Consider the following 118955-nt stretch of genomic DNA (forward strand, 5'->3'; position numbering starts at 1 on the left):
CTGAGGGCTGGTGTTACAAGTTAGAGCGGTTTCGAATGGTCATGCATTGGAGGTTTGAACCTCAGAATTATGTTACTAGCGTAAGGATGCACTTAATTCAACAACAGTGTCTGAAGATGGGGCCTTGGAAAATGAGTAGATTGAGGGCCCGGTGCGATGACTCAATTGGTTATCCTCCCCTTGCAAGCCAGGATCCCATATGGGCACCAATTTGTGTCCTGGCTGCTCCACTTCCCATCCAGCTCCCTGCTTGTGGCCTGGGAAAGCAGTCGAGGACGGCCCAAAGCCTTGGGACCCTGCATCCACATGGCAAACCCAGAAGAAGCTCCTGGCTCCTGGCTTCAGATCAGCTCAGCTCCAGCTGTTCACTTGGGGAGTGAACCAGCAGACAGATAGTTCTGTCTCCCCCTCTTTCTGTGAATCTACCTTTCCAATAAAAATAAATAATTGTTTTTAAAAAATGACTGGATTGCTTTTGGTTGTTAGAGTCCCTATGATAGAAGCACTGTGGCACTTTTTTTTTTAAGATTTATTTTATTTATTTGAAAGTCATAAGTACGGAGAGAGGGAGAGATCTTCCTTCTGCCAATTCACTCCCTAAATGGCCAGACTGAAGCTGGGAGCTTCTGGGTCCCAGAAGCCATGATGGACAATGTCAATTAATGGATTTTTCAACAACCTCATCGTGTTTGGAGAGGCAAGATTGGCAGCAATTTCAAAACTGGTGACCTATTGAAACCACTTCAACGAGCATCTCGGAGCATGCCCCACATGCGGGACTTGGGGTGGGTGGGAAACCGGGTGGGGCTTCTCCCTCAATATCCCCCTCTACCTCAGATATATGAAGGAAACAATAGGGAAATAATAGCCTTACCCACTTTCCTGTAGCCCTTGACTCTTTTTGCCCAAATTAACTATGTAAAGATTGACAAAATTTTTAAAAAATTATTTAAAAAAAAAGATTTATTTTATTTATTTGAAAGTCATAAGCACAGAGAGAGGGAGAGATCTTCCATTTGCCGATTCACTCCCTAAATGGCCAGACTAAAGCTGGGAGCTTCTGGGTCTCCCATGTGGGTGCAGGGACCCAAGCATCTGGGTTGTTTTCCCTTAGGTATATCAGCAAGGAGTTGGATTGGAAACAAAGCAGCCAGAACTTGAACTTTTACCCATATGGGGAGGCCAGCATTTTTTAGATGGCAACAGCTTTACCCAGTATGCCACAATGCCAGGCTTACAAGGTAGGGCTTTTTAAGGAGAGATTATATAGGCAGTAGTCATTAGGTTCCTCCATTTTTCTTCGTTCTTGGCTCTCTGGAGGTGTATAAGTTTAAAATCATCTGCAGGACAAATAATTTTAGAATATTTGAAAAAAATCACCTGAAGTTTTGTTCTTTTGTTTAAATTATGTGAACACCTAGTGGTAGGTATGGGCATTTGACCTATAGACAGGTATCCTGTAATGTCCGTATTCATATTTGTGATATACCTGGGGGACACACACAGGAACCAAATGCAATGCAGGGAGAATCATGCAGTGATGAAATTGTGTATTGGAAGCATAAATGCACAAATAATAGGGGCTGGCACTGTGGCATAGTGGGTTAAACCACTCTCTGAGATGCTACATCCCATATTGGAGCACCATTTCAAACCCCAACTGTTCTGCCTGTGATCCAACTTTCTGCTAACATACCTGGGAATGCAGTCGAAGATAGCCTGAAGACTTGGACTCCTGCCACCCACATGGGAAATCTGAAGGAAATTTCAGGCTCTTGGCTTCAGCCTGGCCTAGCCCCAACTATAGTGGCTACCTGGAGAGTGAACTAATAAATAGAAAATATCTCTCTCTTCCTGCCCTGTTCCTTCCCTCCCCTATTGCTCTGCCTTTCAAATAAATACATACATAAAAGAGGGTGGTGAGACAAACAGAAAAAAATATCATACATTCACCACACAGAGTATCGTAGGTACAGACTGGGGGAAACAAAATATTCCAGATGAAAGGGGGCCAGTTACATCAAGAGAAAAGGTAAGTCTGAAGGCCTTGCCTCACAACATGGAAACCAGGACTCCAAACCCTGTTTTTAACTCTCAATGTACATGGTGCCAGTAGGGACCCATGAGACCCTCCAGCTTACTGACTTCCTGTTTGAAAATGTGCTCCCAGCAGAGGTCAGGCCTCGGGAACCACCTGTAAAGCCTGACTGAGTCTGGGCTCCACACAGCATGTTGTTTTAGGGACTCCCAGACCCGCACATGCTCAACAGGAGCCAGTAGTCCTCAAGTTTTCCTCAGTCCTATTTCTTTCCTCGACCAAGTTCCTGAGGCACAGGACAGAGTTGAATAGAGGTGGTAGGGAGGGAGGTGGTGGTGGTGGTGGTGTGTGTGAAGGCGTCTGCACGTAGAGACACCAGTAGCATTATTCCTCTCCAAGCTCAAGGTCTAGCAAGAGGGGCCATGGAAAGTGATGCTGTCTGGTGAGGACCAGGCTAGGGGTCTGGAGACGAGTCCTACTCTTCTACTGAGCAGCTGTATGGTCTTGGATAAGTGGCTGCTGTCCCCAGCTCCTTTGTGAAGGGGAATGCCGGCACGGCACTCTGTGGATGAGCCGAAGGTCACTGGTGTTCGTCCTGCAAGTATTTATTAAGTAACTTACTGACTATGCCATGCCAGGCGTCGTGCCAGGTGCTGAGGGCACAAAAGTGAATTACAATCTTTGCCCTAAGGAGCCTCTTGAGCCAGAAGAACAGAGTCGCCATAAATCTTCTGATGGGCGATGGAGTGTGGTGCTGAAAGGGCACATGCGGCAGTGCCCAGCCGGGAAACAACCTTGCACAAGGCAGTAGTGTTTCCTGTTAGAGATGAGGACTGAGGAAGCACTGTGGAAATTCATTCCTGGTGCCCAGATCCCTTTCTCCTGCTTGTTTGGAACTTCCAGAATAAACAGGGTTCTGGTGGGAGGAAAATGCTGAGCTACTGGGTATTGGGCTCTTCATGCAACATGGGAAACTGCTCTGTGTCCCAGCACGGCAATCTCTCAGGATGCTCTAGCCAGGCACCTCGCCCTGTCGCTGAGGTCTGCAGGAGTTGGAACATGCCTGTGGCTTTGACTTGGTCCCACTTCTTCCCCTTCAGGCTCGGCTCTCACTCTTCTAATGTTAACAAAAATTCAAAGGGTAGGGGGCTTCCGTCCTTCCTAGTTGCAAGTGATCTGCCATCGGCCCTAGTTCTTATCAGCCATCAGGACATTGTCCACATTTCCTGCCATCTTCCACCTGGACTTATTTAAAACAATGGCCATATCAATGTCAAGCGTCCTGGACACCAGACATCGTCCTGGCCATCCCGATGACTCAGCCCGTCCTGGCAGCAAGGCTGTGGCCCTTGTCCTCCCCATCGACCTTCACCCTCACTTTTTTTTTTTTTTTGGCAGTCCGATCAGATGTCCACCACTTGCACCTTGTCACCAGCAATTCCTTCACCTCTACAATGCCCCCAGCCTATCCTTCCACCTTTCAAGCCTGCTCTCGCCCTCAGGGTAACTCCCAAAGCTCAGCTCCCAGCCCTATCCCCAGCCTCTACATTCTTTTACAAGCTTTCCCCCTAACTGTGGATGCGTCCTTTGGTTGGTTTTATGGTGCTGAGACACATAGAGAATGAACTCCCATCTGCTGACTCAGTGCCGCAGCAGCTCTAGGCTAGGGATGCAACCCAGGTCTTCCTCGCTGATGGCAGGAACCCAGCCCCTTGAGCCATTACCACTGCACTTTACCCAGGATGCACATCAGCATGAAGCTAGAGCCACTCCCACCTTTACATTCTCCTGGCTTTTCTCCTCTGCCCTCCTCCACGCCATCAGCTCCCTAAGCACACAGATGCAGAGTGGAATGGACACTGACACCAACTTCACTTTCCTCAAGGATCTAGTTTCACTTGCTCCTTGACCTTCTTCTTGGTTTCCCTTGCTGGTCCCCAACCTTTAGACTGATGGTAAGCTGCTTCTTGTTCTAGGGAGGGTCAACAGTGTCTGGTTTCGCACCTGAGTCCAGTCGCAAGTAACTGGACAATCATTTCAGGTTCTCCCCAGCCCATCCCTTCCTTCTTCCTATGGCAGGTGTTCCAAGCAGGATACCAACTCCTCTCCCATTGCCTCTTCCCTTGTCAAGGTCATCTGCTCCTTCAGAATACAGGGAAAAGTAGGGTGGACTCAAAATGCCCACATCCCACCTTGGAGTGCTCGGGTCTAAGCCCCAGCTCCATTTCCGATTCCAGCTTCCTGCTAACATGCACCCTGGTGGGCAGCGGTGATGACACAAAGTCACCGAGTCCCTGCTCTCTATCTGGGAGACTTGGATCAAGCCTTGGCTTCTGCCTTTAGCCCCAGCTCAGCCTTGGCTATTTGTGGGCGTTTGAATGGTGAAGCAATGGGTGGACACGGTTTCTGTCTCTTTGCCTTTCAAGAATCATTACAAAAATAACAAAACAGATCAAAGTAAGGTCATGAGGCAAGAATGTCATCTCTTGGGCCCGGCGGTGTGGCCTAGTGGCTAAAGTCCTCGTCTTGAAGGCGCCGGGATCCCATATGGGCGCTGGTTCTAATCCCAGCAGCTCCACTTCCCATCCAGCTTCCTGCTTGTGGCCTGGGAAAGCAGTCGAGGATGGCCCAAAGCCTTGGGACCCTGTACCCACGTGGGATACCCGGAAGAAGTTCCTGGATCCTGGCTTTGGATCAGCATAGCATCGGCCGATGGCGCTCATTTGGGGAGTGAATCATCGGATGGAAGATCTTCCTCTCTGTCTCTCCTCCTCTCTATATATCTGACTTTCCAATAAATAAATAAATCTTTAAGAAAAAAAAAAAGAATGTCATCTCTGAAAGATAGGCTGTCCATATAATAATCTCTACATCTAACCTGTGCTTGGCTGTTCTTTACTAGGACTTATAAACTTGGCAGCCCTGCCTCTACCCAGCCTCCTTACCCTACAGCCCAGGTAAGATCAGATGTTTTCCCTGAGACATTTGCCCTTCCTTTCACTACCCTACAGCTCAGAGGAACCTAAGGGGGACCAGGCATGTGATCAAGCAGTAATGGCTTACCAGCCTTAAAGTGCAGACACAGGCCTCCTGACCATGGTAGAAGTGACTCAATAACTACCACTGAAACACAGGGTCCAAGCCAGCCCACCCACAAGCACAGCCAGATGCCAGTTCCTAGGGGCTAATGTGGGGCTCCTGGAGGCCGGAGATGGAGCAGGGCAAAGTGAGAACACGTGGCTGCAGCTGTGACAAGCAGGAGGCAGGCACTGGCCATCATGAAGTCCACCTGTCTCCTTCCCTTCCGTGGCAGGGCCTCCGTGCTCTCGGGACACTGCTGCTGGGTGCCAGCCTGGGCAGGGCCACCAGCTGAAAGTGAGATGTGCTCCTCCTCCAGGCAGGTGGATTTGCCTTCTGTTCCAACTCAAATCCTATTCATCTGAAACCTCTCAGGGAGCAGCTGCAAAGGTACAGGGAGAGGGATCCTGGGGCATCCCTTTTTCTTTTTCTGCTATTTTTTTTTAATTTAATTTTTTTAAACAATGATTACATGGTTGATCAGAGTGGGAAGGATCAAGGTTTAGGGAAAATTGAGTGAATTCATTGCTTCCAAATTTGCTTGTTGTTCCTGGGGGAAGGGAAGAAACCACTCAAAACTTTCCATATGTTCTAATACCTAGGGATGAGGAACTGCCACCTCATATCAACCCAGAGTCTCAACGTGTATATATTCTGAGGGTTCTGTCCAAGTGGATTGGATAGTTCTGAAATGCTGTTGATTTCACCGATCTGAGGATGACGTCACCCTCCCAATGTCCATTGGCTCCATTCACCAAGATTTTTTGCTGCCATGGTTTGTTTGGGATTGTTGTCCAGTTAGTTCTGTTACAGCACCAAATGTGTTGCCATATTCTTCTTTTGCAGCAAGACCTGTGTCCACTGCTCCACCTTTTTCATTAAATAGGGCATGCTCTTGCCGGTGAGTTCAAGCACCCGGGCCAGGTGTCCCAAGCATCACCAGATCCCCCACTTCTGGGGCGCACAAACCCAACACCCACCTACTAGGTGGACCCTAGGACTCAGGCCAGGAGACCCAAGCCCTGCCAAATCCCCTCATACCACTAGGGTTCATGAAACCAATACCCCCCTAGAAGGCAGACCCCAGGATCTGGACCAATTAACCCACACTTCACCAGTTCCCCTGTCCCCAGGGCTCAGGAACCCATCCCCCACCACACATGTGGGTCCCATGACCTAAACCAAGCTAACCCTAGCCCTGTCAGATTCCCTGTCCCTGGGACTCATGTACCTGGCTCTTGCTGGGGCCCAGGCTGGCATGACTCGCCTTACTTCAGTGTCTGCGACTTATTGTGCAGCCTGCCCTAGTCTAGTCTGCCTCCTGTTCCAGCTCCTGCTGGTGGGTGCTGCAGCCTAGCCCAGCCCAGCCTGATTGCTATCCTGGTCCTAATGTGTACAGGCTGGTGTTGCAACCCAATCTGGCTCCTCCTGCCCCCTGCCCTGGTTCTCAGATCTGCCACTGGGTGTTGTGTGCTGGCCCAGACTGGTCTGTCCCCAGACCTGACCCACATGTATGCCGGCTGGTACTGTAGCCTAGCATGGTTCTGGGCTACTCCTTACCTTGCTCCTTGCGCTCACATTCAGGGGCTGTGTCCCAGTGAAGGAGTTTCCCAAGCTCCTCCATGGAGTCTCCTCCCAGTAACAGTTCTAACACATACCAGTGGGTCGTTGGCCCAGGTTGACTTTGTCCACCTCCAGTCCTTACGAGAACTTGCTCAACCAGCCACACCCATTCTGTTTCTAATTGGTTGTTGCAGCTCAGCATGACTTGGTCCGTACCCAGACACAGCTTTCACGTGGTTCAGCAGGAGTCAAGGCCTAGCCTGGCCTGTTCTACACCCAACCTGGTTCTCACAAGTACCAATGGAGATTGGAGTCAAGACCAATATGTTGCTCCACCATCCCAGTGCACACCCACGCTGGTGCAGCTTATAGCCACGTATAGCCATGCTTGCTGCCCTCAATCCTACTCTTGTTCTCATCAGTGGGAACCCCAGCCCAGCTGGGGACCCCTTAGCTCCCCAGCAAGGCCTGACCCCATCTGCAGTTCTTGGATGAGCCAGCAGAGATTGCAGTTCTATAGGGGTGAGCCCACATTGCCCCCACAGATTCTGCTATCAGACCCACTTCTCTCGCTCTTATTCTCCCCTAGAAATCACTTTGGTGTCAGTCCGCTACATACATACACATGTCATGGACTTATAAATGGAAGTCCCTCACCTGTAATTTCTAACCTGGGCATAAAAACCACAGGTCCTCTCCCACTGCCACTTGTGCCATCCCATCATTCCCCCTGTACATCAAGACTCTAACCATGAGGGTGTGCCCCATGGCACAGCAAGGGGCTTCACCCAGAATCTTTGGCACCTGGGCCACCCAGCTATAGGCACTCATGTAGGTAAAAAAAAAAAAAAAAAACCTAACCTCCAGGATGGGGTGGTCCTGGAGGCCCTCTGAGCTTCCCTCCTTCCGGGGAGCTAGTATGCTCAGCTGGACATACCTGTACTGGGATCGAAAAGCCACCAAGCAGGGGCTCTTGAAGGCCCGTTGTGTGCTCCCCTTCCCCAGGGCAGCACGCGGCCCAGCTGCCTATCCCTTTTTCTTGATGACACATCATGTTCCCCTGGTAATCTCTTGAGGGACAGGGCATCAGGTACCTCATCCTGGGCATGATGAGCCTCTGTGCCCTGGATAACTGGGCTTCATAGGTGAGCTCTCTCTGGTGCAGAGCACAGCTCTCCATTTTGTGCTGGCCAGGAGACAGTCCTGTTCGAATTCTGTTCTTTCCTTGCATCCGTATAGGATAATACTAAAGTGGCCTTTTCCACAGGCAAAGGCAGAGACCTGGGTGCAGGGTGAGAACAGACTTGGGGGACATCCTTGGCTCTCACAGCAGGCCTGCAGCCCCATCCTAGCATGGGTGATCTCTGACATGGCAAATTAATCAGATACCCGTCCACTGCCACCAGACTCCTTCCTCTTGATTCTGCTCATTGCAGTAATGTCTTAGCTCTGAGCTTGACAAAGCCCCCAGTCCTTCAGGCTCTGCCCTACATGGGAACCTGCTGCTTTGTGCTGCAGTGTCACAGGTAACTTCTGTCCCAGCGAGTGGAAACTCCAGGACCCGCCGACTCTGGTTCCTCCTATCTAGGGACTGGTGATAGGGCCACAGCCGTGCCTGAGTTAAGTGGACCCCGATTAAGGGATTCTTCGTACCCAGAAGCCGCTCCTGAGTCTGGCTGGATTGGAAGAGGAACTTGGGGCCCTAAGGCATACCCGCCTCAGGTGGCCTTACCACACGCTCTGTTGAGTCCACATGTGACTGCCACACACTGAAGCACTTTCTGGAATAAGTCATTAGATGAGATGGTGCCTGTGGACAGGCAGCAGCAATCAGCTGGCTGTGCCCAGGACACAAATGCTACTTCAGCTGAGTCCAGCAAAGGTCCCTACCTGGCCAAGCCTCTCTTGTGGATGAGAAAACTCTTTCCAGACCTGTCATATTTTAAAAATATATGTTTTTATGGACTCGGTGCGGTAGCCTGGTGCTTAAAGTCCTTGCCTTACACACCAGGATCCCATATGGTTGCCAGTTCTAATCCCTGCAGCCCTGCTTATTATCCATCTCCCTGATTGCGGTCTGGGAAAGCAGCAGAGGATGGCCCAAAGCCTTGGGACCCTGCACCCACGTGGGAGACCCGGAAGAGGCTCCTGGCTCCTGGCTTTGGATTGGCACAGCTCCAGCCATTGTGGCCATTTGGGGAGTGAATCAGTGGATTGAAGATCGTTCTTTGTCTTTCCACCTCTCTGTATATCTGACTTTCCAATAAAAATAAAATAAATCTTTATATGTATATTGTTTGATAGGCAGAGTAACCAGAGTGAGGGATGTTGGAGGAGGGAGAGAAATCCATCCGCTGGTTCACTCTCTAAAGGGTCACATCCCCAGCTGTAGGCAATGGCCTAGGTTGCCTCACACCCAAGCAAGTGTTACACTACTGGGAAAAAAATCAGCCAATAGCTCGCAAGCATTCTGGGCCTGGTTAATGTCAAATTTCTGTTAACCATACCAGGACACCAGCATAGTTGCTTCTTTTTTCCTCCTTTTTTTTTTTCTTTTTTTAAGTGCAGAAGGCAGGAAACTGTGGGCTGGGACACACCACTCCAGTCCCTGAGTGGAGGGGTTAGATTGGGAAAAGTGTCTAGGGACATATTGGAATGGAAGTATCTGAAGGTGTGTTTGACAGGGAAGGAATGATTTCTAGGGTCTTACACAGGCCTGGTCCTCTCTACTTACAGGTAGGCAAGGGAGCTGAGCTGGAGTGGTTAAGAGGGAGGAAGCCAGAGGGGATGTGTGGGTCAGGCCAGGGCACCTGCTCATGTGATAAACCTAGACTGGGCTAAATAGCACTGCCTGCCACCCACAGGCACTCTTAAAAACGAGCTGGGAGCATGCCTGTCTGGGCTAGGCTGTAGTACCCACCCCTGAGTGTTGAAGGAGGCAGGCCATGTCAAGCTGGGCCTCAGCACTCACCAGAACATGAGAAAACTGGTTCTGGGAGCAGATTCTGCAGGGAACTTGTGGGCTTACCTCTGTAGGGCTGCAACATCCATCAGTTTACCTGGAGAGCTGGGGGTGGCGATGGGCCAAGCCAGGCTAAACCATGAAACTCACTCTTGGTCATGTGCCTGTCACTCAGGCACTCTGACTTTGGCTTCCCCAGTACCTGCTTGCTCTCTGGCTTCCCAAGGACACACTCCTAGGAGAGCTATCTCCTGAGCATGGCCCCTTATGTCTGTATTCCTCACCCTCTGCTCACTGCTTGGATGGAACAGTAAAGGTGTTAGTGCTAAGATGCTTTGTATTTCTAATGTGTGTACTTTCAAGAGTTCCAGGAGAGAGGTGAGGCCTAGCAGTAAGGGAATTTGGGCAGAGAAGCCAGGGAAGGGTGAATGTCTGCAGCTTTGTAAGTGGTGCCCAGGTTGTTCACTGTATGTCTCTTAGGATAACTTATATTTTGAGGGGAAGCTGGGATGTAGGTCTTCAGTTTAATAGATGGACTTTATGAGAATGACCATTTGTTCTTTTTGGGCTTTCAGTTGACTGGATTGCTATATGGATTTATGATTTGCTATTTGTAGTGGGCCTGTTATCACCAAGCTTGGTTAAGAAGGACTCCTTATAAATTTTAAAGAAAATAAATAAACCGTGAAACTCACCTGACCCTTGTGGGAACCAGGGCTGGGAAAAGGCCAGGTGGAGTCAGGCTGTAGCACCATTGGTGCATGCTAGGGCTGGGATTAAGGGCAGATCGTGCTAAGAGGCCCTTGCTGGCAGGCGTGAGATCCAGGGTTGGGAGCAGAAGTTAAGGAACTCCCCTAGTAGTTTACAGCTCTTTCTGGCGAACATGGGAGTTGGGACTGGGGGCAGGCCCAGCCACACAAGGCTGCAGTACTCACAGCATTTGTGTGCTGGGTCTGGGGATAGGCTGGGCTGGACCAAGTCCTTGTACTTGCTGGCACACACGAGAGCCAGGACAGGGTGAGAGCCATGCCCAGCTAGGCTGGGCTGCAATACCCACTGGTGAGAAGCTGAGACTGCGGGTGGGTCATGCCAAGTTGGGTTGAAGCATCCACCAGTATGTGCATGACCTGTGGCTGGGAACTGGCCTGATAGGGGAACTCTGGGGACTCCCCTGCTGGGCTGCAGCTCCAACTGGTATGAGAACCCAGGCTGTGAGAGAACCAGGAGGGGTGAAGCAGTGGCACCTGTTGGTCTATGTGAAGGCTGGGTCTGGGGGCAGGTTGAATTGAGCTAGGCCACAATACCCACAGGTAAACATGAGAGGCAGATAGCATATGGGAAAGGCTGGGCTAGGCTGCAGCCAAGGCTGGCATGTACAAAAACCAGGGCTGGGGCTGCGGTCCTGGTGAGGTTATTGAGTGTCACTTTGACTAGGCCATGAAGCCAATGGTATGCATGAGGACCTGGTCTGTGACAGGCTGGCTGGTTGGGCCATAGCATCCATTGGTTTGTGCGATATAAGGGGTTGGCACAGAACTGACGAGGCAGCTGTATCTACTGGTATGTGTGTATTCTGACCTTGGAGAGCATTTTCGGGACTGGGGCTCCTCAGTTGCTGATACCTATACAGTGGACAGTGTGCCCAGATGCACATGGGGGACATGAGGGCCATCAGAGGATGTTGAGTGCCTTGTCAGAGGATGGAGACCAGATTAGGTTGGGTAATTCTGGCCAAGCTTTGCAGCATGGTCTGTGGATGCATTAAAGTGGACTTTGTCAACCAACAGACCTTGGAAAGATTTTCTGAACTCTGATGCAATAAAATCAACTTCTAAGAACTATTAAAACCACTCAAGTAATACCTTCAGCACACTATTCCTTACATTGGGGTCTCTAAGGTGCCATCAAAGAACTGTCCCCCATCCCTGGATGCTGATATGGTTTAACAGAAAGAAGCAGCCCTCTCCCCCTGCTCCCTTGTGACACAAAAGAAAACAAAGCTGAAACACACGTCCCACCCACCTTCCTCCATACCTGACTCTTCCGTTTTCAGAGGTCCGCATGGGCTTGCATGTCTCTCAACTCTGTAAACAACATTTAAAATAAAATAGAAAAAAAATGTCCACAATGGCTAGGGCTGGGCCAGACCAAAGCCAAGTGGCAGGAGCTTTTTCGGGGAGGTGGAATGAAAGCGGGAGAGCTGGGACTCAAATAGGTGTCCATACGGCAAGGGCTTAACCCACTATGTCACAATGCCAGCCCCTCCAGATTTCTTCCAAAGAATTCTTTGTGTCTGAAGCTTCCTTTTCTTCTGCATCTCTATCTTTTCATTATTATTAAAAAAAAAAAACCTTAAAAAATTTTTCATGATAATTACATGGTTGATCAAGGTGGGAAGGACTGAGGGTTAGGAATAGATGGGTAAACTCATTATTTACAAATTTGTTATTTCTTGGCCTGACACAGTAGCCTAGTAGCTCAAGTCCTCGCCTTGCAAGGATCCCACGTAGGCACCAGTTCTAATCCCGGTGGTGCCGCTTTCCATCCAGCTCCCTGCTTGCAGCCTAGGAAAGCAGTCGAGGACAGCCCAAAGCCTTGGGACCCTGCACCTGCGTGGGAGACCCGGAAGAGGCTCCTGGCTTCGGATCAGCTCAACTCTGGCCGTTGAGGCCATTCAGGGAGTGAATCATGAGACGGAAGATCTTCCTCCCTATCTCTCCTCCTCTCTGTATATCTGACTTTCCAATAAAAATAAATCTTTAAATTTCTTCTTGTTTCTGGGGGAAGGGGAGAGATAAAGGGGGAAGCTACACCAGGCTTTCCAAATGTCACAATACCCAGGTATAGGAAGCAGCCACCCGATGTCCACTCAAGGTCCCGGTGTGTGCATGTTCCCAGAGTTCTGCCAAAATGGTTTGGATAGTTCTGAAATGCTGTTGATTTTGCCAATCCAAGTATGATGCAGCCCTCCCAATGCCCATTGGCTGACACAGTCAACCTCAAGACTTTAAGAATTTATTTATTTTTATTGCAAAGTCAGATATACAGAGGGAAGACAGAAAGATCTTCAATCCGCTGATTCACTCCCCAAGCAGCTGCAATGGCTGGAGCTGAGCCAATCCAAAGCCAGGAACCAGGAATTCCTTCTGGGTCTCCCATGTAGGTGAGGGGTCCCAAGGCCTTGGGCTGTCCTCGACTGCTTCCCCAGGCCACAAGCAGGGAACTGAACTGGAAGCAGGTCCAACGAGATATGAACCAGTGCCCAGTGTGTACAAGGTGAGGACTTTAGCCACTAGGCTACCCCAACGGGCCCTAAAAACATTTTAATAGCTGCAGGCAACAGCTGAATTGCTCAAGGGATAACACCAAGGAACCTTGCCACTCATGAGCATGACCCTATCTCTACCTTAAATCAGCTGTGTTGGTCTCTGGTCCCAAACCTGGCAATCTATCCCTTTCCCTACTGTTACCTCTCCCTTCCCCATTTCCAAGTCACAGCCAAGGCCAGTCTGGGGAAGATGGCAAAGTGCCTGCCAGAAAGCAGCCCCTCTCCTTCTCCTCCGAGGCCAGTAGGCAGCCTTCCGTGCACAATGGATCCTGGCTGGGGTTGGGGCGGTTCCAAGCAAACTGGTATATCGACTAGAAAACCTCAGAGGGTTCTCAAGAGGAACTGGAGAGCGCGCCCTGAGCAGTAGTGAAGGAAACAGTGTGAGGTTTCCCATCTCAACAAATGCCATGATGAAGAGCAACTTAATCCCTCTTCAAACACCAAAGGCATACTCGGCTGCCTCCCCTTTTCAGAGATGGGAGGCTATGGCATTGTCTGGACAGTGGCTGCCTGCACAGCCCTGTGTCTGCCCAGGGCAAGCAACAAGGCCACAAACCGTCACTTGAGCACTCACTGTGGCCCTAACTTTACACGGCTTTATCAATTGCATTTTGGTTGTTTTTTCATAAATTGATTTTTAGCTTATAGGCTCTAACAAATTAATTGCTCAAAATCTGGGTGGACTGGGGCTGGCATTGTGGCATAGCAGGTAAAGCTACTGTCTGGCAAGCCATATCGTTGCCAGTTCAAGTCCTGGCTGCTTTCCTTCTGATCCAGTTCCTTGCTAAATGGCCTGGGAAAGTAACAGAAGGCAGCCCAAGTGCTTTGGCCTCTGCACCCACGGGGGAAACTCAGGAAAAGCTCCTGGCTCCTAACTTTGACATAGCCCAGCCCCAACAATTGTGGCCATTTGGGAGTGAACCAGCAGATGGAAGATCTCTCTCCATCTGTGTCTCCCTTTCTGTAACTCTTCCAAATAAATAAATCTTAAACAAAACTTGGAAAGTCTGCTTAAGGCAAACTAAGGGGCCTGGTGTGATGGCTCAATGGCTAAATCCTCGCCTTACAAACACTGGGATGCCATATGGGCACAGGTTCATGTCCCAGCTGCTCCACTTCCCATTCACCTCCCTGTTTGTGTTCTGGTAAAGCAATAGAGGATGTCCCAAAGCTTTGGGACCCTGAAGCTGCATGGGAGACCAGAAAGAAGCTCCTGGCTCAGCTCTGGCTGTTGTAGTCATTTGCAGAGTAAACAGAGCAGGTAGAAGATCTCCCTCTCTTCTGCTCTATAAATTGGTGTTTCCGATAAAAATAAAATCTAAAAAAAAAAAAAAAGTTCACAAAAAAGCAAATTGGGTATTTATAAAAGAGTTAGCACTCTGCAAATGTGTAAGTATTTATATTTGTATGTCGTATTTATAACGTTGAAACACATCTAAAATAATGCTTAGGGGCCAGTGTGATGGCTCAACTGGCTAATCCTCTACCTACAAGTGCCAACATCCCACAAGGATGCCAGTTGGTGTCTCAGCTGCTCTATTTCCCAACCAGTTCCCTACTTATGGCCTAGGGCAGTAATGGATGTCCCAAGTGCTTGGATCCTTGCACCCATGTGGGAGAGCTCCTGACTCCCAGCTTTGGATTGGCTTTGCTCTGGCCATGGCCATTTGGGTTGTGAACCAGTGGATGGAAGCTCTTTTTGTCTCTCCTCTCTGTAAATCTGCCTTTCCAATAAAAACAAATTTAAAAACTAAAAAAAAAAAAAAAAAGTAATATTGCTTGGGAGAAAGGTGGAGAAGGTTCTTTTCCATGTTTATGTATATCTAGGATAAAAATTAAGTAAGACAATTAGGCAAAAGAGGAATTACAAGAAGTCATTGCCTTATGGAAGTTTTCACTGTCTTATTTATTTATATTACAAAGTCAGATATATATATAGAAGAGGAGAGTCAGAGAGGAAGATCTTCTGTCCATTGATTCATTCCCTAAGTGACAATGGCCAGAGTCACGCTGATCTGAAGCCAGGAGCCTCTTCTGGGTCTCCCACACGTGGGTGTAGGATCCCAAGGCTTTGGGCCGTCCTCAACTGCTTTCCCAGGCCACAAGCAGGGAGCTGAATGGGAAGCAGGGCTGCTGGGATTAGAACTGTTGCCCATATGGGATTCCGGCACGTGTAAGGCAAGGACTTTAGCCACTAGGCCACAGTGCCGGGCCCAATCTTCACTTTTTGACATCAACATAACATAGCAGTGAGAAGATAAAAATCTAACTAGACTCAAGGTCCCCAGGAAATATGAAACACTCTCTTGACTTAATGACTGAGAGAACGGAGGCCAAAGGAGAGTAGGATGTTTTGTCAGTTACAGAGCCTGGAAGCGAGGGCTTCCAATCTCTAGCGACTGGCCTCCTCGCTGCTGGTGAGTATACTCAGCGAAGTCTAGGGATGAATTCTTAAGGAAGTAATTCTGCATTGCAGTGATGAACTGCAGAATTTAAATGTCAAACAGGAGATACATCAATCAGGTTGATGTGGCAGGATGAAAGTAATTACAATTCCTAAAAGCAAAAAAATTATTTGGACATCAGAGACATGTGTTTTCCATATACTGGCTCACTCCCCAAATGCCTTTAATAGCTAGAGGCTAGCCAGGTCAAAGATCGGAAGCAGGAACGCCATCTGTGTCTCCCTTGTGGGTGCCAGAGTCCCAGATAGCTGGGCCATCACCTGGTGCCTCTCAGGGTGCACATTAGCAGGAAACTGGAATTGGGATCAGAGCTGGTACTCTAATCCCAAGCATTTCTCATGTGGGATATGCGGATTGCAAGCTAGTTTGTCCCCCAGTGACTGAAAATGATGCCTTAAAGGCTATGCAGCAATGTGGCATATGGCCATGACATGGTATCAAGAGGGGAAATGTAGGATACAAACCCAGAGAGACTGCAGTGATGGTTTCCTTCAAGGGTGAACAGCAGCTCTGGCACCCCGAAGCCCAGTTTTAGTGTCTCCAAAAAGATAAAACAACTGTCTTCCATAGGACTGAGAGAGTGACTAAGGACACCGCCTGCAGGTGAGCCAGCAAAGTGTCAGTGTTGGCCATCGTCATGCCCATGATGGTGTGCTGAGCTCTGAAGGTGCCGAACAAGGACTGCAAAATGACAAAAATGGGAATGGCGGGAGCTGGCGGGCAGAGATTGTAAATATGCGCCTTCAGTTTTCTCGGCTAACATTAACTCATTTTTTGTATTATAAAAAGGCCCTTTGAACAGGAAGCCCCAAGACTCCCTGGGCCTTGACATCCACTCTTCTCTCCAGGGGTCCAAGGTCCCCTGTCCCTAGGTCGCAACAGATGTTGCTATAGCATCATGTTCATGGAGAACAGGAATAGCAGCTTGCGACCCTCAGAAAATCAAGGTGTACCATGATCTGGAAGGACCTGTGTTGATGAGGTCACACCCCGCGAGAACTCTGTAGTCACAGCAGTTGCACACACACTCCTCTGTCTGTCACAAACACACACACTCTCCCACACACACCCACTGGCACTTTCTGAGCCATTATTCACAAGGATTCATGTGTGAAGTGTTTTTGAGAACTACCCTGACCAAGGACATTGAGTTGAGATACTTTCCAAATAAACGGAACAAGTGGGGGGAAAAAAAGCAAGCTTCAGAACACTGTGTACAGAATGCTACCATTTGTATTAAAAATAGATATATAAATATACATATTTATAAACTTGTAAATGCATAGAATCGCTCTGGAAGGATACACAAGATAGAGATAACAGTGATTAACTCAAGGATAGGGAGGGGAAGGGGACTGGCGGCTGCCTTCCATCGGAAAGATTACTTTTGTACTGCTGAGTGTCTTGCCAGGCATATGTTATGAGTTTTCCAAAAACAAACAAACAAAACATCCGAGAAGCTGCTGGGTGCTGAAAACAGTGCTAAGTGGGGCACACAGCTTCCTCAGTCTTGGAGAGGGCCAAGTGATGAACTTGCTGGGCCACAACTGTTAAGAGGTTTCTTTAAAAAAAAAAAAAAAATGACTTTACTGGGGGAAAGGTCTTCCTACAACAATTAGCATATAGTGATTTAGCATAGCATTTTACAAAGATAAAGCAGTCAGAAAATAAATACTAGTCATTGGTGAAGCCTTCAAGCGTGTTAAGTCGGAGTTTCTTACAAGGCCAGGCATCTTATCTGTTTAACTGGATCGGCGGCACCTTCTTGGCAGCAGGACGTGCGGCTAAGTGCTTGTTCCAGCAAGCACCATCTGATGATGACATGTGATAACATAACCATGAAAAAACAGCCAGGAAGAGAAATCTGGACACACTGGACTCCAAGGGGTTAGGCTATCTGCATGGGACACGGTGAAGCCCAAGCAGAAAGAAAGAGCTCACAGACCTTTGCCCTGCACTTCAGGAGGTGAGAGGCAAGTGTGATGTGTGTGTGGGGCCTCACTTGGGATGACAAGACAGACAGACAGACCAACCCTAGATAGAACCTGTGGGGTTTGCCTATGTGGGAAGGAAGAAAGTAGGCTGGTGGCCAGCCTTGGTCTCTAAGGCAGCACAGCGAGGGATGGGCAGGGCGCAGCGAAGGCCCTGCAGGTGGCTCAGCCAGTCGCGTAACTCCCAGTGCAAGTATGGATTTTTGAGAACAAGATGAGAGAATCATATGAATGTTCAGCAAGATCCTGGGCAAAAGAACAGGGCTTAGAATACCCAAATCATCGCTATTACAAGAGGGCAGGGATACCAGGCCAACCCAGCAGGTAATGGGCACCAAGCGTCAGGCATGCCCCATGAGAGAATCCCCCACATTTACCATCTCAGTGGGATGGCAAGGGACCAGCTCCATTTTGGAGAGAGGGGCTTGAGAGGGGCTCATTCAGAGTTGGTTCAGCACAGACCCCAAGTGATGAGCCAGGTTTCCTAGGTGGCAGCTCTGTCTCCTTTACCTGCAACCACTTCAGAAAGGAGAGATCTGGGGAGACCTGCGGTTTCAGGCAACATGGCCTAAACTCCAGCCATCACTGGTTCTGAACAGAAAGGAGTTCAGCTGTCTGTTTCAAATCCTCCCACCAGCCCAGAACTGTCCTTGTGAGCAGATCCAAAGTACAGAGCTGGCCCCTGTAACTGGAATTAAGGAAGGGGTAACAGCAAAGTCGGGGCTCACACTGGCTTTCCAGGTGGCTGGAAATAAGCCCTGCCTGCCCTCACTGTGTGGGAGGCAAGAAGGGGGCAGCCTCGCCAGAGAGCAATCAGTAAAACAGTGCAGCCAGAATCACTCTGAAACCCAGACAAGCACTAACCTTTGTCCATTAGCGTTCCCATTAGCATTTCCCCTACAAATTTGGTATCTGAGAGAAAATGTGAAAGGTCACGCATGTTTATCTGACCTTGTTTTTAACTGACATTCAACGCTTCCTCCAAAAGATCATCTCTAAGTGCCCACTCCTCTCCCCCATCCTGGATCCTGCTGGCCCCAGTACCAGGCCACCTGGGTGTGAGGTCAGAGGATAGGGCAACCTCTTCCCCTGCCCCTCCTGCCTGGGCGGGCCTTAACTCCACCCTCAGTGATAAGACATCCTGCCAGCCAAACCTAACCCTAGTTCTGAGGCCTCAAGAAAGCTGCAAGAAGAGGATTACACAATGCTTCCTCACAAGGAAAGGTTCTTCTAGTCTGAAAACCCATTTAGGAGGAAGATGGAGCTGCCCAGAATACTTCAGTAGGCCCTAGAGCCACAGCCACTGGCCCAGGGGAGACCTGGAACCTTCAAGATGGCTTAGGGGGCACCAAGACAATCCCCAGGTACCCACAAAGCCTCTAGAGAACCAGGAAACATAAGGGGAGCTCCCAGTTGGTAATTTACAAGTTCAGGCCATGGAGAGGTCCTTCCTTGGACAAGAGGAAGTAGTGTCCTCAGAGGCAGGACAAACAGAAGCTTGGGGAGGGTCCTTGGGCAGGTGGGGTGGGGCCAGGCTCACTATGAGGGCAATACAAGAGCCTACCTGCATGGTAAGATGTTTTTATTTGAAATGTAGTCTGAGCAACATGAGTGTAGCCAAGAGGATAAGGGGCTGACCTGCTTGGGGCAGCATCTCTTCTAATGGCACAGGAGCCATGGTCCGTGTGCCCCAAATCCCACTCACCAGGGAAAGGCCAAAACAGCAGCAGAACAAGGTCCACCCCCAGCACCTGCCATTGCCACGCCTCCTGTGCTCCTGATCCCAGACAGGCTGAACCAAGTTTCTTCCCCCTCAAGACATGATGCGCCATGGGACAATGTGTTCTCAGGGCTACTTGTAGAGAAAAGGATCAGAAGACAGGAAGGAAGGGCAGGATGACCAAGGACCCCCACCAAGCCAGGCTGGCAGAGTTATCCCAGAGAGCCTGTGGCAGCAGCCCTCGGTCCCTGCTTGGGAGAGGTGGTGGAAGGAGAGCTCTGAGGGGTCACCTGGCTGAAGGCAGCAGGCAGGGCACTCCTGCAAAGAGCACAGAGACGGAGGGTCTCCAGCCAGGTGGACAGCACTGGGGCAGGCCCCATAAGCAACCTGGGGCTGGAAGGACACAGACAAGAGTCGGACTCCAAGAAGCAGCACAAAGCCATAAATAACCGAAGCAAGTTCAGAGCCGAGAGGGCCCCCAGCAGCACCCCTGTCTGGTGGGGCTGGAGACCCCCAGCACCTGCAGCACACGCACACAGGGCCAGAGCCGTCCACAGTGCAGAGCCTGCGGTCACACCTGAGGAGAGGGTGCAGGGCTGGCCTGGTCCTGAGAGGCTGTGCGTTGGCCCTGAGTGTCTTGGGCAGTGTCTTCCTGCAGGGCCAGGCCCAGGGCTCTCCTTGCCTCCATGTTGACCAACAAAGGATCACCAGCACCTGGCTCCAGTCCATTCTCTCTCGTCTCCCCAGGTGCCTCCTCCCCGGAGCCCTCTTCGGCCTCCTCCGAGGTTTCCATCTTCACCTCCACTGTCGCCGGCACAGTCGCTGTTGCCTCCTCTGCCTCCTCCTCCTCCTGGTCTCTCACCTTGTGGACGATGAAGAGGTGGCGGTTGAGGGAGCTGGTGGAGGTGTAGCACAAGCCACAGAGGAGACACTGGGCTGTGGAGCTGTCCACCTGGTGCTGAGGTATGTGGCTCTGGAACTCGAGCCCCGAGTCTGTGGCAAAGCTACATTTTGCACACTGGAAAACGGACTTGGGCCTTTTGGTGGCAGGGACAGTTATGCCATTGCTAGTGCCTGCAGTGTCCCCGGCTCCACTGAGCGGCCTTTTCAGATGGTTCACCTGAAAGGAAAGACAGTGTGAGTGGAGTCCACGTCCAACCCTGGACACAGATACCCTGACATGACTGGTGCTGTTGAAGGACTCACGGTGCCAACAGCCAGGCCAGGCATGCTCCAGCCAAGAACACCAGCTTTAGTCTCACTTGCTTCAGTTCTTTAATAGAACACACATGTGGGCCCAGTGGTGTGGCCTAGTGGTTAAGGTCCTCGCCTTGAACGCCCCAGAATCCCATGTGGGCACTGGTTCTAATCCTGGTGGTCCCACTTCCCATCCAGCTCCCTGCTTGTGGCCTGGGAAAGCAGTCGAGGACAGCCCAAAGCTTTGGAACCCTGCACCTGTGTAGGATACCCGGAAGAAGTTCCTGGATCCTGGCTTTGGATCAGCATAGCATCAGCCGTTGCACTCACTTGGGGAGTGAATCATTGGACGGAAGATGTTCCTCTCTGTCTCTCCTCCTCTCTGTATATCTGACTTTCCAATAAATAAATAAATCTTAAAAAAAAAAAAAAAAGAACACACACATGAGGCAGCATCCCAAAGACATGGGAAGGTCATCTCCAAAGATTACCTGGGTGATGATTTCTGAGAGAACCCACAGAAACCACACCACTGTCTTCTACAGGGCAACAGTGGCCCACATACACCTTCCTTCCTGAACATTCCCTGGAGCTTATCCCTAGCAGCACACACGTGGAGCACCCCCGTCTTTGAACAGCAGCACCCAGACCTGCCGTGGGGACAACAGTCCCCTCTGGTGGACAACAGCCACACAATACTACAGCCAGCATCTCAGACATTTCTTTATGCCCAAAGCCAGGGCCAAATGCTGCATCACAGGACATGCGCATTTCAGGAGAGGATGTACAGGTAAAGTCTGTGGAGAGAAGTCACCAAAGGTCAGCAGAGACACTCCACTGACCAGCCAAGTCTACAGCACGGAGAAGCCCACAGTGACTGGAAACAGAAACAGGAACGGGTCTGGGGCTGGTCTGTCCTGTAGCCGGCATGGGGGAGGAGGAGGAGGAGGGGAGTTTGTCACAATTCTCCCCTGACGAGGCAGCCCTGCTGGCCCTGCCAGCCCCTGCTGCAAGATAGAAAGAGGATGGTGCGTGAACATGTGCTGGCATCTGCAGAGCACATGCACTCACCAGGAGGGTCATGTTGCCAGGGCACTCCTGCCACAGAAGCCAGAACGTGGCATCGCAAGCTTCTGAGACTGACTCACGTGGTGGGACGTGTCACTCTTCCTGCCCTGTGGCACAGCCACATACAGGTTCCCCAGAGCTCAGCCCTCACCCACCTGAGAGGAACGTCCACCCGCTGGTCTGACGTGGGATGTCTGGCTCAAATCAGGGTTTCGGATACCATGCATAAGGCTGATGTGGCTCTCCAGCAGCGAGGGGCGGGGAAAGCTGGGGCTGTCATCGCCACAGAACCTACAAAACAGGCAAGCTCAGGCCCTGGGCTCCCACTGGGGGGTCCTCAGGCTGGCCAGTGCCACCTGCTGTTTCACCAAGGTGGCTGCCAATCAGAACACAAATTTGTGAGACACCTGGCCCACAGCCTCAGACTGTGTCAGGAATCCCCCTGCGGAGTGAGCAGTCAGCGTGCAAGGGCCATGGCACATTCCAGGCACTGGCAGATGTCACTGGCAGGGCCATATCCTGGGGGGGCTCTTAACCCTCAGTACTTGCCCCACTGACCAGCTGAGTAGCCCAGGTCCAGGAAGACAGGGCAGGCTTGGGAGTGTCTGTCCCAAGAGTAAGAAACTCCCACTCTCTTGTCTTTCAGCCCTGTGTTCACAGCAGAGATGAGGTTTGGACAGGGTCCCCTAGCCGCCAGGCCCCTCAGCAGCATCCCCAGGGACTCACCCACACATATAGACCTTCTTCACAGTGTCGTGGCTATTGCGGATATGTTTGCGCAGGCTGTTGGGGGTGTGGAAAGACTGCTCACATTGCCGACACGGGTACCGCTTCATTGTCTGTGAGAGAGGAAGAAATGACATGTCAGAGCTGGAAGATGGTCCTGGGTATCTTCCTCCAGCTAGGGACCCAGCCTGCCCAAAGCATCTGGAAGCCTCTCTGTGGACCCATGCAGCTACACTCACCCGGTCGTGGCTCTTTTTCATGTGGGAAATGTAGCTCTCCCGGTCGGGAACCCACTCCTGGCACTCCTGGCAGGTCCAGCCAGTGCTCCTTAGCCGGGGTCTGGCGTCCACCCTGCGATGGCTGTCAGGCTTGCCCCAACGGCCCGGGGCCAGGGAGTTGCCCCTGGCAGCCACACTAGCAGCTGGGGACTCGGTGGGGGCTCGAGAACTGGAGCGGCCCGAGGATGCGTCTGCTGAAGACTGGAGGCTCGACAGCTCGTCCACATTCCGGGGGACACCGTGGGTGCTCTGGGGATGGGGAGAGCGATTACTGACTGGGCGAAGGGAAAGATGCACAGTCAGGCCTTCGGCCCACAGCAGGTGCCCACCCAGCCTCTTCCCTGAGCACCGCACCTGGACGTGCTGCATCAACTCCGGCTTCTGTGGGAACAGAAGTGGGCACTCAGGGCACTTGAAGACGCTCGCCTGGGCCTCCCTGACGTCCTGGTAGAAATGCTGCTGCATGTGTCTCTTCTTGTTGAAGACCGTTTCGCAGGAGCACTTATAAATGAGCCTGACGAGACAAGGCCCAGGACACAAGATGGCCCGGATTCTGCCGGCGGAGTCCCCCCGGCTTCCACCCCTCTCTGCCCCCTACATTGGCAGGCTCTAGCACTCCTGCACTTAGCCCCGGCTCCCTGTCCACCCCCGAGCCTGTGCTCCTGGAGTGCACTCACTGGGAGGGTTTGTGGGGCTGGTTGGAGTGCTGGGAAGTGCAGTGCTCTGCAGTGCTGCTGGCAGTCTTGAAGGCCATGGGACAAAATGCACATTTGTGGAAAATCTGGCAGTGGTGCTCCTGGATGTGACTCTTCAGCAAGGACAGGGTCAGGTGGACGACACCGCAGTGGATGCACCTGTGCAGCAGAGAGGGTGGTGTGTTTGTGGACGAAGGGCAGGCACCGAGCCATCTTAGGGATCCTGCCCATCCCTAGGTGCTCAGTCTCCCCTCTTCCGCATACACAGTTGGAACGCTTCCTTACTGCACCACTGGGACCTGGGACAGGAGCGGAGAGAAGTCCTCCCTTCCCCCCACCACTGGTCAGAGGCAATTTTTTGGCAAGTCACAAGTTCAAGCCCACCTGAGAGGCTTGCGGGAGCTGGAGAGGGAGGCGAGTGGTTTAGCAGCATCAGCATCCGTCCACATGACGTGGCTGCACGAATCCAAGAGCCAGTTCAGCAGGAGGCTGTAGGAATCTGTGCCTTCGCACAGACCGGTAGTGACCAAGCAGGTACTGCCCCTGATAATACAGCCAACTGGGAAGTGCTCTGTGCACTGCGACAAAAACCACCTTCAAATGAACAGGCCCCTAGCCCAGGAAGACACACTCTACAGCGGGCCGTCCATGGGGCAATAAAAGGAAGAGCCTGCACTACAACGGCAGCCCAAAACCCACACAGACTGGCCTGGCTATGATGGTATGACTCGAGCGCCAATCAGTCTCCTGGGTGGTGGGGGATGAAGGATCTTTACTTTCTACCAATTTGTATTTTCCAGCTTTTGCATTGTAGATACATGCTTTTATAATGTATGAATAAATGAAGTAAAAAAATGGCTTCAAAGAACTTTTTTGAAATTGAGGCTATACGGACATCTTCTTTCAACTCCATAAATACTGTCTTCCCATTTTTCCAGTATCACAGAAAGACATGACATTCCTCCATGCCAATCTAAACCGTAAGGTCCCCAGTCCCCCTTACATGTGCAGGGCTTCTTCCTGCCACTTCCTACACCAGATACCCCTCCAAGAGAAAACCCTTCCCTGCTCACTATCATTCATTTTTTTCATCCTTCTGTTGCAGCATTGCCAGGGATTGTAGCCTTGACATTCCAGAGGCACTAGAAGACTACTGCTCTACTGAAAGGACTTGGTTCATTAAGAATTTTTTGAGGGCCCGGTAGCATGGCCTAGTGGCTAAAGTCCTCACCTTGAACGCCCCAGGATCCCATATGGGCGTCGGTTCTAATCCCAGCAGCTCCACTTCCCATCCAGCTCCCTGCTTGTGGCGTGGGAAAGCAGTCGAGGATAGCCCAAAGCCTTGGGACCCTGCACCCGTGTGGAAGACCCAGAAGAGGGTCCTGGCTTCGGATCGGCATAGCATTGGCTGTTGCGCTCACTTGGGGAGTGAATCATCAGACAGAAGATCTTCCTCTCTGTCTCTCCTCCGCTCTGTATATCTGACTTTCCAATAAAAATGAATAAATTTTAATAAAAAAAAAAGAATTCTTTGAGGTACAGGAATTGGGATGTAGTGGGTTAAGTACCCCAGGGGACACCCTTATCCCATTTTCAGTTTCCACTGCTCTGTGCTTCAACCCAGCTTCTGCCAATGCATCCAGGGTGGCAGCAGAGGACAGTCCAAGCGCCTGGGTTTCTGTGACCCATGGGGGAGAACTGCATGGAGTTCCTGGCTCCTAGCTTCAGCCTGGTCTACACCTGGGTTGCTGTGGGCATCTGCACCCATGTAAGGAAGATTTTTCTTCTTCCCTCTCTTTCTCTGTGTGCCTTTCAAATAAATAAATCTAAAAAAGGAGAAGAAAAACAAAAACAAACTGCTTGGCTTGGGCCAGGCACTGTGGCACAATGAGTTAAGCTGTTGCTCCTTAGGCCTACGGTCCATGCCAGAGTGCCTACGTTGACTTCCACCACTCTGCATCCATGCAGCTCTTGATAATGTGTCCGAGAGGCAGCCAACGGTGTAGCTGATTCCCTGCCACCCTTTGGGAGACCCAGCTCAGAGTCAGTCCAGCCCTGCCCTGGGCAGTGCAGTCTTCTGGGAAGGGAACCAGAGGCTGGAAGTTCTCTCTGTCACTCTGCCTTTCAAACGGATCAACAAATCTACAAAACAAACAACTAAAAACCAAAATCAACCAACTAAACAAAAACCCTTAAGTGACTATTCGACCAAATTTCTTCAGAAACAATATAAACACACTCTTTTCAACGTCACTGAACATATATTCCATTTTCCCAGCAGATGTTCTTTTAGAAACTTAATTAAAACTACAAAGGGGTAAGACACATGCAAAATATTCTAAGTGCAGGGCTCAAGGCAGCAAACTGGCGAAGACCTGCACAGAAAGACACATAAAATACTTCCAACTGCCAATTAATCACAAATAAGAAAATAACATGAAGTCACCCAAAACTGGATGGAAATGCATATTGTGAGAAAGCTTTCCATGAAAATGCATGCACTAAAATGGAGAGATCTTTTACTCCACTTTTCCATGAACTCTGTGAAGTACCCTTGCACTCACTTCCTTTGGACACCACTGGCTGCTCTCCAAATAATTAAGAGCATGATAATTTACCAAAATTCTAAAATACGTATTAAGAAACTACACACATACCTTTTACATAAAACACATATAAATTATGTACACACACAATGTACAGGCTATTTACAACTGTCTTAGAAAAAAAATATAAAACTTAAAACTTATATTGTAAAAACCTACAGTGGCATTGTAAAACTCTACAGAACAGTTCAGTGGAATGGAAATAACCAAAAGTGAGAGGGACAATATATATATTTTTAAGATTTATTTATTGGGTCCGGCAGTGTGGCCTAGTGGCTAAAGCCCTCGCCTTGAACGCCCTGGGATCCCATATGGGCGCCGGTTCTAATCCCGGCAGCTCCACTTCCCATCCAGCTCCCTGCTTGTGGCCTGGGAAAGCAGTCGAGGATGGCCCAATGCCTTGGGACCCTGCACCCGTGTGGGAGACCCAGAAGAAGAGACCCAAATCTTTAAAAAAAAAGATTTATTTATTGGAAAGTCAGATACACAGAGAGGAAGAGCTTCCGTCTGCTGATTCACTTCCCAAGCAGTTGCAATGGCCAGAGCTGCGCAGATCTGAAGCCAAGAGTCTGGAGCCCATAGCTTCTTCCGAGTTTCCCACATGGGAACATTGTTATCATGTGTTACTCTCTGTTTATTGGTTAGAAAATGATCTAGCTTTTGTGAATTAAGTTTAAAGTTCCTATAATAAACATTTTAAAAAGTGAGTAAATTTATTCATCTGTTTGCTGGGACGACACACCCCAAGGAACGCACATCCACAGGGGAACTTCTCTCCACACAACACAGAATCATTTAGCCACAAAAGGGGATGAAATACTAAAGTATACAACACGGATAAACTCTAAAAACATCATTCTAGGCCAGCGTGTTCTATCATTTACATGAAATGCACAGAAGAGGCAGATATAAGGGATGGAAAGTAAAGTGACAGTTGTCTAGGGACAGAAGGATGGGAGAGCTGGTAGACTCAGATTTCTCTTATGAAAATTCACACCAAGACAGAAACCCCAGGGACAGCAGTTCCCTGTTCCTCCCTGGCACACGCAAGATGTCCAGCTGTCATTCCATCCATACTCACTGGGCTCCTCTCCCGCCTGCTGTCCCTCTCTCCACCCCGTGGCCTAGGTCTCCCTGAAGTACTCCATGTGGCACCTGGCCAACACAGCCGCCTCACAGGAAGCCCCCAGGAGGAGCCTGCTGACATGCACAGCATTTACATGGCTCCCCTGTGCACGCCCCTCTTGGCTCCTAACTGCTGGCTGCACAAAGCCAAGATGTCTGCCAAAGGACACAAAGTCCCACCCCATTCCGACACGCCACTGCTCACAATTCCTGTGACCCCCAACTGGGCCTCTGCCAAACATGTTTCTCCTGCTGCCATGTTCCACCTGACAACCTCCTCATAGCTCCTTTCTGACGCTCCCCTGGCTTCTACCCAGAGCACCACAACCATGTTGCTAAAGGCAGCAGTGCAGCAAAAGCTAGAGGAACTGGATCAATAATGCCTTAACACCAAACTTGGGTCAAAAATAATTTTCAGAACTGAAAATGAACTCCCAGCTATTGTTAGGTCAGTTAAAGGAGAACTAACCGGGTCAAGGTAAATGTTTACAGCTCAGTGAGTTTCACAGGTAGGTTTCTCCTCCACTTTGATCTTGCTCCTGAAAACTGCTTCCTACCTTCCTGACTGACCCAATGGAGAAGAGTTAATGTCAAGTCAAGTTTTCTTGGATTAGCTAGAAGGCCGATCACTTTTTTCCATTCTCAGTTTCTTCCTGTTTCTCACAAACTGACAAAGTCACCAAAATGAAGAGTCGAGCTCTTTTGAGTCGGTGTCGCACAGCCCACTCAGGAACAAAAGGGACAGCACTGCAGGGTACTGCAATTAGTAGACATGTCACCGATATAGTGCTTTAAACACGCTCAACCATGGGACAAACTCTGTGAGCAAGCGAAATTCATGCACTTTCAAAGTCAACATTAACAAAGCGATACACACATGCCAATCTCCTCATTACCTTCTCCTGAAAAGGGGCTTATTCAATATTTTATTCTTTCCTTATTCCTCATTTTGCTTGTCCTGTCCTCTTCCAAGTGAGTAGTGTCTATCCACAAGCCGCCACCATTTGTGTTACCCAACTGACCTCATGCTCCCACGCCTTCTGAAGATGAAGACCTCAGCCTGAAATGAGTTATGGCCTAGGACCAGGCCCAGCCCTTGAGCCACACCAGGACCATGAGCCAGGCAGCACCCACCTGTAGCCCACCTTGCGGGCATAGTGCAGGCAATTCTCCTTTACGTGGGTCTGGAAGTAGGCAGAGCGACAGAGGACCCCACACTCCGGGCAGCAGTAGGGGGACTTGTGTGCATGAATCCGCTGGTGGGCACAGAAACTGCACTGGTTGGGCAGCAGCATCTGGCATACCTGGCAAGTCTAGGAAAAAACACCGAGAAAGCAGGTCACGCAGGTGCTGCAGGCCCCTCCCCAGCTACCAGGCATACTTGAGATACCCCTAGCCCTCATTTCAGAGTGGCACTGGCACTCAGGCAGGAATTGCCTGGCCATGGATTTCATCAAACATACCTGCCACTCTTCCTCTTTACCCTCAGGCCCGTGTTCCCCCCCTCTGGCTTACCAGAAGCCTAGTCTGGCCTCTGTGGAGGCCCAGGGCACCTTCAATTCTACAATCTTGCTGCACTGCCAGACCCAGGCAGGCTGGGGCCTTGATTCTGCAGTGACCCATTGGAGAGGGACCTATTCAGTACCCCTTGTAGGCAGATTAGTGACTTTCCATTCCCTCCAGCCTGCTGGGCACCAGCTAACGAGCACACCCCCAGACAAGTGCAGGTAAGGCAGCAGTTTTGTTCCCAGCTCCAGGAAAAAAGTAGGGAAGTGGAGTGCTACAGGCACTCAATCCAGTTTTTGTTCTTGTTTTTTTCAATAAATTGCAAGGGTGGGGGAGGGCAGAGAAAAGCAGAATTGACCGCTTATAAATGACTGTCAGAGGTATTTTCAACCAGTTGCAAGACGCAGCCCTTGGTTAGATCCCGATTCAAACAAGCCGAGAGTAAAATGAGATGACCCAGAGATATCTAATCATTAAATTAATGGTGACACTATCAGGACATTCAACATCAAGATCAAGATTTGAGATTAAGAAATTATAATTAGTATCCAGATGCAAAAAGCCCTTGACAAAAAAAGAAAAGCTCTGGTACCCCTGTTTTACAGACGGGGCCACTGGGATTTGTTTAAAACTAATCAGCCCACCAGAATGGAACCAAAAACATTTGAACCAAGACAGAACACGAGGTGGTCACTGTTAAAGGGGTTCCACTGTGAGCATCCTCCCACTTTCGTACATGCGTGGGACAGTCCACAAGAAAACATTCTGGTTTCTCTTTTAAGTGTTTATTTTAGTTGCAGAACAACACACACACAGCATGCTATACCTCATATAAAAGCAAGAACAGCACACGTGCACGCACACAACAGGCAAAAGCATAATACAGGGATAAATTAAAAAAAAAAGTTTAACAATGGCTACCTATGGGAAAGGAGGTAACAGGCTGAATGGGGAAGGTCGGGGTAGAAGCAAGACCTTTCTAAATGTATCTTACAATCCTTGTAACTAGGGGATCTCATTTTAGAATTATCTGTTACATAATCTTAAAATGCCAATACTATGCTCCCTGCCTGTGGCCTGGGAAAGCAGTCGAGGACGGCTTTGGGACCCTGCACCCGCGTGGGAGACCCGGAAGAGGCTCCTGGCTTCGGATCGGCATAGTATCGGCCGTTGCGGCTCACTTGGGGAGTGAATCATCGGATGGAAGATCTTCCTCTCTGTCTCTCCTCTCTGTATATCCGCCTTTCCAATAAAAAAATAATAAAAATAAATCTTTAAAAAAAAATGCCAATACTATGAAACTCGCCAAACAAAAGGTTACTTAAAAACGCAAAAGCAGAGGGCCAGTATTGTGGTACAATGCTTTACGATACTACCTACAAAGCCAGCATCCCGTAGGCACCAGTGTGAGTCCCGTTTGCTCTGCTTCTGATCTAGCTTCCAGCTAACGCACCTGGGAAAGCAGCTGTGACCCAGGTAAGAGACTCAGATGGAATTCCCAGCTCCTGGCATCCCGGCAGCTCCACTTCCCATCCAGCTCCCTGCCTGTGGCCTGGGAAAGCAGTCGAGGATGGCCCAAAGCTTTGTGACCCTGCACCTACATGGGAGACCCGGAAGAAGTTCCTGGATCCTGGCTTTGGATCAGTACAGCCCCAGCTGTTGTAGTCACTTGGGGAGTGAATCATTGGACGGAAGATCTTCCTCTCTGTCTTTCCTCCTCTCTGCATAACTGTCTTTTTTTTAAAAAATATTTATTTTTATTATTTTTTTATTGGAAAGGCAGATATACAGAGAGGAGAGACAGAGGAAGATCTTCCGCCCGATGATGCACTCCCCAAGTGAGCGCAACGGCCGATGCTATGCCAGTCCGAAGCCAGGAACCTCTTCCGGGTCTCCCATGATCCCCTAGTTACAAGGATTGTAAGATACACGCGGGTGCAGGGTCCCAAAGCATTGGGCCGTCCTCCACTGCTTTCCCGGGCCACAGGCAGGGAGCTGGAAGGGAAGCGGGGCTGCTGGGGATAGAACCGACGCCCATATGGGATCCCGGGCGTGCAAGGCGAGGACCTTAACCACTTGCGCCACTGAGCCGGGCCCCATAACTGCCTTTGTAATAAAAATAAATAAATCTTTTAGAAAAACCAAATAAACAAATCTTGAAAAAATAGAAACAAGTTGCCTAAACACATATTCCTGTGACGTAACCAAGAAAAAAAAAATTCCCAAAGATTTATATGTCCTTAGTGCAATATATTTTCTGAGTTTAAATTTTAATTGATTTTGTTTAAAAGGCAGAGAAAGACAGAGTTGTACCATCCACTAGTTGATATCTCCAACGTGTGTACCAATCGGGGATGGACCAGGCTGAAACAAGGAGCTGGCAGCTCCACCTGGGTCTCCCAGGTGCGTGGCAGGGATCTACATACTTGAACCACCACCTGCTGCCTCCCAGGGTGTGCATTAGCAAAAAAAGTTGGAATTGGAAGTAAGCTGGATTCAAACTTAAGCACTCTTATGTTAACCTTTGCTCCAGTGCCCATCCTTAGTCTGATCCATCCTAAAGACAAAAAGAACTGGGAATATACTAAATACTATATATTTGCCCTGTTAGGAATAGTGCTGGTTTTGAAGTCTGTTAATGTATGCATATGTGTGTGCATGAATATAACTTTATGAATACCTGTATGTAATAGGAAAATACTAGGAACCAAAAACGTTTTTTTGAAGATTTAGTCCTTTTAGTGGAAAGGCAGATCAGATTTATGGAGAGAAGAGACAGAAAGATCTTCCATTCACTGATTCATTCACTAAATAGCTGTAACGGTCAGAGCTGGACTGAGCTGACCCGAATCCAGGAGCCAGGAGCTTCTTCTGGGTCTCCCACACGGGTGCAGGGTCCTAACACTTTGGGTTGTCCTCTACTGCTTTCCCAGGCCACAAGCAGGGAGCTGGATGGGAAGTGGAGCTGCCAGGACAGGAACTAGTGCCCAAATGGAATCCGGTGCTTGCAAGGTGAGGATTTAGCCGTTGAGTCATTGCAGTGGGCCCAGAAACCAGAATATTCAATATAAAATTAGCTACCTTAAAAACTCAATTATCTTAAAGTTGAGCTTAAGTTTGCACTCAAACGCCTTCTACCTCTGGTCATTTGGAAAGACAAGATGGAGAGATGAGCACAACAGCCAGGGGCATAGCTTGTGCCCAGATTTTGGCCTCTAAACCCCTTTCCTCAATGAAAGGAAACTGCTGCTTTGGAAAAACAGCTGGTTCTAGGCTTAGCAAAGGAATAGGCCCAGCATATTTTGTTTGGACTGTGAAATAATGAAACCTCTTAAGAATTACAGAGTTTGTCAGAAAGATATGGGTGTGAAATGTTGGGCATCAAAAAGAATGACCTATTATGTTCATACACAAGTGTATACACAACCTGTCACAGTGAGTTCATTAGGACATGAAAACTAAAAATAGCAGAAGTCTCTCCATACCTCTCTGGTCCACTTCTCTTTTAAATAAATTTTTAAAAAAATTCTTTAAAAAAGCCAGATTGTCGTATGACCACTAACTTCTCAATATATACCCAAAACAATTCAAAGCAAGACCTCAAGAGTATACTCATGTTCTTTGCTTGCTTCTCTGATTGAATAATGCTAAGTGTCCAGCAACAGACTACAAACGAGGACACTTCTCCAGTCTGAACAAGGAAGAAATTCTGACACCTGTTATAATTTGGATGAAGTACCATGGGATGATGCTGTGTAAAGTCCCTGCAGTGGCCACCTTCTGAGAAGCAGAGGACAGAATGTGGCGGCCGTGGGCTGCAGCAGGAGGGACAGGATCAGGGTGGATTGGGCGCAGGGTGCCGGCTGGAAAAGAGAAGTCTCTGGAGCTGGGCTGCCACACAGCCGGGCTGCACAGAGCACTGTGGAGGTGTGCATGGAAAGGGCTGCAAGGGGAAGCTCCAGGGCAGATGCGCTCCACCACAGCTAAAAAGCAGGCTCTGAGAACATCATTCCATGTTGTCAAAGCACCCACTCTCTTCCATTTTTTCCAACATAAACTATATTTCAGCGTAGGTATACTGTTATACACAATTCCAACCAATAAATAAGAATGAAGTAAGAAACACATCCTTTTGAAATTAGCACCAAGCAGCAACTGTTGATTCATTACTAAAGCCATGAGGTAAAACTGAGGGGGTGTGGAAGAACTTTCCTCCAATCAAGCCCAGCACCCTGGAAGTGAGGCAGGCACATTAAGTCTCCTGACAGTGCCAAAAGAGAGGAACACGACACCCTTGGTGCCATCCCCAGCAAAACTGAGCCCGAATCCAGGCAGGTCCTCATCACTGCCTTCGAGCAGACAGGGAAACTACAGGGCCAGGGAGAAAGGACTTGTGTGAGAAAGCAATCAAACTCAGAATCTGGCTTGGAAAACACTCCATTCAAGGATCCAGTTTCTTCAACAAATGCACAGCATGTCAAAAGGGGGGTAGACACTAGCACTGTGAGGAGGTGGGCTACGCTGTTGCTTGTGATGCTGGCATCGCACAGTGGAGCACCGACTGGAGTCCTAGCAGCTCTCTGCTAACGCATCTGGAAAAGCAGCAGATGACCCAAAGGCTTGGGCCCAGAGCCCAGGATGAGCTTCTGGCTCTTAGCTTCAGCATAACCCAGCCCTGCCTGTTGTGTCCACTTAGGGTTGGAAGATCTCCCTCTCCAATCTCGCTCTCTAACTCTGCATTTCAAATAAATATTTTTAAAAAGTGTTCTGATGGGATGTGGTGGGAGGAGGTACTGTTCTAGACAGGGCAATTTAAGAGACATAACAAACAAATGGAATGTGTGGCCCAAGTTTGGATATAGATTAAAATGACATAATTGGAAGAATGTGAATAGACTATTAAATGACACAAAGGAATTCCTGTTAGCTAGGATAATGATTATATAATAAAATAAATATTAACAAGAAAAACAGAGTCCCTCTGTGCTGCCCCCCTACTTCAGCAAGGTGGTGGGGTGGGAGAGCAAAGCAGCAGTCATAGGACTGCTGGGGTCCATGCAGTAGATGTGGAGGACATGAGGGGGTGAAGAGTGTTCCATTGCAGGCAGGGCCGCAAGGAATTTCCCGCTGTTCACCCGGCGGATGTCTCTACAACCACCTGAATGCAGCTCCACCTTCTTTTGCATGGACACTGGACCACCCTGTGGAAGAATTCTAATCCATCCTGACATTTGCTACTGCGAGGTTAACCTTTTGCTCAGCCTGAACTTGGAGGTCAATGTTTTGCAAATGGGGCCTTTTGTCATTCCTATTATCTTAACTGTCCCCATTGAACCTATGCTAATCAAGGGACCTGTATTTAGGCTTTCATTCTCTCCTTGATCTTTAAGTTCTCCTTTTCTTTGTGATACAAGATTGAGTTGTAGGATAAGAATCCTAGCAGGAACTTCTATTGTTTCTAAGTAAAACTAAAGGCAGAATTATCCTTAGAAATATCCATTTGTTAATGACGTAAAAAGTCTGAGCCAGAATTTGACTGATTTTGTATAAATAAAGCGGACAGCTTTTGTGCATTGTCCATTATGATCACCAAGTCCTAGTGGTCCGTCTCTTTCTTTCCTCTTTGCGCCTCATCCACGCACCCTTCGCGAGTTCCGAACTCAGCTGGAGCTGGACTCCGGCAAGTGGCGCCCAACGTGAGTGCTCTACGAAGGTAAGTCTTTTCTTTCTCTTTTCGGCGTGGATAGGACTTCACCCAGGGTGCTGCAGGCCCCCTGACAGAAGGTCAGGTTAGGAGGGGTGAATAGTCAGAACTTATATTGAGAAGTTGTGTACCCTCTGTGCTGTAAAAATGGGCCAGAGCGATTCTAGTGAAAGAAGTTTATATGCTGATATTATTAAACATACCTTACATAGGAAGGGCATTAAAGTTAGCAAGAAGCAATTATTAGAATTTTTACAATTTGTACAAAAAGTTAGCCCGTGGTTCATTGAGCAGGGCACTTTAGAATTAAACACATGGGACCAGGTAGGAAATGATATGAAAAGATGGTATAGGAGTAATGGACGAGTGGGCATGCCATCCTCGGCATATGCCATTTGGAATGTCTTACGGCAGGCACTAGATGTGGGACCTGAGCCTTATCCTGTGCCTTCAGCTCAGCAGGGAGAACATACTCCCCTTCTTGATCCTCAGAAGGGAGGCTTAGGCCTTAGCTATAGCTCAATGGAAAGTGTCTGTCCTGAAGATAATGTAAAATATTGTAAAACTGATCAGGAAAGTTTAACAGATGAGGAAGAAGATTTTTTAAAACCAGAAATATTCAGATCAGGAGTTAGAGATTGTGAAAAGGGGCAAATGGCTGAGTTACATGATAAGCCTTCAAGGTATTCTGCTAAGCCTTATGAGCCCCTTCCAGCTAGACCAGATCCAGCAAAGGTTGGCTTTAGAGGGGCAATGCAGCAGGCGCATAAGGAAGGTGATTTTTTCTGTTTTCCTGTTGTTTATGAATGGGATGAACCTGAATGGGAGCCGTTGCCTTATAAGCTTATTAAAGAACTTAAGCATGCTGTCTCTGACTACGGGCCAAACTCCCCGTACACTATGGCAATGGTGGAGGGACTAGCTGCAAAGTGGATGACTCCATATGATTGGTTTCAGATTGCCAAGGCTTGCCTCACAGGAGGAAACTTCCTTTTGTGGAAAATGGAATATGAGGAATTAGCTAAGGCAGAAGTAAAGTCTCAGGGATCTGTGAGGTGTGGCAAACCTTCTTTTACCCTAGACATGCTTTTAGGACAGGGCACTCATCTTGGCGTTTCAGAACAACTTACTCTGCCTAAGGAGACCTTACAGCTTATCTCCTCCCTGGCACTAGGAGCATGGAGACGCCTGCCATCTCCAGATCAAAAGTCTTCAAATTTTGTAAATGTTAAGCAGAAGCCTGAGGAGCCTTTTGAAGAGTTTGTAGCTAGACTCACCGAGGCAGTGAGCCGGACAGTAATTAACAATACAGCTACAGATCTCATAGTTAAACAGCTAGCTTTTGAAAATGCTACTCCAACTTGCCAGACCTTAATTCAGCCAGTGAGAAGGACAGGAGATTTGTCAGACTATGTTCGAGCTTGTGCTGAAGTAACTCCATCTTACATACAAGGGTTAACTATTGCTGCAGCTCTTCAAGGTCAAACTGCCACTCAGATTTTAAAGAACATAAGAGGCAATCAAAGAAATAGAAAAAGAAACAATTGCTATTCTTGTGGTGGAGTAGGGCATTTCAGCCACAGCTGTCCTGTCAGAAAATTATCCCAAAATTTCAAACAGGAAAAAACTTATATGGACACTCCTAATCCTAATTTAAATATTCCTCGCACTGTCTGTCCACGGTGTGAGAAGGGATTTCATTGGCAGAAAGCTTGTCAGTCTAAATTCCACAAGAATGGAACAGTTCTATTGCCTCAGTGTCGATCTAAATTGAGTAATCAGTCTGTACAGGGTCAGATGCAGGGAAACGGGAGGCGGACCCTGTCCTGGGCCGCCCAAGTAATGGGGTCATGTATGGATATTGTCTCTGAAAGGTACAAAACTAAAATATCGAGTGCTGCATTAAGCAATGGGTTAAAGCAAAATAGATTTAAATGTCATGGTAAATGTTTTAATGGTGGGAAGCCCAGACACCTTCCAAAACCATGCCAAGCAGCAGCATCTCTTTTAGCTCAAAAATGTGGCACTAATACTGTTAAGGATCACTGCCCTAAAATAAGTCCTAAATGTCATAGAGGTGTACATTGGGCAAAAGTATGTAAATGTAAATCTAAAATTGATCATGATGGCCAGCAGCTGTGGTCAGGAAACTCCTGGCGGGGCCAGTCTCGGGCCCTAAAGAATCAGAGATTTAAAAGACAGCAATATTTTACCCAAGCTGTGCCTATAGAAGAGTAACAGTAAATTTGATATTGATTGTGGTAATGCTAATTAAAAGTTGGTATCTTCCTTGGCAATTAATTATACTACCTACTGTTCATATCCCAACTGTATGTTTGTGACAACAAGGGCCTTTAGAGTGGCTGCATCTCCTTTCCATGTATAAAAAGGTTATTACTCCTTATTGTGCTTTGGTCTCCACCTTAATTATTAAGAGATATCATAGGAATAGGAGCCTTTTTGCAAAGATGTAAATTAAATAATTGTTCCTTATAGTTTTTAACAGCTTAGTTATCTAATATCCAAGGATGAGACCTGACAAATAGCACTCTTCACCCTTGTAGGTACAATTTGATAACATTTAGCTAAAAATCTCCTTCTTGTTAGGTCATCCAGTTATATTTCAAAAGATTTGTTCCTTAACTTTTTCCTTAACCTGCTTCTTTAGTCTTTACAGATGGGTCATCTAACAAAATAGTTTCTCTAATCAGATTTTGAAGATATCCTTACTGGCCAATGGAAAGGACCCAATTTCCTCTTAAAATTTGGAGGAGGGAGTGCTTTCATTTTTCCATAGGTCATGGACTTGCTCACGTGGATTAGCATCCTCTACGGAAGTTCCTCCTCCTGCCCAGCAACTTCAGGGTTAAACTCTCTTCTCTCCAGCAGGTACAATCTCTCCCTGACCTCCTCCCCTTCCACTCTGTTAGGATACTCAGCCCACAGGTGCAGTTTCTCCAGCACGTTTTACTTTTTTCCCCTTTGTCAAGCCTGGTACCCCCAATCTGGGTCCACACAAAAATATCTAGCATCTTGTACTGTTATAAACAATGATTTTTCATAATTAACATCTCTCTCTTAACTCTATTAAGTTTTTATCTTGAATTTTTGAATTTTATGAATATAACTCTTAGGGTATTGTTTAAGGCATTCCTTTAAAGGTGTAACATTTACACCAAACATAAACTGGAATCAAAGCAACATCTAATCCATTTTTTTCCAGGTATGGGATGCACCTATGCTTTTATCTGCTAGTCTTTATATTTAGATATATCTTCTTTAAAAACTGTTTGCAGCGGTTTCTAAAATGTCCATCATTGCTTTATGGAATTAAAATCTGATCTTCTGTTATAACAACAAAGTTTTAAAAGCACATATTATTATAACATCTCCTCTTAATTGTTTTTTTTTAAATCTAATTAACGATTAAATCTTTCTAGTTGGCTCCAGTGAACTCCAGACCTGGCTTTGTTGAAGTGTCTCAGAATATAAGATTCTATGTTGAAGTGATCTTTGTGTTTTCTGCCTTTCAGTATGTTCACTTCGCTTAACATTGATAAAAGTTATGTACTTATTTATAGATATTTAAAGTGGTCACTTAATGCCAATCTATATTGTGTTTTATAAAGAGATTCTATTTCAATTAGATATTATAAATCTTGACATCCTTGATATGCATTTTAAAAATTTGAAAGTTTTATTTAGTAGATACCACTGAGTAGGCATTTGGATTGTATTAAATATACTGTGAGATGCTAAGTGGAACATAATTCTGTCATATCAAAATACTATTACTATAAAAAATTTTTTTACAGAAGACTAATTCAAATTTCTGCATTTCCAAAAGTTCCAGGACAGGTAATGCTTAACAACAAAAAGCCAGATACAGATAAATGTTTACAGTTTTGCAAATATGTCTAGGCTGCTGACTGTATATCTCTTGGGTTAATCTATATTGCTAAGATAACTAAAATCAGGGTCTTTGATAATGTCCAATTTTTTTCTCTCAGGGCTTTAACTCAGACTGAGTTATCATTGTTGACTTCTCACTAATTTTAATGGGTACTGCTATCACTAAGCTTGGTTTATAAAGGCGCCTTAATAAATTCTAAATTTATCTGACATGATTTTTCTTGCACTCTGCAACATTTTGGAGGCCTCAGTCAGAGGGTAGTAGCCATCCTGTGTTCTGGAGCCTGGCTTGGTCATCTGGGGAGGCCACCGTGATGATTTACACGGCCCCACTGCCAGTCCTGGCTTCCTGGCTCACAGGATTTGCACTGACCTCTGCCTATATACAGTTACATCATCATCCAAATTTGCTTGTTTTGAGTACTCATCTAGGACTCGAGAGCTGGATACAACACAACTTCTTGAGTCAGGGTCCATATGAGACCCTCATTAGCTATTTAAAATTGAATGAGTGTGGTGGCCACCTATGTTTGTCTTGCTGTATGTCTTTTTGTTAAAATTGTTTGAAATTATACTCTTACAGTCCTCTATAGTAAAAAAAAAAAAAAAAAAATAGGGGGGAGTGAATGTGTGTGTGTGTGTGTGTTTTACTGTCTGGTCTCAATGTTCCTTGAGATCAGATGAGAAACCATCTGAATAACCATGCAAACTTATTATACTACAAACAACAGGTTATTCTAACCAATTTATAATTTCAAAATGTCTAAGATCTTAGGTCATTACTGAAACTATTTTATTGCTTTTTCCTAAATTAAGGTTGCTTTTGGCTCACATAAGTTAAGCCTCAGACTGTCATTGAAAATGTTTCAAGTCATCCATATGTTTGTAATAATAACCAGGTTAATAACCAGGTTACTCATGGTATATTCTCACTGCCTTTTCAATGTATTATTTAAGCCAGTATCTTTATTTTAAAATTTATTTTCTAAAACTGTGTTTTAATAGTTTTCACCTGATGTTGTTACTAAGCGTGATTAGCTTTCTCTTCATTTCTCTTCTACTTCCTCTCTAAAAATTCAAAAGGCCTCTCAGAATATACAGGTAGATCTCCAGAATTTATATAGATATGGCTAACTTATTAACCTGACATCCCAAAGACTGCCTTTACAGCCTACTTTCCCAGAGGCCCAGAGGAAGAGTAGTGACCTAAGTACCAGGAGGAACCCTGGTGCCATCTCTCCTTCTTGCTTCCCTCTGGCCAAAACAACAGAAAGAGTTTCACTAGCCTCAGTGCTACCCTTGCTGAGGTCAATGGACACTTCCACCTGGAACTGTTTTTAAAGGCCAAGTGTGCGCAGAAGATCAACACCTGCCACGAGGACACGTCACGTGTACATCTGCTGACTACCATCTACCACCGAAGACATCCCCATGCAGGACTCAATCTACTTCCAAAAGGACTGCTGATAAGTAACATTCCTCCCTTACAAGATGGAGCCTTAAGCTCCCTCTGGCTTTTCTGAGATGACTCTGTATACACTGTAACTTGTACAAAGTGTGTTGTCACTAATTGTCTTAATTGTTCCCTGAAACCTGGTACTTTTGGTGTCTTGAGAAGACCCTCATATGTAATGTTACCTGTAAATTTGACTGAACCATGGTATGATGATGCTGATCTTTATGCTTTGGAATTGTTTTCAACAACTTTGTCCATCCTTTGTATGTTATGTTTGGGTCTCACTGCATTTGTTACCCTAATTGGACCTCTTACAGCTGGTGCAATAAGTACATAGGAAAGTATTGAGCAATTTAGAGGCCAAAATTGGTGCATTAGAAGAAGCAGATATTTATATTGGCAATGAAACTTAATGTTTAAAAACCAGATTTGGTACCACTTGCCATAGTATTTATAAATGGATTTGTGTCACTTCTCTCCCTTATAATGACTCACATGTCTCTTGGAGTGATGTTAAAACTCATCTCCAAGGTGTATGGAATGACACATCTACTAGCCTTAGCATTCAGGAATTACATGCTCAGATTTCTGCCATCTCTCTCGCCTTCAGGCTCTCTCTGCTGGAAGTGTTACTAATCAATTCTTACAATCTCTTTCATCTTTCATTTCTGATAAGACCTCCTACTCATTTTTTATAAATTTAGGAATAACACTAATTGTTCTCCTTTTTGTATTGTTTTTTGGCCCAGTCATCTTCTGACGTTTGAGCTCCATGATTCAAGCCACTCGCAGAGAACTCTGCACCCTCCAACTTAATAATAAGAGAGGGGGAGATGCTGGGGTCCATGCAGTAGATGTGGAGGACATGAGGGGGTGAAGAGTGTTCCATTGCAGGCAGGGCCGCAAGGAATTTCCCGCTGTTCACCCGGCGGATGTCTCTACAACCACCTGAATGCAGCTCCACCTTCTTTTGCATGGACACTGGACCACCCTGTGGAAGAATTCTAATCCATCCTGACATTTGCTACTGCGAGGTTAACCTTTTGCTCAGCCTGAACTTGGAGGTCAATGTTTTGCAAATGGGGCCTTTTGTCATTCCTATTATCTTAACTGTCCCCATTGAACCTATGCTAATCAAGGGACCTGTATTTAGGCTTTCATTCTCTCCTTGATCTTTAAGTTCTCCTTTTCTTTGTGATACAAGATTGAGTTGTAGGATAAGAATCCTAGCAGGAACTTCTATTGTTTCTAAGTAAAACTAAAGGCAGAATTATCCTTAGAAATATCCATTTGTTAATGACGTAAAAAGTCTGAGCCAGAATTTGACTGATTTTGTATAAATAAAGCGGACAGCTTTTGTGCATTGTCCATTATGATCACCAAGTCCTAGTGGTCCGTCTCTTTCTTTCCTCTTTGCGCCTCATCCACGCACCCTTCGCGAGTTCCGAACTCAGCTGGAGCTGGACTCCGGCATAGGACCCTGTGCAATGACTCAGCAGCTAAATCCTCACTTTGCAAACACCAGGATCCCATATGGGCTCCAATTTGTGTCCCAGCTATTCTACTTCCCATCCAGCTCCCTGCTTGTGGCGTGGGAAAGCATTCAAAAATGGCCCAAAGCCTTGGGACCCTGCACCAGTGTGGGAGACCTGGAGGAAGTTTCTGGCTCCTGGTTTCAGATTGGCATGGCACCGATCATTGCGGTCACTTGAGGAGTGAATAATCGGACAGAAGATCTTGCTCTCTGTCTCTCCTCCTCGCTGTATAACTGACTTTGCAATAAAGATAAAATAAATCTTTAAAAAACAAAAACAAAAACAAAACTGGCTGCTCCCAGAGGCACTCGACTGTATTCTCCTAACCCCCGAACCTCAGGATTTGGCTAGAAGCTTCCAAGGCGCTCTCCTTCTTGGGATACCCCAGCCTTCTCTCTCCCTGTTGGGGTGCTCCAGGCCTGCTCTCCTTCTTGGGGTGCTCCTGGCCTCTCTCTCCTTGTCGGGATGCTCCTGGCCTGCTCTCTCTCCCTGTTGGGGTGCTCCAGGCCTGCTCTCCTTCTTGGGGTGCTCCTGGCCTGCTCTCTCTCTCTGTAGGGGTGCTCCTGCCCTGCTCTCTCTCCCTGTTGGGGTGCTCCTGGCCTGCTCTGAGTAGGGGAGAAAGTATAGAAAGGGCATCAACCTGGGATCCTTCTGTGCCCTCAGGTTTCAGAAGATAGAACATTGTGACGAAGGCGACACGAGCCCTGGCCTCAGACCGCCATCACCAAGGGACCTAGTCACACAACCAAGAAAGTGTGCTCCTGGCCCAAGGCAAGCATGCCAGCCAAGCAGGAACATGGAGGTCCCGGCCCAGGGGCTGAGCCGATCTGACTCATCTGGAGGCAAATATAAACTGAAGTACAAAGCAGGTGAACATAAGCAGCCTGAGAAGGGCCCTGTGAAACCCCGGGCCCCTTCAGAGGGCTGAGTCTTCGGCAGAAGCCCTGCACACCTACTGGGTTCAACTTCTTGCCTTTCTGCCTCAACCACAACAGCCTCTCCCTGTTCCCACTCTGCACCTCACAAGCCCTCCCTCAAGCTCATTCCTGCAGGCCCATTTCAACATCACCTCTGCAGGGCAACCTCCCTCTGCCTGCAGTCCCTGCAAGTCAGTCCCTCAGCAGCAATGCAACCAGGGTCACGGCCCTGCAAGCCTTCATTTATCGGGCCTGTAGCCCCGTGGACAGACTCCCTCCTGTTGGCACCTCCACCCAGCAAAGCCCCGTACATGGCGGACACTGGGGAAACACATGCAAAGCTCCATGGCCACCAGCATATGCGCAGGCCCCTGGTTGGACCCGAGCCAAAACTGCTGTCTTGTTTTGCCACAGGCCTCTGTGGGCTTGTCCAGAGTCCCCTGCCCAGGACCTGCTGCTGACACACGCGGTGGGAATGCACAAAAGGTCTTTAGAGAAACAGTCCCTCACACACAACCTGGCACTTGGCCCAGCTACTGGTCTGGGGCAGTGAGAACATGAAGGGCAGGAGGTCTGCAAAGCTTGGGCACCTCGGTCTGGCCCCCACCTCCTGCCACAGGCCCTACTGCAGTACCCAGAGGGACTGCACAAACATCCACAGCAGCGAAATTGGATCCCACCCAAGACACGGTTCTCAGAGAACAGACTGAGACACAGGGCCAGACCTCACCCACCCAGTCCACCAAGGACTTCATATGCACACCACGATCATGCCCACATGCCAGGGACCCGAAGACTGTTCCATGGAAGGCCACTCAGGCCCAGCACTACATACTGACAGCCCCTTGAGGAGGAGCTGAGCAAGGAGGGGTGAGAACCATCCCTCTACTATGGTTAGGATGCCGTTTCCAGCACTCAGCAAACCCTGCAGATTCAGGTGGGTTACTAACTGTGGGGCCAGACAACCTGACAGTCCTCTGCTGCTTTCCTCGCCATGCCCCAGCCCATGCCCCAGAGGGGGAGGGTCTGCTTACCAGCCCCTCGGCTTCTTCTGTCCTCTGGAAATGCGCAGCCAAGACCATGTAGTCTCGCATCTGTTTGTGACACTCGGGACACTTGCTTCCATACCGGATGAGCCTCACGGGGTCTGGGTAGAGTGGCAAGGCTGGAGGAGATGGGCTCGCACTGCCGGAAGTGGGGCCAGGCTTGGGGGAGGTGGGAGGGGCTGGAGCTGGGACCGGGGCTGTGGTGGGGGCCAGGGCTGCTGGTGTGATGGAGTTTGCAGGGAGCGGCACAAACATTTGGTCCGCAGAGATAGGCTTCACGAGCAGCTGAGAGCACTGCATGACCAGTCCTTTGCTCTTGTGGTCACGGGCGTGCCGCAGCAGACTGCACTTATTGAAGAAGAGCAGCGTCTTGGAGCACAGCGTGCACAGCACCTCGATGTGGACACTCCGCCGGCCATAATGCTGGCTCAGGCTCTTCTCTAAGGCAAATGCATCCCCGCACTCAAGGCAGCAGTACCCACTGGCCGGCACGTGGATCCTGCTGTCTGCAGGCGGGCTGAGATTGGGCGCATAGAGGGGCACAGGGTTGGAGCTGTGGAGGACCCTGTTGAAGACCTCCACAATGAACGGGGCAGCCTTTTTCACCTGGTGGACCAGAGGCACCGACATCTGTGTGGGCTGGTTCCGTCTCTGCGCTGAGGACTTGGCTGTCACAGACGCAGCCACGCTGTGGGGGACCAGGTTCAGGTTGGCCAGGTGCACAGCTTTGGGTAGGAGGCTGGCTGGGGCCAGGGCTGACACCTGCAGCACTGTGTTCTGTTGATTCTTGCCCAACTGTGAGCCCATGGCAGCTCCCTTAGGGACCCGGGCCCCAGAACAGGGAGATGAAGAGTCACCGGCCTTTGTCGTGCTTTCGTCCCCATTTCTGTCCCCTTGGGGGCTCCCTGAATCTGTGCTGGCCTCAGCCAAGTGCTCCTCCATAGGCAGGGCCACAACTTCATCCCCTGGCACCTCGCTTGGGGCCTCAGCAACGGGGGTCCCTAGAGGTGACCCCACGGGGGATTTACTTGGATCATCAGGGTCTGGAAGGATCCTTGTGACGGTCCGTTTGATTTCCCCCGAGGATGTCTTAATGGTTTTGATCCTGACTTTGGGAATTGCTGGTGGGGAGCTGGCAGCCACTGAGGGGGAGCCTTTGCTGCTGCTGTCGCTGCAAATGCTCCGAGGGCTGTCTGATGGCTTGACACTTTTCCTAGTGGCCTCCAGAGGGCTTCGGGGGCTCTTTGGTGACTTGGGCATTTTGGGGCTGCTTTTAGGACACTCTCTAGCAGGCCCTGAGGAATCCTTGGTGGTGCCTGGCAGACCCTCCTTGGGGACACTGGCCACTCTTTTGGCCTGCAGGGCCACCAAGGCTGCAACACAAGAAGACAGCTTGGAATGGGCTGGCTTGAGACGCTGCCTGGGCGGAACAGAGGAACAGGCACCAAGGTCCGAGGCCAGCTTCCTGGGCTCTGCAAGGCTGTTGCTAGTGTGGCTGTTGAACTCCAAAGCTTCGCCAAAGAATCGGTGGGCATCCAACTCTTTCAGGGGCTCCACTGCTTTCTGTCCACCTCGCCCCTGCTCCTGCTGGGGCCCCAAGGATAGGGGTTCTGGCTTGGGTTCTTTCTTACAAAGGTGATCGAACATGTGCAGCTCTGGAACTGGAAATTTGCCCAGAGCCTCCAGAACTGGGCCCCCCATAGTCCCGCACCCAAGAGGAGGTGAGAAGTAACTGTCCGAGTGCTTGGCCTTGGTCCCAAACCCGTTATCTTTGATGGGATCCTCAGGCTCTGGGCTGGAGATTGGACTAAACTGGTTGAAGGTGGGTAATGGCTCTGACTTGGGGGGCTCCAGCTTGCCAGCAAAGCTCCTGACACTACCTCCATTCATGAAAGTAGAATCAAACTTGCCGCAGTTGTGGGGGTCGGCAGGCAGATCTGAGCCCCGGAACCCATTGTGCAGGAGGCTGGGGGCAATGGGATCTTTCTCTGCTTCAAACGACTCCTGGCGGCTGGTGTTCTTGACAATAACACTCACGGCAGGTACGTCAGGGGCAGATCCTGAGTGGGACAAGGACACGTTCTCATCCATACACATGCCTGGGGCTTTAAGAGAGCTCTCATGCTCCTCGCTGGGTGTCTGGATGGCCTCCTTGGCATCAAGGCTGGTGGGGTCCGGGATGTCAAAGGCAGCCAAGAGATCATCAAAATCTGGAGTTTTCATATCCCCCATGGCTGGACACCGGCAAGGACTGTAACAGAAAGAGGATACCTTCATTACAGCAGCATCAGACAGGAGCCAACACAGCAGGAGCTCCCACGCATGGCCCCATACCCGACCACAGCAAGACACACCAACAGATTTTTAAAATGCAGTGGGATACATCTGGTGCAGTAGTTTGAGTCAGAGCTTGGAGTGTTGGAGTACTCAGTTCAAGTCCTGGCTGCACCATGCTTCCAATTAGCCTCCTTCTAATATTCCTGGGTGGCAGGAGAGGATGGCCAAAGGACTTGGGCTCCATGTGGGAGAACCAGACGGAGTTTCTGGCTCCTGACTTCACTCTGCCCCAGCCCTGGCTGTTTGACGGCAGTTGGGGAGCGAACTAGTGCGTGAAAAATCTTCCCCTTTCTTTAAATTAAAAAGTGAAAATATGTCTTTTTTTTTTAATTTAACTGCTTTATACGTAAGAGAGGAATGTGTCTAGGTAGTAACAAGCCTGACAAGCAGATCTTAAACTTCAAGACCTGGAAATTTCCAGGCGGCTGTACAGTTAGAAAGAGGGTACACTTACAGTGTGTGCCCAGGGAACACCAGCTGCCTTTGAACTCGTCATTGGAGGAAAACTAGTCACCAGGCCTTTTCATTTTTTTAAAGAATATCTCTGCTCTCCCGTCCTTTAGAAAATTTGATTCATGCATGAGACTTAATACACCCACCTCTGCCGATTCACTCTCAGTAAGCCATCACCAACTTTGCATAACTTTTTGTGGGGTAGGGGGCGAGGGGGAAGTTGGGGACAGGTAGAAGAGGTTACATAATTCAATCAGAACTAAGCTAACATGCTTCTGCCAAAACATCTGTCCACCTCTTGAATAAACTCTAGAAAACTATCACCCCCTGGATATTTTTTTTTTCCTATGTAGCAGACACCCTTGATTCCTTGATTTTTTTATTCTAAAATTGCTATTGATTAGCAAATGACTCATTAAACCTCAGCAGCAAGATGACCTAAAGGTACTGGTCAGGAGACAGTTCCAGGGAAGCCTGTAATTGAAGATACACAGAAGAGAACCCTAAATCCTCAATGAAGCAGTGCTGCAGAGGAGGCCCAAGGCCAAGGGGGCAACAGGCTTTCCCACAGGAAGCTGCTCTCATCCTCACACTGGCTCAAACTCGGAGCAAGGAGACCATCCTCCCTGCCCATCTTGCTCAGCCCACAATCCTGCCTCTGCGCCAGTACACCAACCTTCCAGGTGGACACACTGCTTAGGCCAGGTCCACGCAGACATGGACATATCCTGCCCTCTGTGCACACCGAGTGGCACAACTCTCCAGAAAGTGGTGTTGCAACTACACATGACTGGGTAAGTGGCAAACCCCTGCCTCCAGGCACCTCACTATCACAAATTCACCCAAGATAGAATTTCTCACAAGTTATATGTCAAACAGTATCGCTACAGTATTATAAACAGCACTTAACCTTTAATGCCAGCATCCCATATGGGTGTCAATTATGTCCCAGCTGCTCCACTGCTGATCTAGCTCCCTACTTACGTGCCTGGGAAAGCAGCAGAAGATGGCCCATGTCCTTGGGCCTCTGTACCCATGAGGGAGACCGAGAAGCAGTTCCTGGCTCCTGATTTCAGCTGCCCCCACCATTATAGCCATTTGGGGGGTAAACTTTTCTCTGTCTTTTAAATAAATTTTTGGGCCCCAGCATGATGGCCTGGCGGCTTACGTCCTTGCCTTGAGCCCGCTAGGATCCCATATGGGTGCCAGTTCTAATCCTGGCAGCTCCACTTCCCATCCAGCTCCCTGCTTGAGCCTGGGAAGGCAGTGGAGGACGGCCCAAAGCCTTGGGACCCTGCATCCATGTGGGAGATCTGAAGGAGGTTCCTGGTTCCTGGCTTCGGATCGGCATAGCATCAGCTATTGCAGTCACTTCGGGAGTGTATCAGCAGATGGAAGATCTTCCTCTCTGTCTTTCCTCCTCTCTGTATATCTGACTTTGTAATATAAATAAATCTTTAAAAAACAAATAAATAAATTTTAAAAACATTATTTTTATTGGAAAAGCAGATCAGATTTATGGAGAAAAGATGTTCTATCTGCTGGTTCACTCCCTAAATGGTCACAACAGCAGGAACTGAGCCAATCTAAAGCCAGGAGTCAGGAGCTTCTTCTTGAGTCTCCTCCACAAGTGCAAGGTCCCAGGGCCAATCTCTACTGCTTTCTCAGGCCATAAGCATGGAGCTGGATGGAAACTGGAGCAGCTGAGACATGAACCAGTACCCAGATAGAATGCTGATGCTTGCAGACAGAAGATTAGCCAATTGAACCATCACACCAGCCCCCTAAGCAGTATTACTTTTATATGTGTTTCAACTTTACAAATACAGTGTACAAATATAAATTTATTGATACATTTTCAGATAGAGTTCTAGCTTTTTTACAAGTACCTAATTTGGCTTTGGTCAGGCAGACCATTCCAAGTATTTGTTTTATTTAAGATTTATTTATTTATTTGAAAGACAGTTACAGAGAAAGAGAATCTTCATCTGCTGGTTCATTCCCCAAAGGGCTGCAATGGTTGGGACTAGGACACACCCAAGTAGGGGCCAGGAACTTCTAACTTTCCCCCATGAGTACAGGGGCCAAGCTTGCAATGTGAGGATTTAGCCATTGGGCCATTGCATGGGTACCAAATAAGTAAATCTTAAAGCACTAAAGGAAAAAGAATCAGAAGGAAAAAAAATTAGAATGCTTAAGAACAGGGCATTCCCTATTATTTAACCATTATTAAATATCTAAGAAACAATTACACGTTCAATAAAAACTAATTACAAAATATACACAGCAACAGGGAAAATAATATATAAGTTGAGTTTAAAAAGACTAATATAAAAATGTTGTCAGGCTATGACTATAAAAATGCAAAACCAAGTATGTACTTGAGCCAAGAACAAAGCAAAGCAATTACGTAGAGAGGTGAGGATACTGGCAGGTTATTATTTTTCCCCAAAGTTTTTGGGCTGATTGATCTTATGATTTTTTTCAAAATGACTTTTCTCATTTCCTTGAAAGGCAGACAGGGGCTGGCACTGTGTCACAGCAGGTTAAGCTGCCACCTGTATCCTTTATGGACTAACTGTAGGCTCAAGTCCTAATTGATCCACTTCTGATCCAATCCCCTGCTAATATGCCTGGGAAAGCAGTGGAGGTTGTTCCAAGTCCTTGGGCCCCTGCACCCGTGTGTGAGAACTGGCTTCAGACTAGCCCAGGCCCATCTCTCTCTCTCTGTACCCTTGCCTTTCAAATAAATGAAATCTGAAAAGGAGGAGGAGGTAGAGGAGAAAGGGAAGAAGGAAGAGAATGGGGGGAGGGAGGAGGAAAAAGAAGAAAAGGAGGAAGAGGAGGAGACCACCACCACAAAGAAAGACATCAAGAGACAGAGAGACATTTTCCATCTGCTGATTCACTCTCCACATATCTACAACAAGCCAAATCTGGGAGCCGGGCACTCCATCTTGGTCTCCAACATGGGTTGAAGCACCTAAGAATGTGGGTCATGATCTGATGTCTCCCAGGATGGGTTTGTTACCAAGAAGCTGGATCAGAAGCAGAGTAGTGAGTGGTTCAGGCCTTGGGGTTGGGGACAAAAGCAGCTCAGTGTGGCGGCTGTGGGGGGTGCCCCTGCTGGGCCAGACCCAATGCTGGGGACTCAGGCCAAAGCCACTGCCGAAAGGCACTGACTGAGTTCTTGGCTTTGGGCAGCCAGTACACCAAGTGGTGCCAGGCTGTGTCTGCTGCCCACCCGGCAGCAAACTCGGGTTTTTAGGATATGTAATTGCTGCCTAGGGACATCCATGAATAAGGCAACTGTTAGTGTAGGTGACAGATAAATTCTAGGTGATTCCCTGTGGCAGGGTCATGAAACTTTCAGGCAGGCGTGAGGACTGAGACCTGATGGTTTGGAGGGGAGTGTCCATAAAATCTATTTGGGCCAGACTGATTCGCCAGCCCAATTAGCAATCCTGAGATGGGCTGTTAGCATAGAGCATCACTGACTGCCACACACCAGTCCACACCAAAGCTAGGGATGAGGGCCTGTCTGGCAGGGCTAGGTACCAATACCTGACTGGGTGGTGGAATATTGGACTGATCACACTTGGTAGGTCAAGACATTAACCAGCACGTGAGATAACTCGTACTGAGGCTAAACTGTGTAGGGGAAGTATGGGCCCAACCCTGTGGAAATACAAGTCCCGCAGGTTAGCTCACAAGCTGGGGTGGTGATGGGCTGAGTTAGGTGTGACCGTGGCACCTGCCATTACTTATGGGTAAAGGAACCAACAACAGTCTGGGCAGGTCAAGGCAGCAGCACCCAAAAGTGCATCCTAAAATAGGATGTGGAGTGGGCCGGACAGGAACAAGCAAACCCCAACTCACAAGAAAGAATAGAAACCAGGATGGAGTACATGTCCTGCCGAACTAGGTTCTTACACCAATAGGTCTGCAAAAGCCAGGAATACTAGGCCACAGCATTGAAGGCAAAGATTGACACAGGTAGGGGTCTTAGCGAATTGGGTCAGAGTAACCACTGGCATGCAAGTAATCCAGGGCTGGGAATAGACTCGGTTGGGGAGCTGTGAGAGTACACCCTTTATGGGTTGTGGTTTTCATGGGAGAGTGTGGGCACCGGAGTGAGGGCTGCGTTTTGGACTGGATATGGCTGCAATCTCCCTTGGCACAAGTGTGAACTGGAGCTGGGTCACCGAGCTGGGCTAGATGCCAGCACCATCTGGTGTTCTGGTGTTCTGGAGAACCTGGGTAGATGTAGGACAGACTAGGCTGGGTCTCTGTCCCTACTGAGCCATGTGTGAGCAGTGTCTGGGTATGGATAAGCCTTGGCTGGGCTGAAACATCCAACATCAAGAACCAGAATGGAATGAAGGCCAGTGATGAGGGCTGACCCATGAAACCACCAGTATGCGCAAGATCTGGCACAGGAAGAGAACCTGATGGAGGAGCTTGGGAAACTCCTCCGTTGGGATACTGTCCCTACAGGTGAGCACAAAAACCATGATAGGGAGCAACCCAGACCAAGCCAGAGGAAGATAACCACCGGCATACATTTGGCATTGGGTTGAACTAGGCTTCAGTGCCCGCAGACATGTACAAGATCTAAACGGGATGTGAGGAAGACTGAACAAGTCTGCTGTACATACTGGCAAGCATGGAAACCAGGGTAGGGGGCAGGCCAGGAGAGGGTTATGGGAAGTCACCCCAACTAGGCTGCAGCTCCTGCAGGTTTACATGAGGGCCAAGTATGAAGTGGACTGGATCGGGCTGGACTACAACACCCATCGGTTCATGTGGAAGACAGGGCTGGAAATAGAACTGACCCAGCAATTGGAACAACCAGCATATGCATAAGCTGACTGGGCCAATGGACTATGCCAGACCCTGTATTGGCAAGCATGCATAAGAATCAGGTCTGGGATCATCTCAGATGAAGTTTCTTTGGAGATTCCTCCAATTGAACTGCTGATCTCAGAACCCCAACCATGAAGAGACTGTGTCAGCCAGTAGATTCTGAATAGATTTCATCGTGATTGGAATGGCAAGATTAGCAATTCAGAACTGCTGAACTATCAAAACTGCTTGAGCAGGACCTTCGGAGTGTGCCTCACATCGGGGACCTGGGATGGGTGGGAGGCTGGGTGGGGCTTTTCCCTTTGTTTCTCCCCTGACCCCAGATACAGGAAAAAAAAAATATTAGTATGGAAACAATGGTCTTACCCACTTTCCTGCAGCCCTTGACCCTTTGTACCCTAAGCAACTAAGTAAAATTATTAATAAAATACAAAAAAAAAAAGCAGAGTAGCTGGATCTTAGAACTATCGACACCACATGAGCAGAACCCTTGCAGCATGCTCTGGATTGGGAACCCTGGGATGACTTCAGGTGGCTGTTCCCAATCCCTGTGTCCTGAGGCAGTTGGGAGACTGGGTGTGATTTCTTCCCTTGTATCCTCCCCTCCCCAGATACAGGAAGAAGAAAAAGAAAATGTGTAAACAACAGTCTCACCCACTTTCCCCTGATCCTCGACCCTTCCTACCCTGAACAACTACATAAACATCATCAAAAAAAAAAAAAAGAAAAGAAAAAGAAAGCAGCAGAGTAGCTGGGACTCAAACTGAACAAATGATTGTTTAACAAAGGAGTCCATGGAGATCAATGAAAACACTGGACAGGCCCAAGACCAAGGGATCACAGTGATAAGGAAACAGCTGTGTGACACTTACTTTATAAACTTACTCCTCTTCCTCTTTCTCCCACTCCCTTCCACCTAGGGAATCATAGCAGCAAAGAAGAGGACCGAAGGCTGGTCCTTTGAGGAAGTAGGAAAACGGGATGAGAGGACAAATGAAGTGTGCCAGGAGCAGCCAGGAGCCTGCAGCAGACACTCAACATTGGAAGAAGACAACGTTTCCCTCACAGAGAAATCTCAGGGACTGGCTAACAATGGTCAAGGGTGAAGGAAGTATCCTTTTTCTAGGAAATCAAAGCTTATAGTTGGTGTGGTAGTGCAATGTCAGCAGCAGGAATGACTTTCTTCAGATTTTGAATGCCAAAGATCATGACCTGTTTGTTTAGTCTAAGGAAAATAAAAGGCAGAAGTCACTGACAGTGGTGAACAAGGAACACAACAGTTTGTATTTCTTTGCACTTTGCTCTTAAGTGAATATCACAGTTTATGAGAAGACAGAAATTAATGAAACGGACTCTTACAAAAATAAGAAGTGGGGCTGACAGACTGGACCAGTCTGCAGCACATTCTGGCATGCACAGGAACCAGGGGCAAACCTAGTGGGAGTTATCGGCGTCACTCTGACTCAGCTTCAGTTCCCATTGGTGTAAGTGAGGGCAGAGTGTGTGGCAGGCAGGGTTGGGTTGGGCCGCAGCATTCATTGGTTTGCATAAGAGACAGGGCTGAAACAGAACTGGCCCAGTAACTTCCCAGTAACTTGCAGTCATCACTTTGTGTGTAGGCTGATGTAGGTGATGGACTGAGCTGGATCCCATACTGGCAAGAGTCAGGTCTGGGATCATCCCAGACAAGGTTTCTTTGAGGATTCCCCCAGCTGAACTGTGCGACTCAGAACTCCAACCAAGGGGAAAATTCAGGATCAGTGGATTGATCATAGAGTACAGGTGTCAGAGCTAGTCCTCCTCAGGGGCTAAGATGGAGCAGTGGATGGCATTCCCTGATGCGCATGGAAGATATAGCAGTCCACAGGGGCCTGCAGGGGACATCTGGTACCACAGAAAAAGATGGAAGGCAGAACAAATTGGACAACTACCCCAGACAAGAATTGACAGCAAATATCTGGGCAAATGGAGACTTCAGGGTGGATTATATCATTCAATGGACTTTGGAAGGATTTCCTCATCCTTGGATCAGTGGGAATGACAGCAATTCAGAACTATTGAAACCATTTAAGCAGAACCCTCAAAGCAAGCTCTACATTGGGGACCCTAGCATGACATCAGGTGGCCGTTCCACGTCCCCAGGTACTGATGCGGTTGGAATGCTGGGCACGGCTTCTTAGTCCTCTACACTCTTCCCTCAGATATAGGAAGAAGAAAAGAAAAATTTGAAAACAATGGTCTCATCCACTTTCTCCTATTCCTTGACCCATCCCACCCTAATCAGTGGTCCACATGGGCATGCATCATTCTGTACTACGTAAACACCATCAAAAATAAAATTTTAAAACACACACACACACACTCTGTTACAGAGGGTAAAGCTTCTGCCTACAGTGCTAGCACCCCACATGGGCACCAGTTTTGAGTTCCAGTAGCTCCATTTCTGATCCAGCTGCCTGTTAATATACCTGGGAAAGCAGCACCAGAAGATGGCTCCAGTGCTTGGGTCCCTGCCACCCATGGGGAGAACTTGGAGGAAGCTCCTGGCTTTGGAGAGAGTCAACTCATCACTGTGGACATTTGAGGAGTGAAGCAACAAACAGAACATCTGATCTCTGTCTCTCTGTATCTTTGACTTTGAGGGACTTTGGCACAGCAGTTACATCAGCGCTTGAGGCAATCATGTCCCATGGAGGATCATCTGAAGAGTCCATGAATCCTAGTTCCGCTTCCGAATCTGGGCTTCCTGCAAATGCACCCTGAGAGGCAGTGGGGGGTGGTCGGTGGTCCTGGCTCCCAGGCTCCTGGCTTCAGCCTAACCCAGCTCCTGCTGTGGCAGTCATTCAGGGAGTGAATCTGAGAATGCAACACCTCTGTCTGATTTTGTCATAGCTCAGCAGCTAAGCCCCCACCTTGAACACACTGGGATACCATATGGGCACCAGTTCGTGTCCCAGCTTCACCACTTTCCATCCAGCTCCCTGCTTGTGGCACGGGAAAGCAGTTGAAGATGGTCCAAAGCCTTGGGACCCTGCAACCCACATGGGACATCTCAAACAGGCTTCTGTTCAGCTCAGTTCTGGCTATTGAGGCCACCTGGGGAGTGAACCAGTGGATGGAAGATCTCTCTGTATCTCTTGAAAAAAAAAAAAAAGAAAAGAAAGAAAGGTACAAGGCAGTAGGCTTTGACCACACTGCTTGGAAAGCCCACATCCCACACAGGGTCTGATGGCTTGGGTCCAAGAGTTTGGTCTCTGCTCCCAACTCCAGCTTCTTGTCAATGCACAGTCCGGGAGGCAGATGACAGCTCAAGGACTCGGGTCCCTTCCTCCCTCAATGGGACTTCAGCCTAGTCTAGCCCTGCTGTGGCAAGCATGTGGGGAGTGAATTAGCAGAAGAGAGATTTCTCTTTTTGCTCTCTGGCAAGTAAATGTTATTAATTAATTATCTATTACTAATGAAACCTGACTGGGGCTGGCACTGCGGCACAATGGCTTAAGCCACAGTCCACAGTGCCAACATCTCACACATACACCCCTTTAAGTCCCAGCTGTTTGACTTCTGATCCTGCCCCTTGCTAGCCTACCTGGGAAAATAGCAGAAGATGGCCCAAATCCTTGGGCCCTGGTGTCCACTAGGAGGCCTAGATGGGAGTCCCAAGCTTATTGCTTCAACCCTGCTCACTCTTGGCCACTTGGCCATCTGGAGTGTGAACCAACAGATAGAACACCTATGTGTGTGTGTATGTGTGTGTTTGTAACTCTGCTGTCCTGCTTTCTAAATACATCTTAAAAAGAAAAAAAAAAAAAAAAGACTGACCAAGGTTTCCCAGAAGTAACACTCATCAGTGCGGGCAGAGAGGAGGCCAATTAGCACAGCTGAACCCATCTGTTGCAGGAGTGGCCAAGCGATGCCTGCAGAAAGCCACCCCTCCTCAGACATCTGACTCACGAACAGTGGGGTCAAACAAGACAAGAACAACTGAGATAGGGTTATCAGTAACGGAAAGGTAGACAGTCTAATGGCTCAACAACAGCAAACTGGTTCAGTAACCTATACTATACACAATTAAATATGTAAGCCTAATTTGTCAGTACCACACTACTTATGATAAATCAAGTGCCAGATCAATACCTAAAGGCTATAAAAAGTGCTCCTAGGTCCAGCATGATAGCCTAGTGGCTAAATCCTCACCTTGCATTCCCCAGGATCCCATATGGGCACTGGTTCACATCCCGGCAGTTTCACTTCCTGTCCAGCTCCCTGCCTGTGGCCTGGGAAAGCAGTAGAGGACAGCCCAAAGCTTTGGGACCCTGTACCCACATAGGAGACCTGGTTCCTGGCTCCCGACTGGCTCAGCTCAGTCATTGAGGTCACTTGGGAAGTGAATCAGCTGATGGAAGAGCTTTGCCTTTGTATCTCCTTTTCTCTGTATATTTGCCTTTTCAATTAAAAAAAAAAGTGTATTATATATGTATATATAATATATATAATACACACATAGTACAAACTATTTTAAGTAGACTTTTATAAACTGTTAAAATGCATATTGTTTATAAAAAAGGCTAGAACACAACATGTTAAAAACTTCAATAGGTGATAATTTTTTTTAAGGATTTATTTAGTTATTTTAGAAAGTCAGATATACAGAGAGGAGACAGAGAGGAAGATCTTCTGTCTACTGATTCATTCCCCAAGTAAGTGCAAAGGCCGATGCTATGCCAATCCATCTGAAGCCAAGGTCCAGGAACTTCTTCCAGGTCTCCCACGCGGGTGCAGGGTCCCAAGGTTGGGCCATCCTTGACTGCTTTCCCAGGCCACAAGCAGGGAGCTGGATGGGAAGTGGAGCTGCTGGGATTAGAACCGGCGCCCATATGGGATCCCGGGGCGTTCAAGGCGAGGACTTTAGCCGTTAGGCCATGCCACTGGGCCCAAAAAAATTTTATCATTTATCTTTTTCTAATCTATGAAAATCATTGTGATTTCATAAAATTTTATATTAAATTAATATATGTATATAGATGTTTAGATTTATTTGAAAATCAGAGTTAAGAAAGAGAGTAGAAAAGACAGAGAGGGATCCTCTATCCACTGGTTCACTCCCTGGATGGCCACAGTGATCACAGCAGAGCCAGGAGTTTCAGCCGGGTCTCCTACAAGGATGAAGGGGCCCAGCACTGGAGCCATCCTCTGCTGCTTTCCCACATGAGTTAGCAGGGTTGGGAAGTGACCAGCAGGCAAGGACATGAACCAGCATACATGAGATGCTGACGTCACAGGTTGTAGCTTTACGCACTACTTCATAATGCTGACCCTAAATTACGTCTTTAATGCACAAAAATAATAAAAATTTGAGGTGCTCCTTTGACAGGAGTCTAAACATCACTAATATCAGGCCAGGCACTATCGCAGCTAAGCTAAGCCTTTGTCTGTGGCACTTACATCCTACATGGGAGCCAGTTCAAGTCCCAACTGCTCTACTTCTGATCTAGTGTCTTTCTAACATGCCAGGAAAAGCAGCAAAAGATAATTCACAGGGCCCGGTGTGATAGCGTAGTGGTTAAGGTCCTCGCCTTGAACACGCCTGGGATCTGGGATCCCATATGGCAGTCAGTTCTAATCCCAGCAGCACTGCTTTTTCTCCAGCTCCCTGCTTGTGGCCTGAGAAGGCAGTGGAGGACGGCCCAAAGATTTGGAACCCTGTACCCACGTGGGAGACCCAGAAGAGCTCCTGGCTCCTGGCTTCAGATTGGCTTGGCTCAAATTGTTGCAGTCGCTTGGGGAGTGAACCATTGGATGGAGGATCTTCCTCTTCCTCTCTGTCTCTCTTCCTCTCTATATATCCGCCTTTCCAAAAAAAATAAATAAATCTTTTTTTTTTTAAAGATTTATTTTTATTATTTTTCTCATTGGAAAGGCGGATATACAGAGAGGAGAGACAGAGAGGAAGATCTTCCGTCCGATGATTCACTCCCCAAGTGAGCGCAACGGGCCGATACTATGCCGATCCGAAGCCAGGAGCCTCTTCCGGGTCTCCCACGCGGGTGCAGGGCCCCAAAGCTTTGGGCCGTCCTCGACTGCTTTCCCAGGCCACAGGCAGGGAGCTGGAAGGGAAGCGGGGCTGCCGGGATTAGAACCGGCGCCCATATGGGATCCCGGGCGTGCTAGGCGAGGACCTTTAACCACTTGCGCCACCGCGCCGGGCCCAATAAATAAATCTTAAAAAAAAAAAGGGGGGGGGATAATTCACAGCCCTGGGCCCCTACAACCCACATGGTTACCCAGAAGAAGATGCTGCCTCCTGGCTTCAGCTTGGCCCACTCCCCACCACTGTGGCCATTTGGGGAGTGAACCAGCGATGGAAGATCTCTCTCTCTCTCTCTCCTTCTCTGTCCCTTACTGCCATTCAGATAAAACCAAATAAATAATTTTTTTAAAAAAACTCATTGATATCAAATTCTTAAAGCCCACACGGCATCATGACTTAGCAGGCAATGCTAGGTAGAAAAAGTGCATAACCTAATTAAAATAAAAGACATAGTCAAAGGCATGATACAAACGGTCCAAATAAAAAGGCATGTGTGTTTGCAACCTGTTGAAGGTGGAAGAACAGACCACAGGTAGGCAGCTGACTGCCCAGCCTGGGGCAGCTGCTTGGGACACAAGCTCCAGCTGAGGCACACCTGGAGCACCGAGCAGGTAGATGCAGGCCTGCTGAGCTCCAGGGATCCAGAGGCCGGGCCACAGCAAGGCAAGATCACAGGGGCTCAGAGCAGATTTCACCGGAAGGTCAGGCGTGTAAATTCCCCTCCCTCCCACAGCCCAGGCGAGGTGGGGGTAGGGTGGAGAAGCACCCTGGGGCTGCAGGCTGACACTGCACCCTCCCTCTTGCAGGGCAGATCTGGAAACAAATCTAGAAAAAGTTGGGGGGGGGGGTTATACCCCAGGGTTTATTACACAGTCTGCTGATCTGCCTGGGGAATTTTATCACTTACATAAACCTATCAGGTGCATGGGGGGGGGGGGGGGGGAGAAGGGCTCACCAGGTCTAATCAGCCAGCACTCACGCACGACTAAGGCAAAATCACTAAGTAGGACTTTTACAGACTTTCAAGTGCCAAAAATGCCACCAAACCACCAAACACAACCAGAACTCCCATAACTTGGCGAATGTGTGTTACCTGTGTGTGTTTATCTTGGGTTCTGAGGACATCCAAGTTTTGGAACTGTAACCAATTCTGCACAGAGGCGTGGCACTCCCATAAACTCCCTAGCACAGGGTTCCTAAGTCACAAAAGGCACACACACTACCACATGTGGGTTCTTAATGTTCACCCAGTGGAAACAACACTGCTGACCCAGGACTCTTGAACTGATTGCTTACAAGGGAAGGCTCATTTTAGAAACACTGCGGAAAGCAGCAACCCAGCGACTCTGCTGGAGGAGGCCTGGCCACACTCTTCGCACTTGGTGCAGAAAGAGGCTTATCTAGGTCATTCATCAAGGCATCCCCCACTAGGTACTCACTAAATATTTGCTGCAGCAATAAAGTGAAACTTTGGTGTTTGCCAGTGGCCTCAGAGCTGTTCCAAATCAAAACATCAAGTCCTCTCAGGCTCAGTACGTTAGAAACACACAGCAAAGGCTCTGTCAGGGGAGGTGTGTGAAGGGCTGCTCCAGGAAAAGCAGGCTCCATTTCCAAAACAGCAGATTCCAAGTTATACTGCTCAGCCAACGGGGCCTGGGCACAGCTCAGACTGTCCCCTAAAGCTTCTATTACAGGGCTCCCCAAAATACTTGTAAGAAAGGCCACTGGCAGTGAATGAAAACCCTGACGAGCCACCTGCGCCCACAGCTGCCCTAAACTTAGAGGAAACTGGAGGAGGGAGGGGCCGTTGGGAGGGACGAGGCTGGAACAGGCTTTCAGAGAAAACCTCAAAGCAAGAACTCCTAGGAGAAATTGGGGAGTGCAGTGGAACATTAAAATTAGAGGGGGTGGGCAGGATTTAAGCCTGGAGTAGAGGTGTAGACAAAAGAGGACATCATCCATTGGTCAGAAATGCGCTGGGACTGTTACAGGCAAAACCTATCTATAAATGTAGTCACAGCCACACATTCAAATCTACAAGTTAAAAAAACTTAAAAAAAAAAAAAAGGCTCAGAGGAAGTAGGACCAGGGGCTGGTCACAGCGCCCCTGAACGTCCCTCCTCAACGTCAACACCTCCCAACTGCCAACAGCGTGCAACTCCAAGGGCTGTTTTCTTAGCAATGGTAGAATGATAAAAGTTCTAGCAACAAGGCACTAAGGAGGCAGACATTGCAAAAGTGTTTTAAAAAATTCTATTTATTAATATTCTGCCTTATAAGACAAGGATACAAATAGCATGCACGTTTACAAAATGAAAGTGAAAGACAACATGACTGAAGAGACTCGAGACTGTGAGACAGCAAAATACAGCTTTCTGAAGGCCTTTGGAGTCTGCCGCTGTGCAGGGAAGGAGTTACACAAGCTGTGGGTGAACTCTTAAGCCCCTATATGACTGACACAGTGAAGCCATCTCTGTCCAATTATTTATAATTGTTAAGAATTTTAAATTTTTATTTATTAAAGAAACAGATTTAAAAAAAAAAAAATACAACTACAGTTCCCTTCTGCTAGTTTACTTCCCAAATGACCCCAGTGGGAGCCAGGAACTCAACCCAGGCATCCCACACGGCTGGCAGGGACCCCACCCGCACCATTACCTGCAGCTTCCCAGGGTGCACATCCTCAGAGAGCTGGAACAGCAACTCAGAACTCTGATAGGAGGGTGTTCCCACCAATGGCTTAATTTCTAGGTAAAATGCTCACCTCTATAATGCCTACAAATTTTGAATAGGCAAATGAAAGTTGCCCTAAGCTGTCTATTTTAGGAAAAGGAGCACCTCCAGCGGACAACAGAGCAAAGAAGAACTACCTGGGATGGCAAGAGGTGGAGCTGGGCTGGCTGCCAGGCAGAACTTCTGCAGTAGCAACGGAAGCCTGGACCACAGGAAAAAGGGAACAGGCAAGTGGGCTGACAGTGAAGTGCTGCTCCAAGAGCTGCAGGGTGTCACCCCGAACACCAGCAAGGCGTTAACCAAGAGACCTGCGGCTCAGCTTCAGCCAAACTCCAGCTCGACCAAGGACATGGAAAAAGAGAGCCCATTCTGCTGGACCCAGGACAAAGCCTTAAACTGGAAATGGTAGAGGTAATACAGTAAGAAACTGTAACGCAAGGGGAACTGGCTTTCATTTCTATGTTGTCACTAGTTACCTGTGGGAAGACCCTGGGCAGGCCTTAAAAACCAACTTCTCAGGCCAAACATTTGGCCTAGCAGTATAGGTGTGACTTGGGGCAGCAGCTGCTGTAGCACAGTGCCTCCATTCGGTTCGCTCCAGAGCTCCCCCTCCTGCTAATGCGCACCCTGAGAGGCAGCAGGCCAGGTGCCCACTACGCACACCGGGCACCTGGACTGAGTTGCTCCTAGCTTTGGGTCTGCCATTAGACACATTTGGAGAGTGACCCTCTGTCACTCTTTATCCTTCAAATAAACAAAACAGAAAATTAAAAGGAAACAGCTTTAAGGACTGGCTAGCTTAGAATGTGACTGTGGGGAAATGAATATAGAACAGATTTCTACATAAACTTCACTTCCTACTGTATTTATACATGGAAGCATGCATGCATGCCCTCCCAAGGGACCCCAAGTCACAGGTGCTCTGCCGTGGCCAATGGTCAGTTTCATTCTGTGAGTCACCTGACACGCAAACCGTTATTTAAAAAAACACAAAAACTCACAGTGCTCCTCAGCAACGTGCGCCCACACAGCTGCCCAGTGCACTCAGAAGTAGAAGAGACTCAGGCACCAGCCCCACAGACCCTCGTAGGAAGCCAGCCTCGTCAACTCCCCCCGAGACCTCTGATCCAGCTGCCTGCTGCCGCCCCCAGCCAGCCACTCCAAGGGTACATTTCACTCCATTCTCATGCTTTTGTGCCATCCCTCCTGGCTAGGAAGTTTGATATCCCCACCCCAGGACCAAATACAAATCCGCCCAGGGCCTACTGCAGAATCTCCTCCTACTGGGTGCACCTCTGGGTTCTGCAGCCCAAGCCCCTGCCCCCACACTCTCTCCCTCTTTCTTAGCTCTTCCCAGCAATTCATGAGCCTCTTCTAAGCTGAGGCAGACCTCACATGCCTGGCTCCTGTGACTAGGTTGGAGGGGAGGAAGTCCTCACTCCAGAACCATTCCATCAAGCCTTTCAAACCCCTGGCTGTCCCCCACCACCTGCCTGCCCTGTCCAAGGTGGCCTTCAGCAAGCAGCAACATCTCCCTGCTTGATGCTTGTCTGCCCCAAAGACCATGAAACCTCAGAGCAGAATATACTGCAAGCACTGGGGAGACTCAGACATTTGCACTTCCGGGAACCTCAGACAGGAGCTGTTGTGGTGGCTTCCAAACAGCTGTCCGTTACTGCTTCCTGTACTGATGCAAAAAATAACCAAGAGTGTGCCTTAGAATACAGATGCCCAGGGCCAACAGATAGGACTGTGGTCAGAACACCCCTGGGGTCTACTGGGGCCCAGCAGGTTAAGCCATCACCTGCACTGCCAGTATCCCATATGGGTACCAATTTGAGTCATGGTTGCTCTCTTCGTGATACTAGTTCCATGTTAATGACCTGGGAAGAGCAGAGGATGGTCTCAGTCCAGTACACTAATTTTGTTCAATCTCTTCCTTTCACACCTGGAGAACTAAGGCTCGGAGCAGTGAAGATCATCCAGTAGTTAGTGAATGTCACAACATGTGCTGACACTGAGGACTCCAAGCTCAGTTCAAGTATTGCCCTTGACCCACACAAGCCACAGAGAGTTTCCTCAAGAGACCACAATGGCTGGAGCTGCATCAATCCAAAGCCAAGAACCAGGATATCTTCTGGGTCTCCCATGTGGGTGCAGGGTCCCAAGGCTTTGGGTCATCCTCAACTGCTTTCCCAGGCCACAAGCAGGGAGCTAGACGGGAAGAGAGGCCACCAGGATTAGAACCAGCACCCATATGGGATCCTGGTGTGTGTAAGGGGAGGACTCTAGCTATTAGGCTACCGTGCTGGGCCCTCTCCCGCTATTTGTTAAGCCCCTCCCTCAACAGGCACTCACTAAGTTATTAACTGGTATCTCCAGGGTTGGAACTCAACTTGGAAGTCTAACAGTCATCTAACCCCTAAATGCCCAGGGTCTTCCCCATTTCATTAGAAAACTCCTTTCTTTCAGCTACCCTCAACGTAGCAGTGGGGAAAGCACAAGTCATACCACAGACCTTTACTCCTCAAAACCCAAAGTCCAGGTTTTCCCATATGCCAGCCCTGCCCAGGCCAGAATGCTGGCCGTCCCCTGAGCCCTGCTCTCAGCTGATGCGCTCTACCCCACAGGCCTGTGCGACATCCTCAAGCACACCAGCCAGGAGCCCGCCTTGGCCTTCAGGGCCTTGTGGGCACACTGGCGTGTACCCTTCAGGTCTCCAGCCCATGTCACTCTGACAGGAGCCTTCCTTAACCATGCCACGGGAATCCCCACGCACTCCTCCTCAGCCTTGGGTTCACGGCTCTCTGCCTCTGACACACAGAGCAGCTCACTTCATGCCTGGCTGCTGCAGAACCCCGGGATACCTGCTCGAAGGTACTCCACCCCGAGAAAGGGACAACCGGCCAAGCTCCGACCCACACTGTTCACAGGAGAGCAGTCTGAGTCCAGGCCAGTTCACTACCATTCAAGTATCTGACAAACAGGCAACATCTTTTGTGCTTAGCTTTTCTCCTTTTAAAATGTATTTTACTTCAAAAGCAGAGTTATACAGAGAGAGAGGAGAGAGAGAGAGTGATCTTCCATTTGCTGGTTCACTCCCCAGATAACCGAACCAGGGCTAAGCCAGGAGATTCATCTTGGTGTTCCACATGGGTGCAAGGATCTAAGCACCTGGGCCATCCTCACCTGCATGCTCAGGTGCAGCAGCAGAGAGCTGAGTCAGAAGTGGAACAGCCGGGTCTCAAACCAGTGCCCATGTGGGATGCTGGCCTCACAGGCAGTGGCTTAATCTACCATACCACAATACCAGCTCTTGTGCCTAGCTTTTATAAATTGATGAAAGCTTGTCAGTAGGAAGGGGTTGTGAATCCAGAACCCCTATCAGGATGGTTAAAGGTGTATGTGTGACTGCTGCCCCAGGTGTCTCATCTATAGGTTTGCCTGTTTTGAGTGTGGCATCAGTGTGACACCTGGGGAGATGAACAGCCAGTTCTGAGATCCACATGAAGAGGAGGTCATGTCTTAGGAAAGGGGAGCCACCTGAAGCCACCGAACGATGCTCTTTAAATTTGCAGGTAAATTACATCTCAATATGTCCATCATGCTTTATGAAAAGATGAACAGCAAAGCGGCTGGAACCAGAGGGTGCCGAAGTTTCGCAGGCACAGGACAAGGTGGCACAAGAGCTGAGAATCTCAATGAAGGCTGTGACTTGACCTTCGACTAACCTTTCCCTTCCCTGACTTGAGATGGACCATCCTATGAGAGAGGAGCAACCTAGAGACTCGAGATAAAGGAGGCAAAACCCCTCATCCTCCCAGGCTAGGTAAAACCTTCCCATTGGAGCTCACAGCAGCCCAGTTCATGGCTAAGGGACCCTGCCTACAGCAAGCAATAGCAGCCTCGCACCTGTAGAACAAGCCTGCACTGTGTGAGCACAGGGTACTGGACAGTTGAGTGTGCTACCAGCCTCACCTGCCAAGGCAAGCTACAGGCCCAAGGACTCTAAAACCCAGAGGTGTACACAATTAGTCTTGGGGTATCCCCATGGCCGTATGAGGTTGCTATGGAGGTTGAGGAGCTGAGGGGCCAAGAGGTTTCTCAAGACTCTCTCCCAGGGGCCCTGTACTTGTTGCCTCACCCCTACCCCTCTCACTCACTCCACCCCACACACATGCATACACACCTCAGCTTCCCACCAGGCCACATCCTCATAAGCCCCCTGGAAATTGCAAACATCCTAAATAGAAAATGCAATGAATACACCTAGCCTACTGTCACGGCTGACAGCCTCTTGCAGAACTCCAGCTGAAATTCACTACACAAGGGTGGGCCTTCCAGAGGCGACTAGACCCTGAGGGTTATGCACCCCACAATGGCTCTGCACCTGCAGGAGTGACTTTGGAGTTCAGCAGATGTGGTGAGCTTCTGCTGTGGGCCAGTCCAGTAGCAAGGCCCTCAGCAGATGGAGTCTCCGGGTCGTGGACTCCCCACCTTCCAGCACTGCAAGCCAGAGTCTTCTATCATCCCTGATGATGCTCCTGGGTGTGACCCCGCATGGCAGCAGCAGGCAGTGGACTGCCCGTTCTGACCCCCACCCTGAGGAGTGACCACCAGGGGCAACCCAGCATCAAGATCACATGCTGATTGCTGTGGCCTGGACAAGAATCCAAATTCACATCCAAGGTGCAGTTTCCACTGAGTGTCTACTGCTTTCATGTCGTTGTGAAGGCAAAAATCTTCAGTCAAACCATCACCCTTGGCTGGTGTGGTCTCCTCACCCTCCTCCACTCTCAGGTCCCTCCTCCAGGGAGTTTGCTCTCACTTGCTCTCCCTTTAGCTCCCTTCTTTTGCCTCCCCTCTCCATAGAGCTCGGGTGAGCTCAGTGCGCCCAACCCTCTGCGGGAAAATAGGGATCAACCAAAGCACCTTTCCTGGCAACCCAGACAGGCACCCTGGGGCTCTCGGGACGCCCCTGCAGGTGTCCCTGATGTTCTGAGGGAATGACGGGGATGTGTCCAAAGGGACTGCCCTTTGCCTCCTCTACCATCACACAAGAAAGAACACGAGGGGCCCTGACCTGTAGGAGATATGCTGTAAAACGCTCACAGAGTAACTGATGTGCATGTTCGGGGGACTGCTTCAAAACAACACAGGCAAGAAAGTGCAGGAAGGGGACATGTAAATGAGAGGAGACTGGCCAAAAACTGACAGCTGCAAAATGTGCCTGAGGTGTTAATGGAGGCTTATCACGCTATTTCTGCTGTGTCGGTAACAGGAACCCAGAATTTGGCCAGTGGACTCCGGAGGTCCTACTGAATAACCACCAAAGAGACATCCATGAGGATGCCCTGTTGTTTTTACTAAGAACAAAAGAAGAAAAAAAGTATTAATGAAATGAGAAGAAACTGTAATCTTTGTGCATTGGTGGTAGCAACATAAAAGGCCACAATCACTTTAGGAAACTGTGGGAGCACCTCAAAAAAATTAAACACAGGGCCCAGCACAATGGCTCAGTGGCTAAACTCATCTTGCTAGCACTGGCATCCCATATGGGCACCAGTTCATGTCCCGGCGGCCCCACTTTCTATTGAGCTCCCTGCTTGCAACCTGGGAAAGCAGTCAAGGATGACCCAAAGCTTTGGGATCCTGCACCCATGAGGGAGACCCGGAAGAGGCTCCTGGCTCCTGGCTTCAGATCAGCTCTGCTCCAACCATTGCAGCCACTTGGGGAGTCAATCAGCAGACAGAAGATTTTCCTGTCTCTCCTCCTCTCTGTACATCTAACTTCCCCCAAAAATTTAGAAATTAAACATAGAGGAGTGGGTGCTGTGACACAGTGGGTTAAGCCTCTGACATCGACATCCTGTATCAGAGAACTTCCTCGACTCCTGGCTACTCTGCTCCTGACCCAGCTTCCCGCTACAGACCTGGCTAGATAGCAGAAGATGGTCCAAGGGCCTGGGCCCAGGCTGCTGGCTTCAACCTGACCTAGCCCTGACTACTGTGGCTACTTGGAAAGTGAACCAACAGACGGGAAGATCTCTTTCTCTGACTGCCTCTCTTTGTCAATCTGCCTTCAATTAAATAATTAAAAAAAAAAAAGCTAAACACAGAGGACACATGATGTTTAACAACTCCAATGCTGAGAATATAATCATGGAACTACTCAGATACCCATGTATCCACAGCAACGCTCACAGTACCCAAAAGGAGGAAGAAACCCACACGTTCATCAGTATAGATGAATGGATACATACAGTATGCATATAAACACAGAGGAATCTTTCTTAGCCTTAAACCAAAGGAAATTCTGACGCATGCTACCCATGGGTGAACCTCGAAGGCATTATGCAGAGTGAAATACACCTGGAAACAAGAGGGCCAGTGTTAAAGGATCCCAGCTGCATGGCACCCTAAAGCAGGCGAATTCATAACAGACTGCAGGGAGAAGGGTGGCTCCCCGCTGCGCAGGGGCAGGGGGAAGTGAGGCGCTCCCGTTCAATGCCTACACTTCAGTATGGGACGTGCAGGGTGTGAAGAGGGTGGTATGTACTCCATGCCGCTGACCTGTATGTGCACTGGAAAATGCTGTTTTGTGAAAGTGTATTTTACCACCTACAAAACCAACCCCGACCCAAGCAACAGAAAAAGGTCTCTGTGTCCAAGTTCTCAACTCCTCCAGGCCAGCTTGGGTCACCCTGGACATCCTACCTTGGTAAGGTGCTCAAAACAAGGGTGTGGTGAGCGTGGCTGGTGGAGCAGAGCTGCGGAGAAAGCAAAAACTGCCCAGGCACATGGTCTAGAGCCCACGCACCACCTGAGGAGAGAAGAGAAACAAAACACTTTTTTAATGGGCTTAAAGGTTATTTCAAATTATTATTAAAGCAAGGAAGGATCATTTTAAAAACTAAAGCAGTTATACAAGCATAGGTGAGACCCTGAAAAAAAAAATCCCCAAGCATGAATTCAAGGCAGGTCCCAAATGAAGCCACACAACCTGCCCCAGCCCCAGCCCTGCTGCTCCCTGGCATGTGCCAAGGGCAGGATCCTTCATCTCCAGGGCTGCTTCCCCGGACGTAAAATTGGGAAATTACAGACATTAAACTCTCTCACACTGCCCCTCATAAGCATAGTTTGTGAGAGAAGCTGGGTGGGAGAGGGGCTACAGCCGGGCCTGCTCCTCCAAGCCCTAGGATGCCACTGGAGCTGCGGAATAGAGGGAGCCCTGGGCAGCAGGTGGCAGCAGTGACAGGAAGAACCAGGAAAAGCTGGCAGGAACCCCCTTTTTAAAACTAGCTGGTGTTCAGTTGCAGCCGCCCCAGACCCACATTGGCTGCTGCCCAGAAGCCCTGGGTAAGGAGTCCATGCAGTGCCAGCCTCACACAGGACAAAACAAAAGATCTGACACTCTTAATTCTGTCCACTCTCCCACTAAGCCTGCATTTCTTACCCGACTTCATTTCATCGGCACACTTACAGACCAGACTTTAGTGTGGAGCCCAAACAGGAACCAAGTTACATTAATGGAAAGCTAGCAGGGAGGAAAGGAAATCAATGACCCCAACTCCACAGAAGACCAACGCGGAGGCCTTCCTTGGGGATCTTCCTTCTCTTGTTCAGACTACACCAGCAGAAGGCCCTGCACTAAGTGAGGGCAAAGTCAGAGAACCAGAAGCCAGGGGCTGTCCCAAGCCTGTCCTCCCACAAGAGTAAGGTCTGCGGAGCTCCAAACACTGTACCTGGTTAATTCTCCCATTAACCTTGTTTCTTCCGGCACAGGACCCTGCTGGCTTGCCCAGTCTCCTGTGGCAGAGGGGGCGGCCACACCTGAGCGTCAGGCTTCACTGACCCCAGCCAGGCCACCCTTGTCACATGCTCATGCACACAGCTGCACAGCTGTACAGGAGCTCTGCAACTGCTGACTCATTGAGAGAGCCAGGACTGGCACTCAGCATCCCGTGCACTCCCAAGGACCAAGCTGCCCCTGACTCACAACTCCAGACCAGGAGGCCAGCTTTCAAAGACCTATTTCCCAACACCCTCCCCTTCCCAGAGAACCACCTCAATTTGCTGTTGAGCCATCCACCACAGCCCAGGGCATAATTATGACACACCTTAGGGTGTTGCAAGAATGGGATTAAAAAACAGTGCTCTAGAATAATATTCTGGATCCAAGGTTCTTCCACCTCGAAAGATGAAGGATTGTTAGAGCCAGGCCAACTGCAAGAAGACACTAAGTGTAAGCTGGCTCTATAAGCAAGAAACAGAGGCTTGCGGAGGTAAGGTGCTTCATCACTGTGGAATGGACCTTTCTGGCCCAGGAGCAGATGCCTCCCATGGTTCTCTTCATCAGATGCCAGGGTTACGTCTACCTAAGCTTTACACCGGTGACTCTCAGTCCTGCGTGTGCCTTACAAACACCTGAGGAGCAACCCTAGCCTTGACCCCAGCTCAGGACAATGAATCCCAATCCTAGGTGAGCCCTTCCAACTTTCCCACATAGCCTCCCCATGTGGCGGGTACTCCTCCAGCACCCTCCAACCTCCAGGGCTGCTCTGCCCTCTCTCTGGCACCTACCTACCCCCTTCAGATCTCGGTGTTCCTGATTCCCCATTTAAAATGGAAAATCTACTTCCCACCTCTCCCCGACCTGCCACCCCTTCCTTTTCTCCATTATACTTTCCCCAACTCTCACTCTTTGTACTTTCCTTGTACTCGAGTATGAGATCAGGGAGGGGAGGCTCTTGCTGGTTTTGTGCCCTGCCGTTATTCCCAGCGCCTAGAACAGTGCTGGCATACGCTGGCCCTTGAGTATTTATTCTAGGAATTAATGAACACCCCAGAAACACCAATCACTAACATGACTCACACTAACAGATCACAGAGTAGCCGATTAGACCAACACCACTTCTCCACTGATCTCATCTCAGTCAAATAAGCTGGAGGTCTAATAAAATAGAAACCATTAAAAAGTATTTCCAGTCAATTAATCCAATCCAAATGGGTGTGTGAGTTGAAGACAGTTTGTTCTCAGAAATAGATAAGAACCACGGAGACAGAAAACACAGCTGAAAGACAGTGATGGAACAAACAGGTTTCAGAACCTGACCTGGTTTGTGTAGGCTCACCAGAAAGCCAAGGGCAGGCACAGCTGCACCCAGACAGGAAGCAGGCTGCAGCAGACCAGAGCAGACAGGCGCCTCTCCTGGGTTAGTCTGTGTCATGGCCTGCTTACCACCCCCACCAACCTGACACACCACAGTCACATCGCCAGGAGTCCCTCTCCTCAGCCCCTTTTCAGACCCCACTTTTATGACTCAATGAAAACCACCAACCGCAGGCCCTGCAGCGTTTTCCAAGCGGGGCACACTCAGCAGCTGCCTCTGTGTCCTGCCACCACCAAGTCCCATGAAGACCACTTGGCTTTATCTCACACCTGCCAGGCCTTGCCAGGCTGGACTCTTTCTCACCACCTCAGATCTCTCCCCATCCCACCACGACGATCATTCTGCATGTCTAAGCTTGGCCCATCTTCCCTGAAACATCCCTCTTATGAGGTTACTCTCTGCTTGGAAACCCAAAACCATCCCCCACCCCCACAAGCTGATCCCACCAGTATCCACCTCAGGCCCAGCGTTCTGAGCCGCCACTGTCTCGACCTGGACCAGGCACGGTTACTGACCTTGCAGTTCAGTTGCTGCTCCCTCACCTGATTCGGAGAGTCAAATCCCTGTCTCCCCCCAACACCACCCTTCGAGACGAGATTGTGGGGTCTGGCATGGACTGTCAGGAATACCCTCATTCTCTTCCACCCCTCTCACATTCACTCTCTCCAACATGAGCTTCTCTGCTGCCCTCTCCCACTCCATCTCCACTAGGCCTATGCATGCATGTACACACATCCATCCATTCAGCACATGAAGGGAGCACCTGCTATGTGCCAGGATGTGGGTACCACAGTGAACAAAACGGAGTGTCTGTCCATGTGGCACTGACAGTCCACTGGAGGGAGTCAGGCGGTCTCAGAACCTGTCCCAACTGGGCTTCCTCGCCTGCAATGACAATCTGGAGTGTACACATTCTCCAGGCTGAGGCAAGGGAAACAGCAACTACACAAATAAGGGGAAGAAATTCTAGGCAGAGGGACAAACTAGGGGAAAGGCTCCTGAATCTCAGCAGGGGATGGGAGCAAAAGAGGGAGGCTCTCGACCTCCGGTGGAAGGTGACAGGATGTCCTGGACAGGAAGAACAATGACCTCTGATACTTCAATGTTTTTAAAGTTTGTATTTATCAGGAAGGCAGAGAGACAAGACAGAGGGAGACAGGCAGAGACAAATCCACTGCTTCCCACCCCCAGTACCCAGCCAGGAGCCAGGAACTCCATCTGGTTCTCCCACATGGGCAGAGGGACCCAAGGACCTGAGCCATTACCTGCTGCTCTCGGGGGATGCAGCGGCAGGAAACAAGCTTAAAAGCAGCAGTAAAGCACAGCTCAATCCCAGGCCCGCCAACGTGGGGCACGGACATCCTCAGTGGCATCTTAGCTGCTGGGCCGTGACATCAGCCCAACTTATATTTTCCAATGTTTCTCTGGGTGGGCAGTTGGCACAGAAGTGAAGACCTCCCATGCTGCTTCACGGCCCGGCTCTGGCTCCTGACCCCAGCTTCCTGCTACTACAAATCCTGGGAGGCAACAGTGACAGCTCAAGGAACTGGGAGACTTGGCTTCAGTTTCAGGCTTTAGGCTTGGACTGGTCCAGTCCCGGCTATTGTGAGCATCTGAGGACTACACCCAACAAATGACAGTTCTTTCACTCTGTTTCTTTCTGAACCTCAAATCAACAATTAAGGGCCCAGAGCAGTGGTTCAATTGTCTAAGCCTCCCCTGACAAATGCTGGGATCCCATATGGGTGCAGGTTCATGTCCTGGCTGCTCTCCTTCCCACCCAGTTCCCTGCTAATTTGTGTGGAAAAGCAGAGGATGCCCCGAGAGCTTGGACTCCTGCACCACAAGGAGGCTCCTGGCTCCTGACTTCAGGCCATCCCAGCTCCCACCTGTTGTGGCCATCTGGGGAGTGAACCAGTGGATGGATGGCCTTTCTGTCTCTCCTTCTCTCTGTGAATCTGCCTTTCTAATATAAATAAACAAAATATTATTAGAATGATCTTTCCCTTCTGACTCTTAGCCATCTATGATTAAGAAGACTGTTCTCATGTCCATTCCCAGATTTTCTAGACTGAGCATACATTATTTCTTAAATGAGGAGTAAAATGGTCTGCCCAACCTGAAAGCTCAGCTTCCACCCCAGCCAGCAGGCGGCCCGGGCTGGGGAGTCAGCAAGCAACAGCTGACTCAGCAGCACGGAGCCCTGTTGCAGCCCTCACTTCTCCAGGGCCTGCCCGTGGAATGTGTCCCTTCAGACACATTCCCCAGGGCCTGCCCTGGTCCCAGTCTTTTTCTCAGTAGGCTTAATTAATTCCCGGTAATTAGTGCTCCTGTTTGGTGATGAACTGCTAAGAGTGTGACCTCTCCCAAGGGGTGTAAATATTTTAAAAGAGGAACTCTCCATGACAGAAGTGCAGTGGCAAGGAGCAACAGTGGTAGAATGACAGACACTGGGGTTCACACTGAGTGGACAAGGGTTCTCTGCTCTTAAAGGGTATGGGTGCTTCGGGAGACAAGCCAAACACTGTAAGATGGGATGAAGTCTTGCCACCAGACCCCACTCTCCTACATAACCATCTCATCCATTCTGGGTACTAGGAAACATTCATTAGCGTAACCTAGCCACTTCAGAGGGTCACCACTGCCCCATAAAAAGAAAAGCCTCCCAAAGACACTTCCGGCCTGGAAGCAGAGTTCTCTAACAGCTGGCAGCAAGAAGACTCCTAGAGGGCAAAAGTCATCTCACGTGCTTCTCTCATGCTGCAGCGTGCTGGGCGGAGCCCCGCAGCCCTTTCACCTGCACCTGCACCTGTAGATGACAGCTCTACCTGGGCCCCACTGCAGAGGGAACTGTCAAGACAGGAAAACGCTCTCGTTAGCAATAAGGGTGGTACTGACCACAAATCTAGTAGTTTTAAGGGCAGAGATTTATTACAGCAGCCCTAAGGAAGTATCAGATTGTGAAGCAGCTTTTATAACCTCAGCCACTTGAGTTCTGGTCTGCAGTCTAATTCCAAAAAGGAGAGAGCATCCCTTCCCCCACTCAGACCAGAGTGTGGCCAGGCCAAGCCCAGTAGAGCCTGCAGCCCTGGGCTCCCTTGTCTGACAGATGCGAGCGCTTGGCCTCAGACTTGTCCTTAGGCACCACTAGCTCCAAGATGGCTCACAGCTACACCTGCCACCTTCAGAACCTGCCCTCCTCCTGCTAAAGAAATCTCTGCAACTTCAGAACCGAACAGCTAGAATGTTGTCAATCACAGCAAATGAGGGAATAAACGTGGAGCCAGAGCCCATCCCATGGGCTTGCCCTCGGCTGCAGCTTGCCAAGGGCAGGGTGGGTAACATGTTCCAATATCTAGATGTAAATAAGGAAGGAGTACCTCACCCCCCCATTCCTGCTGCACCCCGCAAGAAGGGAACACTCAGCAATGCACGAGAGGCTGACACATGCAAATTCTCTCCTTATAAGCCCTTCCGGGGCCTAACACCAAGGCCTCTAGCAGCCCACGTTAATGCACAGTCCATAGGAGGTGGCCCAGGGCCACACGAGAGAAGAAGCCTTTCTTTAGGAGCACCTAAAGACGGAAGAAAACTCACAGGTCTAACTGGAAAGGCTGTCTGCGTTTTTGCTTTAGGACATTCAGTGCTTGTCTCCAAAATGAAAATCGATTTACGAGGCTTTTGTCATTGTGAAGGTGTAAGCCTATATAAAATTCAAGCAGTAAGAAGCAAACAGAAAGCAAAATCAGCCCCTTCACACAACTCAATGGTAAGGACCCCACAGCAGGCCCCTCCGAGTTAAGACTCGGCTGCAGGCAGCTCTCAAGTTCTCTGGATAAACCGTGTGCAAACTGTGTGCGCCAGACCCACAACAGCACCTCTGGGTTACTTTAAAAGTTTTACTTAAAACATTTGTAAATATTAAAAAAAAAAAATCTAGATTTCAGGGTCTTCCAGGGCACCCAATAATCTGGAGCTCTTTAAACAGAAAGTCCCCCAGACTCCTACCCACCCCCACCCAACACACACACACACACACGCACACACACTGATGGGAGACCAGGAGGTAGCGTGCATGGCAGACACCCCTTTCCTGCACCCCGCCCCACAGCAGCCCCTCCCCACCTACAATCACACACCCAGCAGCACACCTGCACATCACAGAATGTGCAAGTGAGCGGAACGGGCCACGCCAACCTCTAAGCACATCATCTTCTGAACCTGCGAGGACACAGTGAGAAGTCAGCCTGTCAGTGGGGTCAGCCCTGGGGAGACTGGCCACAGCAAATGCCATAGGCAGAGGCCCGCAGGGTGGGGTGTAATACACTGACCCTCTGCCTGAAGAGACACCCCATATAGGCACCAGTTGGGAGACCCGGTTGCCTCACTTCCATTCCAGCTCTCCGATTATGGCCTGGGAAAGCAGCAGAGAATAGCCCAAAGCCCTGGAACCCTGCACCCACATGGGAGACCAGACAGAAGCTCCTGGCTCCTGGCTTCAGATCAGCCCAGCTCTGGCTGCTGCAATCATTTAGGGAGTGAACCAGCAGGTGGAAGAGCTCTGACTCTAACTCTGCAGTTCAAGTAAAAATAAATATTAAAAAAAAAGAAGAAGAAGAAAACAGTGAATGGTGTTTGTTAACTTCTGACCTTGGACTTCGGAGTCAGCTGTATCATTTCTATGCAAACAACCACTCTGCAAATGATTGGCTGAAATTGTGCTTCATCCCTCTAAAACTATTCTCAAAATGTTTAGCTAACAGATATTACATCCTACACCCCTTGAGCAAGGGAAGGCAAGACAGGTGTGAACACATACATTGCTTCAACTCTCAGACACGGGTGTCCACTACTCATTCCTATCTAGAAGGCTCCTAATTTTTAAGAAAAGTAAAAGCAAACTTATACATCGAAATGAAGATGGAGACAAAGCTCTGATACAAACAACGAACTATTAAAACAGTAACAGTAGTTCTAGGTTATAGGATTTACGTTTCTTGGGAATGTCTATCCATAGATCCTGAGTTTTTGGCATTTATGTGTATTTCTTGCAAAATTATTCCTAGAATTCTAATTTTTTTTTACAGATATATTTATATGGAAGACAGTAACAGATGCAGATCTTGCACCTGCTGGTTCATGAACTGCACACCTATAATAGCTGAGGGCAGGCCAAGAGCCTCGCCAAGAGCTGGCAGGAACCCAAGCATCTGGGCTACCTTCTGAAGCACAGCAGCAGGAAGCTGAACTGGGAAGCAGAGTAGCTGAAACCCCCAACTGGCACTCTGAAATGGCAGCTGGGCATCCCATGTGATGTCCTGACCCAATACGCCACAACTTTAGAAACACTAGAGTTTTGGGGTTAGCACTGTGGCAGAGTGGGCAAAGCCATTGCCTACAAAGCCAGCATCCCTTCTGGGTGCTGGTTCATATTCAGCTACTCCACTTCTTCAGTCTAACGCTTTCCCAACTGAACTATTCTGGCTACAGTAGCTACTCCATTTCTGATCCAGCGCCCTGTTATTGGCCTGCAAAAAGTACTGGAACATGACCCAAATGTTTGGATACCCAGATGAAGTTGCTGTCTCCTGGCCTCAGCCTGGCCCAGCCCTGGCTGTTGCAACCACGTGGGAACTGAACCAGAAGATGGGCTCTTTGTCCCTCTGACTCTCCCTCCATGTTAACTCTGCCTTTCAAATAAATAAATAAATTTTAATTTTAAAAATTAAATAGGGCCTGGTGCAGTAGTCTGGTGGCTTGAGTCCTTGCCCTGCATATCCCAGGATTCCATAAGGGTTCCAGTTCGTGTCCCAGCAGCTCCACTTCCCATCAGTTCCCTGCTTGTTGCCTAGGAAAGCAGTCAAAGACAGCCCAAAGCTGTGGGACGCTGCACCCACATGGGAGACCTGGAGGAGGTTCCTGGCTCCTGGCTTTGGATCGGCACAGCTCTGGCCATTGTGGCCACTTGTGGAGTAAATCAGCGAATGGAAGATCTTTCTCTTTGTCTCCTCCTCCCTGTATATTTGATTTTTCAGTAAAAATAAATAAATCTGGGCCTGGCACGGTGGTGCAGTGGTTAAGGTCCTCGCCCTGCACGCCTGGATCCCATATGGGCGCCAGTTCTAATCCCGGCGGCCCCACTTCCCATCCAGCTCCCTGCCTGTGGCCTGGGAAAGCAGTCAAGCACGGCCCAAAGCTTTGGGACCCTGCACCCACGTGGGAGACCTGGAAGAAGTTCCTGGATCCTGGCTTCTGATTGGCATAGCATTGGCCGTTGCGCTCACTTGGGGAATGAATCATCGGACGGAAGATCTTCCTCTCTGTCTCTCCTCTCTGTATATCCGCCTTTCCAATAAAAATAAAATAAATCTTTAAAAAATAAACAAATAAGTAAATAAATCTTTAAAATAAATAAAATAAAAACCAAAGAGTTTTTAAAGAAAAACAATTTACAACTAGGCTATTCTACTTGCATTTATTTCTCACTGACCCAAGCCTTGAGAGGGTCTCCCACTCTTCCAGTGTTACAGAAGTGAAAAGAAGTGCAGGGCACAGGTGTCGCAGCATAAGGCCAGTGCTTGGACCACATCCACAGCAGAGGTCCAGATAGAGTCTCAGGCACTCATTTCCCGGGTCAGTTTCCCCTCTCTGTGGCTGAGAAAGTAGAGGAAAATGGCCCCAAAATCAGGATTCCTATCATCCCCTTAGATATAGACAGAGTTCCTGGCTCCTGGTTTCAGCCTGACCTGGCCCTGGGTGTTGTGAGCATTTAAGGAGTAAACCAGCAGATGGAAGATCTCTTTCTCTTCCTGTTCCCCTCTGTCTATCACTGTACCTCCCAAATAAGTAAATCTTAAATTTAAAAAGAGAAAGAAAGACAGGCTGAACCTCGAATCTCATGAGGACCCCAATCCAACAAGAAAGTTCACCCTGCAGGCATTCGGCAGGGTGGGTTAAGCCAACTTGTAAGGTCAGCACAGGAATCCCTTAACAGAGTGACGCTTCATTCTGATCCAGCTCCATTGTCCAGGAAGCAGCTGAGGATGCCCCAAGTGCTTGGGCCCCTACCTCCCACATGGGACACCCAGAAGGAGTTTCTGCCTCCCAGTTTCAGCCTGGCCTATCCCTGGCTATTGTTGCCACTTGGGGAGTGAACCAGCAGATGGAAGATGCATATATGTGTTTGTCACTCTGCCTTTCAAATAAATAATAAATCTTACCATTAAAAAATTATTATTATATTAAAAAAAGAAAGCACAGTTGCATGATCTGCTGAGTCTAAGGCAGAGATAATTATTACATTCTTTAAAGACTTATTTATTTATTTAAAAGATAGAGGGATAGAGAAAGAGACGGGAAGAGACAAAGAGAAATCTTCCATCTCCTGGTTCACTCCCAGAAGGGCCACAACAGCTACATGTGGGCCAGGCCAAAGTTGGAGCCAGGAACTCCGTCCTGGTCTTTCACATGGTGGTAAAGGCCCAAGCACCTGGGCCATCTTCTGATGCTTTCCCAGGTGCATCAGCAGGGAAGAGGAGTAGCCTGGACTCGAACTGCCACGCTGATATGTGAGGCTGGCAGCATGAATGGTGGCTTAGCACACTGTAAGACAATCCAGACCACTATCTTTTGCTTCTCTGTCTCCAATTTGTAGGGAATGCAAAGACTGAAAACCAACCTCTCCTTCAGGAAGTATGCAAATTCCCTTCAAGCTCCCAGGGTTCAGAGATCTCTGCTCCCAGAGCATCTTGGAATGTGTTTGCCTACAAGCACTGCTTAGCATAGATTTACCCACACCTCCTAGAACCTGCACACCATCAGCTCCAGCAACCCAATTCCAGGAACACCCCTTTGCTGATATTCTACTTCTCAAAAAAGATATTCTTCCTGTGCCCAGCACAGTAGCCTAGCGGCTAAAGTCCTTGCTTTGCACGCACCAGGATCCTATATGGGCATCAGCTGGTGTCCCAGCTGCCCCGCTTCCCAGCAAGCTCCCTGTTTGAGGCCTGGGAGGATGGCCCAAAGCCTAGGGATCCTGCATCCACATGGGAAACCTGGAAGAAGTTCCTGGATCCTGGCTTGGGATCGACTCAGCTCCAGCTGTTGTGGTTGCTTGGGGAGTCTCTGTCTCTCCTCTCCTCTCTGCATATCTGACTTACCAATAAAAATAAATAAGGATGCCACCCAGATGATACAAAAATACTGGTTCTATCAATTAATAACTATTGCTGACCACATGGAGCAGTGTTTCAGGAATGACGTTAATAGAAAGGATGGTTTTCACGGAGCCTGAGAAAAACAAACAGGAGTTGAGGCCAGGGTGGGTGAGTCCCAACCCGTGGCTGCAAGGGCAGGGGACAGGGACAGAAACATCTGTCATGCATGGTTTCAAGTCTCATAGTTGGCTGATTCCTGAGTAGTGCCCTGAGAGCTCATCAGCTCCGAGTAATCCGCAAAGCTCAATTTGCGGTCCATGAAGTTGAAGAAACGCTGTCACCTTACCCCCACCCCACCCCAGTCTCTGCAGGATGAAATAGAGTGACCTACACTCTCCTATGGCTTACCTGTCCTTCCCCGACTCACCCCAGTCAACGAGACCTCTCCCATTCTGTTAGTTCACACTACGGCTCTCGACCCAGATGGCTTTTGCTCAAACTGATCTGCATAACTCTTTCTCTTCGCTCAAAGCTCTGTTCAACAGTCACCTCCTCTGAGGCCTGGTGTGATGGCTCAACTGGCTAACTCCACCCTCCCAGTGTGGGCATCCCATACCAGCACTGGTTCGTGTCCAGGATGCTTCACTTCCCATCCAGCTCCCTGCCAGTGACCTAGAAAAGCACTATAGGATGGCTCAAATCCTCAGGACCCCATGCCAGCCTGGGAGACCTGGAAGAAGTTCCTGGCTCCTGGTTTTGGATCGGCTCAGCTCTGGCAGTTGCAGCCATTTAGGGAGTGAACCAGCAGATGAAGGATCTGTGTCTGTCACTCTCTGTAATTCTGCCTTTCCAATATAAATACATAAATCTTATGAAAAGAAAAAAGAATTGAAGGAAATGAGGCTAAAGCTAACCGTTTTTCTGAAAAATAAAAATGTCACCTCCTCCTGGAAGTCTTATTTTGTTCCTAATGTTCATAGCAGCTCTTTAGCCACAACAGAACGAGACAGCAAGCACACACTGCAGCTCCCCCTCTGAAACACCTCCACTCTGGGGTGTGTGCCCAGCACTGAGCTCGTGGAGGCAAGGAACTCACTTTGTAGCCACAGTGAGAGACCTTAAGGAGGGCCACTCAATCAACAGGGGAGGAAAAAGAGGACAAAAATAAATCACATGAAATACAAGAATTAAGTCATATGTAATTGCCTCCAAAATGACCACAACATGGCTGAGAGGCAACACTTTTTTTTTTTTAATGATAATAGCGACTAACTTTTGAACTATTTGAACTGCTTACTCAGCTTCATTTGAGCTACATAACCCTATGCAATAGATCCCTTTTATCTGCATTTAAGCTGAGGAGACTGGAGGTTAGGTGACTTGGTGGCTGAAGCAGAATCAGGCTGACCTGGGTTTGAATCCGGACCATGTGACAAATGTGACTTTGGATAAGTCATCCCTCCCCTCTGGGCTTGTTTCCTTGTAAAATGGGTCTGATAAGCTCAGAGTTTTTCTTGGCATGTGAGGATTAAGTTAAATACAATGCAGGCCAAAGGGACAACAGTCGCCACCTGGCAGGCGTACCTGTCCCTTCCTAAAAAGCAGCTGGCGAGGGCTCTTGGAGGTAAAGGATCTCCCCTAAACTGCTGCAGGCTTCCTCCAAATCCATCCAAGCACAGCAACCTCAGCCTTCCCAGCTGAACTCAAAGTCCACTTCCAGCACTTTTAAAATGCAAATATCACTCCCTTAGCCCTCTTAAAGTCTCCTCATTATGCTGCAGATGCCACCCAAACTAAGCAGCACCTGACCAGAGACCAGCCCAGGCCACCTCTCCACTCCAGCCCCAAAGGCCTCCTTTCACTTCCCCCAACAGGCCAAGCTCAGCCCTCCTGGAGGGTCAAGGCCAGAATGGTACTTCCTCAGGGAAACCTCCCCCCAGAGAGCCCCCAGCTCCAACCAACCTCCTATTCCTCCGTCCATCTCCTTCCTGGTCTACAACACCACCGTTTCAAATGAATAGTTTACCACTTCCTTCTAAGTTTTATTACCAAAGACACCTTAGTAAACTCAACCCCCACCTGACACTTTGGGTTCCCTTTTCCTGTTTTCCTTTTCTCCTGAGCACTCTGCTACTGGCTCTATTTTTTTTTTTTTATTGCTATTATTACATATTTTGTTGACTGCCTCCCATGCCTCCCTCAACCTGCCCACTAAAAGGAAAGCTGCAGGAGGGGAGTTAGTTTTCCTGGCTGTGTTCACTGCACTTAGAACACCTGCTACACACATTTGTGAACAAATATTTGTTGCAGGATGAACTGTTATTCCTCATTAGTGGCGGACTTTTCCCACCAGGCCACCAGTAGAAGCACAAAGTGTCCTTTTGCCTGACCACTGTGCTGCCAAAACCTTACACCTTAGCCTCGCAGGGAATACCAGCTTCAGCTTTAAAAAAAAAAATTTTTTTTTTTTTTTTTACCCAGTGACTCAAAGCCACAACTAGTGGGAAAATTGGAAAGTGGTCAAAATGGGTGCACCAGGACTCTTCCGCTTCTCACACACACCCTTCTGCTGCACCAGTGGGGCTGAGCGAACACCCTCCCACCGGCCGAGGTGCCTGTCATCCACGCAGGACACCCCAAGCAAGCACCCTCACCGGGCCCTCCCCCTAAGCAGGGGCAGAAAGCAAGCACGCAAAGCCCAGCCCTTTCACGCGCTACTCCCACCAACCCCATCCCAGCCCCCCAAGTCCCGTCCTCCCACTGCCAGGCCTTTCCAGGCTACCCCAAGCAGGCTGCCGTGGGTGGGCTTGTGGACTTAACCCCCACGCCACCTCTGGCCTACTAAAAAAAAAAAAAAAAAAAAAAAACGGGTGAAAACCCTAACAATTCTAGCAAGCAGGGAGCAGCCAGGCACACCTCAGGTCACGCGGACCCCTCCCCCTCGCGGCGCTGGTCCCAGGCCAGGAGGCCATCTGTCCGGAGGACACTCCCCGGCCAGCGCCCGGGCCGCCCCGCGCGCCCCTCGCCCGGGGCTGGCAGGAAGGGCCCCCCGCAGACACGCGCTTTCCAGCCCGGTCAACAGGCCCCGCCAACACCAACACCACCACCACCACCACCCCCTCCCGAGCGCCCCAACTCCGGAGCAGGAATGCTGGGTGCTCCGGGACGAGGAAGCTTCCTGGGGGGCGCAGAGAGGGGTCGTGCCTGGCGGCGTCCGCCCCGTGACGGCGCAACCTCGCGGGGCGCCAGGGGCGGGCGCGCTGACAGGGCGTCCCAGCGGGGCGCGGCGGCACCGTTATATCCGCGCCGGGGCGGGGGGCCGCTCGCCCGCACGTCCGTCCCGCGCCGGAGGCCAGTGGCGTGCCCCGCGGACCGGGTCGCGGCGGCGGCGGCGGCGGAAGGGACCCGCGGCCCGGCGGCCCGGCACGGAGAGTGGGGTGGCGGCCGCGGCCCGCCAGGCGGCGGTCGGGGGAAGTGGCTGCCGCCCGGGGCGGCGGGCAGGTCCGCCAGGCTGCAAGGGCCGGGCCGCGGCGCGGGCGCGGGCGTGGGCTCGGGCAAGGGCTCAAGCTCGATCCGGGCCCGGCGAGGGCAGCCCGGGGACGACGGGTCCGGGCCGCAGCCCCGCCCGACCCGACCGCGGGGGGCGCTTACCTGGCGGCGGCGACGGCGACGGCGGCTGCAGGCCCCGGGCTCGGCCGCGCGCGTCCCCGGCGCCGGCTGCGGGAGCCACAACATGGCGACGGCGGTGGCGGGCGGGGCTGCGGCTCCGGGGGCGGAGCGGGGGCGGGAGCCGGCCTGGCGGCGGGACCCGGCCGGGGCGGCGGGCTGGCGCGGTTGGAGGGGTGGAGGAGGGAGAAGGTGACAGGCGGAAAGCGACTCGGGAACCTGGGCACCGACCGACGCGGGGCGGTGCGGCCCGGGGGCTGCCCCGCTGGGGCCTCGGGCCGCGGGCCTCGCGCCTCCTCCCGCCGGCCGCCCGGGGTGGGCTGCGCGTCGCGGGCCCGACGCCGGCGGCGAGCGGGCGGAGCTGGGCGGGGACGGCGCCGCGCGGCGCTGGATCCTCGACCCCGGCCGCTGGCGCCAGGCACCCAGCGCGGCGGGCCGGACGGCCGCTCCCTACGGCCTGAGCCGAGGCCTTGGGTAGGGCTGAGGCGGTGGGCCCGAGGGGCGCGGAGGGCGAGCGCTTCGGGAGCCTGGATGGCAGCCTCCCCCACCCAGGACCGGCTCCACTGCGGCCTGGGGAAGGCTGTGAGGTGGAAGCAGGCGAGGAGGGGAACGGAGCGGCCCCGGCGTGTGTTGCTGCTGGGGAGGTGCGGGAGCTGTGCCCGCAGCCTCGGGGGCGGGGTGGGACCTAGGCACGCGTGGTAGACTGAGGCCTAGCAGGGGTGAGCTCGCTCTCCAGTGACTGCGGGTGAGCACCCTGGGAGGAGGCCGGCCGGGTGGGGGTGACCCGCAACGCTTTCCAAGAACCCGAGGAGGCTGGGGCACGGGGGGCGCGGCCTTGCTTGGCGACGACGGTGCGTGCCCGCTGCCAACCGCGGGAAGTCCCGAAGAAGAAGCCGGAAAGAGGTGCCATTTGCAGGAGGGCCTGCGGTGCGTCGGGCTCTGGGGCTGGAGCCGCGCTCTCGCTGGGGATGATGGAGCTGGGAACGTAACAGAGTCTGGTGGGTCTTTGCAAAGGTTTCGAAGTGACGAGGAGAGACAGATGGGCCGGAAACTCAAGTAAAAGAGAGAGGTGATTTTTCTTTTCTTTTTTAAATTTTTACTTCTTGCAACTTGAAGAAACCGCTATTAAAGGAGCAATGGGGGGGAGGGGGAGGAATGAACGATAAGAGATCTTTAATGAGGCAACAACCTGGAATGGAGGAGATAGGGAGAGGGAGGAGTCGGAAGAAACCACCTCTTCCTTGGAGGTTTAAAGTTGTTTAAAATATAAAAACCGTGAGCTGGGTCTGTAGGCCAGCTGTGTGGGCTGTACACAGGACTTGGCTAGAAGTGATTGCACTCCCTACAGTTGTGAAGATGGAAAATGCAGATACCTGTCAGCGTTTCCAGAGAGCCATGAAGAATTTGGCTTTTAGCCTCACTGTGGCCTCAGCTGCTGCTTCCCGGAAAGATGACTGTGTGCTGTCACAAGAAATGCACCGTTACACCATGGATACCATTCCATTGGTACTCCCTGCAAAATACCGCATGAGTACTGATGATCAAGCCAAATGCCCAGTATTGCATAACTGTTAAATTGTATGTAGCCATTAAAAGTCAAGTTACATTGTACTGTAATACCAAGCAGTAATATGGAAATGTGCATACAGAGATATCGTGCATTTTTTGTTGTTGTTGTTCAGAATAATTATTGAGACCAATGTGGTGAAGGATCAGGCTAGGAGCGAGAGTCGAGCTTCCTTCAGGTCTCCCACATGGGTATAGGGCCTAGGGATTTGGGCCATCTGTTGCTTTCCCAGACACATTAGCAGGGAGCTAGGTCTGAAGTGCAGCAGCTGGAACACAAACCGGTACCCATGTAGGATGCTGGCATTGCAGGCAGAGAGGCTTAACTTGCTAGAGAAAGACTTTTTTTAAAGGATTTTTTTTACAAAGATTTATTTATTTTTATTGGAAAGGTAGATATAAGGAGAAAAAGATCTTCCATCAACTGGTTCACTCCCCAAATGGCCACAATGACTAGAACTGAAGCCAGGAGCTTCTTTGGGGTCTCCCACATGGGTGCAGCATCCCAAGGCTTTGGGCTATCTTCTGCTGCTTTCCCAGGCCACAAACAAGGAGCTAGATGAGAAGTGGAGCAGCCAGGGCTTGCAAACTGGTGCCCATATAGGATCCCAGCACATGCAGGCAAGGATTTAGTCACTAGGCTATTGTATTGGGCCCTTAAAAGTTAATTTTTTTTTAGCTGAGAGAGAAATTCTGTCATTCCCGCAAATGACTGTTGTAGTCAGGACCGGGCCAGGTAAAAGCAAGGATTTCAGTCTAGATCTGAATCCCACAGGTGAACCATCTTCCACTGCTTACAAGGCATAATAGCTGCAAGTGCAGCTGACCCTAGAAGGGCAGTTTTCTTGTTTGTGTAAGAGAAAAGGTACCAGGATTTGAGGGAGGAACTTGGAAATGGCTGTTTGAAGTTTTCCTGGCTAGCAAAAGGCCTGTCCGGGAGCTAGAGTCCAATCTGGGACTTAGAGGAGGAAGTGGAGGGGATGCTCAGAGAACATCAGGCAGTCTGTTGGAGGGAACTCGGGATCCACTCGGGAGAGGAGTGGGGCTAGGCGCTCGGCCTCCTGAGGCAAGGTAGGTAAGGCTATATTAAATGAGCAGTCCTGAGAGGTCAGGAAGAGCTGCTGGAGCCTGAAGGGGGCAGATGATAGATTTTGAAGTCATTGGGGGTTGTAGGTCTCCACTTTCTGTGCTAATCTTTGGACACCGTTGGTTTGGATCCACAAGGAGTGGCAACAGGCTTTCCATTCCAGCCATTGATAGGGAGTTGAGTGTAGCTTCTCTGAGTGTTAATGTGTGTAGCTTGTATTCGCTGTGCAACAGAGCTCACCTTCACCCAGTGCTTTGCAGTTGTTTCTGTTCTTCCGTGGGAAATGGATTCTATGTCTTGGCCCAGCAGTCACACCTGTGCACTAACATGAACTTGTGACCCATTCACCCTTATTTTACACAACTCATGCTGACTTTTTGAACTTCAAATTTTTCTTTTTCTACTTTTGGGCTCGGTCGCACTCAGTCTATGTCCCACCATGGCATCACAGTAACAGCCAACTTATTCTGGAAGCCTGCACATCTTTATATGTCCCAGAAATCAACAGGACACACAGCACTTTCCCAGGATGCTTGAGAGGAGGAGCAGGGAGCTGGCAGATGCCACGATTGGATTCCCCCTTCCTTGCTCAGTAGATATTTTCTGCTGTCTGTATTTCTCAAGGGCGGTAAGTTTTTTTTAAGTTCAGCTTAAGGCAATGAGTGACCTTCAAACAAGGCATTCTAGTGCCTGCAAAGCAGAGACAGTTTTTCCTTTGTGCAAACCTGGTCAGGAACTACAATAAGAGGAAAAGTAATACATATCCTGATGGGGACTGTTAGTGTAGTGGTGACAATTCGTGGACATTGTCTTGTCCAGCTCTGTTAGGCAGTAAATGGTGTCCGCTCTTTACAGGTTTGGAATCATTTTTGAAAAGGTAAATCTGAGGCCCGGTGCGATGGCGCAGTGGTTAAGGTCCCCGCCTTGTACACCCAGGATCCCATACGGATGCCGGTTCTAATCCTGGCGTGGCCTGGGAAAGCAGTCGGACGGCCCAAAGCCTGGCTCAGGATCGGCATAGCATCAGCCATTGTGCTCACTTGGGGAGTGGATCATCGGACAGGAGATCTTCCTCTCTGTCTCTCCTTTGTGTATATTCGCCTTTCCAATAAAAATAAAATAAATCTTTAAAAAAAAAAAAAAAGAAAAGGTAAATCTGCCAAGCAAGCTGGATGAGCGGATGCCTCTCAGTGGCCAGCAGCCTTTTACTATTTTTTCCCTGAATTAAAATGATTTCTCCAAACTTCAAACTACGGCTTGTGGAGGCCTAACAATTTTTTCACCACATCTCATTAAAGAGGATTTCACCATTTCTTAAAAAGGCAAGTCCAAATTCAACCTCTAGGTAAGTCATTCCTCCTGGGAGAACCAAGGTGAATTCTGTACCACCTGATGCTCTCCGGAAACAAAAAGGATTAGAATAAGAATGTTCCTCAACTCTGCTGGCCACACAAATTGGATCTTACCCACTAAATTGTCAGTTATTTGGATAAGTGAATTAAAGCAAAAAAATTATATTTAGAATGGCACATGTGAGGCCAGCATTGTGGCACAGCAAGTAAAGCCACCGTCTGTGGCACAGGCATCCCATATGGGCACCAGTTTGAGTCCTGTCTGCTCGACTCCCAATCCAGCTCCCTGCTATACACCTGAGCAGGCAGCAAAAGACTGCTTGGGCTTGGGTCCAGGCTCCTACATCCACATGGGAGACCCAGCAGAAGCTCATGACTCTTGGGACTTTGACCTAAACAGGCCATGACTGTTTCAGCCATTTGGGGAGTGAAGGAATGGGCAGATTTCTCTATCTCTCTCTCCCTCTTTCTCTGAAACCCTGCCTTTCAAATAACTGAAAATAAATCTTTAGCTTAACAACAAGGGTAGGGCGAGGAGGGAAGGAAAGAATGGAAGAGGAAATTCCTGAACCTAAGGAACTATATTATGAAAAATAAAGAATTTATATAAACCGAGAAACATCCATGTGCCAATCTTCAGATGTGAGACCAAACTTCTGATGATGATTCTTTTCTCCTTTATAAAAAATATTTCTTGATTTGAAAATCAGAGTTACAGAAAGAGGAAGAGACACAGAAAGGGAACTATTCCATCTGTTGGTTCAAACTCCAGATGGCCGCCACATCCAGGGATGGACCAGACCACAGCCAGGAGTTTCTACCAGATCTCCCACACAGTGCAGGGAACCATGTACTTGGACCATCGTCAGATGCTTTTCCCGGGTTGTTAGCAGAGGGCTGGATGAGAAGTAGCGCAGCCAGGACATGAACAAGCAACCATATGGGTGTTAGCACCTCCAGAATGACCACAGCACCCAAAGCCAGAGGCTTCATCTGAGTTTTTTAGGTTCTTCCCACAGAGATATTAGCAGGGAGCTGGATGAGAAGTGGGCCAATCAGGACACAAACATGCCCCATGTGGAATGCTAGCTCTCCAGGATGCAGTTTAACTCGTTATGCCCCAGCATTGGCCCTGTGATTTGTTTTCTTGAGCTGTCTTCCATAGATACTTTCATGATACCCTTTTCAAAATACTTCCCAATTTGCCTCAATAAGGATGACAGAGAGAGGTAGGTATTTGATGCAACAGTTAAGAAGCTACCTAGGGGGCCTGGCACAAAACCTCACCTTGTAGACCCAAGTTCTAATCCTGGCAGCCCCACTTTTTATCCAGCTCCCTGCCTGTGGCCTGGGAAAACAGTCGAGGACGGCCCAAAACCTTGGGACCCTGCACCTGTGTGGGAGACCTGGAAGAAGCTCCTGGTTCCTGGCTTCAGGTCAGCTCAGCTCTGGTTGTTGCAGCCACTTGGGTAGTGAACCAGCAGACAGAGAATCTTTCTTTCTGTCTCTCCTCCCTGTAAATCTGCTTTTCCAATAAAAAATAAATAAAATTTAAAAAATAACAATGCCACAGGTGCCCATATCCCAGATCAGCGTACCTGAGTTCAAGTCCCGTTTCTGTCTCCAATATCTGCTTCCTATGAATGTGTACCCTGGAAGGCAATAGGTGATAGCACACGTGTTCCATCTCTATCACCCACATATGAGCAGGAGTAAATCCAGGGCTCCTGGCTTCAATAAGGCTCAGCTCCAGTTGTCACCAGCATTTGGGAAGGAATGAGTGACTGGAAGAAATGTTGTCTGTCAAATCAATGACTAAGGACTCACAGCCTCTTGCTCAGAGATGTAAGTAGATGCTGCTCCTTAAAAAAAAAAGACTTTTGTAGTTGTTTTACTCATATCTGGCTTAACAATAGTTTACAACTGGTCTTTAATATTTCTAAGGCATTCACCTGACAAGCCCTAGAGAAGGCTTTCTTCTCAGGCTTATGATTCACCAGCTTGTGTCGTTAATTACATTCATTGCTCTCTGGATGTTGTTGCGATAAACCAGTTTAGGATTACCTTAGGACGCCAACTGCTTAGACAGGAAGTGCTCAAGAGATCAAAGCAATCTGCAGGCCAGGGCAGTGGCAGTATTTTTAATGTGGACACAGTTGAAAGTGTGGATTCCGGTTAATGCCCATGGACTAGTATGACAAACTCTAGGTATATATATCTTCACATTCTTCCTCCACCATCTGTCCTTTTTACAAATATTTGCTAGACTGGCATTGAGTCACTGCCTGCAGTGCCAGCATCCCGTTATGGTTCAAGTCTAGCTACTCTACTTCCAATCTAGCTCCCTGCTAATGCACCTGGCAAAGCAGTAGAAAATGACCCTAGGTTTAGAGCCTCTGCATCCTTGTGGGGAACTGAAAAGAGCTTCTGGCTTGACACTGGTCCAGCCCTGGCTGTTGTGGCCATTTGGAGAGTAAACCAATAGATGAAAGACTTCTTTCTCTCTTTGAAATCCTATCTTTCAAGTAAGTAAAGATTTACTTGTTTTTATTAGTCAGATTTACGGAGAAAAGGAGAGACAGGAAGATAGACAGAGAGATAGATCTTCCATCTGCCTGTGGACTCCCCAAATGGTTGCACAGTCAGAGCTGAGACAATCTGAAGCCAGGAGGTTCCGGATCTTCCATGCAAGTGCAGGGTGCCAAGGCTTTGGGTCATCCTTTACTGCTTTCCCAGGCTACAAGCAGGGAGCTGGATGGGAAGTGGAGAAGCTGGAACGCAAACTGGCACCCACATAGGATCCTGGAACTTGCAAGGTAAGGACTTAGCCATTGAGCCATTGGACTAGATCCAAGTAGGATAACTAAATCTTAAGGAAAAGAAAGGAAATGTTCACTGGCCTTTAGAACACAGCCAGGCTGAAAGAAGGAGGCATGTTGGAGAGCCTCCCATCACAATCACTGTCTTTCTGTCTTGATTAGTTTAAAAACAACACTAAAAAATGAATTTATAATTCAAACAAAAACTGACTGTCAGTACTTAGGACTGATCTGGCTTCCAAAGTAGTTCAAATGCTAAGACCATCTACTCCATGGACAAAGTACACAAATAGGATCACTTCAAAAGCTACATGCAAAAATGAAAGATTTATTTTTCTTATACCAAAGGGAAATTATGCATAATTTTTTCTTAGTATTTATTTTAAATCAAGTTTTAAAGATCCCTTGTATGCATAGATTTCAATTAAAAATACTTTTTAAAGTGAAAAGGCAGGGCCCAGTGCTATAGTGTAGTGGTTAAAGTCCTCGCCTTGCATGCACTCCAGGATCCCATATGGGCTCCAGTTCTAATCCTAGCAGCTCCACTTCCCATCCAGCTCCCTGCTTGTGGCCTGGGAAAGCAGTGGAGGACAGCCCAAAGCCTTGGGACCCTGCACTTGCATGGGAGACACAGAGGAAGTTCCTAGCTCCTGACTTTGGATCGGCGCAGCACCAACCATTGCGGTCACTTGGGGAGTGAATCATCTGACAGAAGATCTTCCTCTCTGTCTCTCCCCCCTCTGTATATCTTTGCAATAAAAATAAATAAATATTTTTTTAAAAACAAATAAAGTGAAACGGCAGAGTTACAGAGAAATCTTACATCTATTGTGTTAGTCCCCAAATGGCCTCAGTCGCTTGGGCTGGGTCAAGCCAAATCTGGGAGCCAAGAGATTCTTCCAGGTTTTCCATTTGGATGCGGGAGCGGAAGCACTTGGGTCATCCTCTCATCCTTTATTGCTTTCCCTGGTACATTAGCAGGGAGCTGGATCAGAAGCAGAAGCAACCCAGACTCAAACCAGTGCCCCTATGGGATGCTGACGTTGCAGACACCAACTCATCCAGCTGAGTCCCAGCATCAGCCCCTAGGTTTCAAATTTATTTATTATCGTTTCTCGGCGTTTTGGTTTAGATCAAGTGCAATTTATTCATTTACACACACCAAAGATATTTGCTCATTGTTCTTATTTGAGACTTACAGACAAACTTTTTTTTTTTTAATTCCACTTTCCAAGTGCCCCACACCGTATGTGATTTTCCAGGGCTAATGAGGTAAGGCAATTGGTGCATTCAGAGAAAGCCGGAGCACTTTAATTGGCATAATCCTCTTAAAAGGCAATTTGACTGTACCCTGAAGAGCCTTAGTAGACAATGAACTCCCTTTTGACTCATCAGTACCACCCCTGGAAACTTTTCCTTGAGAAATAATCCTCCCCAAAAGAGAAAGGCCACATGTGCAACAGTGTTTAGTTTTGTCTGTGGCCATGGAAATTCAGAGGCATAATGGTTAAGTAACTCAAGGCGTGCAACACTCTGTAACTTAACATTGAGTACACAGTCCCTGTGGTAGCTGGGACAACACTTGATTATCTATTAAAAAAAAAAAAAAGATAGAGTTTGCTTCCTGTACTAAGAACCACTGATTACTCTTTTAAGGGGTGCGTTTTTTAAACCAGGTTTCAGTTTTGCTAAAAAGATAAGATGCATTTCATGTATTTCGTAAGAGGCACAATCAACAAGGAACAGACCGGGATCTCTGGAAATGCAGAACTGAGGAGAATTAGCCAAGAAACCAGACTGGGTAGAGATGAGGGCAGAGTTGAAAAGAATCCTGGATGAAGAAGGAAGAGGCGGCTTCTGCCCGGAAAGCCATTATCAGCCCTACTCTTCAGGCGAGGGGCAGAGAGACATGATGGTTAGCAGTTCGGCCACGCCAGGAAGAAGGGCTAAGCCGCGCTCTCTGCATTTGTAATCTGTTCCGCCTCCCCCTGGAAGTCTATGGGCAGGAGAGCCCAGCAGCTGCTGTCCTACAAGGTCAGCCTCTGGGGGCGGAGCCAAGGGAGCTAGCAAAGTGTGCAGTCACCTAGCAATGTGACAACTGTGTATGCATGGGGTCCAAGACCATAGGAAAACCTGGAAAAAAAAATGTTTTTTCAAAAGATAAAATGCAATGGTGGGGCCATGCGCGGTGGCGCAAGTGGTTAAAGGTCCTCGCCTTGCACGCCCGGGATCCCATATGGGCGCCGGTTCTAATCCCGGCAGCCCCGCTTCCCTTCCAGCTCCCTGCCTGTGGCCTGGGAAAGCAGTCGAGGACGGCCCAAAGCTTTGGGAACCTGCACCCGCGTGGGAGACCCGGAAGAGTCTCCTGGCTTCGGATTGGCATAGAATCGGCCCATTGCGCTCATTTGGGGAGTGAATCATCGGACGGAAGATCTTCCTCTCTGTCTCTCCAATGGTGGCAAAAAAAGCAAGTAAGACAGATAGAGGGGGCAAGAAAGATGAACTCATGTTGAATCAAGTCTGAGGTCATTGTTTGATTAAATATGTAACAGGTATCTGGGATGAACAGGAGATGGGTTTGAGTTACGTCTGCCTTGGGCATTACAAATTCTTCCCAGGTGTGGACATCTGAAGCAGTAGTGAAGATGCCTGTGTCTTGGGAAGCCCGCATCCCATATTGGAGTACCTGGGTTGAAGTCCCAGTTCCACTTCCAGTTACAATTTCCTAGAAGTGTGCACCCAGGGAGGCCACAGGTGATAGCTTAAGAATTTGGGCCCTGCATGGTAGCCTAGCGGCTAAAGTCCTCACCTTGAATGCACCAGGATCCCATATGGGTGACAGTTCTAATCCCAGCAGCTCCACTTCCCATCCAACGCCCTGCTTGTGGCCTGGAAAAGTAGTAGAGGATGGCCCAAAGCCTTGGGACCTTGCACCTGTGTGGGAAACCTGGAAGAAGTTCCTGGCTCCTGGCTTTGGATTGGTATAGTTCCGTCCGTTGCAGTCACTTGGGGAGTGAATCATTGGACGGATGGCAGATCTTCCTCCCTGTCTCTCCTCCTCTCTGTATATCTGCCTTTCCAATAAAAATAAATAAATCTTAAAAAAAAAAAAAAAAAAAAAAGAATTTCAGCCCCTGTCACCCACATGGGAGATAAGAGCTTGCTGCTTTGAACTTTTAGGGAGTAAGCCAAAACATAGAAGGTGTGTGTGTCAGGGGGTGTTGCTTTCAAAGAAATAAAGGAAAAAATGTTAAATAAAATACAAAAAAAATCCTTGACTTATTTATTGGCTATTGGCTTATGCATCTCCTTCCCAGTTAACTTTGCACAGTCAACAGTTATGTCCTCATAACATATGATGTGACAGGAAATGTTAGACCTTGGGAATTCAGAAGGGAACAAAATTAACTTAGTTGCACTGAGGGTGATTTCAACCTGGTTGGGGTGGACAGACAACAGATAAGTGAGTGTGGCCAACGGGGATAGTGCTATATAGGAGAAGACAGAAGAATTGGGTGGGAGTAGGGGAAACAAACCCTGCCCATCCTGCCTCTTTAAGGCACACCTGCCTGCGTGCACCATAGCTCCTGAGTCTGTAGGGCCCTTCTGGATCCTGTCTGGGGCAGCCCCAGCCAGCATCCTCCCTCACTTTGGCTCAGCAATGTGGAATTAACCTCGCATCTGCTCATCACAGCTCTTTGCTCCTCCTCTGGTTCCATCCAACATCTCTTTTCCCTTTCTGCTCTTCACCAGAACCGATAGCCTGTAGGTGATTGACCATGCCACACGGCTTCTGGCATTCTGGCATTTTCCCCAGGCTATTCTCTCTACACCCACTCCCTCCTCCCACAGTTGGCAGCCCCCTGTTTATTCTTCTAAGCTGGTGACCCATCGCTCACCTGTCTGGTCAGGCTGCCCTAGGCTTCCCAGGAATGAGAGTTTCCTCCACCTTCTTCCTCTATCAAAAGAAAGGGCTGGAGTTGTGGCAGGGCGGGTAAGGCTGTTCCTGGCACCCCACTCATGTGCCGGTTCATGTCCAAAAGCTGTTCCACTTCCAATCCACTTCCAAGCTAGCACACCAGGGAAAACAGTAGACGATGACCGAGGTGCGCCCGTGGAGTTCCAGGTTCCCAGCTTCAGTCTCATGCAGCCCTGGCCATTGCAGCCATGTAGAGAGGGAGTTAGAAGATAGAAACACTCTCTCTCCCTCTCTGTAACTTTGCCTTTCAAAAAAATAAATCCTTTTTGTTTGTTTGTTTGTTTGTTTGTTTTGGAAAGTCAGATATACAGAGAGGAGGAGGGACAGAGAGGAAGATCTTCTGTCATGATTCACTCTTCAAGCGGCCACAATGGCTGGAGCGGCACTGATCCAAAGCCAGGAGCCAGGAACTCTTCCAGGTCTCCCATGTGAGTGCAGGGTCCCAAGGCTTTGGGCCGTCCTTGACTGCCTTCCCAGGCCACAAGCTGGGAACTGGATGGGAAGCAGGGCCTCCAGGATTAGAATCGACACCCCAGGATGTGCAAGCTCCAGACTTTAGCCACTAAGCTACCACACTGGGCCCAAAAAATACATTTTTAAAAAAGATTTATTTATTTTTATTGAAAAGACAGATACACAGAGAGAGGAGGAAACACAGAAAGGAAGATCCTCTGTCTGATGATTCACTCCCCAAGTGACCACAACGGCTGGAGCTGCATCAGTTCAAAGCCAGGAGCCAGGATATCTTCTGGGTCTCCCACATGGGTGCAGGAATCCAAGGCTTTGAGCTGTCCTCAACTGCTTTCCCAGGCCACAAGCAGGGTGCTGGATGGGAAGCGGGGCTGCTGGGACATGAACTGTCACCCGTATGGGATCCTGCTGCGTGCAAGGTGAGAACTTCAGCCGCTAAGCCATTGCATCGCCCCCACCCCCAAACAAAAATCTTAAAAAGAAAAAAACTCAGGTAGCCTAGAGGCTGAAGTCCTCACCTTCCATGCATCAGAATCCCATATGAGTGACAGTTCATGCTCTAGCAGCCCTGCTTCCCATCCAGTTCCCTGCTTGTAGCCTGAGAAAGCAGTTGAGGATGGCCCAAAGCCTCGGGACCCTGCACTTCCATGGAAGACCTGGAAGAGGCTCCTGGCTCCTGGCTTTGGATCGGCGCAGCTCTGGCTGTTGTGGCCACTTGGGGAAAAAATTTCTCTATCTCTTCTTTGTAAATATGCCTTTCCAATAAAAATAAATAAATCTTTAAAGAAAAGATTTATTTACTCACTTAACTGAAGGGCAGAAAAGCAACAGAGAGCGGGATAGGGCTGGGGAGGGGAGATGCCAATCACTGACTCACTCCCCAAACAGCTGCAATGGCTAAAACTAGGCGAGAGCAAAGCCAAGAGCCCGCCCCAACTGCACCCAAGGCTCCAGATGAGTGCAGGGCTGTCCTCCACTCCTTTCCCAGGCCATAAGCACAGTGCTGGAGCAGAAGCAGAATATTCTGATATAAAATGCGAGTATCACAGGTGAAGGCTAAATAGGCTGTAGCACAATACCGGCCCTGAAGTTATTGATTCCTGTGATTGTAGTAAGGGCAGAACTAAAACAAGACATGGACAATCTAGTCATCTGGTGGCATTGTACAAGATAAGGATGAGCGAAGGAAAACAGTGAAAGAAGAGACAAAAGCACAGATGAATCGAGAACTTGTTGACAATTTTTGACATAGACCCCAAAGAGGAACTGATAAGAGTGTGACTTCTTCCAGAGAAACAGGCATACACCCAAGCCTAGGCGCAAAGCTGGGGTGGAGGGAGACAGAGAGAGAGAACAGCAATAGACAACGCGTGCTTGTGGAAACAGCTTACTGTGCTCTCACTGTGCATGTGCGTGACCCTGTGCTGCATGCATGCCAGGGCGAGGCAGGTCAAGGACACAGACTCTGAGTCTCTCTCTATGTCTGCAAACACATGCCAGGTCTGAGTCTGTCCCTGCTTTCCAGGACTTTCATAGCGACAATGAAGCCCCGAGAGGATGAGATGAATCCTACATCCCTAAGAACTCAGGGCATGCCATGCAGCCCTGGCAGAGCCTTAACACAGAAACCAGGATGGACAAGAGGAGGAAGCAACACACATTGGCCAAAAGATGGGGACAGGGAGAACAGGAACAAATGGGGAAAGTGGGGACCAGGGTTCTTAAAGGCTCACGAGGAGAATGCAGCAGAGTGGGAGAGGTGAAAGACATCAGGGTGCTTCCACATGTGCATGGAAATGGCAATGAGGGAGCAGCTTAGGGTGGGAGAGTGACCTAGCAGGAATGACGTCTGAGTGGTAGTGGTGTGCCAGAGTATCTGGGCCAGATGCCCAGATCCCAGCCTTGACTCCTGGTGTACTATTGGTGCAAATCCTAGGAGGTAACAGTGATTGCAGTTGGGTTCCTGACACCCACGCAAGAGACCTGAGTTGAGTCCCCAGCTCCCAGTGTCAATCCCAATCCACAGGTTGTTGAAGGTGTTTGGAAAAAACAAATAAATAAAACAAAAATGAAAATTATTTTCATGCAGAGAGGTATGTGTAGTCTTCAAAATGTTGGTGGAAAATAAACATTATAGAAAAATTAGGGCCCAGCGCGATGGCTCAATTGCCTAAATCCTTATCTTGCAAGCACTGGGATCTATGTGTGTGTGTGTGTTTAATTTTTTATTTTATTTATTTATGTTTTAAATTTTTATGATTCAGTTCCATAGGTTCTGGAATTTTCCCTCCCCCACCCTTAGAACACTGAGATCTTACATAGGCACTGGTTCATGTCCCAGTTGCTCAACTCTGGCCATTGCAGCCACATGGGAAGTGAACCAGAGGATGGAAGATCTTTCTCTTTGTCTCTCCTTCTCAGTAAATCTGATTTGTGTTTCCAATAAATATAAATAAATGAAGAAGAAGGAGAAGGAGCAGAAAGAGTACCGGCACAACAGCTCTGTGGCTAAATCCTTACCTTGAACACACCAGGATCTCATGTGGGTACCAGTTCATATCCCAGCTGCTCCACTGCCCATCCAGCTCCCTGAATGTGGCTTGGGAAAGCAATGGAGGACGGCCCAAAGCCTTGGGACTCTGCACCGGTGTGGGAGATCCAGAAGAAGCTCCTAGCTCCTGGCTTCAGGTGGACTCGGGAAGGAATGTCACCAGAGGGGAGGGCAAGTTGGGCAGCATTGTTTCCAAGAGGAACAATGGGAGAGCCAGGGACTGTCGGGGGCCAGTGAGCTGCCTGCCTGGTCATTGGAGCTGCATGAGGAGAATAAACAGGGGTGTCATGGGCCTAAATGGGGACAGTAGCGATTGCTGGGCCTGCCTGAAGCAGCATCTTGAGAGGTCCTTGGGTGCCACAGCAGCAAACACACAGCACGGAAGAAAGGAGTGAGCAATAAGGCAGCAAACCTCACGTGACCCAAGGACACAGGGAAAAATCAAGGTGTTAACCAGAGCCAGTAACAGAGTTAAGTGGGACTAGGCTTTTCAATTTCTAGAAATCAGGAAAGCAGCTGTTTGGTTTTCAGGCAAAAGGAGAAAGGATGAGTGGGCATCTGGACTGGTTCATGAGGGTGCCAGGCCAGCCTAGAAGGGCAGGAGCTAGCTTGGCTGGGCCAAGGTTGTCCATAGGACTGTGCCATCCTTGGTTTACTCATGAGAGAACTAGGACTTTGAGAAACCAAATCACTTGCTCTAAAGCACGTGTCTAGTAACTGACACAGCCAGGATTTTGCACCCAGGTCATATGGCTCCAAAGAACAAAGGCTTGTCTGTCCCTTATTTATTTATTTATAAAGGTATATTTATTTATTTTTGATTCTGTTTTTGAGAGGCAGATTTACAGAGAGACCTTCCATCCACTGGTTCACTCTGCAAATAGCTGCGGGGCAGCAAGTGCATCTGAAGCCAAGAGCCTGGAACTCCTTCTGGGTCTCTCTCCTGTTAGGAAATGAGACCAGCAGGGAGCCATCAGCCACTTGTGGAAAAGGACCAACCTTTTTGTCTCCGGAGGGCATCAGCCTGGATTCCTCCCAAGAGCCTGGGCCTAATCGTGTTTTGGCTGGCGCTTTTCCAGAGCACAGAGCCGGGGTTGTGTGAAAGGCAGCGAGCAAGCGGGAAGATACAGAAACAAACACAGAGCTGTTAGCTTGAGCTGTTAGTTTCCCCTGCTTCCTATCTGTTTTGTTAATGTTTATCTCAGCCTACAGGCCTAACTGGCCTTGTTTCTTCACGACCCAGAGCCGACTCCTCCATAGCTTTCTTCATGTAAACCGTTCCTTGTGTGGTCTACGTGCAAGTCTGCTCTCTCTGCCTTGCAGGCCTGTTGTCTGCCCCACTCCCACACGGGTGAGAGGCCCCAGGATTTGAGCCCTCCTCCGCAGCTTTCCCAGGCCAAAAACAGAGCTGGATGGAAAGTAGAGTAGTCTGCATCCATATAGGGTACTGGCACCACAAGTAGAGAGTTAACCTACTACACCATGGTGCAGCTGCACATCTGCCCCTTTACTTCACTTTTATTACTTTTATTTATTTATTTTTGTTAAGGCACAGTTACAGAAAGAGAGAGAAGAAAGAGACCTTCTGTTCACAGGTTCAGTCCTCAAATGACTGCAACGGCCAGAAATGAGCTGATCTGAAGCAAAGAATCAGGAGCCTCCTCCAGGTCTCCCACATGGGTGCAGAGGCCCAACAGCTCAGGTCGTCCTCTGCTACCTTTCCAGTCCACAAGCAGGGAGCTGGATTAGAAGTGGAGCATCCAGTACTTGAATCAGTTCCTATATGGGAGGCCAGCACCCAAAGCAGAAGCTTAGCTTACTACACCATGACATTGATTCCATACCTGCCCTTTTACCAAAGGGAAGAACAGATGACACTGAAGGACAGCAGGGAGAATAATATTGGTACTGGAAAAGGAAGAGAACAAAGAGCCAGAATTTGTGTTTTTTTGCTGTTTGGAATTTTTCTCTTTTCCACTTTAGCATATATTTTGACATGACTGAGAAAAAAAAAAAAACTCACTTTGGAGAGAAACCGCTTCAGGCCAAAGAACTGAATTGACCTTTGTGCAGTCAGAACACACGTTGGGCACGGCCACTGAAGGAAGCCGCAGCTGGAGCTGCAGGACGATGGTGTGGCTGATCGATTTGCTCAGCTCACCACTGCAACACTTGCGTCACGGGAGAGCCGGGCTTCTCTTACTTCTGGAGAACAGAAGTGGGCAAGAGTTTGCTAACGTTGACAAGCTGCATCTTGCAGTTAGAAGGCTCCCAGGATGTGTTTCTCACCCATGGATGTTTTCTGGTGGCTAACTTTCAAACTTCTGCCTAAAGAACAGACCTCATGTTTTGAGCCACACTCCCACATGCTGAGAAAACTCAGCCAAACCCCAGGAGAAAGGGAACTGCAGTGTCATGGTAAGGTCATGAGTGAGAGCCAAAGGCATGAAAGCTAAGATTTTGGGTGAACAAACAGCACCCTTGGCCCAAGATGTAGGGAGTAGCCCTGTGACCAGTCAACATCCGTGCCCCAGGTGTCACACCACAGGGGCAGAGAAAATACCAGGGTGTGGGGCATCTATTGGACCAAACAAAGAACTGAAAAATATAGATCCAAAAAAAAAAAAAAGGCGTAATTAATGCCCAGTGCTGTGGTTCTTTGAGAGAGATGCTCCTTGCGATGCTGGCTTTCAATCCCAGGTGTTCTGCTTCCAACCCAGCTTCCTGCTAATTTCCAACGAGTGAGCAGATGATGGTCTAAAAGTCGGAGCCCCTACTGCCTGCAGAAGAGACCAGAACGAAGTTCCTGACTCTTAGCTTAGGCCTGGGTCAGCCCTTACTGTTGCAGCCAACTGGGAAAGAACCAGCAGGTAGAAAATCTCTCCCTAACCTCTTTATCTGTCACACTGCTTTTCAAATAAATAAATATTTGTGTTTTTTGTTTAAAGAGTGTGTAGCTACACAATCAAGCTTGCCAATGAATGTTATGAAAGACTCCATGTAAAGGAGTAAAAGTCTCTACCACCCTCAGAGTTAACAGAGGAAGACATTGAGAAAATGGAGGACACAGAATTCAGAAAACTCATTATAAAGCTTCTGACCAACATAAGAAGCACATAATACATGAGTTCAAAGAATTTAAGGAATATGTCACACAGAAAATGAATCAAATGAAAGCTGATATGTCAGAAGTTAAGCATACAGTGGAGCAAATTAAAAGTACAGTGGAGGGCCCAGCAGCGTGGCCTAGCAGCTAAAGTCCTCACCTTGGACACGTCGGAATCCCATATGGGCACCGGTTCTAATCCCAGCAGCTCCACTTCCCATCTAGTTCCCTGCTTGTGGCCTGGGAAAGCAGTTGAGGATGGCCCAAAGCTTTGGGACCCTACACCGGTGTGGGAGACCTGGAAGAGGTTCCTGGTTCCCGTCTTTAGATAGGCGCAGTACCGGCCATTGCGCTCACTTGGGGAGTGAATCATCAGACAGAAGATCTTCCTCTCTGTCTCTCCTCCTCTCTGTATATCTGACTTTGTAATAAAAAATAAACAAATCTTAAAAAAAAAGTACAGGGAGATTCTCAAAAATAGAATGAATGAAGCACAAAAAAGAGTCTCAGAATTGGAAGATATTTCCTGTTACCAGGGTAAAACAAACAAAAAGCTGGAAGCAGAGCTAGGTCAAGCCAAAAAAAGCATTCAATAATTAAAAGATATGATTAAAAGGCCCAACATAAGAATTATGGGAGTTCCAGAAGGCACAGGAAGAGAAATTGGGATTAAAAGTGTATTTAATGAGGGCCCAGCACAGCAGCCTAGCGGTTAAAGCACTTGCCTTGCACGTGCCAGGATCCCAAATGGGCACCAGTTCTAATCTGGGTGGCCCTGCATCCCTTCTAGCTCCCTGCTTGTGGCCTCGGAAATCAATCCAGCACAGCCCAAGGTCTTGGGTTCCTGCACTCACATGGGAGACCCACAAGAGGCTCTGGGCTCCTGGCTTTGAATTGGCTCAGCACCAGCCATTGTGGCTGCTTGAGGAGTGAATCAGCAGATGGTAGCTCTTTCTCTCTGTCTCTCCTCCTCTCCGTATATCTGACTTTGCAATAAAAATAAATAAATCTTTTTTTAAAGGTTTATTTAATGAAGTAATAAACAAAAACTTCCCTAATCTGGAGAAGAATTGGAAAACAATATACAGGAGGGGCACAGAACTCCCAACAGGGCTAATCAAAAGCAAACTTCACCATGACACATGATAATCAGGTTCTCTTCATTTGAACATAAGGAAAAATCCTTAAATGTGTACGTGAAAAAAGTCAAGTGATTTATAGAGGAACCCAATCAAACTCACAGCTGACCTTTCAGAGGAAACACTGCAGACCTGGAGAGCATGTAGTGACATATTCCAGACTCTAAATGGGAAAAACTTTCAGCTCAGAATAACGTATCCTGCAAAGCTCTCATTTGTCTCTGAAAATGAAATAAAATTCTTCCACAATAAATTAAAATTCCAATAATTCACCTCTTCTAAATCTGCCCTACAAATAATACTCAAAGATATATTTGTATAAGAGAAAAGATATAGCAACTACCAAAACCAAAAGCAAATGTGGAGAACATTCCACTAAAAGGCTAACAGAGGACTCAATCAAAAAACAACCCATTGTTCGGGCCCAGCGCGGTGGCGCAAGTGGTTAAAGTCCTTGCCCTGCACGCCCGGGATCCCAAATGGGCACCGGTTCTAATCCCGGCAGCTCCGCTTCCCTTCCAGCTCCCTGCCTGTGGCCCAGGAAAGCAGTCGAGGATGGCCCAAGGCTTTGGGACCCTGCACCCGCGTGGGAGACCCAGAAGAGTCTCCTGGCTTCGGATCGGCATAGTATCGGCCCGTTGCGCTCACTTGGGGAGTGAATCATCGGACGGAAGATCTTCCTCTCTGTCTCTCCTCTCTGTATATCCGCCTTTCCAATAAAAAAATAATAAAATCTTTAAAAAATAAAATAAAATAAAATAGCGGAGAAAAATCTTAAATACCCAGGAATTAAGCTAACTAAATGTGTGGAAGACCTCTATGATGAAAACTATAAAACATTGAAAAAGGAAATTGAAGAAGATGTTGAAAAATGGAGCAACTTACCATGTTCCTGGACTGGCAGGATCAACATCATCAAAATGTCCATATTACCAAAAAAAGTCCATATTACCCAAAGAAATATACAGATTCAATGCAATCCCAATCAAAATCCCAACAATATTCTTCTGAGAAAATGAAAAGAAGGTATAAAAGTTCATCTGGAAATACCAGAGACCATGAATAGCCAAAGCTATCCTTAAGAATAAAAATCAAGCTGGAGGAATCAAAATTCCAGACTTCAAGACATATTATAGAGCTGTGGTCATCAAAACAGCTTGGTGCTGGTACAGAAACAGAAGATGAATGGAACAGAATAGAAGCAAGCCCACACATGTATAGCCAACTAATCTTTAACAAAACTGAAAACAATCCAGGGAAAAAGTCTGGTGCATTTAACAAATGCTGTTGGGACTACTGGATAGCAGCTTGCAGAATTGAGAAGCAAGACTGGCACCTGTCACATTATACAGAAATCAGCTCAAAATGGTTCTATGACCTAGATCTGCACCCAGAAACCATCAAACTATTAAAGAAAAACATAGGAAATACTCTCCAAGAAATAGGGGAAAGTCTTCTTAGAAAAGATGCCAAAAGCACAGGTAGTCAAAGAAAAAATAAACAAATGAGATTACATCAAACTAAAAAGCTTCTGTACAGCAAAATAAATTATTAACAAAGTGAAGAAGCAACCAACATAATCAGAGAAAAGTTTTGCATAGTACACAAGTGATGGGGGACTAATATCCAAAATTTACAAAGAATTTCAGAAACCCAGGAACAATTAAAAAAAAAAACCTGTATGAAAATGAACAATGGAAATGAACAGACATTTTTCAAAAGAACAGATTCAAATAGCTAACAGACATATGAAAAGATGCTCAGGCTCCCTAACCATCAGGAAGATACAAATGGAAACCACATTGAGGTACCACCTAACTCCAGTGAGACTGGCCTAAATTCAGAACTCTACTAGCAACACCTGCTGGCATGGATTTGGGGAGAAAGGCACCCTCCTTCACTGTTGGTGGGAGTGCAGACTATTATAACCACTATGGAAATCAGTATGGAGAGTGCTTAGAGAATTGCAAAAACACCTGCCAATTGTCCCAGCTATCCTACTTCTAGGAATATACCCAAAGGAAATGAAAATTGCATATAAGAAGAGGATCTGTAATCCTATATTTACAGCAGTACAATCTACAATAGCAAAGGCATGGAAGCAATCCAGATGTCCATACAAAGAGGAGTGGTTAAAGAAACTGTGGTACATCTACTCCATGGAATATTATTCTGTCATTAAAAAGAATGAAATTGTACCACTTGCCACTAGATGTCCTAACTAGACACCATAGTGGTCAGTGAAGTTAGTCAATCCCAGGCCCGGCGTGGTGGCCTAGCAGCTAAAGTCCTCACCTCAAATGCTCCAGGATCCTGTATATGTGCCGGTTCTAATCCCAGAAGCCCTGTTCCCATCCAGCTGCCTACTTGTGGCCTGGGGAAGCAGTGGAGGACGGCCCAAAGCCTTGGGACCCTGCACCCGCATGAGAGAACCAGAAGAAACTCCTGGCTGCTGGCTTCAGATCGGCTCAGCTCTGGTGCAGATGTGGGGACACAATGCAACATGCATCCCTACTTCCAAGTCGGGGATGGACTCTCAGTGAAACTGTTGGACATGTCTAGACAAGGGGATGATGGACTGTCTGACATGATCTGTACCAGCAATGTTGGGACAGACTTAAATAACAGACTGATGGAATTGTAACTCCTTATGAAGGAATTTACTGTTGTGATGATACGGGGAAAATCAGTCGGGAGGGTCAAAATTGGGTGGGGGGAAGGGAAATCCCACACTATACAGAATTGTACCATAAAATTCAAAATTTAAAATAAAAAAAATAAAAAAAGAGTGTGTAGCTAACAATCCAGCTAGCCAGTTAACCTCTGTCTACCCAGCCCACCTTCCCCTTAGGTGAATCCTGCTCACCACAGCACAGGCTTACGTATAAACATAGTGCGAATAGGGGCCATTGTTGTGGTATCGCACATTAGGTCATAATTTGTGTCACTGGCATCCCATATTGGAGTGAGTTAGAATTCTAGCTGCTCCATCTTCAATCCAATTTCTTGCTAATATGCATGGGAAGGCACTGGAAGTACTTGGGCCGTCTTCCACCCATGTGGGAAACTCTGATGGAATTCCTAGAATTGCAAGCAGGGACCTTCTGTGACAGTATCCACCCTCTCTTCCTGAATTTTTTGAAGATTTCTCATACATTTTATTCCACTCAATATAGCAGAAGTGTTATTATCCCTGTTTCTAATTAATATTCACAGTTTTTTCTTTTTTAAAAAAGATTTTTATTAATTTTTATTGCAAAGTCAGGTATATATAGAGGAGAGACAGAGAGGAAGATCTTCTGTTCAACGATTCACTTCCCAAGTGACCACAACGGACAGAACTATACCAATCCAAAGCCAGGCGCCAGGAGCTCTTTTGGGTCTCCCATGCAGGTGCAGGGTCCCAAGGCTTTGGGCCGTCCTCCACTGCCTTCCCAGGCCACAAGCAGGGAGCTGGATGGGAAGTGGGGCTGCTGGGATTAGAATGAATGCCCATATGGGATTCCGGCATGTTCAAGGCAAGGACTTTAGCCACTAGGCCACCACACCGGGCCCCACAGTTCTTTTTTTCCTACTATGCCTTCAAGGTCTGGGATGCACTTGTGACTTGCAGCACATCGAACTCCCACTTTACTCCATCTTGAGTTCTCAACAACCGTGTGAGAGTCTTAGGGATAGCGCCAGACCCATCTTGAGCCATCCTTCTGCACGCATGAGCAAGAAGCTGGAATCAGGAGGGAGCTGCCACAGTAGCCTAGGTACTCTGATATCTCACACACTATGCCAAATGCCTGTTCTCTTTTGGTTTCTTTCAAAGCCCAATGGTGTATAAATATATTTATACATAAATTTAGTGCATATGGTAATAAATATATTTATTATGTATCATATATTAACAAATATATGTGATAAAAAAGAATGAATATTTACATAAATGTAATATATTTAAATATACATATAACACAGGGGGATGTGATATAGGATTTATTAATTCTTATTGAAAAAGCAAATTTACAGAGAGAAGGAAAGACAGAGAGAAAGATCTTCCATCTGCCTGTTCAATCTCCAAGTGGCTGCGATGGCCGGAGCTGAGCTGATTGAAAGCCAGAAGTCAGGAGCTTCTTCTCGGTCTCCCATGTGGGTGCAGGGTCCCAAGGGCCATCCTCCACTGCTTTCCCAGGCCACAAATGTGAGCTGAATGGGAAGTGGATCATCCAGGTTATGAATCAGCACCCATATGGAATACTCACACTGAGGGTGGAGGATTAACTTATTATATCATTATGTTGTCCCTTCTTTTTAATATATTTATCTTTTTTATTTAAAAAGCAAATTTATACTAGTTCACTCCCCAAATTGCTGTAACAGTTAGAGCTGAGCTGATCTAAAACCAGGAAACAAGAGTTTCTTCCAGGTCTCCTATGTGTACAGAGACCCAAGGACTTGGGCCACCCTCTGCTGCTTTTCCATGCCACAAACAAGGAGGGGGATTGGAAGTGGAACAGCCAGGACTCGAATCAGTACTCATAAGGAATGCCTGTGCCACGTGCAGAGGATTAGCCTGATATGACATTTTTTTTAATTTTCTCAAAAATTTATTTTTATTTGAAAAAACAGAGAGAGTGAGAGAGAAATATATCAGCCATTCTTCCATTGCTGGTTCACTTCCCAAATGGTTGCAATAGCCAGAGCTGAGCAGTTTCAAAGCCATGATCCAAGGTTTTCTTTTAGGTCTCCCATGTGAGTATAGGGGCCCAAGAGCTTGGCCCATTGTCCGGTGCATTTCCAGGAGCGTTATCAGGGAGCTGGAACAGAAGTGGAACAGCCAGGACTTGAACCAGTGCCCCTACGGGATGCTGGCCTTGCACGCAGAGGCTTAACCTATTTCACCACTGTGCTAGCCCCTAATGTAGTGATGACTGTTTTCTCCTTCCAGATTGTGTCAGGCCCTGATGTTTTATTTGGATTCAGGAAACTGAAAATGATCAGAGTTCCGAGCAAGGAAAGACAAATCTGACATGGAACAAATGAAAGAGCCATCTCATCCTGCCCAGGAAAGGGGTCTGAGCAGGCTTCACATTGGGCGTGATACTCAGGGTCTGCTGGTCAGATGCAGGGAGATAAAGTCCCACGTCTAGAGTCACACAGTAAGCAAAAGTTAGAGCAGAACTCGCTTCTTCATTCACTCACACCCCCCAGAGTGAGAGAGAGAGAAAGGGAGAGAACTCTGGGTGGCAAATGGGCCATAGGAGGTCCAGAAAAATCATTTGTTCTGGCCCTGCCCAAGCAACTGCAGGCAGGACTCAAAATTCCATACATCCAGAGAAGACTACTGCTTGAATTGAGAAGTTTGTGTGGCCCACAGATGATGTCATAAGGATCTCAATGGCACTTGGTTGTCCCCTCCTTAACTATGGCACAGCATGGGGCTCTAAGTGGTAGGAGACATCTGGATGGTGGCATCTGGATTTGACAAGGAGTGTTGGCAATCTGACCCACCAAGGAGGCAGCGACCAGATAACACAGGCTTGGTGTGGATGACTCAGACAGGCTCCAGGCAGCCAGAACAAAGATCACTTTATTTCCGAGTACACATAGAATTGATCGTTAGTGATCCTAATCTTTACATGTGGTTGCACTAAAAGAACATTACATTCATATCCAGATTGAGACATGTCCTATTTCCTGCAGTGATTCGCTGTTTGAACAGATCCCCAGAGGATCCCTGAAGCTGCCAGAAGGTGTCAGGAGCCAGCCCTCAAACCAGTGAGCCAGCGAGCAGCGGAGATAAACCCCAAACAGAGCGGACAGGCCAAGGTTGTTTCCACTCCCACCTCCAGGCCTTCACTCTCACCTCAGGGCTGTTCCTTCGCTAGGAACCTGTGAATTCCACACCCAGGCCCTTTCTGCTTTTAGGCAAGGCAGTGTGTCCAAACAGGGAATTGGTGCATCCCTGGCCCAGCACACCACCCTATCATATCCACACATGCCAATCTGGAGAGCAGTGTGTAGGGGAGGGGCTTCCTTCTCCCAGCTACCCTTGCAGCTGTTGGGAACTTTTCATGGGTGACTCCAGTAATTCCGTTGCTGCGCGGGAGGCGCCTGTGATGTCGGGAACACAGAGTGCTGCCTGACACCCCATGTCCTACAGAGCTGCTTCCAAAAGTTCAGTCATGGGGACAGGTTTCCTCTCCACAGCCTCTCAAGCCTGACTTCAGGGATGCAGTGGGGACCAAGCCCTTCCCTACCACCCAGAGAGAGCCTTGTGGGAAACAGTGTCAAGGGAGAGGCAAGTTTCCTGCCTGGTCTAGGCACTGATTTTGCTGTGACAAACCTGCACCGCTTCCTGTCCTGTCACCATCACAGAGGGACCTTTCACCCACTACTTCCTTCAAATGAAAGATCAAGGAGAGTCCAGCGATATGGTGCAGCAGACTAAGCTGCATGTGACACTAGCATATCAAGGTCACAGCACCTGTTTGAGTCCCAGCTGCCCTGTGTCTGAGCCAGCTCTCGGCTGATGCACCTAGGAAAGCAGCAGCAGATGGCCCACGTGCTTCGTGCTTGGGCCCCTGCAATCCACGTGGAAGACCTAGAGGGAGTTCCAGGCTCCTGGCCTCTGGCTCACCCACACATATGGGGAGTGAACAAGTGAATGGAAGATGTTTCTTTTTTCTCCCCCATGTTTGTCATTTTGCCTTTTCAATAACTAAATCTTTTTTATTATATTATTTTTTTTTGGTAGAGATGATTCACATTTTATTCAACAGAGTGCTAGAAGTCTTAGCCAGAACAACCAGGCAAGAGAAAGAAACACAGAGAGCATCCAAGTTGGAAAGCAGGAAGCCAGATTGTCATTGTTTGTGAATGACATCATCTATATACACAGAACCCCCAAAGACGCCACCAAAAAGCTGGTAGAACTAATAAATCCAGCAGAGGCACAGGCTGTGAAGTCAGTGTACAAAAGCCAGTTGCACTGTTGTATGCCAAGAGTGAATCATCCAGAAAAGAAAACAAGACAGCAATCCCATGTCCAATAGCTACAGTAAAGAGAAAGCAAATGCCAAATGCATAGAAATGGCCAAAGAGGTAAAAAGATCTCTCCAAAGAAAACTGAAAGTCATTGAGGAAAGAAACGAAAGAGTTTTGAAATTTGGGATTAGCATTTAGTACTTTAATTTTATAGACTGCAGTACAATATTTCAACACTTATATCCAGCCCAAATTGGCCAGGCCAGACAATGAGCCTTTACAGACTCATTGCAGCTTATTTCTTGACAGCTTCAGAGTCCTTTCTGGTGTGCCCGTGGTTAGACCTGAAGGGCTCCCTCCATGCAGGGCAGGTCCACTGGGGACAGGTGCCCATATCCTTCCAAATGTCAAACTCAATTCCAAAGCATTAAGAGGTGGGGGATCCTAGCAGGTGATAACGCCACAAACTTTCACTCTCCTGGACAAGATGAGTGACTCTTTAAAAACAAACAAACAGGGCCCGGTGTGGTGGCGCAAGTGGTTAAGATCCTCGCCTTGCACACCCGGGATCCCAAATGGGCACCGGTTCTAATCCCGGCAGCCCCGCTTCCCTTCCAGCTCCCTGCCTGTGGCCTGGGAAAGCAGTCGAGGACGGCCCAAAGCTTTGGGACCCTGCACCCACGTGGGAGACCCGGAAGAGTCTCCTGGCTTCGGCCCGGCATAGAATCGGCCGTTGTGGCTCACTTAGGGAGTGAATCATCGGACAGAAGATCTTCCTCTCTGTCTCTCCTCTCTGTATATCCGCCTTTCCAATAAAAAAATAATAATAACAAACAAACAAATGACACACAAAAATCAGGGCCTGGAGCAGTAGCCTAGTGGGTAAAGATCTCTTCTTGCATGCGCCAGGATCCCATATGGGCACCGGTTCTAATCCCGGCAGCCCTGTTTCCCATCCAGCTCCCTGCTTGTGGCCTGGGAAAGCAGTCGAGGATGGCCCAAAGCCTTGGGACCCTGCACCCGGGGCAGGGGGACCCAGAAGAGGCTCCTGGATCAGTTAAGCTTTGGCCCTTGCAGTCGCTGGGGAATGAATCAGCAGACAGAAGATCTTTCTCTGTCTCTCCCCCTTTCTGTATGTTTGGCTTTCCAATAAAAATAAAATAAATCTTTTTTTTTAAAAAAATATAAATGCTTACACATATATTTATTTAAAAAGCAGAGTTAGAGAGGGAGACACACACAGATTTCCCTTTTATTGAATCAGTTTCCAGATGGCTAAAAAGCACAGGGCTGAGCCAGGCCAGTCAGGAGCCAGGTATCCCACATTGGTGGAGGGGCGAGAGTTCTCAGGCCATGGTCTACTGTTTTCTTAGTCAGGAACATTAACAAGGAACTGGATTGGAAGTGGACAGCTGAGACTTTAAATCAGTGCCCAAATGGGATACAGGTCAAAACTAGTAGCCAGTAGTGGATTCAGAGGCCCAAGCCATCATTTGCTGCTTTCCCAGACACATTAGCAAGGAACTGATTGGAAGTGCAGCAGCCAGGACTCGAACCAGTGCCCATAGTGGATGCTGTCATTGTAGGCGGGAGATTAATCCACTGTACCACAGTGCTAATTCAGACTCTTTCCTGTTGGCACTTCACATAACCAGAAAATTTACTACGAAGAGTTTGCTGATGGGCAGTGTATGATCTCATGGCGTACAAGCAGTTGATGTGTGATTCGAAGCCAAGTGGCTCTGGCTTAACCTTCAGGAAAATAACAGGCACACTGTTGAGATGACTTATATGTTGGGAAGACTAGCACCCCAATCAGTGGAAAAATAGCATCTCAGAATCCCACAGTTGCGCAGTTCAATCCCGTAGGTGTTACATCTTTACCCCAGTCCGGGGGTCACCTGTCCCAAACATCTGAGATGCTCCTTGCCCACAAGCCCTACCGGAAGCCTTCTATGCCTCACAGCTCCTCCTAGATTATCTGACTCTTCTGGGTCTGTGCCTTGCTACTGCATGCTGTGTGTCCCAGAGACTTCACGCTCAGCCCATTCCCTCAAGACTGAAGCCTCGTGCGGTGCTGGCTGTCTCCTCCTGGAGTGTGCTGCCTCCAGGACAGGTCTTGGAGTTGACCCCGGGACTCACCTAAAATTACCCCTCTCCTATCTAAAGTTGTAATGGCAAGTCCCAGACAGTAGTTACACCTCAAGTTGATTCTTCCCAGAAAAGATACTTAAAGCTCTTCTGAGAAGTGGGTAGTCAGCCTAGCAGTGACACACTGACACAGATGCCCATGCCCCCAATTGGAATACCCAGGTTCAGGCCCATCTCTCCCTCCTGACTCCGCCTTCCTGCCAGGGCACACCCTGGGAAGCAGCAGCTCAAGTCACTGGGTTCCTGACACCCACGTGGCAGATCTAGATTGAGTTCTGTCCAGCCCTGCCTCTCGCGGGCATTTGGAGAGTGAAGAGTAAGTGGGTAGGGTGTATGAGTGTGAAATAAAAGCAAGAACGCTCTTCTAGGAGTAGCATTCTATTTTCTGCTTTGTTTGTTTTTAAAATATTTATTTATTTTTAATTTGAAAGGTAGAGTGAGGGAGAAGGGGAGGCAGAGAAATCTTCCATCTGCTGGTTCACTCTCCAAATGGTTGCAACAGCCAGAGTTGGGCCATTCTGAAGCACGGAGCAAGGGAATCAGGAGCTTCCTCCGGGTCCCCTACATGGATGCAGGAGCCCAAGGACCTGAACCATTCTCTGTTGCCCTCCCGGGCAAACCAACAGGCTCAGAAGTGGAGTAGCTGGGATTCGAACCAGCACCCATATAGGATTTGAGAGCCCTAGGTAGAGGCCCAGATTGCCATGTCCAGGCGCCAGTCTGAATACCATCAAATCCTATCTCCATGCAGAACTGTGGGTACTATCGCTGTTGCTGTATGAGAAGAAGTCCTCAGAGGTGGGCATATCTCACATGTCTGTGGCAAGTCTGGGGCCCCTGGTTTGGTTTCTAGTGCTTTCGTTCACTAATTCAACGATTTTTTGAGTGTTTATTAGAGATAAAGTGCTGAGCTCACAGATTACATCACAAGGGTGTTACTACCCTGAAAGTGTAGTCTGGTGAGAGCAGCAGATCCAGAATAAGATAGAGAGTGCTGATAGCAGCATGCGGGCAGGGCTTCCCGGAGGAGGAATGCAATGTAGGAGGAGGGGATGTAAGAGGAGTAGTCAGTGTTGGTGGGGGGGTTGGAGAGTAGCTGATGCCAGAGGGAGCATGTGTAGCCTTCACATAGTCACACACGTTAAAGGATGAGGGCAGTGAGGCCAGAACGGGCCATGGCCAGGTCAGGAAGTGCAGGCCAAGAAGTTTGGCCTTGTCCTCAAAGTTGCAGGGATAAGATCAAGTGTCTGGTTTGTGTACATGCCTCTGGCTGTGGTGTGGAGAATGGGCAGGGGTGAGATAAGATAAGGAGCCAGACTACAGGCCAGGGTGTGGGCTAGGAGTCCACTGCTGTAGTCAGGCTGAGTGCTAGGTGGCAGTCAAAGCAGTGATAGTGGGAATGCAGAAAGTGGGCATTCAGAAAGATGTAACTACATGATATCTGTTCTCTTTATACTAATTTTTAAAATATTTATTTTTATTACAAAGTCAGATATACAGAGAAGAGAAGAGACAGAGAGGAAGATTTTCCGCTCGATTATTCACTCCCCAAGTGACCGCAACAGCCGGTGCTGTGCCGGTCCAAAGCCAGGAGCTAGGAATTTCCTTCAGGTCTCCCACACAGGTAGAGGAATCCAAGGCTTAGGGCCATCCTCGACTGCTTTCCCAGGTCACAAGCAGGGAGCTGGATGGGAAGTGGAGCCACTGGAATTAGAACTGGCGCCCATATGGGATCCTGGTGCGTTCAACGTGAGGACTTTAGCTACTGGGCCACCATGCAGGGCCCTATGTTAATTTTTTTAAAAATAAACTTTAGAGGCTGATGCCGTGGCTTAGCAAACTAATTCTATGATAGTGATTTCATATGGGGACCACTTTGTGTCCTAGCTGCTCCACTTCTGATTCAACCCCTGCTTGTAGCCTGGGAAAGCAGCAGAGAATGGTTCAAGTTCTTGGGTCCCTGCACCCATGAGGGAGACCAGAAAGAAGCTCCTGGTTTTGGACTGGCCCAGTTCCAGTCACTGAAGCCATTTTAGGAGTGAACCAGCAAGAAGGAAAATTTCTGTCTCTTTCTTTCTCTCTGAAACTCTGTCTTAAAAATAAATCTTTACCTAAATAAACAAAATTTTAGAAAAGAAAGACATGGCTGACTCATGGGATTTGGGAGAGAACAAAACCAAGGATGACAATAAGATTTCTCTGGTCTGTGATTGGGTGGAGGGTGTGATGCTCTGGTCTGTGATTGGGTGGAGGGTGTGATGCTCTGGGCTGTGATTGGGTGGAGGGTTGGATGGTCTCGTCTGATTGGATGGAGGATGGCTGCATAGAGAGGGGGCTGGAAGAGTGGTGAGAGCCTGCAGAGGCGCAGGGGAAGGGGCAAGGGGATTACCACTGAGTAATCATTACGTAGTTTGTGATGGGAACTGAAAATAAACATCTGGAGAAGCCAGAGGCAGGCCCGGAGGGGTAGTGAATGTAGCCCAAGGGATGTCTAACAGCTGCATCACATCGCTGCACACAGTAGGAATGGTGCCGGCTTTTGAATCAAGGTCTAGATGGTGGCTATGTGGCTCCATGCATTTACTGAGACACAGGGAGCTGCACACTGACCTATGCATTTGGTCATAGGCAAAGTAAACCCTAGCAAAGCACTGCACTCAACCCAGTCATGTGCTTGGAAAAGAGGGGAAAAGCAGAGGCAAGACGGGAAAAGTCAGGGGCAGGGGATCTAGTGAGTAAAGTCATTGCCTGTAACATTGGTATCCCTTTATGAACACAAGTTCAAGTCCTAGTTGCTCCACTTAAAAAATATATATATATACCTACTTACTTTTATTGGAAAGGCGGATATACAGAGAGGAGAAGAGACAGAGAGGAAGATCTTCCATCCGATGATTCACTCCCCAGGTGACCACAATGGTTGGAGCTGAGCCGATCCGAAGCCAGGAGTTTCTTCTAGGTCTTCCACATGGGTGCAGGGTCCCAAGGCTTTGGGCCATCCTCGACTGCTTTCCCAGGCCATAAGCAGGGAGCTGGATTGGAAGTGGAGCTGCTGAGGTTAGAACCGGCGCCCATATGGGATCCTGGCGCTTGCAAGGCAAGGACTTTAGCCACTAGGCTACTGCTCCAGACCTAGCTGCTCCAGCCTCCTGGTTATGCCCCAGATAAAGTAGCCAAAGTCCCTGACACCCTTATGGGAGACCTGGCAGACGTTTCTGGCTCAGTCCCAGCCACTGCTGACATGGCTGCTACTTGGGGAATATACCAGCGAAAGGAAGATCTCTGTCTCTCCCTCTCTGTCTATAATGCTGACTTTCAAATAAACACATCCAAAAAAATAAAATGTCAGGAGAGGGAAGGACTATGGGAAGCAGGTTCTGAGGAGTAGATAGATGGGAGAAGCTGTGGGCAGTGGCAGGGTTTGTGCTAGCAAGGGGAGGATGTCTCTGGCAGAGGAACAAGAGAGGAGGTAGGGAAGTTGATGGAAGTGGTTTTAGAGAACAAAACTCTGCTAAGGAAGATGCCCTCAGGGGCAGGTGTTGCTCCTAGCAGGACAGGTACAAGTACTGGAGGTCATCACGGAAAGGCAACAGCTGCCAGAGGAGCGAGCAGCCAGACGGGGCCAGAGATATGAGAAAGGAAGCCGTGAGGGGGGAGACTGCATGGATCAGATCCACGGCCAGGAAGACCAGAACCCCAGGCGGCAGATGTTCATAGGCTATTGCACCGGGCCCTGTAGCTCTTTTTTTTTTTTAAATAAATATATACTTATGTTAAAAAATCATGAAAGGAAACCAGACTGGATTTGAACTGTAATACTGCAATAAGGTGGAGTAATCCACCATGGGGGGAGGGTACGAGGAGGAGTTGAAGGAACCACAGAGCCTATGATATGATGTCATAAAATGAAATGCAATAAAAAATTTTTTAAAAATCATGAAAGATAAAAAAATGAAATTTATGTGTGATGTGACTACAAGTTCATGACAGAGTGTGAGCAAGAAACATCTAGCTAGGCTGGCACTGCGTTTTTGACCCTCGGAAGCCAGAGAGACCCATGTCTAGAGAGCAGAGACAGAGTTCTAATCCCTACGTTCATTCCCCCAGACACCTATCCTTCGTTGTTTTAAGTTGAGTGACTTTTCTCCAGCAACTTTGTTTGATTCTAGACCATGTGCTTGCTCCCTGGATATTCCAATGATGCTTTTGCAAGATCCAACAATATCTTTTCTGTTCCAGCAAGATCTTTGGGTAAAAGAATTTTGCCAAAAGTTTATTTATGTTTCTTACTGAGCATATTGACCATTAGCACTGCCACTACCTTTAAATATCTCTGGGTAAAAAGTAACCTAGGACCAGTGCTCTGACACAGCAAGCTAAGCCTCCACCTGTGGTGCCAGCATTCACTACAGGCACTGGTTCGAGTCCTGACAGCTCCATTTCCCATCCAGCTCCCTGATAATGGCCTGAGAAAACAAAGAAAGATGTCCCAAGCCCTTGCACCCATGTAGGAGACCCAGAAGTAGCTCCTGGCCCAATTCTAGCCATTGTGGGCAACTGGGGAGTAAATCATCAGATGAAAGATCTCTCTGTCTCTCCTCTAACTGTATCTCTGTCTTTCCAAAATAAAAATGAATAGATTCAAAATATATATATATAGGGCCCAGCGGTGTGGCCTAGTGGCTAAAGTCCTTGCCTTGCAAGCGCCAGGATCCCATATGGGTGCTGGTTCTAATCCCGGCAGCTCCACTTCCCATCCAGCTCCTTGCTTGTGTCCTGGGAAAGCAGTCGAGGATGGCCCAAAGCCTTGGGACCCTGCACCAGTGTGGAATACACGGAAGAAGTTCTTGGATCCTGGCTTCGGATCGGCATAGCATCGGCCATTGCGCTCACTTGAGGAGTGAATCATTGGATGGAAGATCTTCCTCTCTGTCTCTCCTCCTCTCTGTATATCTGACTTTCCAATAAATAAATAAATCTTTAAAAAAAAACAATTAAAAATATATATATATAGAAAGTGACCTGTTACTATTTTTCTTAGAATTGCAAGAATGCTTTAGCATTGCTCTTTTCTTTCGAGAGAAATTTCGTCAGTCTTGTATTATTAAGCCTTATTTTCTGCTTCCTCCCTGTTCTAGAAAGTTTGTTTTGACTCTAAGATTGGGCACTGAGATTATTGTGTGTGTGTTTTTTTAATGTTTATTTGTTTAGTTTCATCTACTTTGAAGGCAAAGAGAGGAACAGAGATCTTTATCTGCCGGTTCTCTCCAAAAATGCCTCCATTAGCCAGAGTTGGGCTAGGCTGAGGTGAGGAGCTTGGGTCTCCATCCAGGTCCTCCTTGCAGGTGCCAGAGGCCTGATCCCTGGGGCTGGCTTTCCTGGCTTCCCCAGCACAACAGCAGAAATGTTTCATCAGATATAGAGGTGCCAGTCCCCACCTGACACTTTGATATGAGGTGTGATCACCCCAAGCTGCAGCTTAACTCACTGTGCCATAACACTGACCCTACCAATGCCCGAGGGGCCAGCATTGTGGCACAGTGTGCCAAGCACAACTGGTATCTCATGAATGTTGGTTTGAGTCCCAGTTGCTCATTTACTTCTTTCTTTCTTTTTTTTTTTTAGATTTTTATTTACTTTTACTGCAAAGTCAGATATACAGAGAGGAGAGACAGAGAGGAAGATCTTCCATCCAATGATTCACTCCCCAGTGGCCACAATGGCCGGAAATGAGCCAATCCAAAGCCAGGAGCCTCTTCTGGGTCTCCTGCATGGGTGCAGGGTCCCAAGGCTTTGGGCCATCCTCAACTGCCTTCCCAGGCCACAAGCAAAGGGCTGGATTGGAAGTGGGGCCGCCGGGATTAGAACTGATGTCCATATGGGATCCTGGCTTGTGCAAAGCGAGCGAGGACTTTAGTTGCATTGGGCCTGCTGCTCCACTTATGATCCAACTTCCTGCTATCGTACTTTGGAAGGAATCAAAAGGTGATCCAAGTATTTGGGCTCCTGCCACACATGGCAGACCCAGTTGGAGCTTAGGTCCTCACCTTCAGCCTGGCCCAGCACTGGCTGTTATGACTATTTGGGAAATGAGCCAACAGATAGACGTCCCCTCTCTCTCTCTCTTTGTCTCTATCTCTGCTCTTAGATAATATTTTATCATTTTAAAAAAGGATTTATCGGGCCGGCATGGTGGCTCAGTGGTTAAGGTCCTTCGCCTCGCACGCCCCGGGATCCCATATGGTTGCCGGTTCTAATCCCAGCGGCTCCACTTCCCATCCAACTCTCTGCTTGTGGCCTGGGAAGGCAGTCGAGGATGGCCCAAAGCCTTGGGACCCTGCACCCGCGTGGGAGACCTGGAAGAGCTCCTGGTTTCTGGCTTTGGATCAGCTCTGATCCAGCTGTTGTGCTCACTTGGGGAGTGAACCATTGGAAGGAAGATCTTCCTCTCTGTTTCTCCTCCTCTCTGTATATCTGCCTTTCCAATAAAAATAAATACATCTTTTTTTTAAAAAAAAAAAAAGGATTTATCTACCTTACTTGAAAGAGTTAGAGACAGAGAAGGAGAGATAAAGATATTTTACCTGCTGATATACTCCCCAGATGACCACAATGGCGAGAGGTGAGCCTGGGCCTGTCCAAAGTGGGGAGCCAGGAACTTTTTCCACATCTTCGCCACAGCTGCAGAGGCCTGAGGCCTTGAGCCATCAGTCCCCTACTACTTCTCCAAGTCATTAGCAGGAAACTGGGTCAGAGTTGGAGCAGCTGGGACTCAAATCAGTTAGTGCCCATACGAGATGCTGATGCTGCAAGTGGAGGAATAGCCTGATATGTGACTGTGCTGGTCTCTAATGAAGTTTTTTTCTTTTTTAATTATACTGACACTTCATGTCATTCTTTGACCAAGAGTCATAAGGTAGCATATGGAGAACCGGAAGCCAATGGATCACCAGTTACATAAAATTTGCTTCTTGGCGGTTCACCCTCCTTCTCGTCAGTACTTTCTTTGCATAGCTGCCCGTCAGTGAATGCCACACTCACGCACGGTGCTGCTTGGTCTGTTTACCTGCACTGCTTCTTGGTCAATGTTTCACTTACACGTTTTTTCCAAGTTTACAAGTACAGAACTCAACATCCTGATTTAATTAACCTTTAACCAGCTAATTTTGAAACCACAGAACAAAATGTAACAAAGTTTTAAATGTAGCCCATAAACACATGTGAAGGAATATCTTAGTGTAGACTGCTGTGTCCTCTTGGCATACTGTTAGCTGAGATAGACTACATTCATAGAGACATTGCCAACTAAACATCAAGAGAAAAATGATCATTGAGAGTACAACAAGATTTTGAGAAAATCATAAGTATTTGACATTTAAAATTTGTGAACTAGGGGCCAATATTGTGATGTAGTAGGCAAACTCTGCTTGGTGTTTGTGATTCTGGTATCCTATAAAATTTACTTATTTATTCTTAATGTCAGAGAAAGAGAGAGAGTTATATCTCCCATCTACCGGTTCATTCTTGACATGGCCACAACGGCCAGTGTTGGATCACTGCAGAATCCAGGAGTAGCTAGGGTCTTCCAACATAAGTGGCAGGGACCCGACCCAGTCACTTGGGCTGTCTTCTGATATTTTCCCCAGGCCATTAACAGGGAGTTGGATTACAAGTGGAATAGCCAGGACCTGAACCGTCATCCACAAAGGAATGCTGGCATGACAGGAGCAGCTTTACCTCCTTGGCCACAGTGGTTCCCTGATGCCCCATTTCTGACCCAACTTCATACTAATGTGCCTGGGAAGACAATGAAGGATGATATAAGTAGCTGGGCACCTGTCACCCATTTGTGACGCAGATGCTGGGCAGACATCCCAAGAGAGATATAAAGTAGAGGAGCTTCTATGTATGTGCAAGAGCCGTGCAAAGGCCTGGAGCTGTGGAAGGTCTGACCTCAGTGTTTGATGTTTTAATAATTTTTAAAAGATTTTTATTTATTTATTGGAAAGTCAGATTTACAGAGGGAAGTATAAACAGAGAAAGCTCTTACATCTGTTGGATCACTTCACAGTAACCTCAATGGCCAGAGCTGAGCTGATTTGAAGCCGGTGCCAGGAGCTTCTTCCAGGTCTCCCACGCGGGTGCAGGGTCCCAAGGCTTTGGGCCATCCTCTACTGCTTTCCCAGGCTACAAGCAGGGAGCTGGAAGAGAAGTGGAGGAGCCAGGATACGAACTGGTGCCCATGTGGGATCCCAGCAGATGCACGGCAAGTGCTTAGTCACTAGGCTGCCATGCCTGTATTTGATGTTTTGTTGTGCCTTGGAATGTTGCCTGATTCTTACTCCCCACAGCTGAGCTACTTATCTATCCTGTGCTTGGAACTGTTATGGGTTATTCTGACCTTGTGTAAACCTAGCTAATCTGTACTTTGCACACCTGCTCTCCCTCTGCTTGCACTGTGCTTTTGTAAAAGTATATAAACCCTCACTTTTTTTTTTTGGTGCATCATCCTGTGAGATGATGGCTGCTCTGCTGCCACAGCAAAAAATTCAGTTTTACACGACCTTACGTCATTCGTCTATCACTCCTCAACACACATGGAAGAGCTGGATGGAGTTGTAGGCTCCTGGCTTTGATTTGGACCAGCCCAGACCATTGTGGCTATTTGGGAAGTGAGCCAATGGATGGAAAATTTTCTCTCTCTCTCTTTTATTTCTCTCTCTGTTGCTCTGCCTTTCACTAAAAATAAACAAATGCTTCCTTGTGAAAAGTAGAGAAATTGTGTTTCACTAAAATAGTTTGCCAATAAGTTGTTAGATCATAGCTCCAGGGACCACATGTTAGAAGGGTGCAGGAGATGCACAGTGAGGTGGTTGAAGGACTCACGGAAGTGAGGCAGGGACTGCAAAAGCTGAAGGGAGATGCATAGCATGGTGCTACTGATAAAAACAATGTATAGAAAGAAGCCCTATAGAAGGGACAACAGCAGTGATGAGTGTGGGGAGAGCCACATTCTACACTGTGAATGTCTTTTCATTGTTTTTATGCCCAAATATCTATTGCTTAATATTTGTTCTCTTAAGCATTTGTAAGTGTTCGGTTCTATACTGTTAAGCATATGCATATTGTGGATAATATGAATATTCTAGCAACTTTTTCTTAAGATTTATTTTATTTTTATTGCAAAGTCAGCTATACAGAGAGGAAAGACACAGAGGAAGATCTTCTGTCCAATGATTCACTGCCCAAGCAACCACAATAGCTGGAGCTGAGCCAATCTGAAGCCAGGAGCCAGGAACCTCGTCCAGGTCTCCCATGCGGGTGTAGGGATCCAAAGGCCTTGGGCCATTCTCGACTGATTTTCCCAGGCCACAAGCAGGGAGCTGAGTGGGAAGCAGGGCTTCCAGGATTAGAACTGATGCCCAAATGGGATCCTGGCTTGTGCAAGGCGAGGACATTAGCCGCTAGGCTATCGCGCAGGGACCCATATTCAGTAGTTCTTGCAATCCTCTAGTAATGTATCTACAAACTTTTTTTTTTGTTGTTAATTTGGGGCCTGTGCTAAGATGTTGTAAACTAAGTTACTACCTATGCACCAACATCCCACAGGGGCATTGGCTGCTCCACTTCAAATCCAGCATTCTGCCTATGGCCTGGGAAAGCAGCTGAGAATGACTCAAGCCGTTGGCTCCTGCACCCATCTGGAACATCCAGAGGAAGCTCCTGACTCCTGGTTTCAGTTTGGCTCAGCTCCAGCCTTTGTGGCTATTTGGGGATTGAATCATATGATGGAAGATCTCTGTCTCCTCTCCCTGTAACTCTGCTTTTCAAATAAAAGTAAAAAATTAAAAAATGACTTTTTTGGGGGGGCTAGTGTGGTGGTGTAATAGCCTAATTCTCCACCTTCAAGTGCTGGCGTCCCATACTGGCACTGGTTTGTGTCCTGTCTACTCCACTTCTGATCCAGTTCCCCACCTGTGGCCTTGGATATCAGTGGGAGATGGTTCAAAGCTTTGGGACCCTATGCCTGCATGGGAGACCCTCCTAATTCCTGGCTTCAGGTCAGCTGAGCTCTGACCAGTATAGTCATTTGGGGAATGAACCAGCAGATGGAATGAAGATCTTTTCCTGTCTCTCTTTCTCTCTGTAAATTTGCTTTTGAAACAAAAATTTAAAAATAATTTTTTAAACAGTGGCATAACAGGACCCGGCATGGTTGCCTAGTGGCTAAAGTCCTCACCTTGCACATGCTGGGATCCCATGTGGGCACGTTTGTGTTCCAGCAGATCTGCTTCTCATCCAGCTCCCTGCTTGTGGTCTGGGAAAGCCTGGAGACCCTGTAGTTGTGTGGGAGACCTGGAGTGAGCTCCAGGCTCTTGGCTTTGGATTGGCACAGCTCCGGTCATTGCAGCCACTTTGCGAGTGAATGAACGGACAGAAGATCTTCCTTTCTGTCTCTCCTCCTCCCTGTATATGTGACTTTCCAATAAAAATAAAATAAATCTTAAAGAAATGGAATGACACAGAGAACAAAGAAACCTCAGAATGTCCCCTGCTGGTTTACTTCCTAAATGGACATAGCAGGCTTGTCTAGGCTGAAGCCAGGAACCAAGAGCTTCATTTGCGTCTCCCACGTGGCAGGAGCGGCAAGCACTTGGTACGTCTTGTGCTACTTTTCCAGGAGCAGATTCGGAGCAGACCTGAAGTCACCTGGATCTGGCAACAGCTCTCACATGGGATGCCCGAGTTGCCGGTGGCAGCTTACTCTACGGTGCCACACCACCATCCCTAATCTGTTTTCTTCAGGTTTACTTTCTGTGGTAGTATTTCATTTTATTGCCAAATTATATTCCATTGCATAGCAAGACCCCCTTTTTTTTGTTGTTGTGGTGGTGGTTTGTATCTCCTAACAGTACTTCCAGCTCTCATGGCTCTAAGAACATGGGACAACGGTTTTCCGTTCTTTTGGATCTGTGCCTGGAGCAGAACTGCTACTTATTACAGCACCTGCATTTAGCTTTTTGAGAAAGTGTCAGATTAGTTCCCAAAGCGGCTGCTCCAGTATCCATTCTCACCAGCAGTGGATGAGTGCTTCCCACTTCTCTCAAACTTTGTCACGGCTCAGTGTCCAACATGCAGATCACGAAATGATTCGAAGAGCTTCAGGCATCTCCTTGGCTCGGTGTCCCCCTCACAGGCAGAGATTCAGCTTTAGTCCTGGTCGCCTCAGGTGGGCATTGCCAAGCTTGCTGGGGCCAAGGCAAGCAACCTTGCTGTGTCAAGGGACCAGGAGGATGCGAGAAGAGGGGCACACTGAGGTACCCCAAGTCGGAGCTCCAAGGACTCCCACTAGCCCGAGTACGGGTCCGGA

At 48.5% G+C, this 118955-nt stretch overlaps 1 protein-coding gene across 2 annotated transcripts; it reads right to left on the reverse strand.

The window, feature by feature from the left end:
• Nucleotides 1–16649: 16649 nt before the first annotated feature.
• ZNF592 (zinc finger protein 592) lies at nt 16650–67283 on the reverse strand. Of its 2 annotated transcripts, XM_040968500.1 has the most exons (9): nt 66111–67283; nt 42905–45167; nt 27975–28153; nt 23092–23268; nt 22769–22928; nt 22376–22663; nt 22137–22249; nt 21566–21701; nt 16650–20265 (listed from the first exon to the last, which is right to left on the reverse strand). In XM_040968500.1, the coding sequence occupies exons 2-9, from the start codon at nt 45146–45148 to the stop codon at nt 19717–19719; spliced, it is 3846 nt and encodes a 1281-aa protein (XP_040824434.1). In that variant the 5' UTR covers nt 45149–45167; nt 66111–67283; the 3' UTR covers nt 16650–19716. The 2 variants fall into 2 exon arrangements, with proteins under 2 accessions (XP_040824434.1, XP_040824433.1); XM_040968499.1 differs by lacking the exon at nt 66111–67283 and having other exon boundaries at nt 42905–45525.
• Nucleotides 67284–118955: the final 51672 nt, after the last annotated feature.

This window comes from Ochotona curzoniae, unplaced genomic scaffold (genome assembly GCF_017591425.1).
Source record: "Ochotona curzoniae isolate NIBS_2020 unplaced genomic scaffold, NIBS_Ocur_1.0 scaffold_4701, whole genome shotgun sequence".
NCBI classification, from domain to species: Eukaryota; Metazoa; Chordata; class Mammalia; order Lagomorpha; family Ochotonidae; genus Ochotona; species Ochotona curzoniae.

What these genes read in the sequence shown, in the direction of transcription:
- ZNF592 (XM_040968499.1), bottom strand. Translation starts at nt 45,193, where the DNA reads ATGAAGGTATCCTCTTTCTGTTACAGTCCTTGCCGGTGTCCAGCCATG. An exon ending in AGTTGATGCAGCACGTCCAG is followed by an intron (nt 22,664 to 22,768) that starts GTGCGGTGCTCA and finishes CCCCATCCCCAG; the next exon opens with AGCACCCACGGTGTCCCCCG. An exon ending in TGAAAAAGAGCCACGACCGG is followed by an intron (nt 22,250 to 22,375) that starts GTGAGTGTAGCT and finishes CCTCTCTCACAG; the next exon opens with ACAATGAAGCGGTACCCGTG.